The following is a 144,179-nucleotide window of genomic DNA, read 5'->3' as shown; positions in this document are numbered from 1 at the left end:
GTGATCATTTCTAACTTTAGTTTCCAAAATATGTCTAACAGCCTTTAGACCTTGTTGATGTTCAATGCTCGTGTATAGGGCTTCAACGTTACAAGTGCAGAGCCAAGTCTCATTATGTACTGTAATATTCTGTATTTTACTTAGTACATCAAGAGTATTGCGTAAGTATGAAGGTAAGGAGAATACAAATTCTCTCAAAAAGGTGTCAACATATATACTAGCTTTTTCTGTTAGATTGATTTGACCAGAAACTATTGGTCTGCCTAGTGGTCTCTTTTCATTTTTATGGATTTTGGGAAGTACGTAAAGAGTAGCTACTTTTGGGTTTTCAACCCATAAAAAAATCATATTTGGTTTGATTAATTATTCCTTTGTCAAAAGCCTCTTTGATAAGATTTTGATATGTTCGGAGAAAATGATCAGTGGGATTGGCAGATAATTTACGGTAACAGCTAACATCATTAAGTTGTTTATAAACTTCTAATCTGTAATCCTCAATAGGCCAGAGAACAATGTTCCCTCCTTTATCAGAAGATTTGATTACTATATCTTTCCATTTTCTAATTAAAGTAATAGCTCGTCTTTCTTCTGGTGTAATATTACTGGGAGTATACTGATTATCAGTCATTTATCTATCCAGATCTTTGGAGACAAGATATGTGAGACTTGGGGGCATGAGGATAGATTGGGAGTGAATGTAGATTTTTTTCTTTAATAATAAGTCATGATTAGAATACCATCTCTGATTTTCGGATTAATTTTGTAGTTCTTCCAACAATTGTATCATATGTTGATCTTGTATATCAAGATCTTCTGATGGTATAGAAGCTACTGGATTAGCTTGTATATCAAAATCTTCTAATGACATAGAAGCTACTGGATTAGCTATATTTCTATCATAACTTTGTCTCTGTTTAAAGAATTTTTTGAGAAGAAGTTTACGACCGAAAAGATGTAAATCTTTCTCTACGGTGAAACGATTCATATTTGATGTAGGAGAGAAAGATAAGCCTCTGGATAAAGTAGATATCTGGGCTGGTGTTAGGATTTTGTTAGATGGATTAACAATCCTTAAGGATCCATCTTGTTTTTTTGTTAACGTGGTTTCCTGTATGGGCCTTGTGGAGTTGCATCCCAATCTCTTATTTCTCTTTTTCTTAAGTTTTTGCCCCCCCGTCTCGTCTTCTTGTATCTTTTATCGGCTCGTGTGATCTTGGGTTGCTTCCTAAAAAAGGTTTACTAGACGATGTTAAATCTGTCTTTCTATTTGGGCTTTCTGATGTCTCCCCTTCAGATGTTTCTAATTCAGATGTAGTGTAACCTGATTGATAATTATTAGGTTTTGCTCTCCTTCTCCATTGACTACATTTGAAGATGGTATTCTGTTCAAAATCGTTCTTATCTCTGGCAAATTTTTTCCTTTTTTTATCTCTCACAATATGTTCTATCTCTTTAACTTCTTTTTTATATTTATCATATGTGTTCTGGAATTTTTCTAAGCTTTCATGCTCTTTCAGTTTGTCACCTAATTTGCCAATTTCTATTGTATATTGATCTAATTTAATTTGATCGTGTTTAATAAGGATTTTCATCAGATCTTGAGAGCAATTGAGAAGAACTTGTTCCCACTCCTCTCTTAATGTTTTTTTTTGGCTAGTTCATATGAGGGGAATAGTCCCCCTAGGGACTAATTTTTGTTTGATTATAGTTTTCAAAAGTTATCTTATTCCAAAAAGTTTTTGTTTCTTTTATTAGTAGATGTTTTAAATCCAATAGGTCCTCAGACCAATGTTGGGTTCCAAATTCCCTTATTTGTAGTTCACCAAATATACTGTCCACATTCGTCCCCCATTTTTGTTGTCTCAGACATAAATCTTCTAAGATATTTAAAGAAGTCATGATGGTTTAAGATCAAAGTAAAACCAAAATTGATCCCACTTGATAATATATAATTATGTTAATGAACAACTAGTTCACATTGTTACAATCCAATAGAATACTCAGCGAAACGCGCGTCGGCGTCTCGCTGAATGATTTCACTTATTTGCCTAATTTAGAAGGAGATATTTTGCATGGACTGATAGGGTTTGTTCAATTATGCCCAGAGTTAGCGGAGCATTAGATAGGCAGACAGCAATACACCTCCCATATGCGATTTTAGCCGTGGGCTACTCTGCTCTGTTATGACTGTCTGGCTCTTGTAGCGGTGCTCTAATTTAGGAGCTATATTATCTTTCGCAAACCAGATTCTTACTTATTTCTTTTTGACTAACAGGAGGGGGTTTTTCCCCCTTTCTTTCAATTCAATTCATACCAATTGATATCTCCATGATAATCAAATCGTGGACCCATCTATAGGGAAGGCTGTCTCCCTATAAGGCATATTCTTTTGAGCTATTACCCTGATCCTGTGCTACTCCCATATTATATATAATTGAAGACAACCAAGCATCCAGCTAGTTTTTATACAATTTTATTTTTCATGTTCTATATCTCGCTGTTTTAATTTATTAATAAAAGTTACATTTTAATTTATTTTGGATTCCACTGCATCATTAATGATGTTATAGTGAGCCTCAGTGCACCTTACTCTTTTCGTTCCTTTTTGTATTTTGAGATATATATATATATATCTTTACGATAGGTTGCACCCCCTATGGTTAGATTGTTACAAGTCTTTACCTGTTCTATATTACCAATTTTGGGTTTAAGCTCTTCATTAGTGCGATGGGATAAAACCTTTTTCTTTCTTTGTATCCCCTATTTTGATGGAGAACATTGCAGTCAGCTTTTTGGTAGCATATGGTACTTACGCGTTTGGCATTGGTTATTGGTCCCCTGGAAGTCATCAGACTCGGTGATGCTCTAGTATGGAGGATCAGGGATGCCTAGTATGGGCATAACTTGGTTGAGTCCAGAGGGCGTATAGTCATTTATTGCCTGTAATAGTACCGGCCAATAGATAAGGTTTTAACCTGGATCGGTGGAAATGGGACCTTTTTGGTTTGTGCAAGTTTAGGTGGCCGCCCTGCTCTTTGCCACCTACTGACGGTGCATTTTAATTATAAATAAAACTGTGACCTTTCTTCCAATCTTAAGTTGCTGTCCGTGTCCTTATTTATGGTTTAATGTTAGTTAAGACTTTAACGGGAAGTGTAGGCTACATGGGAAGAGCAATCAACACTGTGCATTTTAATTATTTAAAGAAAATTTATCACAATATTGTTAATGATTTTACCAACGATTGAAAATCCCGATCAGCTTGCCGATTCATGTGCACACACTATAAACATATTACAAGATTTACCTTCAGATCTGTGCTCTTCATCTGTCATAACCATCAGATGAAAAGATCATGACTCTGTAAACTCTATGGAGATCTACCTACACTGCTGGTTGTGAGTGCATGAATTTGCCAAACATCGTTCCATCGTTTATAGATATATTTAGTCCGTTTATAATATTAAATCAAACTATATGATGTGCTTTGGAACAATAATCGTTCATTGTAGGAGCGTACACACTAATGCAATATCGGGCCGAATGGTTGTTTGTCATGTGATAGGCCCGATAATCAAGTGAAAAACCTGTAGTATGTACCCAGCCTTAGTAACTATATTGGCATATTTAGTATATACACAGCCTTATGTTGTATTTACAAAGTGTTAGCTGTGCTGCGTAATACAATCTTAAACTAATGTTTTATTAAATAAGTGTATTTATTTCTCCTTTAAGCAACAAGATTGGGCAATCTAATTTTTTCCACTTTAATAGTAGACATAATAGAGATCTACTTGGCTGCTCTCAGGTTGAGCTGAGTCCATGGTATTAATAAAGCAAGATGTCATGTGAAATTACATGTAAACAATGTATAGCAGGCAGCCTAAACATATCAGATGATTGTGTATTTATGCTCCATGGGAAAAAAATGAAATTTAAAACTAATTAAATAAAATAACAAAACTGAAAAAGGTGTTATATTTATACAATTAAATACAGGGGAAAAGGCCACATTCAAAGGTCTTACTACACAATGTTTAAAATACATTTTCTCCCTATGACCCCTATATTTTCAGTGGATTCATTCTGAATTCTGAAATTAAAGCTGAGTTACAGCATTTTCTACAATGGGTTCAGGAACTGGCTGCTAAAAGGGTGCAAGCCTGTCAATGGAGGGTTTGGCATTTGAGCCTGGGCTTGGTCTAACTGGCAAATAATTGATAGGTCAAGTTTAACTATGAGTCTATTAGTAAATCATTATTTAATTCAGGAAAAAAGATGGAATTGCGCTGTCCTACCAATTATGCTTAGCCTTCAACCTCAATATAAAAACTAATGCCTTGTCGTTATGCGATAAACTGTTAAAAATTAATAGAAGTGAAGTAAAAAAAACTGCTGGATCTATTGTTCTTGTAGTAGATAATCTGAATATTGAAATCAACCTTACCACAAAGAGGATCAGTAAAGCATTTAACAACCTTATAAAACGGTTGGTGACAATTTGTTCACCAAATCACATTATGGAATTTATTTAAAAAATACTAAGTGACAGTTTTGCCTCTATTTAAAAGAGCATTTCAGGTGACAGTCAGCTAAATACTTTTGAGCACTGACACCAAATTAAGGTTTCACTATACCTCATTACCTCTTTAACCCCTTTTGCCCCTCTCCCCCAGAACGCCACCAAAACCTAAAACAAAAAACGAAAGAACTTTAACTGCTCTTTGAGGATAAGCATACCAAGAAGCTAGCATTGCAAAATGGCGCTGATTCCCGGAAACCACAATACCTGGGTTTATAAAAGGTTGTTTTTTTCTCACTGCAAATCACCATCAATTTTGAACCAACCCACTGGATTTATGATCCTGCTCGTTGAAGGTTTACATCACTGTCAATTAGCGTCAATGAACACGTCTACACAATGAAACCTAACAGCGACTTTATAGAAATTGAGCGATTTTTAAATAACGCTGGATTGTCATTGGCTGATTTAAAAACACAGAAATCGCACAATTTCTACCTCACTTGCACTATATAAATCTGCCTATTGTCTATGATGATAGATGTTTCAGGAGTTAGTACTAGAAGATAGGAGAGTGAGGAGGCTGGTATATTGTATTTCAACTGTGATTTGGTGAGTGGATTTTAAGTTTAATAGTTTAAGTTTTTAGTTTTAAGTTTCTAGTTAACTTTTGCTATTTGTATACTTTTTGTGTCTTATTGTGAGTGTACTTGTAAGTGCTTTAATTGTTTCTGTTTTCTCAGTGTTTAGTGTTTCATATGTCTTTTGTGTGGTAGTTTGGAGGATGGTTAGTGGGAGGAAAGGGCAGAGGAGGGGGTTGGGGTATCCAATGTAGTGGAGGGGGTGGAGAGAAGGGGTGAGGAGCTAGGGAGCCAGGAGGTTGTCCCCTCAGGGTGGCAAAGTCTGAGTGCAATGTCAGGTTCATCTTTGATGAGAGCTGTGCACTCATTACTAGCTTTGTGCCTGTATAGGACCAGATCCTGGGCAGAAAAGCTGCAAAAGACAAATATGGGCAGGAGTGTGTATAGCTATAAACAATGTTGGCACAATGAGGTGCAGTGTGGAAAATTGTAGGAAGCGCTTTTTCCAATATAAAGCACATACTGAAAGAGAAAATGGAGAGGAAAGCAGCAGTGGCAACAGGATGAGGTCCTCATCTGGTTATGGAATATTCCTCTTACGCGGAAGAGTTGAAGCAAATAATACCAGACGGAATCCTGCATGGGGTTCAAGTACAGGATACTGACTGGTCATTAACCCCACCTCTGTCTGGTGAGTAAACACATCATTAATTTACTACAAGCACATATAGAATCCAGGGCCATAATTTTGTCTATGCAAGAGGGTCAGGCAGTTGTGGTGCTACACTAAAGTTAGCTACAAGGAATGTGTATTTGATTTGTTATTTTGCTTACAATAGAGGTCTGTCCGGATGATACATTTCATTTTTGTCCCACAAGCTAACATTTCTCGCTATGGTTCTGTTACTAAGACAGATTTCAACTTCACAACAATGTTATGTTAAAAAGGCTGCATGAAATAATGTCTACATTGTCCCATCTACAGGTTATTCAGAAATGCCAGTCCTTGCTGCCTACAGTTACTCAACCACAAGAGGATGATGGCAAAGGAGGAGGTAAGTCTCTCTAAAACACAAGAAACATTAATTAATGTACTTATTTCATGGCATCTACAATCTTCCACCTGCACAAGCAGCAGATACCCACAAAATACCTTACTTACAATGCTAACTTGCGTGGACTTCGCTCCACGTGGTCCCCTGACATGATATGATGCAATTTGCAGCACATTGGAGGATGGGCCTTTAATGAGGTGGAAAAGTGTGAACCACTTCATCCAGAAAAAACCCCAACCAGTTAACATGAGGATGTATGATGGATTTGGGAGGGTACATTCTGTCCTTAGAATGTGGGGGAAAGTCAACAGGCATGCAAGGGTAACAGCAAGAGTCTACCATAATCATATACTTACGCAAATGTTTCTCATTTCAGGACCATCACACCTCCATTTTCCAGTGAAAAATATAGCAGAGATACAGAAATCCTCACCACTTCCCCAGGATGCAATCATACTCCAATTTGAGGACAACAATGGATCTGTGAAAGACACACAAACTAAGCCAGACGCCATGGCACCACCTGAAACCCCATCCCAACAAAATGTACATGTCACTCTGGAGGAATTCTATATTCAACAAACTAATTTCATGCTTGAACAAAAGGGACAAATGCGCAACCTATTTAAGCAAATGTGGTAAAGCGGGAACAATATGCATTTTCAGTTAGAATTGCAAATTCATTGTCACTGATGGAAATTCAAATGGTCAAGATGACTATGTCTGCTATGAACAATTTAACTGGCGCCATACGGGAGGGAGTTGACTGCACAAATTGAGGAAAGAAGGTAACACTACACCTACGGAAATAAACCAAACAAGCTTTGTTTGTTTAAAAGATTGTTTTAAACAGATTACAAATATCATTCATATTCTGCCTTGTAAATTATATAATGTACATAAAATCAAAATACATAGTTCATAATTATAATCCATAAAAATGAATTAATATCCATAAAAAATAGATTAAAAGCCATAAAAAATAAATTCATGCTAATAACCAAAAGACAAAATGTTATATCATATAATTGTTGATATATCCAGGATCCTATTTTCAGCAAGGGATGGTTAAAAACAAAATCTATATAATATGATATTTCAATGAATCAAAATGCACCTAATATGTATTCAACATATAGAAAAAAAATTTAAGAGATCACATTGAAAGTAAATATTATTTAGCTGCAAACCATCTCTGCTGAAATATCCAGATAAAAGTGACAATATTAGATATATCATACACATCAAAATAACAGCTATCATTACATATTCATAGATTGTACAAAATTAATATTATATGAAAGGAGTAGCTTACAGCACCTAGTATTCCCAGGTGGTCCCCCATCCAAGTACTAACCAGGTCCAACCCCTGATTAGCTTCCAAGAACAGATGAAATTAGGCTTTTTCAGGGTGGTGTCACTGTTTACAAACAATCCTCATTTATAAACAGAAAAACTCAATGTAATTTAATATCTTAAAATAGGAAGATTTTGAGTATTTAATGGCTTTGAATGGATTATGCAAAGCAGATTGTAGCTTGATTTTCTCATCTTCTTAGCTGTGTCTTATTGTTAAAAACATAAAAAACAGGAAAATAATACAGTTAACCAAACAAAATAATCACTGTAATAAACGTTTCAGCTCAAAATCCTTGTTTAAGCCTTCTGGTATCAAACTTTTCTATTTAAATATCCAAGCCATATCTCTCTCTTAGATAAAATATGTTCGATATCTCTATGCTCCCAATCCTTTTGGATAATGTCTATTCCGAGAAAATTTATTTTTTATTATTTTAAGACCCGTCTAAGAGCAATTGTGGTAGGGTTTAAAATATGCTGAAAATGAATTCAAAGCATACTCTATTCTAATATTGCAGAGATGCTCATACATTCGCTTTTTTAAAGGGAGGGACGTTTTCCCCACATAAAACTTTCCACAATTACATTCATGGAGATAAATGACATTGCTTGATTTACACAATATTTTTTTTTATATATATTTGATTATTGACTACAAATTCCTGTATATTATTATTATTTTTTATATTTTTACATGTTGCACAATTTCCACGTCTAAAAAACCCTTTACATTTGATCTTTCATGCTACAAAATATTCAACCACAGGGCCCTGTACCAATTTGTCTATAAGACTGGCCGACCTTCTATAAATAAAATGGGGTTTGGGGGAAGTAACTTAGACAAATGTTGATCTTTATTTAAAACATGCCAGTGTTTACATATAATATATTCTATCTGCTTGAACGCGGTAGTACTCGTTACCACGGCAACACATTAAATCTGACAAACTTGTAAACGGCTTTGAAATAACCATAAATCTGCGATGACGATCTGCAGCCTGTTTATACCATTGAGACGCTTTTAACAGGTTTACTTTGGTTGAGGTCCAGATACGAGCAAAATCTCAAACAAGAGAATGAGCGGCCGGAACAGAAGGTGCCAAAGGAGGAGAGAAATCAGGTAGGATGGGATGGGATCCAGAGACCGTAAAGAAAGGGGAGGATCCAGTGAAATCATGTACGTTATTATTATGGGCGAATTCTGCCCAAGGGAGCAAGTTGCAAGAGAAATAGTTCAAAATCCTGGTTTACCTGTTCCGTCTGGCCATTGGTCTGAGGGTGATACCCCAAGGAAATCTTTAGGTCAAATCCAAAATCCTTACAGAAGGCTCTCCAGAAACGAGATATAAATTTCACCCCATGGTCCGATATAATCTCCTGCGGACAACCATGAAGCCGGAACACTTCGTTTATAAAAACTTGAGCAAGTTTAGGAGCAGATGGAAGGCTCTTTAATAGTATGAAATGGGCCATCTTCGAAAACCTGTTAACAATTACCCAAATAGTAGTGAAAACCTCACTGGGGGGCAAATCGGTAATGAAATCCATGGAAAGGCTTGCCCAAGGACGCTCAGGAACTGGTAGAGGCAGGTGCAACCTAGAGGTAGAGAGACTAGGAATCTTGTTTTGGGCACATATATCACAAGAGTCTATGAACTCTTTAAGATCAATCTGGAGGGTGGGCCACCAATAGCGTCAGAATAAGAGAGAGAAGGATTTTTTGAACCCGGCGTGACCAACAAATTTAGTAGCATGGGCCAAGCGGAGGGCTTTGAGGCGAAGGTGAGGATCGAGATAGGAAAATCCAACTGGAGGAGTTCTGACACTGGTCAGAGAAATTATGCTGGAAGGTTTCAGAATGTGAGGAGGTTCAGCTGAGGGTGCCACATCAGATTTGTCAAATGACCGAGAAAGAGCATCCACTCAACAATTCTTAGTACTAGAGCAAAAGGTAAGTTCAGGTTGAAGTGAGCAAAGAAAGATTACCACCTCGCCTGACAGGGATTTAGGCAGCGAGCGTCCCAGAGATAAAATACATTTTTGTGGTCCGTAAAGATAGTAACCGAGTGCAGGGCTCCTTCAAGGAGGTGGCGCCATTCTTCCAATGCTGACTTGATGGCAAGTAATTTCTTATCTCTAATTCCGTAATTGCGGAGGAGGAGGAGGAGATTTTTTTAGAGAAGAATCCACAAGGACGAAGGATACAAGAGGAAGATTTTTGGGAAAGGACAGCTCCGACTCCGACTTAGGAGGCATTTACCTCTAAGAAAAATGGTTTCCCTTGGTCTGGTTGGGTTAGGACAGGTGCAGACAAAAAGGCCTCTTTCAAGGAAGTAAATGCGGAGATGGCCTCTGGGGACTATAACGTAGGATTTGCTGATCTTCGGGTGAGGGCTGTGATGGGAGCAATAAGTGTGGAGAACTGATTGATGAATTGTCAATAATAATTGGTGAAACCAATAAAACGTTGAACAGCCTTTAGACTCAGTGGTTGAGGCCAATTGGTGATAGCAGAAACTGTCTCCGGATCCATCTGCAAACCTGAGCCAGAGACTATGTAACCCAGAAAATGAATTTGAGATACCATAAAAATTGATTTTTCAAGCTTGTTTTGGCGTAAGCGGGACAGAACATACAGAACCTCTCTTACATAAGAATGGTGGTAGACGAGATCGAGGGAAAAAAATCAATATATTGTCCAGATATACCACCATGGACTTGTAGAGAAGGTCTTGGAAGATCCCGTTAACAAACGACTGGAACACAGGTGGAGCTTTGCAAAGCCCGAAGAGCATGATGAGATACTCATAGTGCCCATCTCGATTACTAAACGCAGTCTTCCATTCATCGCTCTCGCAAATCCGGATTAAATTGTAGGTGAAGGCTAGACAAGATCCTCGAACCAATGATTAGATCAAATAGCTCAGAAATGAGGGGAAGAGGATACCTGTTCTTTACAGTATTGGCGTTTAACTGTTGATAATCGATGCAGGGGCGCAAGTTTCCATCTTTCTTCTTAATAAAGAAGAATCCTGCTCCAGCTGGAGAAGAGGATTTTCTGATAAAGCCACGCTGTAAATTTTTGGTGATGTACAGAGACATGGCCTGATCCTCCGGAAGGGAAAGAGGATAGATCCTACTCCTGGGAATGGGCTTACCAGGCTGCAAGTAAATTGGGAAGTCCCACGGACGATGCAGGGGAAGAAACTGCTTGGGAGAAAACATCTTGAAAGGAAGAATAGGGAGCAGGGAGCTCCAGGTGAGAGAAGAGCATTAAACAAGATGTGGGAGAAATGTTCTTTTTTTGGGGGTTTAACTGTGAGCAGACATTTCTTGAAACATTGAGGACCCCAGGAAGTGACCTGTGCTGAACTCCAATCGAATTGGGGTGCATGTAGTCTGAGCCATGGAAAACCCAGAATGACAGAATTTATGGACTGGGTTAGAACCAAAAATTCAATCCATTCAGAATGCAAGACTCCTACCGTCAGCCGAACTGGAGCGGTAACCTTGGAAATGGAACCACTAATAACACGATTTCCATCCACGACAGTAAGGAATAACGGCTGAGGCATGTCTCAGATTGAGATTTGGAGTTGCCATGCCAAGGTGGCAGAGATAAAATTTCTGGCAGCGCCAGAATCCACGAAGGCAGAGGTCACTAGGGGGCCACTAGGAGTGTCCAGCGAGATGGTCATCAAAAAGTCTGGTTTGGAGGTGGAATAGGGAGTGGAAAGTCTGACTCCTAGAACGGCCTCCCTGTCACCGACTAGGACGGAGCGTTTCCGGCTGTTTAGGACAGGAGACTAGCAGAGGACCAGCCTCTCCACAGTAGAGACAGAGATTCTGTTTTAGTCTTCTTTCTCTCTCTTCAGGGGGCAACCGGGAATGTCCTATCTGCATGGGTTCATCCGGAGGAGCTGAGTACGGATTCAGAAACCAAGGAGCAAGGCGAGGAGCAAAGAGTCTGGCAGAGGATCTCTTTTGAGTACGTTCCCGGAAGCGAAGATCTACCCTATTACATAGGGAAATGAGGGAATCAAGATCTGCTGGAAGTTCACGGGAAACCAATTCATCCTTGATGCGATCCGAAAGGCCCTGCCAGAATGTTGCCACAAATGCATCATCGTTCCACTTAAGCTCGGAAGCCAGGGTACGAAATTGAACCGCATATTGACCAACAATCTGGGAACCTTGACGTATAGAAAGGAGGCTTGAAGCTGCAGAAGAAACCCGATCTGGTTCGTCAAATATTTTCCGGAATGCTGTTATAAAAGAAGAGATATTCAGAAGGAGGGAATCATCCCCTTCCCACAAAGGTGAGGCCCATAATGAAAGCCACCTTGGTACGTTCAGAAGAGAAGGTTCCAGAGTTACATTTGAAATGAATGGAACATTGGTTCAGAAATCCCCGACATCTTTTAGGATCCCCATCAAATTTCTCTGGTGTTAGCAGCCGCAAGGAGAATAATGCAACAGCAACCAGAGCAGAAACAGAAGGACTGGCTCCAGACAAGTTGACGACAGCGGGTTGAGCTGCTGGTAAGGAGGCCTGAAGAGAATCCAGACTGGAAGCAATACCTTGAATACATTGAAGAAGCCTAGCCTCCTCGGCATCATGTTGTTCAACCTTTTTAGCGAAGTGGAGCAGCAAATCCCGGCCAGAGGGTTCACCTGTTCACCTTGACCTTCAGAGTATACTGTCACGAGCTGGGTGCTTTGATGGCCTTACCTGCCGGTATTGGCGCTGCTACGTTGGGAGGCACGGAATCTAAACACGCCTCAGGTCTTCACCAGGGATCCCCGCAAGTCAGGAGTGCAGGATACAACAGTGTTGGACCCTAGTAAACTAGATACTCTGGCACCCAGTGGTGCCAGAGTCTGGTTTAAATACATCCTGCACATCTTTTATTGGTGGACGTGGGGTCAGTGGTCAGCTATTGTGACCGCCGACAGGAAATCCTAGCAACGGAGACGCGATGTTCGGGCACATGTACCCGAACCTCCTACTAGACCGGAAAGTAGCATCCCGTTGCTAAGCAACTGGAAAGCCGGGTAGAGGCGAAGGCGCCCTTCCCTGGCACCTGGTGTGTGTGCGGGGACGGCGCTTGCTAGAGGGAATCGAGAAAGATTCTGTCAAATTATTTCTCTGCATCAAGGGATAGCAAAAGGATCAGAATATTTTGGGCATTGATGGAGTGAATGAGGCGGGTTGTGCATTTGGTGTTGTCACACACCTCCCAGGCACAAGGTTCAAAAATTATTGTGATCTAGTTGAGGCAAGACTGATTTCAGGGCATTGCAAGGATTTTAGCATAAATCTTAAAGTCTCTGTTTAACAGTGAAAAGGGTCTATAATTAACACAATTGGGAGGAACTTTCCACTCTTTGGTGATTACTATAACCTTGGTCTCAATGGCCTGCTTTGAAAAGATATTTGCCTTGCCATACACAGTTGAACAAGGAGGTCATATAAGGGACAAAAGGCATCCAGGTCCAAATGTTTGATTGTTTGGGCCACTTCCTAATTCGTGATCTTTGCACCTTCCAGCATCTGCAAGGACAAGTATCCGGTGTTCTAGCCACTAACACTCATCTGGTGTTCTGGCCACTAACACTCTGCATCCATACATGCTAAAAGGGAAGCCCCACATGTATTTAAAATTGTTGCCCCATAGGAATTTCTTTATTTCCTTAATCTCCCGGCATTTGGCTAGTGTCTAATGGGTCAGATTTTAAATAAATTACGTTTTGCTCCATCCATTGTGATGTTAGCTCTCAAGCTCTCCTCCATAAATTTGTTATTTGGCCTTTTGGAGATGTAAATAAAGTATGATATCTCTTAGTGGGATGGGTTTTCTGATTGTGATTGTGTCCCCTTTTGCGTATGAACATATTATCCAGGTTGGAGAGAGCTAGCATGCAGAAGTGGCATATGAGGTAGCCTTCCAGGTGGACTATCTTCACTTGGTAAGAGATGTTATGGATTCTGAGATCCTGTCCCTGATATCCAGATTTTGTTCATCAGCGAATAGAAGAATGTTGTTCCTTATTTTAGTAATGTGTGATTGATGATGATTGTTGAAATTGTATTATCTCCCTCTGCTTGAGTTCCACTGCATCCACCCGAGTGCTACCTCTGCGGTTTCAGATTTAAGACCTGCTATTGTTTTATGGAACGTCTGCTTGATGTTTCGGATTTCTGGGATGATAGTGGCGATGTCTGCCATAGTTGAATGCAATATATATGGGTTATGTCCTCTTATTAGAGATGGGTGGTGCTCTTAACTATGCGGCTTATTCTTGTATGTTCCCATACAATCATTCTTTCTATCTGTTAAGGTAACATACCACAAGACAGCAATTATATTGTTATATACTCATCTGAGCCAGTTCATTTTTCTTTATCAAGTGGGGTTTCAGGATGCAAAATATTTAGGGGGATTCCACCCCCTTCATCAGGAGCAAGAATAATTGATTTTAAATTAATTGACCAGTTACTCTGAGATGTTTTTTTTTTTTTACTTTTAGGCCTTTTTACAGGTTGTGGGATGGGTCTTGAAAATGCACCTTTATGAACAGTAAGGAGATGCTCTGTAAAAAGGCCATCTATGCTTGGGATGCAGTGGTGATAAAATTATCTGTTACTGTTATGTGCTTGGTACTTATATGGGAGACTGTAAGGGCTCCTATTCATGAGATATATATGGGGCTCTATATATGAAACTGATTTTATACCAGAGGCCAGCAATGTCTACATTGGCCAGAATCTTAGTGCCACACAGTGATGGCCTTTCTGGATTGAGGTGTACTTTGTATGGCATAAGAGTATTCTTTGCCCTGTAAAGTATAAGAAGCAAGCCCCACTTACTTTGTGACTGCTGATGAACCTATGTTGGGCACTCAGAGGCTCAGGAATCTATTGCTGGGTAAGTCAATAAGTCTGCTGTCCCGGATTCTTTGGAGAGGGGGGTGAATGAACACAATCAGGGAATAGCGATGCCATCGGCCATACTCGGAGGTTGTTATACTACAAAGTTATTATGTAGGCCAGTATGTCAGAGATATAAACATGGTGAGACCCGGATGGAACCCGGGTGCTTACTGTAGGTGGACAGGGTAGCTCCATCAGCAGGCCTCAGGTTTCAGACTATTGGAAAGAGCTAGCAATAGCAACACAGGAGGCTGTTAGTTATTGGGATCTGAAAACACATGAGATTGGAGTGACGGTCAGGACCCAGGTGCTTACTGCAAGCATGTAAGCCATAGCTGGGAGTTATGCAGTCAGTGAGTCTGCTGAATATCAGATGGTGAGTTTGGCAGCCCTGTTGTTAATGGAGGTTTGTCCGGCACTAGGGAATAACAGGGGTTTAGCTAGGTGTTCTGCCTTTTGCTGGAATAAACTTTGTCTGGTGACTCAGCGATCATAATACCACAAGGGGAGAAGATTTAGGCCGCCAGCCGTAGGAGATTTTTGTGACTCTACCTCCGGCAATCCTCAAGTAAGTAGCCTTATTAGTTATTTTGTTACTAATTAGCCATGTTTAACCAAGATATGAAATTATGTAAAATACCAAACTTGTTTACTATATTTTATTGTTTTCTTTAAAACGCTAATAAGTTATGGATGTATGCCTAGACATTCTTTAATTCTAGTGATGTGAATGAGAGCATTATCATGTGAGAAAGAAAGAAAAGAAAAGAAAATCTAGCTTATATTTAGATATTTGTGAGAGATCATCTAGTCACCTATGGATATTGGATACTTAAGTGTCGTGGAATATTTGTATAGAATGTATTTTTACATAAAATACATTATATTAGGATAGTGTAAAACTGGTTTACTGTTGAGGGGAGAGAGAATGCTTTGAACCATCTTTGATTTTATCATGTGAATAACCTGTCTGTATCATATGCTCTGCTGTGCTGTCTTGGAAATAAAGCTATCTTCAAGGATATCTGACTTTTGATTTGACTTTTGCCATATTTAGTTTTCTCAAACATGGTCATATATTAAGTCCCCAGACTTTTTTACCAGTAGTGCTCTTGATATAAGTTTATTTTTCTTGATTTCCCATGCTTTTCAAATTCCAGCAACGATTAGTTTATAACATTCTTAAAGCAACCATGGATCTTATCACTTAACTATAGAAGTCACAGTTACTTTCAACTATTGAGCACATTGTAGCCAAAATATATACTGTGCCCATTCTGACCAACTTCTAAAGGCTTAAGCAACCACAGTTTTACTAAACAAAATGCCATACTAGGCACGTCCATGATTCTCCCAACTACGCCCATAAGAAGAGTTTGCTTAAAATCAGGTATGTTTGTTACAGGCCTGTAATTTGACACCTGGTAAATTACCCTTAATGTCAGCAAAAATGGAAACCATAGCATAACATGATTAGGCATGACAAAAGGTGAAATAGTGTGTTATCTTTTATCCTGCATGTCTTCTGGAAACATAAAAGAGAATGCTAGAATGTTATGTCTATGTATGTGCTACTTTTCCCTGACAGTGGCACACCTAATTATTTTGTTTATAAAGAATATGTTTCCCTTGCCTCACTAGAAATAAGCTTGCAGTGAACATTAACAGATTGGGAAGCAAGCTGTCATCTTATTAACTACCATCTGCCCAGTAAAGATTGGTATAGAGCACTGTGATTTTCCTGAAGGGAATAAATAGTTTTGCAATGATAAATGTTGTGTCTTATATTTATAAACTCACCCAGCATAATGAGACTTTAAATTACATAACTGTACCTTTTGAAGGTGTTTGATATACTATGCTAAAGTCCATTCAGAAGTCATATATACATCGGCATGTGCATAATTTGTTTTATTTATATTACTATAGTAATTTCATTAATAGTAATTGTAATATTAAATAGGAATGCTATTAAGGTAATGTTGGGTGTGGGGTGGTTAAATATGCCTATTTATTAAATGGCAAAGCCATTCATTTAAAGTTGTTCTTCCCTACAACATAAATGATAAAAACAATAATGATGTTGAGGTTGGTTGGGGGCCAAAAGGTTTATGATGTTGTAGGGATATGTTGAATGTAAACAGAAGTGTATAAATGTTGTATAACCAACGCGTTTCACCTGTTGGCTTCTTCAGGGATACAGTCTGTAGAGCATGTAGACGACAGTCTATTTAAGTAGTAGCATCCTCTCGCCATTCATTGACATCAGGTAGCAAAGATGTGTCCAGTGATTTTTCTTATTGGATCCTGTAATTATGGGCTGTGTAATAGGTTAACTAGTCAATAAGTTCATTAGTCATACCGTTCTAATAGGATTAGTCACTCTTATTTTTGGATAAATGTCTGTATTAATTGATAAGTCAGTAAATAATACATTACATGTATTGAGTAATGACAGATGTGACTGTCGGATATTGTGGCAAGTCAAAGCATACAATCAGTATTTTCCAACAAATCATGACCTTATATATAATAAAAGCATAAAGATTTTACCTAAGCAATAATCAGTAGGACCCTAACTAGCTTAGTTAAGGGCAAAGAGACCATATCCATGCTACCAATTAGGGCAACTGATTTGTTACGTATAATTATTAAACATAAGCTATATTTTGCAACTTAATCTGTTTTCTGCTATCAGTACTTCATTACCCTATGTGAATGGGAATCATGAACATTCATGTATAGGAGACTATATTATATACTGTAGAGTATATGCGTCTTATTTCAAAATATTAAAGCAGGTCTCTGGTGTCTCGTTAAATATGTATCTCGATCCCAAGCCTCTTGGTGCAAGTGTGCCTATATCCATCTAGCATTCTCCTTTGATGTGTATTTCTACTATTTTCTTTATATTTCTAATATTTGCCAATCTGGTTTATATTTACCTTGAAGTGTGACCCACATATTGTAGGCCGCATGGCCATTGAAGTAGATATATGACTCCTAAGGTATTACAGGTCATTTTGTCCTTCACAGAAAATTGCCTATTATTTGAGTTTGATATGAAGTTGGTAATTGTTTTTGATGTGAGAATTCTTGTGTTTTTACAGTTAAAGATTTGTTGCAAAAAAAATAAATCTGTCTTATTTTCCTCAAACCAGGTTTCCTGTGTGGGATTTTCTCTCACTGGAAAGTGTCACAAGCTGTAAGGTAGCTACTAGCCAGTATTTGCGCTGCTTAGCAGGGAGGCGGGGAGTCTAACGCACCCCTGGTGATCGCCAGGGACTCCTGCAAGGGAATTCGGGCTTCGCTGCAAGCGGGTGCGCAGGTCACGGTTCTCTGAGTCAGCCGCCAGCATAGTAACAGAGTGGACGGAGTGTAGTCAATCAATCCGGGTCAGAACCAACTGAGCAGCATGAGCAGCAAGGGGAGATCCGAAGAATAGTCAAAGGCACGCCATGAGTCAGGAAACCAAAACTAGCAGCAGGGTACCAAAACGAAATCCAAAGGAAGGTCAGAGGAGAAAGCCGGGTCACAACAGGAGCAGATACTGGATACAGACAAGGTGCTGGAGCAGATGGGAACCAATTCTCTGGCACCTTAGTGGTGCCAGAGGTTGCCTAATATAGATGGCTGAGAGCTCTGATAGGTGGGCGTGGAATTGGCTGTCAGAGATGCTGACCACCGACAACTGAGGTGTCCTGTTGCCTAGCAACAGGGATGCGAAGCCCCTCTACGCATGCGCACGCTGGGTGACCCAAGGCAGGAACCAGGAAGCGTCCCATGCGATGATCGGGGCAAGACAGGCGGCCGTCTCCGGCACTTAGTGAAAGTGCGGAGACGTCGCCTGACAGTACCCCCCTCCCCTCTCTCCGGGACAGAACGAAGAGCAGACTGGTCCTTATGAAACTTGGAGAGGGGACGAGGTGAGTGCAAGTCCTTCTTGTCAACCCAAGATCTCTCTTCCAGGCCATAACCTTTCCAATGGACTAGAAACTGTATTCTGCCTCGAATGGAACAAACAAAATACGTTCTACCTCATACTCGTCCGCCAGGACAGACTTGATGGGAGGAGGTGGAAGATGACTTTTAGAAAATTCATTTGAGAATTAAAGGTTTAAGTAGGGATATATGAAAGGAATTATGTACATGGAGAGAGAGAGGCAATTGGAGTTTGTAAGTGACAGCAATGATAACATGAGAGATGCTGAAGGGACCAATATAGCGCAGTGCAAACTTCATAGATGGTACTCTGAGCTTGAAGATACGGGTGAATAGCCACACCTTGTCCCCTACATGAAGAACTGGATGGCTTCTGCGATGGCGATCCGAAAAGTGTTTGTGCTGGTTGGAGGCTTGTAGCAATTCATCCTGTACTTGGGTTCAGATCCTGGAAAAGTCACAAACCATTCCTTGGACAGCAGGTACTGAGATACTGAATTCGTCAGAGAAGGTAGGTAAAATTGGGTGTCTGCCAAAGATGGTAAAGGAAGGGAGGGTCTGGTGGATTCGTGCTGATGGTTATTATGAGACAACTCTGCCCAAGGAAGATGATCCCTCCAGGAGGCTAGATGATCGGAGCAATAACAGTGGAGAAAGGTCTCCAAATCCTGGTTGACCTGCTCAGTTTGACAATTGGTCTGGGGATGGTAGCCCGAGGAAAATTTTAACTGGATCCCAAGATAACTACAAAAAGATCTCCAAAACTTGGAATAAATTATACTCCCCGATCAGAAATGATCTCCAGGGGGCAACCATGAAGACAAAAAATATTCCTGATAAAAAGAAAGGGCAAGTTCTGTGGCAGAAGGTAACTTCTTAAGAGGGACGAAGTGTGCCCATTTAGAGAAGAGGTCCACTACCACCCAAATAATGTTGAAACCATGACTATTGGGGAGGTCCGTAATAAAGTCCATGGAAATGCTGGTCATCATCATCATCATTTATTTATATAGCGCCAACATATTCCGTAGCGCTTTACAATTAGGGACAAACATAGTAAACTAATAAACAAACTCCATGGTGATTCTGGAACAGGAAGTGGTAGAAGAACGGTTGGAGATCGCCGGGGGTCCTGTGGCGGGCACAAACGTCACAGGCTGCTATGAATTTGTGGATGTCAGAGCTTAAGGTAGGCCACCAATATTTATGGGATAGGAGAGCAATGGTTTTCTTGGTGCCAGCATGACCAGCAAATTTGGAGTCGTGAGCTCAAGCTAAAAGTTTGGTGCGAAGGTGAACATCCACGAAGGAACTCCCAACGAGAGATGTCTTCGGAGAGGACTTGGTCAAAGCTAGAATCTTGAGTGGACTAATGATAGGTTTAGGATCTGGAGGGCAGGAATCAGATGGATCAAAAGACCTAGAAAGGGCATTGGCCTTGGCATTCTTGAAACCTGCGCGATAGGTCAGGATTAGTTGGAATCGGGAAAAAAAAGTGACCTAAGGGCCTGCCAAGGATTCAGACATTGCGCTGACTAAATAGGTAAGATTCTTATGATCCGTAAATACAGTAATTGGATAGAGAGCCCCCTCCAGAAGATACCACCATTCCTCCAGTATTACCTTGATTGCGAGAAGGTCCTTATCATCAATGCCATAGTTAGCCTCGCAGAAAGAGAATTTCTTGGAGAGGAATCCACAAGGAGTGAAGGTGCCAGCAGAATTCTTCTGTGAAAGAACTGCCCCCACACCAACAGAAGAAGTGTCTACTTCAAGAAAAAATGGTTGGTGCTGATCAGGTTGTCAGAATAAGAGCAGCTCTAAAGGCTTCCTAAAAGGATTAAAAGGCAAAAATTGCCTCTTGAGGCCAGTCTTTCACATGTCCATCTTTGTGGGTGGGAAAAGTGACAGGTGTGGTTAAGGAGGAAATGTTTTTGATGGACTGTTAATAATAATTACAGAAACCGATGAAACGCTGAGTGGCTTTAAGGCCACAGGGTTGAGGCCAATCAAGAATAGCCCTTACTTTCTTCGGGTTCATCTGCTACCCCATACCAGAAATTAGGTATCCAAGGAAAGGTACTTGTGATTGTTCAAATAGGCATTTTTCCAACTTACTATACAGGTGGTTCTTTTGGAGGCAGGACAATGACCAACCTTGACATGCTCCAGGTGCGAGGAAAGGTCTTGAGATAAGATCAAAATATCAACGAGGTAGACAACCACAGAAGAATATAACAAGTCTCGAAAGATCTCGTTAATAAATTCCTGGAAGACTGCTGAAGCATTGCAGAGTCCAAAGAACATAACAAGGTACTCACAGTGCCCATCACTGGTATTAAAAGCAGTCTTCCATTCATCGCCTTGACGAATCTGAATCAAGTTGTAGGCTCCACTGAGGTCGAATTTAGTAAAAATCTAGGCACCATGGATGCGGTCGAAAAGCTTTGATATAAGAGGAAGAGGATAGCGATTCTTAATTGTTACAGAGTTCAATTTATGGTAGTAAATACAAGGCCTGAGTGACCAGTCTTTCTCTTTAACAAAACAGAATCCTGCACTAGCGGGGGAATTAGACTTATGGATAAAACCACATTCAAGGTTTTTGGAAATGTAATCAGCCATGGCCTGAGTCTCTGGTAAGGATAGCGGAAACACTTTGCCCCTAGGAATCCTCTTACCAGGAACAAGGTCGATTGGACAATCCTAGGGTCGGTGGGGAGGCAAAGACTAAGCAGCTATTTTGCTAAGGACATCCAGGAAATCTGTGGAGGATTCAGAAAGAATAGGCTGGGAAGTGAAAGCGAGGCAAGGAATTGAAGCCCTAGAAGGAAGTACTGAAGATAGACATTGATGTTTGCAGAGAAGTCCCCAGGAGATGGCTTCAGCACGAAGCTAGTCGAACACCAAGATCACCGGGTTGATAGACTGAGGACGAATTGGGAAACTTATCCATTCAGAGTGTAGGGCTCCTACCGACAACCGTAATGGACTGGTAATGCGATTGATGGAGCCTTTGGTGACACGGTTAACATCTTTTGCAGTCAGGGCCAAAGGCTGTGGCAAAGGATGAATGGAGAGATGGAGCTTGGAGGCCAACTCTGCGAATATGAAGTTTCAAGCGGATCCAGAGTCCACGAAGACTGACAACTGCTGGGGGTCATCCGGAGAAAAATGAACTACTGGCATAAGAAATTCGGAATCTCTTAAGGAGTAGGGGGTAAGGGACCTGGATCCTAGGATGACCCCCTAACATCGCCTAGGATGGGGCATTTTCCGGTCTCTTAGAGCATGAAGAGAGGATGTAATTGGGCTTTCTACAATAAAGATAGAGGCGGTTTCTGATGCATCTGTCACGTTCCTACTAAGAAAGACGAGAGCAATCTAGTTGCATGGGTTCCTCAGAGGTGGTTACAGGAGATTGAAACGGAGGAGCCAGACGAGAAAAGGCGCGACAAGAGCTATCCCTCTCCTGGAAACGCTTCCTGTGGCGAATATCCACCTTAATGCAGAGGGAAAATAACTCATCCAGGCTGCTTGGGAGTTCACGGGAGGCTACATCGTCTTTGATATGTTCAATAAGTCCTTGCCAAAAGGTGGACACTAGAGCCTCATTATTCCAGCAAAGCTCAGAGGCTAGAGTCCGAAACTGTACTGCATATTGGCCAGCAGTTAAGGAGCCCTGACGAAGGGCTAGCAATCCAGAAGCAGCAGAAGAGACTCAGCCCGGCTCATCAAAAACCTTCCAAAAATTCTCAATGAAGAAAGAAGAGTTGACCTGCTGAGTTTAACAATTTTTGTGAAGGTCACTAGTTTCTAAGATATAGTTGTTACAGCTGACATCATTAATAAATGTTTTCGTGTCTAGTTTGCCATCCTCCACAAAACATTTTACATCTAAAAACTCCACTTTTTCTTTGCTGATGTTTGCAGTAAAGACTAAGGTAAAGTCATTGTTATATATGAATGATAAACTTCTCCAAATTTGTCTGGTTACCTGTCCATATGCAGATAACTTATCTTTCCCACTTCCAAATCAAAATCTGCTCCCAATATGGATTTTTGTCCCATACATTCAGGTTTTCCAACTGTGCCACAAACAGGTTCACACAACTTTGTGCAAAAGTTGTTCCCATTGTAGTTCCGCAAACCTGTCTGTAGCTGTTACTGCTATACGATTATGCAAAGTTACTATATATTGTATTTAATATGGTTTACATGGAAGTCAATTTATAAAGTTATACCATTTTGACTTTTGATAGAACCTATTGAACTTAATTTTTTTCAATGGTACCTCTAAGTAACTTTTATAACAATTAATTTCTGTAGTTGACATTGCATATTTTCCATTGTGTTATTTTGTTTTCCCTTTTTTTGTATTGCAGTGCTGTGTAGGGAGAAAAGGTCACATAACCTCTTTGTTCGCATACTAATCTTAGCACACCATCACAGGATTTGTCCAGATTGTATAACCATGTGACCAAAACTCCTTTCTACAAGAATATTTTTAGTCTTGTGAGACTTTGAGAAGCCTGAAGATGGCATGCACTCAGCACAGAAACCAGTCAGATGTATGACAGCATCTTTTGATGCATTTTTTATGGTGTTTATATTAATTCTTATTAAGCATTTGCTATTCATGATGTGAAAATATTATTTTATCAAATACAACTTCAGTACCTAAATATTGTGGATGCTGCCATATATAGAATATAATAATATTGCATTATAATAACTGTAATGAACAATGCTTGACTAATTTGACTCACTATTAATAATTAACTTATCCAATAGTATAACATTTATGACAGTTTCTGGCAGCAGACATTATCTTCTGATGTTTAATGTATTTGTTCACAGGACACTTTTAATTTTCATTTTGTCATTTTAGATGTTTTTGAAGACACATCATAGAGCACTGAACACTTTAACATTTGACTTAATAATTTGACTTAGTAATTTTTTTTAAATACTGGAGCTATAAAATTCCATTTTCATGTGCATATACCATTGCAATCTTGGCTATTGTTATTATAATCATATCAGTATTCAAGTCTTGCTATTGGAAAACTGCAATATAGGAGTTATGAATTTAGAACTCATTAATATTCTTGTAATTTTAGAATATATTTCCGACAGCAATTTTGCCAATATATATTTTTTTATATATAATCTTTGTATATTGAAAAGCAACAGAATAACAAAGGAAACATTTATAATAGTTTATAACTTGACTGCGAAACCTATATCTGTATTAAGGTGCTAATAACAGACCATTTCTTCTAATACGTATAAGAGACAAATATCTCTATGACCGACCAGCTGACCAGTCCGAAGGGATCTTCTAGTGAACTGGTGTTTCAGAGTAAGCAAATTTAAACCAGGATATAAACATGGGTTGCATGTAAGTAAGGTGAATGCGGGAGGGGGGTTAAATTTGTTTGATTTTCAACAATTCAAAGTCGGAGTAATAGTAGGTTGTTGAGGTAGATAAATCTTGTAGCCAAGCCATTGCTATGTACTATTCGGTTGAGTCCATTCCAAAATTTTATTAGGGTGACCTGCATGGTAATATGTAAAAAATGTAGAAGTTGGAAGCTACCTAAATGTTTACATCTGTATAAGTAGTCATGTTTGATATATGGTCATTGTCCTCTCCAAAGTTACTGCTGATTGTTTGTAGCTCCTTAAACAACTTTTGAGGTATAAGAATAGGAAAAGATTGTAAATAATATAATATCTTTGAAAAGATATTAATTATGATTATTATCAATATTTTTAGTTAATGTTATAAATAAATAGCAAATTTGGCAGGGGTGCCATTGAATGCAAATGATTGATGTAGTCTTTGTATCACTTGTTACAGTGTAGTACACATTAAGGCTATTCAATCCCAATACCCTTAATAACCATGTTGGTTCTTACAGCTCTAGATAAGGCTTCCATAGACAATATAACAAATAGCAGGGATAGTGGTCAACCTTGTAGTGTACCATTATAGTGAAAATACCTGGTAAAGTACCATTTATTTTTATCCTGGCTGATGGGGTATTATATAAAATATTTCTGATAGACAGGAAGGATGCTCTGACAATCTGGCCATAAACTGTCAGTCTATCCTTCCCACATCATCAATTAATTCCAATTCCACTCTCATAATTAAAGGATCACCATAACTTCCCTCAATTATATTAATTCCTGGCAGCACTAATCAGTTATAATGGAGGACTGGAGAACTGCTCACCACCGGCCATACACCTCTGATACTCTAGTCGGGACCCACCATATCAAAAGAAAGCAACTGCAGGGGCGTGGCTTGGGAGTCATCACGAACGGACACAGATTGGTGGATCTCCTCCATGTAGGGCCTGATTTATATATCGAAAAGGGCGCTTTTTGCAACTGCATCACCTTACACCTGTGCTGTAGCTCTCAGAGCACTAGTGAAGCAACTTGAGGCTACAGGAGTTGAGACTCCGGACGACCACCTAGGGTTGAGCGGCCTGTATCTGCTGCTGGTTTGGGGCTGGTCCCCTTCTGTTTCCCGCTCCATGTCTCATCGGCAGCCTAGCTGTGCCTTAGCGCACCCCCATCTACAAAGGACCCTCATCATCCGCAGCAGGTCTGCCCACCTACCTGAAGCCCTGCCTCCAGCCCCCCAGCCGCGGTCTCCGCTGCCGCCAATGCCCGACCAGCCGAACTTTCAGTCTTCGACGCTGGACTTCCGATCGACGCGGATGTCACCCGGCTCCATCACAACTTAAACTGTACCTGGGGGGGTGAGTGTGACTTCCTCCGCTGGCTCAACTGAGCTCCTACATAAAGTGTATAGGAGAGAAGTTTAGCTCCTGTCCCGAGACTTACCGCACATCTCTCTGCACCCCTCCGCTGCCGTATCCAGCTGCACCCTCTCCACCTCCTGCAGATCAGAGGTTTCTGCCACCTGGTTGGAATATATAGCAGCCGTGCGTGGTGTTCTGGTGGACGCGGCGGGACCCGTACCCCCTTACCTACGCTGCTGGTTGATGTGGACCGCCGTGGGCAGAGGTTTGTGGTGCAATAACGGAGGCCTGTGGGGACCATTGGAGGAGTGTCTTGGAGTGCCTAGTTGCCGTCGAGTTTCGGTCTGCCATTGTTGGGCTTCTCTTCCTGCTGTGAGCTACTACTTAGCACAGGTACTGTGTCAGTGTGTTTACATCGCCATCTAGTGGCTAAACAGTAACACTTTTCCAGCTGTTGTGTGCTCATTGTAAACAAGTGTTACTACATCTACTCAAGTCTTAAACAACACTCACTAGTCTGGAATGTGCCCTTTTCTTCTTTTTATGGCTGCTTAATTAATTCTATCTAGCCCGGCCTGTCCGGAGACACTCTTTTCGTCAATAAAGTTACTACACACAGACAACAGGTACAGCAATGGGGACAAAGTTCGCACCTAGCTATGCAAATCTTTACATGGCAAAATGGGAAGACAACAACATTTGGAACAACCATCACCACACCAACTTAGTGTCGTGGAAGAGATACATAGACGACATCTTCTTCATATGGAAAGGAAGCAATGAAGACCTAGCCTCCATCGTATGCCACATAAACACCAACAACCTAAACCTGAAGTTCACCTCCAACACAAGCAAACAACAAATAGAATTCCTGGACCTCACTATCTACGTTGAAAACAACAGGATCCACACCAAAACCTACATGAAACCAGTCGACTGCAATAACTACATCCCAGCAAACAGAAACCACCATAATACATGGCTCAAAAACATCCCAGGAGGACAGTTCAGAAGAATTAGAAGAAACTGTTCCTCCATAAACACATTCAAATAACAGGCAAAAGCTTTAAAACTGAAATTTGAAGAAAGAAAATACGACCCTGAACATCTCAACAGAGAACTGGAAAAAATAGAAAACTTGAAAAGAGAAGACCTTCTCTCCTACAAACTCAAAGAAACAGAAAAGCAAGAAAAAACTTATCTCAAGGGAAGAAGCAAAATGGATCCACAAGATGGGAACCCTAATTCTGAAAAATACTCAACATAGACTTCGAACTAGGAGTCTTCCTGTAAGTAAGTATTTAATCTCCCACACCCCCGCATCATCCCCATCATCTCATTTACTCCCCCCCCTAATATTCCCCCATTACATCCTACAGCTGTTGATTTACCCTATCCTGTTCACTCAACCCACCTATGCTCCCATATCCCAGTAACCCCCTCATAGTTCCCCCCTGCACTCTCTGTTAGTTCTGACTGCCCTTAAACATCCCGGGACAGTTTATTTAGCCACCACCCATAAAACGGATGTCCAATTAAAATATATAAAAGCACCTCCCACCAACACAATAGGGTATCACCTTTCCCCAAATATGCAAAATGCGACCATGAATCACTACGGACCCATACCTCAAGATGATTGGTAGACACATCGGAACCCAGGATGCAAAAGGCCAGCACACCCGCACCACCGCCATATCCCTGACGAAGTCCACGGACGAAACGCATTTGATACTCGCACCAGTACTCAAACCAGCCGACCACCAGAACACTCACACCACCACAGAAAAAGACATCCGAGACCTACAAAGCAGTGGAACGCATCGGCGCCTGTGCGTTCCACCCAGAACCCGGAAGTTCGGCATTTGGAACGCATAGTGCGCTCCAAGTGCCGCTACAGGAAGCTGCTCGGCCCTAGCTACCTCACCGCTCACCACCAACGGAGAGGCCCCGCATCCCACCGGTCCTCACAAAAAGGAAGGACGGAAAGAATCTGAAGCTGCTCTTATAAGAGCAAACCATAAGAGTACGCTAATAACTCTACATACACAATACACACACCCCCGTTCTATAACCACCTCATTCGCCTTCTACACATATATCCATAATTGGACACATTACAAACACATAACAATCCACACCACACCACAATATCCCCAAGACACATAACACACAAATTACACAACTGAACACCGCATACGAGCTATAAACTAAAAGCTCCTAACCACAGAGCTATAAATTAGAGTATATACTCGGAGCTATAAACATTGTTACAAATATTCAGAATAGAACACAGAGCTATAAACAGTGAGCTATAAACAAAGTTGCCACCATCAATACACTCAATATACACTGCAATAGAGCTATAAACAGAAAAAAGCAAAAGAGCTATAACATTTTAAACCGCAAAAAAGCTATAATCATCTGCTGCATTTCCAGCAAACCAAGTATATTGTCTGTACCAATACTCCTGCATATTCCCCCTATCTATCCTCCTATCCAATACCCCACTCACTTCTCTCCACTTACAGGCACATCAAGTTGCGCCACGGCAGAACCAACCAAAATCATTTGTAAATCCGACGGTCCACAGACGATCTGACTACTATTCAGGCTATGATGGTCTCTCTTCAAAACTCCATTACAGTCGAATTTCAAAAACTGTCAGCTGATCTCCGAGGCGAAATTGCGCAACTGACTAAACGTACTGCTTCTATTGAACACAAGGTGGTTCAAATTCCAAAATGTTGCAGGAAACGATGCAAGATATTCATTACCTTCATAGAGAGCTGATGTTCTTTAAAGATAAAGCAGGGGACCTTGAAAATAGAGAACGTCGGAACAATCTTCAGATCCGTAATATTCTGGAATCGGTGGAGCACCAACAACTAGAACCGTATCTGGTTTGTCTTTTTCAAGCTCTAGTACCCGAGCTCTCTGATCAAGCCATACCTATTGAACGAGCCCACAGAGCTCTGCACCCCAGACCTGAAGACACTGAACCTCCCAGAGATGTTGTTCTTAAATTTCTGTCCTTCAAAACTAAGGATAGCATAGTTTTAGCAAGTAGGAACTCTCCCTATATTCTATTCTATTTGAAGATTCAAATCTTTCAGGATCTGGCTCCTTCTACAATCTTGAAGCGTAGAGAACTGAGGGAAGTCACGAGAACTCTATGTGAACATGAATATAAATATAAATGGGGCTTCCCGTTACGCCTAATCGTAGAAGCAGGAGGGCGTCAATTCACCGTTCGGGATCCGGTTGAAGATAAAGACCTGTTGCGAAAACTTGACTTGGGCCGTGCGGCATCGGATCGGGTCTCTCAACCGTGAAGTTATTGTTTAGATATTAATCTTTTCTCCTGGATTACCTTTTTATTTGTCAGCCCCCCAGGCTGGGACACAGATTCCCGTGATTTCCTGGCATCCGTTGCGGGTCCATTCCCTGTGTTATGGTAGTCCAGACAAGTATTTTTGGGATCCAACAACTCTGCTAAGAGGAATTCTTCGTAGTTAGTTTGTAGAGACTAATCTACTCGCTATAGTTCAGTTAGCCTGTTTCGCCTTTTTTGTAATACTGTTAAGCTTAGCTGCTGCTTATATACTCACCAGGTATACTTGATTCTGCATATTTAGTGTTTCCATACTTCTGATACATTTTGTTTTCCTACTAGTTTTTTAATGTAGCCATCCGTGGCTTGAGTCGTGGTCAGGTCCTGTTGGCCCCTCTTGTTGATCTAACCTACCTGTCTACCGCAGGTTGGTCTGTGGAGAGATTGTGGCCCTGCCCAAGGTTTGAGACTCTGAGGGGTTGGTTGTAGGACATGGCCGCTTCTCAACACATTGGGTTGTGTGGAAATTTAAGGTTTCCCAGGTTCATAGTTTATATCTCTTGTCTTTATTATTGATTGAAATGTTTTTGCAGTTATTTTGCTGTTTTACACCTTATAGGGTTTACATCTAATTGTAATGTGTTTCTGGATGGGTTGGGCTGGATCTGTCTGTCCGGCCTTGCCCCCCCATACATTCTGGGTTTTAGGAGTGTGTGGACAGTAGAGTCCTCACAATTCCCTTGATACTATTACCTCACTTTGAAATACTTGTAAACCTAACCTCTGAGCCCATTCGACCCGTTCCATTTAGGATGGATCGAATTCCCACTTTTCCGTGGGCTCAACCTCAGTGACCACTCCTCATTATCTTTTTTGGGGGGAGTAGTTGACCACTATCTACCCCTACCCCTCTACCAATTTCCTTTTCCTTTCTTCTCCTCCCTTTTCATTTCCTGATACTCTAACTCTACCTGTTTCCCCCCGCTCCTCTTTCTCACTTTTGTAAGTCTCCTGGTGCTCTTGCAGGAAGCCATGTCTCTCACTTTTGTATCCATCAATGCTAAAGGGCTAAATACCTCCCAAAAGCAGTCAATGTTACACAGGACTGTAAAACACTTGAAAGCAGATTTTGTATTTTTGCAGGAAACACATTTTAAGCATGGCGACCATCCCTCCTTGTCCTTTCATAGATTTCCCTTCATGGAATATGCTTCCCTGCCCGCCAAGAGATGTGGAGTCGTAGTCATGATCAGGAACTCCGTGCCTTTTCAGCTAACAGCTTCTAGTCTAGATCGTGAGGGCTGCTTCATTATACTGGTGGGCCAGGTAGGACACCAAACTATTACCGTGGCGAACTTGTACACTCCTAATGCAGGGCAATCTAGCTTCTTTAACAATTTTTTTTCAGAATTACATAAAATACAGAAGGGTATTCTTTCGATCAGTTAGAATTTTAATACAATTTTGTCAGAGGAACTGGACAGGTCCGTATGCAACCAAGCCCCATACCTTTTACCCAGTCGAAAGCGCTAATCAAACACATGGCTGGGTCTGGTCTGTTTGACTCCTGGAGGGCTCTTAATCCCTCAGCTCGTGATTATACTTTCTACTCACCTCCACATAAATCCTACTCTAGAATTGATATGATAATGGTCTGTAGTAAAGTTATTCAACTTCTTACTCGTACTGATATACTCCCCAACCTTTGGTTGGATCATTCGGTAGTCATGGCTCCTGGTCCTGATGGACTTACTATCTCATACTACAAGACTTTTGCACACATTTTGACCCCACATTTATTTTCTACTTTTAATTCGGTTCTTCAAGGTGGGAAATTTCATAAGGATACTACACGTTCCACTATTATAGTTATACCCAAGCCCAATAAAGATCTCACAATTTGCGCCAATTATCGGCCTATTTCTTTGCTAAACACGGATATCAAGCTATATGCTAAGATCCTGGCTAACAGGTTGAACAACCATTTGTCACAACTTATAGACCCAGATCAAGTTGGGTTTGTTCCTAACAGGCAAGCCCTGGATAATACCAGGAGGACAATAGATTTGATTTCCTTCATAAATCAATCCAAACTTCCTTCTGTAACTTTAGCATTAGACGCGGAGAAAGCCTTTCTATAGGCTATCCTGGCCATTTATGTTTCAAACTCTTAAAACCTTTGGATTCTTTGGTAATTTTCTTCAGGGAATTCAAGCTTTATACCATAATCCATCCTCCTTGGTCTCGACAAATGGCTTGAGTTCATCCGTATTTGGCATTAGTAATGGGACGAGACAGGGATGCCCTCTCTCCCCTCTCATCTATGTGCTATGTATTGAACCACTGGCTGCTCGGATTCGACTGAACCCAGATGTGAAGGGAATCCAGGTTAGTGGTAGTCAATATAAGATTTCTCTGTTCGCAGATGATGTCCTACTCACTCTATCCTCACCTCAGATCTCCCTCCTTAATCTATATGTGGAGCTGCAGAATTTTGGTTCTCTCTCCGGATATACAGCGAATGATTCTAAATCGGAGGCCCTCGCATTACACCTTCCATCTCTTCACACGAAGAAGTTATTGGAACTTAACTTTGATTTCCAGTGGCGCCTTTGTGCTATTCGTTACCTGGGTATCTTCCTCACAACTTCCTATGAAACTTTGTTTCAGGCTAACTATCCCCCTTTGCTAAATGTAATTAAACAAGACTTAGCTGAAATTCCCTTTATATCTCAGTGTTCGGGAGAATTAACACTATTAATATGAATGTCCTACCTAGTTTGTTATGTCTATTTCAAATCCTCCCTGTCAAAGTTCCAGATTCCTTCCTGAGCTCTATTCAGGCAAATTTGTGTGGCAGGGTTTAAGACCCAAATGTAATAGGCTTTGTTTAGCCAAATCCAAATGTAATGAGGGTCTGGGCCTTTCTTTATTTGATAAATATTACCAAGCCACACAATTGACTCATATTATTTCTTGGCTCTTGCCTGTAGGACTCAAAAAATGGGTCTTCCATTAATAAAGCCATTCAAGAAAATACTTACGAGATTTATACTAGATGGTACATGGTCCCTGCAAGATTGCATTCTATCTACCCCCACGTCTCTGACTAATGTTGGCGTAATTGTGGTTCAGAGGGTACTTTCCTCCACATATGGTGAGATTGCCCCCTAATATTACAATTTTGGGATGACGTATTGTTATTGGTTAAACAGATTACTTCTATTAATATGCCTAAGGACCCGTTATCTGTGCTCCTGTACCAGACAACCAAAGGCATCTTTAAGTCATCGGACAAATTTGTTCGACACATATATAATGCAGCTAAACAACAGATAGCTAGTGATTGGAAGAAAGTTCTACAGCCTTCTAGAGAGGCGGTTATAAATAGAATCCACTGCCTCTATGGAATATGTGACAAGTCTCCTTCACGATACAGTTCCCGCTTTTCACAAAGTGCGGGACCCTTGGTATAGTTTTAATAATAGTAATGCACCAGGCTATCTGTACGCCTCCCATGTTTTCTCTCCTTTTTTGACTATACCTTTTGTTTCTTATTTGGTTTTGAGTCCTTTTGTCTTTCTGCCAAGGAGACTTTCCAGTTTCCCTATTCTTTCTTCATTACCTCCCCCCTGCTTTTCTCTTCTTCATTTTACATGGATAAGAGTGTCCTACGTATAGGGACGCGCACCGAATATAGAATCTTCCCACTCCCCTTCCCCCCTTTCTAGTCCTTTTCCCCCTTTTTCCCCGTTTTCCCCCTAATAAAAAAAAAAATTAAAAAAACCCAGCAGTCTGCTCCAATCCCTTTATATCCCCATACTTACATGGTCTCTCTATGGTGTTGGTTTGCTTTCCATGGATATCTTCATACGCTAGTTCTTTAATTGTTAACTTATGCTTGGTACATGTCCGTTTATGTAAGATATAATTATTTATGTTATTTTATAACTCATACCCTGGATAGTTAACAACATTTATTGACCTGTAATGTTTTTTTTACCTGCTGTCATAAATAAAGTTTAAAAAAAAAAAAAGAAAGCATTTGCAAGGGATTGAGGCTCTTGACTGTTTGCGGCCCTACATGTAGAATCTAGAAACTTGAAACATCCGGCGGCTAGAAGCTGATAAAGACAGGAGGAGGAATTAAGGAAGCTTTAAAGCAAAACACCTGATTAAAAATGCATTTTACCATGGTTGTCTGGTTGTAACTATTCTATGGAACATTGATATAAAACTCATCAGAATTTCCTAAACTTGCATTTAATGTTATGAACTGCCCAGTAATGTGGTGAACTGTGCCATTTTGGAATAATTGATATTCTTTTAAATTACTCACTCAGCATTGGAAGATCTGCCTTTAGACATTCTAATAATAGAGAGAGAATAGAGAGCAAAACAAAATATTTAGTACCGAGAACCTCTTCTTGTATATAGCAGTCATACTCTGCACTTTGTCTCGGCACCAGACATGGCTCTGCATATTAAACTTATCCACAGACTTGGTACCTGCCCTGTTAGTACAGGTACTAACAGGACTTGTACAGGACTTTAAGGATGTTCTTGTTTCCCTATTTCAATAATACGTCTAATTCACATAGCAATTAAAATTACCCATGTTGTTGGAAAAATCTTTTATTTCCCCCATGGAACTCCCAGTTTTTGCTTCTGTAAATCCAACCACAGTGTTGTACAATCATCTTCGTTGTACTTGCTTGTCTGTAGAGAAACGTCAACATCATTGGTTTCAAGGTCTCTGTGTGTATTGTAGAGCGGGCACCTGTATAAGGATTGATCCGTGCCTCACTCCATCTCCACTTAGGCCTATTTAGGCACTTACATCAAATCTATGTCCCATTCACTTCAAGTCATAATTTCGACTTAAAGCAAAATCCTGATACTTACTAAATTTCTAATAACATGACAATTGGATGTCACTGCTGCCTTGGACAAGATTCATCTAGCACCTTGCTAATATATTACTGTTTCTAGGGACATAGCTGAAACATTTTTGCTGACTTTCCTGTTAATTCTAACAGACCAGTTGCCAATATAAACAGATGTTCTCTCTAGCTGGGGACAAAATTGAAAATATATATTATTGGACTAGATTAAAGTCATTGAAGGGGTAAAAAGTTATACTTTCTTTGTTATTACACCCAATTTCAGAACATAAGAAATGTAAACTCCTGGAAGATTGTAGGCGCACAAAGGCAATTATTGCACTCTATCTCCATTACTATACTTCGGCTTGAAAACAAATGTTTACATTCTTGTGTGTATATTTGCATGTTCTATCTTGAAAATGAGAGATAAATCCTCCAGATATGCCGATCACATGGAATTGAACTGCAACTTGACTTCACTACAAATCCTAGAGAAACACCTTGTATTTCCTTATAGTGTCCCTGATGCTTTGTTGAAAAGTCAGGACCACAACAAATTGCTTTTATATATGAAAAATCACCATACGCATCCTTCACAGTTAATATGTGGACCCATTATGGATAGTCAACCCTGGGGAGTGCCTCGATTACAGTCTTTCTCCTACACTGTTGTATATGTCTGTGTGTATATGTGGGATGCACCTTTCAATAGCTCGCAAAGTTAACTAGATTATTAGTGTAGCACCCCCTTTCCCATAGGTCAGCTGGGTGTCCATGTAAAGTGAATTGTGACAGGTGGTGTTTCCTTTACTTCTATTCTCAGGGCAGTTCCTCCACCTTGGTCTGAGTGTAGTAGGCTGTTCATTGGGTAGTGTTCCTGACAAGCAACACCAGAGGGAGACCAAGGAACCCTCCGCCTCCTACTAACAAAACCACAAGCCTACACAGAAAGAGACAGCAATAGGCAAATTAGTCTTTGAAAGCCACGCCAGCACTTTTATTGATTGGGCACGTGGTTTCATGGATTTTCATTTATGATTAGACTTTATATATTCCAAAATACAATATCTCTTATATAAACTGTATTTTAAAAGTATCCCTTTAAAATATGTGAAATATAGTAAATGTACAAGAATACAATGAAATACCTTACCCTGTCTTACTCTAGCCAAGAGGTACATCTACCTTAAATGCTTACTTGTAATTATTCTCCAACTGTAATAATGTCTAGCAATAGTACATTCTAAGCTGAACACATATCTACTAACTTAACATGTTATACATTAATATATGCATATTTAGCAATAAAATGCAATTAAGTGGTCTTATGAGAAAATTAATGGCAAGCAAATGTCTCTCCACTTCTCTATCCTAAAACAGTAGACTATAGTAGAAAAGGCTTCAGAATAAAGTCTCTGGTGTCAGTTTTCCTTACCTTTGTACATAAATCTCTTTTAATGTTGACACTCCATAGTATCCCTCACTTTTCTAATAAGCACAATCTCTAGTCTGTCTTTATCCCTGGGGAATATGACTTGAAGAAGTTAGGCGTGTACACACTTTCCCCCTTCTTATCCTATTACACAGGCCCAGTCCTGCAGTGAGATATCTCTTCCCTGTACTTCACTGCAACGAATGTTACTGGTGTCAGGTAAATGTTGTTGTTTAGTGCAGATGTTCACAATATATCTCAGTCTCTGATCACTGTCTTTCCCTATCACAACCCCTGATAGTTTATCCCAGTCCTGCAAAGGGGTGTACACATTATCTTTGGGCCTTCCCTCCAAGCCCCTATCTACCTAATAACAAGATTCACAATACTCAGTCCCATCAAATAATAAACAGGGGTTACTTATCCATTTAGATTCAGATTTCTCCTCAGACCTCTCACAGGAAATGTCAGCTGTTTCTCTCACAGTTCAGGGTTGACCAGTCTGACTGGGCTCTCCCTCCTGTCAGAGCTGATACTCCTCTGCCCCCTCCCCGGCTGTTTCTGCATGAGCTGATTTTCTTCAGAGACTTACAGGGCTTCTTCTGCTGACATTACCGGGTTCTTCCCTGACAGACTCACAGGTTTCTCCACCGACAGAGACCAAATGCTACACTGCAACTGCCAGTTTAAAGTCATTCCTCTGACACCGAACTGACACTTTTCCCTCGCTCCCTTGGTCTCTGTGATGTCACTGTGAGCAGAGCTTTATCAATCCCTGACATCACTGCACATGTGCGGGCCAACATGTCCGCCGGCACTACATTAGCTTATGCTGTGTTGCCATGGTGACAGGGGAGGAATAACCACCATCTTAACAAGAGGCAGTTAGTAGCTGTTGTGAGGGAAGAAAGTGTCAAATGACAGACTTCAATGGCTGAAAGCAGCAGGTGACGGGACTTAAACTGTCAGTAGAATCTGTGTACTTGAAGATTTGTATGTCACAAGTGCAAGGCTTCATTGACTCTGTAAAGGTTATTTCAAAGTCCAGGACATGTATCCTCTACTCAGAGAAATGTTAACCATGTACATTGTACCCATCAGTAACTACATACATTATGTGCCCAGCATTGCTATACATTGTGCCCAGCAGTTCTCTCTTAAACATTAAACTGAACAGTGCCAGATACAAATATTGCCCAAGAGTCTCCATATACATGTTTACATATAGTCTTTATACTCAATGTGCCCAGTTGTGGCCACATGCAGTGCCAACATACACAGTGCCAATCAGTGGGACACACATACAGTGACTTACTGCATGCCATTGTATTGAGATCACACTAGCTGCAATGTTCATTTGATCTGGCTTCAGCCTTTTCAAGGCCAACCGTTACATATCAGATAGATGTATCTCTGATTGACTGGATGAGGCAAAGCCAGTCATATGACATGGGGAGTGCAGCTATCATTAGATCACATTTACATCACTATTACGAGTTCCATGTTTACATTGGGGGCAGATCGCTTATGTTGAGTATTACTGATTGTATGCCTGGGATCACAAAACATTTGAGGAAGCACTAAAGTGCCCAGCCGCCAGATGAATGGAACTTAGATCTAGGTTCTGTTGCAATAAGAATGTTGCAACAGAAAGTTGATCTACTGTGGGTGATTGTCAATGGGTTCAAGAAGGTAATAAATAAACAATTGACTAAGATACAACAAACTATAGAAAAAATAAGAATTTATTCAATCGCAATGCTTTGAAGAGCAGGTCTTGATGTAGAGAAAAACATCTAAAATGTGTATATTAGGTAGGGGTTCTTATTGTCTCCCAGGACAATCCCAATTTTCCCACGTTATCTTGAAATATTTATTTTCCCAGAATTGAAACTCATAAATGTATGCAGAACATTAAAAGTGACTTGAAAAAGTGTCTATAATTGCTTATTGTAGAGCCTCCCCGCATGCCATGTTTGGCATTACTGTTTAGAGATCAAAAATAAATGAATCATCTGTTGCGGATTCTAGTGTATCTAATGTATCAACTTTATCAACAATCAAATATGAAACAATATAAAAGGGATAAGGTTATCATTTATGCTTATAAATGTAAGGTTAAAAAAAGTATAAGTATATTTAATCTACATTACCCTAATGCATTAATAGCTGAATCATATAGTTTGACATGAGTTTTTTCCCTCCTGAAGCAGCACTTTGACTGTTTTTTTTTTTTTATATGAACTGCAAATGTAATCTATTATTTTAGAAGTATTTGCAAACACATGTTGTAACAAATTTAAGTGAATGAAAAGAGTGCAGGTATTAATGTCCATATATAATAATTAGTGTATATATGTCTCCTATCACAGCACACTGGACCCTACAGTGACACTGGCAGAACAGGCCGTGACGTGCACGTTCAGCAAGACCTGTCCCCTGCCGGGCACCAGGGGAGACGTCACTTCCGGGTTCAGCCACATGTGGGCGTTGTTCCTGACGGCTGCGCAGATCTGTAAGAGGAGAGAGTATGGGAGGCAGCAGCCGTGTGTCAGCATCTGCAGGGGATGATGGGTCAGGGAAGGGATCAGGCGCAGTAGTGTGGTTGGGAGGCGCAGTAGTGTGGTTGGGGGGCGCAGTAGTGTGGTTGGGGGACGCGGACATGTGTTAGTGGCTGGGAGCATAGTTTTAGTGTAAGACAACGTCATCTGTTAGGCGATCAGCAGTGTGAGGCCTAGTATAGTGTATTAGGCTGAGTACTATACACATCGGGGGCACTAAACTGGGAGTATAGACCTTTGTGTGTACAGTCGACAGATGACTGCTGTCTGATATTACATTCACCAGTGTTTGTGACTTTTTTTTATGTTGCGTTTGTAAAGTTAACTGGTAGAGTTGAGTGAGCATTTTAGAGTTATTAGTTTTTTTTCTTATTTTCGAAGCTACCCAAAATCTTTTTAGTTTCTCTATGTTACATGCTAATGTTTACTCTGAATTGTAAACTTTTGCATATAAATGTTTTGGTAAGAACACAAATTGGAGATTGTTCACTATAAAAGTACCTTTGCAAAAATGGGAAGGTTGGCAAAAAGGTTAATTTGAAATTGTTACACTTAGACAGTTTTGCTTAGATAATGAACAGTTTTTCTTGCATTTATTTCCTTGCTTTCATATAATTAGCTAATGATTCAATTACGCACCAGAAAACTGCCCAGAATCCATTTATCTACAACTGGATCTGATCAGGAAGCATCTAAAAAGGATGCTTTTGAGGATGGTGCCAAAGATAATTGTATAGTGCCATCCATACAGCACTCTAGCCAGCAGGTGCTTGGGGGATTGAATGATGACTGTGTGGTGGCTATTAAGAAGAGAGGTAGAAAGCCAAAGATTAGGGCACTTCTTGAAAGTGATGCAGCTGAGCTTAAAGGAAAGCAGATAGGTTTAAATAAAGAAAGTGGAAAGTCTGTTGTCCTACCTAAAAGTGGCATTGGCTTATGCGTGCAAAGACAAATAAAAAAGAGAGGGAGAAAGCCAAAAAGTGTTAATGTGTCTTGTTGTGATCAGCTGTCATGTAATGATGTTCCTAGTGTTTCATGTGAGCAAAAACAGTTTAAAAAGAGGGGACGAAAGCCAAAATGTAAGACAATTGAAACAGATGGAAACCTAAAATATGCAAGTGTGTCTGAAGAAATAAGTAATGAAAAAATTAAAGCTGTGGGACAGAGAAAACTTTCTGTTTCTAATGCGGCTATTTTAAATGATGTCCTAGAGCCAGGTTGCGTTCAGAATAGTGAAGCAGCCAGACAAGCAGGAGTGAAAAGGAGAGGTAGAAAGCCAAAGTCTCAAATAAGTATTAAATGTGACGTTCCGAACACAGGGCAAAAATGGTCATGTGTTAGTGATGCCATTCCTAAAAGTGGCTCGAGTGTGCATGGGCAGGTGATGGGCTGTAATAGTGCCGCAAAGGAACCGGGGAATAGGAAGGGGAATCCAGAATTGCATAACAGGGAAACGGTGAAGAGGCTAAAAGCACAGACCGCTCAGCAGCGCTCTATAATAAGCAATGTTTCAAACAAGACAGGTGATTCCTCAGCACCTCAGAAATGTAAGGTGAAGAATGTGCTTCCAGAACCTAGAATGGATCAACATGCAGAAGAAAAGAATGCTCCCAAAAAGCTTGCTTGCTTAAAAATGGAGCTCAGAAATTCTAGTAAGACCCTGTATTTGCTAAGCCTTCTCTCAATGTGCTTGTTGTTTTGCAGCCTGCAGCCCCTTTTCGGTATAAGTGTTTGGTATTAAAGATACAGTGTTGGGAAAAGAGGAAAAAAATCTTAAATACAAAATTGATAGCTTTAGTGTGAGATATAGATAATTTTCATTTAACAAATATTAGTAAATCAGAAAATATTAATAAAAGGTTCCTAGTTTTCTATATGTTTAACTTTGATTGCTATGATACAGAGTGGGGCATATTCCGTTGGCCACATTACTGTCAAAAGTAATGTGCCCCGCCCACTATTACTGTTAAAATTACCACGATAACGGTAATATGCTTAACGCTGCGTTGTGTCGGGGGGGGGGGGGGGGGGAATTCAATTTTCCCCTGTATGTCTTAAGGTCCATAAGAACAGTGGTGAAATAGGAGTGGATTATTTGGTTCTGGATAGCCATATTCATTTTAAAGGGCACTGTTCTCTAAATTATATATCTTTTTGGACCAGAGTTGCAATTGCAGCCCTCAAACCTGATTGGTCTTGTTCAGGTGAGCGCTTTTTCAAAAAAACTGCTTTCAGTAACAGTTTATATTCAAAGTGTGAAATACAGCAGTTAAATATGTGGTGCAGACCTAGTCACTGTCAACATACATTGTTAACTAAGAAAAATGATGCACGTTAATTCTTTTAAGCTTGCGTTTTGGTCAATTTTAAGGTAACAGTTGTTGGTTTCATCAGTGACCGTAGAAAGTAAGCCTTTTGTTTTTAATTATGGTTTGAATACTTGTTTTTTTGTTTTTTATCAAATTCAATCAAATCTGTGACTAGGATTTTCCATTTAAAATCATTGGTTTATTTGAAATGTGATAGTTTTTAAAGTGGAACAAAAATTTATTTTTTTATGTTGTCTTGGCTGATCATTCATAGGGCATTGTCTTGATTGTGAGAAGTTGTGGGTCATGACCCCTCAAATTTGGTTCCAGAACCTGATTTTGGGGTCACCTGATTGCCATATGTGCAGTGTGTTCAATTGGGAACCACCTCTTTGCAGACAGTTCGGTCTGAAGTGGCTTAGCTCTCATGAAAATCGCAGCATGCATATGAGTAGATGCTGTCGACTGGTCTGATTTATATATTTCCACTGAAACATACTTGAAGGAAAAGTAACTTTCCCCAGAATAAAAACAAAAAATAACCAACAAAACCCTCCATGTGTTGACAGCATTAGAAAAACACAATCGTGGTGTTATTGTCAGCTATACACATTAAAGCCACCCAATATAACTGGCTTCATAGATCTAGAGGGCACCCAGCAAATATCAACATTTCTATCCTCATTTGTGTATTTTGTCAGTAAATACACAGTGGCTTGACAAATTAGTGGCTAAAATTTGGTATGTTTCAGTTTCATTATTTGACTGCATTACTGTTCATTATCAGACAACAAATGCTGAGTTTGGAAGCACTGCATTGTAAGGTGAACCTGAAGGGAGCAAATACAACATCTAAAAAAAATAAAATATATCTTATGAAATTATGTGCTTGACAAATGTCTTGCCTGGTGAGAGAAGGGTCTTGTCATCTGGGATCACTTGTTCCCTCGCAATGAGGTAAAGTGACTTGATTATACCAAAGAGTGTTTCTTAAACCCACCTTAGACAGAGCATGTTTTGAGCATTTCTCGTATTTAAAGTTTGATGCATTTATGAAGAATTTGCAAAGTTAATCTAATTGAATTTGACACATGCATTTCCTTAATGCTACGTTTGGTGTCGCACACGGTACATTGCTAGGTGGGCTTGCTACATTTACATACACCTGTATGTAAAGATGTAGATGATGCTTCTTTTCATTTATCTGTTTTTAGACCTCTGTATTTGTAATATATAAAGGTCCTAAAAAGGTATTTCATTAAAATGGTCAGTTTCCTGATATGCTCAGCTACCGAATGAAAACATTCTCGTTATTTTGGAAATGTGAACATTTTTATTTATTATCCAGTCCTTTTATATGAAATGTTAGACACAGTTTATGAATGACAAACAGTTTAAGATTCTTTACACAATGGGAATAATTCAGTTCTTATCGCGGTGATGTCCAACGACACTTCGCTGTGCGAACACGTGCACTGCCAGTTACTATGGTAGAGGAGATTTCAGGCCTGTTGTCACCGCAGAGTTTCAAACTATTGTTTAGTGTTTTGCATTATTTTGTGTCTTATAACAAATATAGTATCTCAGACATGCTTTGATTAAAGGTTATTTGGTAATTCAGTGCAAGCATTCATCCATTTTCTTGTAACTTGGTCACAGGGGCCATTGTTCAATTAGAATAAGAATATAGATGTCTTGGAATGTCAGGGGAAAGATTGTATTGACAGTTGTTGGGGTAAACAGTTATATTTGAAGTTGTACAATTCAGAAATAATTTGGACATACAAATTGCTGTAATATGTTCATGGTTATTTGGTGTATTTCTTTCTAGTGGGTGCATGTCCATTGTCATCAGTTTTACAGAATATTTCCTTGAGTGTTTTTGAAGTATTTCCTACTGAAGTTAACCTTTAACAGCAAGTTTAACATTTTTAATCAATTGTTAAAAATTAGTGGACAATATTAAATGAAATGGACCACACCAACTTGTACTTTTTGTGTTTGTCAGGTTGATTTGTTATTGGACATGCAATAAAGCTCCATATATGAATTTCTAGAAAACTAAGATTGAGCAATCTGCAGCACTTGGCTAAAACTTCAGAATATCTGATTTTTCAAAAAGTTGTTAAGTAATAGTGCACTAAGAGTAATTAATGGACAAGCAATTAGGACATGTAGTTATAAATACAAGTAAAACATTTTCCGTTAAAAATTTGTATCCAATTTGATCTAATAAAATAAAAAATAACAACTGGTTAGCCCAGTAGAGAAGACTGTTGCCCGCACACACACCTTGGGATGTTAGTGTGGTTTACTCTAGGGCCTGTTGAATTGTCCGTAATGGCCTAATAATCGTGGTGAGGCATTTGTTTTATGATCACGACATACTTGCCTTGTAGGCCTTGCATGGGGGGTGTCCTGTTCTCTTGGGGTACTAACGCTTGTGTACGTGGTGTTCAACGGAACCCTGCCCTAGGCCCGTGACACTGCTCAGAAGCGCTTACAATTTAAAGTAGAAACTGAACAAGTGCAGCTCAAGGTTCTTGCTTGGTGGTGTCAAACAGGTAGAAACGAGTGAAGATAAACTGTTAGAGAGGAGTAAAGAGCCACAATCTTTTCAGCAAATGGTTGAGAGATGACTATCACAGATCTGAAGGTACATTGTGTAGTTGTGTACAAATTAAGTGTGCTCAATGGGACGTTGTTGGTGAAATAGTTACTGAAATTGCATCTGAAGTAAGATTGCATAAGTGTGTACCCAACCTAAGGCCTTGTAGGAGTCCTATATTTTGAAAAGGGCATGGATTAAAGAGGTTGTAAGTGAATGTGGCAAGATTTGTTCAATGACTTTGAGATGTTGGGAAGTAGGCGATGTTTGTCACGGTGATGGAAAATTCAGTGAAATGAGTAGGTTGAGATCAGACAAATATCACATTCTGTTTTAGATAAAATGAATTAAAGATGGTTAAGGGAGATCCAAGCCAAAATGTCAGATATTGATTTAGTAATGCTAGATGGCAAAGGAGTTAGATGGGAAATAGAGATGAATTTGAGTATCGGAGAGATGGTGGGCAACACAGTGGCTTAGTGGTTAGCACTTCTGCCTGCCAGCACTGGGTACTGTGAGTTCATGAGTTCGATTCCCAATCATGGCTTTATCTGTGTGGAGTTTGTATGTTCTCCTCGTGTTAATGTGGGTTTTCTCCCACACTCCAAAAACTTACTAGTAGGTTAATTGGCTGTTATCAAATTGACCCAAGTCTCTTTGTCTGCATGTGTATATTAGGGATTTTAGACTGTAAGCTCTAATGGGACTGCTGTGAGTGAGTTCTCTGTACAGCACTGCAGAATTAGTGGTACTATATAAATAGCTGCTAATGATGGTACATGAAGCTATATAAGTTTCAGTGAATTAGGGGTGATGGGCAATATAGTTTAAAAAGGAAAGTGTATGTAGGACAGCTTTGAAGTACTGCAGCGGAAAGTGAGAGGCTACTATGTTAGACACTATGCGCTTGGCTGAATCTCAGATGCCACTTAAGACTACTTCTGAACCTTTAGTGACACGTCCTTTCAGGTTTTTTTGGGGGATGGATTTTTTCATGTTTTTAATAACTGGACTATAAAATGCATACCAAAAAACGTTATGTAGATTAATAACTTTGCTCTCAGGAGAGAAGAAACTTGCAAAGTGTATCATAGATGAGACTACATAACAAAGTATTTCATATTTACATGCCTAATTAGATTTTTATTTGTCTACACCTAATCCCAAAGATTGATATGTTTACAGATGAAGCATGAATGTAAAATGTACCGAAAAATACAAGACAACCATTTCATAGAGATTGAGCCATGGCCAAAAGGCGGCTGTAGAACCAAGAGCTCCTGTAGCAAAATAACATGTTGGTTATGCTTGCTGTAAAATCACTGACAAACACTGATTTGCAAGACCTCCTCTGCATAGTACATTTCCATAGACTGGGATGTATTGCAAGGCAGTAATTCAGGAATTTGAATTGCACATAAAATAAATCTTTAGATTCTCCCCAATGCTTAAGGAAGATTACTTGGCGCTGGCTTTGATGAGTGTTAGAGCCCTTTCTTTACTAAAAAGAAAACCAATGTAAGCTTCAATAATTAGTATTGTATTTATAGCTAGGAGATGTAAATAATCTTTAGAAAACACTTGTGCAAATACAATTAATCATCCCACAATGTTGGGTTTGACAATAAATTTACTTTTTGTTTTTTCTTTTTCCCCTTTAGGAAAGTTACTTTTAATTTTGAAGGATAAGGCTGTGGAAAACACTAAATACTGTTAAATTAATTCAAAATTAATTAATAAACAAAATTCAAATAATGGTGGAATTGTGATGTAGAAAAGTAGTGAAGTTTTTCTTCTTTTCCTTAAAACATGACATTTTTAGCATGTTTCTCTCAAACATGTTCTTGGATGTCCAACATATTACAGCTGTCAGTATACAGAAATAATTGTACATGTTTCAGAATTAAACTTGTGTTGCTACAAAGATAATTAAAAACATGTAACATGACATTAAAGCTAGAATCCAGTGGCCACTGCATCCATTGTATGTAAAAATTAGAATATACAAAAAGTGAATACCAGTTTGTCACATTAATTTCAGCGTGGTTCCCTATCTTCAAAGAGATTTGGAGGGTCATCCATAAGTATTCTAGTTTTATATCAAAAGCTGTGTCTTTAAACATGTGATTTGGGTTTTTCCAGCATCTGAGAAAAGTATTACTAACCATATCTCAAAGAAGGCCTAAACACTTATCTTTCTGTAAAGATGTTTCTACACTGTCCATTCCGAGTACCAAAAAAAAATCATTGTCAAAATATGTGATGTTTGGTCTTGAGCCTAACTGGGACCACTGCCAAAAATGTCTTCGTATAAAAGACCATTATATTTAATTTCATATGGAGAAACTTTTACTTCCTCATTGCAATTAATGAAGACATTTCCAATAGGTTTTAATACTTTCTAAAGTGTGTTGGTCATGTTCCATGAAATCTTAGATTTCTCTACAGAATGATTTATTGAGAATATAACTGACAATATATTACTCTGTCCAAAACTACTTAACTCTTTAGATTTGGCTAAATTCATTTTTTCTTTTTTTTTTTTCTCTTTTCAAGGAAAGAATAGAAGTGACTGTGTCGTTTCACATTTAGCAAAAGAAGTCCCATACTCTGCAGAAAAGAATACTCAATGCCTAACGCAAACGTGTGATCCTTGTATGCTGAAGGATGAACAAAAAACTATAAATTGTATAATATCAGAGAAAAGGATTATTAAATGCCCGTCAAAGACTTGTTGCACCTACACTCCAAATCTGCCAAACCCAACAGTAAGGTTGCAAAACTGCAAAAATCTACATAAACTACATTGCTCCGAGACCAAAACGATAAAACTGGAAGGTGTGGTTTCTACCAAGGAGCTGCATATGCAAAAACAGGTCACTCTTGTTGACACTGTAGCCTCTAACAATTCTAGCCTGTCAGAAAACAAAGAAGTATTTGAAGCTGTATCCGATGAGAAGAAACCAAATCAAAAACCAAGGTTAATAAATTTAAAGTGGAAATCTAAAAAGCATGCACAGAAAATAAACGTGTGCATTGAAGGAGATGATGGTTCTAGCTCAAGGTCCGATTGTGGGACTATGACAGCGAGCAATGAAGGACACCAATGTAGGGTGGAACACGCAGACAGTGCCATATCATCAAGTTCACATTTTGATCTTTTGAGTAAAGAGATAAATAATAATAATTCTATCGCAGCAGTAAATTTGAACTTAATGAATGAAGCTTCTGAGCTGAACACAATTGAAGAACGTGAGATTTCTTGGGACAGCTATCGTACGCAGGCACCTATTGTGTCAGAAGAGGAGATTAGCGATCAAGACTCCATTGATATCAAGTGTTCAACACTTCTAAGAATGTCTCCCAGGATATTTGGTTGCTCTGATTCTCCAGAACATGAAAAAATGGTAAATGTATCATGCCAACGGATCATACCATTTACTGGGAAGACTATATGGAAGTGTTCTTGTGCTAGAACCTGTGTTTGGACTTTTACACGGAAAAGAGCAGCCGATAGTCAAAATACAGAAATCTTGGGCATTGAAGCCGAGAAGTCACTTGAGGTTTACCCAAATGACATGCAATCTCTGTTTGAAACTATTACAGATGAAAACCTACAGGAAAGAACAGACGACATTGACAGTAAAGTGGAAGGTAAAAAGAGAAAGGTGAACTTGGAAACTATACCACCTCTTGATTTTAACTCCAGCATTTGTTCCTTGGATGAATCCCTTAAGAAGAATGATGAGAAGGAAATAAGTGACGTTCTCTTCAGTGCTGGTCAAGCAACTGACTCAAACATTACTGCCGTACCTTTACCATCTGACACTAAAAGCAGCTATGAAAATCTAGCAACTAGCATAGCTTTTGAACCCAATAACATTCAAAATGCCAACATCCAGTACACTAATCCACTTTCTAAAAACAATCACATTTCCAAACAACCTGCAAAATCTGTTACAATACTAGAATTAAAACCAATACCAAAAACAATCTTCAAAAGGCCTCTAAAACATGGTATTGAAGAGGGACTTAAAGCTAACCATTTTTCTTTGTTGGATAATAAAGAGACCAGTAATTTGCACCATAGTAGTATTCCAATTTTAGATAAAGATTTAACAATTGAGATATCTTCTTCCACAAGCACTTTCTTGCAAAACTCAGACACTGGTTTTGTGATGGAATGTTTACCAAAGGTCCCCACAGAGAAAAGTCTAGAGAGGAATGTCCCGGAATTAGACGATAATCACAACTGCAGAGATCGCACTTCATCTGAATCTGTGGATGGCACGTCAATCATTGACTCGCATTCGGCGTCTTTTCCTACGAGTCTTTTTGATAAAGATGATTCATTGAAACATGTAGGCATTAGTGAATCTCCAGTCACACTTGTGCCAATATCAAAGAAAAGACCTTTAATGAAAAAACGTATGCCAGATATCTTGAATGTTTATCAAGAGGACGTATTGGTTCTAGATGTCATTCAAGATGATCCAGATCTTTTTGGCTTTTCCAGTGAGGAAGAGACACGTTTTTCAAAGAGCCGCGGTCATAATGCTTACAGTAATGCCTCTAGTTCAGAACCAAAGATTGTGCCATTAATTTGCAAGCTTCCAAAGAAAAAGGCATCCCCAGCTTATGAAAGGTATTGTAACGTTCTCTTCAGTATTGGGGGAAGCATTTGGTTATGGTTCACCCTCCTTCCCATGATTGCACACAGTGTTGTGACATCACTGTAGACTGTCTTTCCCTCACCAGTGCTGCATTTTGAAAAGATGCAAAGCCAAAAAATTGTTTCAATAGGAACAGATGTATTGTCCCAATATTGGCTTTATTAATAGGATCATACTATAAATATCTTCATTTGTGATACAGAATCTTTCATGATAAAATCAGTAGCTCAGTCATGTTTACGTCGAATTGTTTGACAAAATTTTTATTCGGTTTCTACTTGAATTTTTTTTTTTTAAGATTCTTTCCACAGTCCGCTTGATTACTCAAGATTTAGAAACTAGTCAGATGTCATAATTTAGCCTAAGACCATTTTACATGATACCTCTAATGTGATTCTTACAACGGTGTGAACAATCCTTTAAGTATTTATGAATTGTACAGTCTGCAAACCATATTTAGTTTGTACTTGCAGCATAATGAAGCAGAAAGGGTGAATGAATAGATTTTGGATTTGAAACCAGTAAATTCTGTAAACCACTTTTATGAACAAATATAAAGTTAGTATCATCCTTTGTTGTACTTATGTGTCACTTGTTTGTTTTTATGTTTTTTTTTTTCTTTTACAGTAAATCGCAAACCCAAAGAATAGAAGATTCTTCTTCTGACAGTTGCATAACCTCAAATGTTGTTTCTGCTGGTAAGACCAAGAACCTTAATTTTTGTTAGTTACTACAAAAAATTATCCATACTTTAATTATTTAGTACACTTGCCAAAACACCTTAAGATCATGTAATAGCAAAATAGTTTAAGTGTAGTTGCCCTTTTCACATCTGCAATAAAGCATGCTATCCACAGTCTAATAGGTGATTCTTCATTCAATCCAATAATGGTAGGTAACCTGAGACACCTTTGTCATCTGCCTGATGACAGCACAGTGGCCTAGTGGTTAGCACCTCTTCCTCACAGCACTGGGGTCATGAGTTCGATTCCCAACCATGGCCTTATCTGTGTGGAGTTTGTATGTTCTCCCTGTGTTTGCGTGGGTTTCCTCCGGGTGCTCTTGTTTTCTCCCACACTCCAAAAACATACAGGTAGGTTAATTGGTTGCTATCAAAATTACACTAGTCTCTCCCTCTCTGTCTGTCTCCCTCTCTGTGTGTGTGTGTGTCTATATTAGGGAATTTAGACTGTAAGCTCCAGTGGGGCAGGGACTGATGTGAATGGGTTCTCTGTACAGCTCTGTGGAATTAGTGGCGCTATATAAATAAATGATGATGATGATGAACTGACATTGGCTCATTTTGAAATGAACCTTGCAAATAGATTTTTGCAGTGGTGCTCTCCAACTTTCTAAGGCAGCAGCTGCAGTTGTGAGAGCCAGATACATGCAGAGGGTTTCATGGACTCCCCTTGTTTCTTTTTGTGATTTTATTACTAATGGATCCAATGCTGTATCTTTTAGTAAATACAATGTAAACTTGAAGCTAACAATAATTCCTTGAATGGATTACCTGATTCAGTTGACCCATGCAAGAGAACACACCTAGTGTTACTACTGAAATAAATTGATGATGATGTTGTGGGGATTTCTTTTTAATAATGTTACATAGAGCTAGCAATTTCAATAACTGTAGTAAATAGTCCCCCCTTTATTACAGTTATTTAATGTTTCATACGATTGTCAAGTATTCAAGCTGCCCTTTTTTTTGAATCTCAGTGATGTAATTTTTTGCTGTATTCAACATAAACACAATCTACTAGACTTTTAAATTGGACCTAAACATTTCAAGAGAGATGGTGTTACCTATCATGCAGTTTTCAAAATGTAACCTTAATAGAAAGCACTGAGTAACTGCAGTGTGCAGAAAACACTCGTCCCATTATTTTCAAAACTGAAGGTGGAAACTGTTCCCCTCTCTGTCATAAATGCCTTGGGCATAATTTTAAAAAGTTCAAGTTCACGTGCTGCTGATCTCATGTGATCATTCACAAACAGTTTACTGAAAGCTGGCAACTTGTGGAGGTCAGAGTGCACATTCTTCTGCCAGTAGATGGTCTAATAGTCATAGCTACCCAGAGGATGGATTAACTTTACACTGACCTGTAAGAAGGTGGCTATAGAAGGAACTATGCCACTGTATCCACCAGAAACCTAAACATATGCTCAGTTAAAATGATACCATAGATTATTGGGAAGGTGGAACCTAATTTGCATTAGAATGAATAAAGGGCAATACACACAATGGGTCTGAGTCATTAAGGAAGTAAGGCAAAAAAAGGAGTAAATGTTCTTTGGGACAAACCATGTTAGAATGCAAGGGGTGCAAATTAGTTTATTATTTTGTACATAAGTAAAATACTAGCTTGTTTTTCATCTAGCGTACAAATACTTGATAGCTTTATTTGTACACTGAAATTTAAAGTTGATCTAGGACATGCCCAACCCCAACTATCAATCTGTCCCCACATTTTAAATTTACCTCCCCCTCCAATGCAACATGGTTTTGCCCAGGTGTAGAGTTACTTCTTTTTTATGCTTTGCTCTCCTTAATGACTCAGGCCCAATATGTACAAAAATATGGAGACGCCAAAGTGGTAAAGAATATATAATTTGATTTATTACATAAAACAAGTATAAAAGCAGAAACTGATCAACTGCATCCTTTTAAAATGAATGTACAAAAAGAAATTTAAGAGAAATGACATGTACCAGAAGGATGCAAAAATGTTATCCACAAAGGAATAAAAGGCACAAATATAATTGCCAGCACCATATAGTGATAACACCTGCATATGTTATTCAGTTGTCACAACAATGGTGTTTACTAACAAAGAATAGATATTGAATGTATTTGTTTTGAGCACTACCAAGCAGAACATAGTCAGTTAAAATATATCCTGTTCACATGTACCTGGAAAGGGAAGAACTACAAGTAGTAGATGTAAAAGAGACAGCAAAAGATAGTGGTCTTTATTTTGTAATGTAAATAAAAAAAGCCAGTTTGGATACCCATTGCAAGATGAGATCAGACCTGGAAGACCCCCCCTTCCTCCCTCCAGCACCAATACATTTCACATACATGCTTTGTCAAGAGGCTAACAGTGGTAGGTAAAGGTGATTATAACCATACATGGCTAAATCTTAAATGGTTATTTAAGAGATGTTTATTAGTAATCCATGTCAACTGTACGTAACAAACTTGCATATTGCACACTAAAACCGGAAGTGTGTGTGTATATAATAAGGTTGAAGGTGTGATTTGTAGAGCAAAGAATAGAAGTGAAAGAAAAATGTTTTTAAAGTGACCAAATATTGTGACTATTTATATCTGGAGTGTAAATATAAACATATACACATATGATGATTAAAGTGTATACAAAATACAAGCTTCAAGAAGATCCATATAACAGAAGTCCCTCTCCGTTTTTACAGAACTCAGTGACCTAAGAATGTAATAATAAATTTGTAAATGTAAATAGAATTAAAAAAGGGAGAAATAAAACTTTTACAAATATAATATTGACCAAATAAGAAACCGGCCAATGCAAGTAAATTGGTGATAGAGTGGCTGGTAAAGATAACAGAAATTAAGAGCTGTTTAGCACATAGTACAAGTCCAAATACATCCCATCAAAAACCTATGTAGACCAAAGTGCAAGTAATGTGTTTTTAAAATATATATTTATATCTTGCTTGAGAAATCATTGTTATATGGTTAATGACCAACATTCTAAATTTGCCTGGTTTAGAAGGTGTTCGTTTTTCGAGGTAGGTTTGATGCTTTAAACATAATTCCGTGGCTGACTATAAGAATAATCTTTGTTTCAATTTTGTACAGTTTCTACAGTGCCATGTGACTTTTTTGTGTCAACCACAGTCATATGGAACATGATGTAATGAGCAGAGAGGCTTTGGGAACGCCCATCTAAGCTCAATCTGCTCTGTGCACTGTAAAATCCTCCCCCTTTGTCATCACATGACATGCTGAAATCTGTAGGAAAGGAGTGTGTGACTGGTAGCCATATTTGTCTACTCACCAGAGAGATTTTGAAAAGGTGATTGTGATTTGTAGGAGGGCAGCTAAGAAAAAGCAGTTCCATTTATGCCTGCAACGTAACTTGCTATATAAGAGGGAAAAACACTCGTATTACTGTGGCTTTTTGTCTTGACGTCATATTTAGGCGTTTTTTGTTTTGTTTGTTTTAGACTGTTTTTTTTTCCCTGGCATGATTCCTCTGTTACCCTGAGTTTGGGTTATAAATTCACACCCAGGACCTCTTTACCTATTTGTTAATGCTGACTCTTGTTTTAATGCTGTTCCCTATTGTAAAGTGCTGTGGAACATGCTGGTTCTATATTGATGACTTTGAGTGTTTCCAACAGAAATGCCTATTTATCGTCTGTTAGTCTTTTTTCCACATCTATTACTTTGTGGAAGGGGGTATTCTAGGTTTATATGAACATAATAGATTCAGTCAAATTGTTTAGAGTACTTTCAAAAATAGTACATAGCCGATTATAATAACTATTTCTCTTGTTTTGACTTATGTAATTTTCTTTATGGCAGCAACAGAAAACAAACATATTGTATGCAGCTCTCTGCCAGAAGCACATGGGGAAGATGTTGTACTCCTCACAGAACCAGAGAAGCACAGAGATCCCCCAGAGCAACCAGACAAGGTGCCTTTTTAAAGTGATTCATCCATGATCAAAATCAGTAGTAAATAGGTAGTTGTGTTCACATGAGCGCATGACTAAATAGTCTAAATCTTTAAAAAGGTTTGTAAAGTGTGTGTAATAGGTTGGATCACCTTTTGACATAAATTGGATGATGGATGATATGCCTTTTCAAGTACCTCATTGGATAACAGCAATGTCCATGTAGCGAACCTTTCTGAAAACTTTTCGAATCCTAATCGCTCCTTGTGAAAAATGTTTGTAAGCCTGGGCAGGGTATCTGCTGCATAAACTTGTGTGTTCCATATAAAAATCTTGCCCCTTTCACCAACTGTGGAGAAGGTTGACTCTTTCGCTACCAAAAAAAAATTAGAAACTAATGTCTGATGCCTTTTTAGGAGTCAATTTTTTGATAAACTGAATTCGCTAGAAAATTTTAGTACTGTTTTCCAACTCCTACTTTGAGATACATGGTAAATGAATTATCTTGAGAAGTCTTGAGAAAGTTTCAAATTATTAGGTTAACAGTTTAATAATTCATATTTAGATTTACTACAGGGTGAAGTAAATGATAGGGCAAGATAGTGATGTCAAGTGGCAGTTAGAGATTGGTATTCCTCTTGCCCTGGTTTTCCAGACCACTTGTTGGGCCGGTGCAAAACTAAAGAAATCCAAGCTCTTAGGATGGTTCACAAGGGTGCATTTCACTCCACACTGAAAGAGGAACCTCTGATGGCTCCAAACTGAAATCCTTAATGGCTTTGAGTAAATAGTAACAATGCAGCTTACCATATACAGTGTAAAGTATAAACTGGGACATTCAGACAAGACTGACAAACATATGACAGGGTAGAGGGGACCCTGCCTATAACAGCTAAAATTACTAGAAGGAGCAGTAATGATATTCAATTGAAAGTTAATAGATTTGATGGCTTACTGTAGGTCAGGTGCTTTTTATTTTGTCTTTATAGTATTATATTATTATAATATATGTATACTGCAGTGGAATGTTATAGGTGTTTTAAATGTACACTGATCAAATTCAGAAAATTGTTTTAAGCTGTATACCTAGATAACACTAAATGAAATCGTATGTCTGTGTTTCACTTAATGAGAGCAAAATTGTGTTTGTTCTTATAACAGGGCAAACTCCAAGAAATCTGCCATACAGAAAAGTCAGAGGGAGGTGAAAGCAGGTTGGTATAGTTGCAGGGTTCTTCTTTTCTCATGTAAGTTTAATTTATTTGGAGCTCCACCTATTTCCCATACCTTGCATTTAGGATTTGTAGCCATGGAGGTTAAAGCCATGTCCACAACGTGGAGAAAATGTAACTCATGATACCACTAGCCTTGACACTAAACTGTTGTATCTTCAAAGCAGCTTATATGGCGGTACTGCTGTTGATGAAGTACTTCTTACTTACACAGTTTATTTGTTCAGTCTTTGGGTATTAGCCTTCAATTACCATAAGTGGAAATGTTATGTAAGCCTGGTTTACTTGAAGCACGTGGCTTTAAACTCCCCTTCCTTTTGGGTTTTGGCAGGAATGCATCTTTGGTTGCCCTTGAAAGGCTAGTATTGCTGCCTGAAGCTTCCAATATATAGCAAAGTATATTAAGGATTTTTAGAATTATACTAGTTGTGTATTTTTTTTTAATTTTTTATTCCCCCCTGTTTAAAAGTTTTTGCAATTCAGCTTAAATTTTGGAGAACTTCAATCGCATATGAGTTTGGGAACATATATTAGTGTATGGCAGTGGTTGTGATGCATAATCTAGTTTTTTATTTCCTGGAGTAAAATTGCTCAACATCTTTTAAACTGTATGTTGTCAACAGGTGTACAGAAGAGAAGAGATTAAAAGCAACAATATTATAGCATACAATTAACATTCATCTGTTCCTGTATCAAACATAGATTCTTCTCGTACCGTCCCTCTGAAGTAGAGAGTTGTGGTACGGGGGAAAGATAGTGGTGAAGATTAAAAGCATATGGGTATCATTCTGAGAAAGGCAACCATGGGTACAGATTGGGGAAGGAGGAGAGTGTTTGAGGAAAGGGGTGTGGGGTATCTAACTGAAACATTAGTCATAGTAGATGAGGGGGGGGGGGTAGGATGATAGGATGACATCTTTTCAAGTGTCTTTGTATTGGCAGATCATTTAGTAGTAGTAAAGTTTCGTACCATCCCGTAGGTTGTTGTAGCTTTGTATCATGAGGAAGCGTATCAATGAAACTTTACCAAATCGGGAGTTTTCAAACTTTATGTATAGAGGCTTCCAGCCAATCCATTTTAAATACAAAAAAAACGAAATTTTTTTGAACTTGGATACAGATAAAAGGGTGTATCCTTTGTTGTAAGAGTTACCTTCCTCTTCATCCATGGCAGCACACATTCATGGGTTAATCAATCCCTCCTTCTCTAGAGTCAGGACAAGACGCCCCTCGGAAGGTATGTCAGGATGGTCTGCCCCACTACCTGCATAATTTCCTGTCTTCAGTCTAGAGGATAAGTCTGCGGAAACATTTACTCTCCTGAAGTCCCCGGTGACTGTACTTTAGGGAGTACGAGGAGAGGTGAAGAGACCGGCCTCACAGAGGAGCAGGACTAAGGATATTGCACGCTCCGAGGGACATTACAATACTGCACTGTATTATAAAGAGTGAGTTTTTTTGCTCGGGGAAAAAAGTCTGCTGAGGCAAAGTCACGGTGAATAATCAATATAGTAGATTCTGTAATAGTGACTTTAGTTACAGAATAGTTTCTGTAAAAGTGCATTTAATACAGTCACAGAAATGAAGGGAAAACATCCTCAGACAAGGAAAGCAGGGCAACTTATATTTTATTACTTTTTAATCAGGTTAGTTTTTAAAAAATGCACTGTATTGAATAAAGCAATGCCTCAGGGATACACTAGCAAATTATGCTGTAATCCTCCTGAGCGTGAACATCGGAGTCCTGCTCACTTGGCAGAGCTATTAAAATGGATAAAAGTTGCTCTAGCTAACATGTTTATCACAAAATAAGATTTCAAATAAATTAGACCCAATAGAACAAGATCTGTAATTAGTGAGGATGCAGTTTCCTGAATCGGGAGCAATTCATATATGTTAATCAGAAGTTTCAGAATCTTCTGATCAGGAGGCAGAATCTGTGACAGATGAGTGATTTTATTTCGGGGTTTTTTTCGCATCAATATTTTTATAAAATTTTTCCAAAGGTATATGGGGTACAGAAAAGGAAATACAGACATGGGAAAACACATAGGGAGTCCCCACGCAGGGGGAGAAGGATCACTAAATTAAGATAAAGCACACAGTATTAACAATATACATTTTAAGATAGGAAAATGTAGCAATGCATATCAGCCTACATTTTGGCATTCTGAAAGTGTCTCCACCATAGGAGGGCTAACTGGGGATGCAAGCTGATCAATTGACTGGGGGCGTTCTTTAAGAGCCTCTGGAGAGTGAGCTGTTGGGAAACCAGAAATATCCTGGGGAGACCCAGGGCCATCCGTAATGTAAACATGCCACCTAAACCACTTCATGATGGGAGCTGATGCAGATGAGGCATAGGGCGTATCTGTTTCCATCTCAAAGCTGTACTGTATCTTTGAGATGATGCGGGCAGTGGTAGGAGGAGCTTGAGACTTCCAATTTTGTGCTATTGCTGCTCTAGCAGCAATCAATATGTGACCCAATAGGTAGCGATCGTGCTTTGGAATAGAAGTCGGATAGATGTGGAGGAGAGCCAGAGCTGGGTCTGGAGCAACAGGCGTCTTTAAGACTGAAGAAATCAAAGCAAATACCTCGCTTCACAGCGGTTCAATCACCGGGCATAACCAGAATACATGGAAGATATCGGCTATTTGGGCACATTGACACCAACAGAATTTTGATTGGCTTGGCCAGAACCTGTGTAACCGTTCCGGGGTAAGGTATAGCCGGTTATGGAGTTTAACCTGCATCTCGGTATGATTAATGCGTTTAGACATACGGTGGGAAGTTACATAAATTCTTTCCCATTGTCGCTCAGTGAGCACTAAATTCACATCCGTCTCCCACTGGGTTTGTGCAGGTGTTTTAGTTGGGGGGGATCAGGGAATAAATGTAATGATACCAAAACGTTATTCCGCCTCTCCCGCTTCTCTTCGTCAATCTATCTTTGACAGCTAATAAAAAATGCAGTAGTACTAAAAAGTCCTCCAAAGACCAGCAAATGCAATGTGGATTTTAAAATTATTTAATATCATTAAAATAACATGAACATAATCATATTGCATGCAGAAACATTCTGGTAATACCACGAGAAAACGCATACATTAGGTGCACCTATGTAATAACAGCATTTCCCGAGAGTGTAATAATAAACATATGTATATTGGTTCAAACGTAATTCGTGTGAGCTCACAACATTGGGAGAACCTTTGCGTGGCAGAGTGAATCCACACTAGCTAGATATATGAGATTCGTAATATCTCTATAGCTGCACGTTTTTGGTCCTCAATTAAGGTAACAGTATAGATGGAACAGCTTTGTTAAAACCTCTTGATGGCGGAATGGAATGAATGACTGCTGTTGGGAGTGAACTAAGAGAGTAGGGGGTCCTAGAAACAGTTCTGACCCAGTGGCTGATTTGCAAGTACCTATATGTGTCTGAGGATGGCAAGCTAAAGCGATCCTGGAGCTGAGAAAAGGGAAGAAAAAGGCCTTGGGCAAAGAAATCCGACATGGAGGAAATCCCTCTAGCTTTCCAAAAGGCAAGATTTAGATCTGGAATGAGCTGACCCACTGCCTGGAGAGAGAGGTTACGAGACGGGAGTACAAAGTTGGCGTGCAACCCAATAACTCTATCCCACACCTGCATGGCATCCGAAATGGACCGTAGCCTGCATACAACAGATGGGCGTACCTTCCTGGGTGTCCAAAGAAGGTCCAACAACGGGTAGCTGGGGCACAAGGCTATCTCCAAATCTACCCATGGCTTAGAAGTGAGGGGGAGCACCCAATCCCGCAGATGGCTCAATATGCAAGCCTCTTGGTAACAAGATAAGTTGGGAAGCATTAGCCCCCCCACGTTGTTTAGATAGGGCCATACGTTTATGGGAGTGGAGGGGGCGTTTCTGCCGCCACACATAGGACATCATTAACGTATGAAAGCGGGCCATCAAACGCCTAGGCACAATATAGGGAATAGCACGAAAAATATACATCAGTTTGGGTAATAACATCATTTTGAAAACAGCTATGCGACCCAGCCAGGAGACCTCGAAGTTAAGCCAATTCTTGGCTAGGGAGGAAAGATGCAAAGAAATTGGAGTGAAGTTAGTTTCAAATACTGTAGACAGGGTAGGGGGAATATGAATGCCCAGATACGGCAAAGAGTCCTTTACTCAGACAAACGGAAATTTCTTTTGCAAAGACAATAGTGAGGATTGCGGTATATTAATAGGCAGGACCTCTGATTTAGTAATATTTCATTTATAAAATGAAGCTGAGCTGTAGTCATCTAGGATGCGCTTCAGGGCTGGCAACGAGGTCTCCGGGCTGGTAACAAATAGAAATACATCATTCGCAAATAAACATAACTTATGTGTATGAGAGTGAAAAGTAATGCCTGGGAAATGGGAAGAATGTCTAATAGTATGCGCTAAAGGCTCTATGGCCATGACAAACATCAGAGGAGAAAGGGGACACCCCTGCCTTGTTCCATTGGTAATAGGGAAGTGAGAGGATAAAAAACTGTTGCTAAATACTCTTGCAGAGGGACCCTGATATAGAGCTAATATGGAGTGTAAGATGTTACCCTGAAACCCAAATTTGAGTAAAACTTCTTTCATATAGAGCCAGTGGAGCCTATCGAACACTTTCTCTGCATCCAGAGAAAGCATAACTAGCTCTTCTCCGGTCCCGGACAAAAGGTCCACCACATCTAGAGTGCGTCATGTATTATCTGACGCCTGGCGACCCAATATTAAGCCCACCTGGTCCGGGTGGATCAACTGAGGTAGGAAGGGATTCAGGCGATCAGCTATCAACCTAGCGTAAATTTTTAGATCAGTATTAAGTAGTGCTATAGTTCTTGCAGTCAGAGTGATCCTTACCAAGGTTTGGGGATCGTTAATATTTGCGCTTCTAACATCTCAGCTGGGAAGTTACCACCCATCAGAACATTATTATATAGATTGGTAAGGAGCAGGGCCAGTTCCGACCGGAATGTGGAGTAGAAGGCATTAACGAAGCCATCCGGACCAGGGGCTTTGTCTCTAGTGAGGCACTTGATAACCTCTCGCTGAGACCAAGGGAGACTAATCTGCTTCAAACTTTCAAGATCTAACGAGGGGAGATTAAGGTGGTGAAGAAAGGTAGAGATATACAATTCTGATGGCTGCACTTTGTCTTTGTCGTCCCATAGGTTGTATAATCTGGCATAATATTTAGCGAATTGGTTTGCTATGTCAGCGGGATTGTGGATCTTATTACCCCTAAAGTCGTGAAGAGTCTTTATTTGGTTCCTAGCTTGCTTCCCTCTGAGTTTGCGGGCCAAAAGACGACTGGCTCCATTGCCTGTAGAGTAAAATTTCTGGCGCAGTTTAGTAAGGGCTGATTTCATGCGAGATATAAAAAGTGTATTAAGCTGTTTCCTGATATCATTTATTTCTTTTTGGAGGACTTTAGAGGGGCGTGACTGGTTTTGTGATTCTAGAGTAATTAGAGTAGATTCAAGCATATGTTGACGAAAAAAGGTATTGCTTTTTCAAGCGTGCACCAATTTGGATAGCTGAACCACGTAAAACTGCTTTCATTGCACACCAGTGGGTGGAAAGGGAAGTATCCCCTGGGTTATTCACCTGGATATATTGCGCCAGTGCTTCTGACAAACCGAGCCTGGCCTCCAAGGAGGTAAGTAAATAGGCCGGCATCCGCCACGGTCTCGGGGGGATTTTAGTAAGATTTAGGTTCCAGGTACATTCTATCGGGGCATGGTCTGAGCATGTGATAGGAAGGATATTAACTGTGTTAGTGTGCTGTAATGTCCATTTGTCTGTCAGAACCATATATATTCTAGAGTATGTGTTGTGTACACTAAAATGGTAAGTATACTCCCGTACATTTGGAGATTGGACCCGCCAGACGACAGAGATCGTATTCCGCTAGCAGTTCGTACTTGTTTTTTAATTATCTACCATGTATAAGATAATTTATATTGAGGATATAACATAGAAAGAACACTCTCAAGATATACTTTTTCAAGAAGGAAAGCCATAGTTTTCCCTGTAAATAAAATAGTAAAGGTAGTAACTATGAAGTAATGGAAACACCCTGATAAAAGAATGTTAAATAACACAAAACTGAGCCACCTTTACCCTTGTGAAATTCAGGATTCAAAATTTTGGGACGATTCTCCTGCAATAGATGAGGCAGTAGCCAGAATATCTAAAAATAAAAAAATGAAAACCATATATTTAGATGATGCAAATACATCCAGGGGTGGCATAGATATGCATAGGTTGGGAGGTCAGCAGTAGACACAGCTGTGACATCTAGAGGTTTAAGGTAGTGATGGGAAATCTAGTTCATTTTGAAGATTAATTCATTCTGATCTAGTTCACACAAGATTAGTTCAAAAGATTAGTTCATTTCACTCATTTGGCTCATTTAGTTCAGTTAGATCACTAGCTCTGGAATACTGCTTAGAGAAGTGATTGGAAACATAGATCTAGTCTATTACACATACTGTAGGCATATCTACTACTCATTAGATGAGTTATAGTCCTGTTAAATTGATCAGATAAGTTTAATATGTCAGATCATTTTTAATATTTTAAAAAGGGCAATCACTTATACAAAAACTAGTAGTGACATGTTTAGCTCTGCAAAGTTAATTACATTTTCATTATTTCTTATTTCTGTAATATGCAAATGAGACCCAAATTCAGAGTATTATAAAGTGTCACTTTTTTGCTTTTAAAATTGAGATCAGTGCAATCAGGATATAGGGGAGATGTATCAAACCTTAGGGGGGAATTTTTACAGCTGTAAAGACCCAAAACAGGCATCACATCACTGGGGGCGGGACCAAAATGGAGAAATTTGTGAAGCCCCGCCCCCTACGCACATACCCCGTTCCAGGAACTCCCAGATGTAACCAACATAATGTTGGCAATTATGACTAATCGGCTTCTGTCATTTATCTAGCAGAGTCTATAAGATGGCAGAAAATGATTGGTTGCTATGTGCAACGTTTCCACTTTATCTCTCTTGTATATATGGTGTAGTAAACCGAACTACAGTATATAACATGCAGCACGCAGCAGTGCAGTGCCTTGAGCTGACAGGGAAGGGAATGTATCCTGTGACTCATGAGCTAAATTATCTAAATGATTCATGAGTGAAAATAACTAGATAAACTATAAGGGGGGTATTCAATTGTTCGGCTTGACGGCCGAAATACTCGCGCTCTAAAACTATTACCGTTAATACGGTAATTAGCTGCGAGCTGAAATACAGCGAGTAAATTACCGTGTGAACGGTTTTTAAGCGCAATTTTACCGTATTAACGGTAGTAGTTTTAGAGCGCGAGTTTTTCGGCTGTCAAGCCAAACAATTGAATACCCCCCTTAAACTCCTGAGCCAGGAGAATGACTCGTGACTCATAGTTCAGTGATCAGCTCCACAGTCTCTCACAATGTGTGAGCACAGTAGCGCCACCTTTGGTAGTTTAGAGGTACTGACTCATGAGTATTGTATATGAGAGCTGAATAGCAGTGCTGCTGTAGTAGCACCTACAAACCCAGTATCATATTTAGCAAATATAGGAAGTGTAGGGAGAGGGGAGTTCGGGTCCTAGTACCAAAGCCAGAATTCAGACTAATAGGACAGTGATTTTATCACAAAAAGGTGAGTAGCATGAACATACACACACACACACACACACACATAGGCTTTAGCTAGTCAGTACAATTTCAGATGCTGTTGTTTTGTTTTTATTTTTTTTATTAGATTTGTATTTCATGGACTGTGTTGTCCTTTCTACTTTACTTTTATAGTTAAAAACTAAAAAACCATTGTGAGTGAGACAGTGAGTGAGGCTGCTGGAGCTGCTCTGCTTCATCTCTAACTCCTCCCACTTGTTTTAGTTCCTGGTGAACTAATCTTTGCCAGAGCTGTGAACTAGTTCACTTTGAAGATTAGTTCATTTTGAACTAATCATTCATGAACTATCCATCACTAGTTTAAGGGTCTGTGGCAATGAATTAGAAAAGTGTTCAAGATGGGATATATACTGATAGCTACTGAGTTTATATGTGGAGCGTCTATGGGCGCAAACCGATTTTCTGCAAAGTGTATGGGTTTCTGCTTTAGCAGTGAGGAGAACGTTGTGGCTACATCCGTGGATGTCAAACACAGTCCAAGAATAAATTAGTACTGCTCCTATTTCAATGAGCGTTTTTATTTGGGCAAAAATTGAATGCTCTGATATAGAAAATGTCTGGAGGAAAGTCATCTTGGTGGCTTTAAGATTACAGATTAGAAGGCAGTTTAACACAAAACCTAGAGGAAATTCACAATATTTTAGAGACTGTACAGACGGGAAAAAATATTGAAAGATACCAATACAGCACCATCAGATAGAATTTTCGGCAACAAATGAATAAAGACTTGAGTCTTTCAGACTATTTGCACAATTATGCCAAATATGTCTGCCATTCAGACATAAATAAAGGAGGAAGCATAACAAAATATATTAGAGCATGGGAAAATACCACTACAGATGAATGGGTACTAGATATTATCAGAAGTGGAATACTACTGGAATTCCTGAACCTAGTCACCAAAGGACTATTGTCTAAAATATCCTCGAGGGGCTAAGGACATTGAAAGAAATGTTGACTATGAAAGACATTCTAAATACCTTTCTAGAACCAAAAGTCAGAGGATTTTACTCACATATCTTCATAGTACAAAAGAAAAGTTCTAGATTTGAGGCCACTCAACAAACACATACGTGGAAAGAAGTTCATGATGGTATCACTTTATTCAATCTTGGAAGCCATAGAAGTAGATTACGATCAGAAATATGGAAGATTAGTAATTTCAACAGGAATTTTCAGTTCACATGGCTACCATTTGGACTATGGTTAACGTATTTATGTAAAAAGATAACATATTCAGGTATGTGGGAGGTTAGAGAGTCAATTCCTGCCACTATTGGTCTACCAGGAGGATTCTGCAAACTTTTGTGTATTTTAGGTAAAAAATAGAAGATGGGTATAATGGGGTGATTGATCAGAAGGTATTGGAATTCGTCTTTATCAATCAGTTGTGAATAAAATCCTTTAAGTAAAATATTTCTAAGGAGGGAGATATATTCATCTGTTGGGTTTTTCCTAAGTGGTATGTAGAGGCTTGATCACTCGGTAACCTATGAGCCTCTTTAATGTAGTCAGAACGGTTCATGACAACTATCTCTCCTCCCTTATCTGCCTGTTTGATGACTATATCCTCATTGTTTTGTAATGTCCTAAGGGCTAGTGTTTCTTTTTTGGATAAATTATTAGATGGCTTATCGAATGGATGAGTGCAAAGGTCTTGGATCATAATATAGATATAGATATGGATAGAGATGTGATCTGCTCTAAGTATCTGCTTGGGTATTGCCCATTAATGTGTACTGCCATTGAAGAGGAATCTGAGGATTATGTACATGATCTGGTTTACTTGACTCCTCCATGGCGGCACACTGCCCATCCCTAAGTTGTTATACTAATATGTTATGAGGATTGCCTGACCCTAGTGGGTTCTTGGAAATCACCTAGGCAGTTTATGTCAAAGTTTTTATTGCGTAGATGGCAATATAGATGTGCATATATACAATCGTCAGACAGATGCGATTCTTTGCAGGTACAGCATACACACGTGACTGAAGCACAGTTCCTAGTCACCAATTCATGAACATCCTCAGTACAGTCAAAACACAGGTTATATCCCCTTCACCATTTTCACGACGGTGGTGTTGATGGTGGGCGTACTAGGGGCTGTAGCCGGATTATGATAGGTGGGTCAGTGATGAGGCATAAGTGAGGGTCCTCCCCCATAGTAATTGGGGATTGCTGGCTCCCTGTGAAGAAGGTACCTAGGAGAGCAGGGATACTAGTATAACAATGACCTGGTGGACTGAACAGGAGAGGTGTGATCGCATTATACATGTCTTCAATTTAACCCAGACATCTTGTCCTCACTGATTTACATTCCACCTGGTGTCATTTAAGAATACTCTGTCAAGCTTATGTAGCCATGTTTCTATTAACATATGCTCTGCATACAATAACATACGTTAAACGCACAAGAACAATAAATACAAATAAACAGGAAGGCAGTGAGACAGTGAAACTTCATAGTATGCAGCTAGAGCAATGGATCGCGAGTGTCCCTTTGCTTCTCACCAGTCCAGAATCGCACTGCATGGTTTTCGGTTATCTAGATATATCTTACAGCTTTGAGAAAACAAGAAGACACCAGAAGTGGGGTATAACGTCCTTGCATACTTTTCTTGTGTTTACCCCATTAATGTGTGCTACCATGGAGTAGTCAAGGAAACCCGATTATCGGGTATATAATCCTGCGTTTCTGGCTACGGATGACCATTTTGTTTGGTTTCTGTCATGGTTTTAACTAAAATGGCCTATTCTTGTGAAAGGGGTAAATATTTTCATAAATCCACTGTGGGAATTGACAGTCCCATAAATAGTGATATAGTAAGGCTTCCACAGTGGTACTTTTTGGGGCTTCTGGAGGTCTTTGTAATTCCATTAGCTTGACATCTACTAGGTTATAGGTAGCCTCTATAGAAAATTAGATTGTCTCCCTGAAAGAGCTGATATTAGGTTTTTTTTTAGGCAGGGGAATTGCTTTTGCCATTGTGATATAATGGGATAAGTAGAATTTTATAAAAAAGATTGAGAAATAGCTTTTGTAGTAATCTGTTTATTTTGCATTAGACTACCTAGCTGCTTGACCGAATACAGGTTAGTTAGTGAGAACTTTATTTGTATAGTGCTGGACTGGAGGAAAGTGAGGGTGTATGGGCGTATGTACTTCATTCTAGTGCTTGCAATGGTATATATTAATGGTCATTTAGTGTTGACATCCGTAAGAGATCTGATGGTAATCAGACCTTTCTTTGCCCATTGTGATAGAGGATAGGAGGCTATTCCCATCTGGAACTTTAAATTCTCCAGCAGAGGGAGGAACAGGTTATTGTGAGCCTTGAGTTTCCATTTATTTCTAACCTTATGTCAAACTGACCATGTGTACAACTACAAAGGGTTTTCTTAAAATGTTTATTTCCTTTGTGAAAAAAGAAAATGGGTTAAATTTCTGTCCAGTATTACCTATTGTTCAAGGGGAGGGTTTGTTTACATGACTTGTTTTGTTATCCAGTCTTTTATGTACCGCCAAATAGCTGCTTGGTTATATAGTTATGTTTGAAGTTTATACTTCTTTCTGTTTTTTGTTTTTCTGAAGTATAATCGGGCTAATTTTAGGTTGTTTTTTTTGGTGTGTAATAGCTGTACTATTTAATTTTCATCCTTGCTAGTCAATATAGTAGGAAATGCTGGTAGCGCATCAAGGATTTTGGGAATAATTTTTCGCTCCTTAATCCTCCATGGCAGCCATAAATCTGGGTAGATTCCCTTTCCAGTTTTAAGGTAGAGGCAGGTTAAAAATCCACACCCAAATTGTATGTAAGGTTGCAGCATTCCATGTTTGGCTACCTGGGGAACATGAGTCTGCCACCTATTTTAGCAGATCTGGTGTAATAATAATTTTGAATTTAGCCGCTCCATTTTCACTTCATGGGTCACAGGGTGCCAAGATGGCAGCCAGTCTAGTAAGAGGCCCAAAACTGCTCTAAGTGATTCCTGCCTTTTGGGAAACTTTTATCTGGATCCTGTGACCCCCAAACAGCCAAAATAAAATGCAGTACCCCTAACTTACAGGCTTGATTTCATGTGCATATTATTGTATATGTTGTCAGGTCTCTCCGTTTTCTGGTAGAAAGATGGACAACAGGATCCATATAGTTTGTGGGGCCTGTGATCAGCCTTTATTTTAGCATGGCCAACCTGTGACTTTTCAGGTGTTAAGAAACTTCAATCCCCAGCATGCTTTGCCAGCTGATGTCCTCTCCCACAGGTTGGCCAGGCCTAAATTAATGAATGCAGTTTAACATATAGTGCTCAGTCCAAGAGTCAAACTCTGATCCCTCGGCAGAATAATAAAGCGTTTGTGACTAAAGGAGATTTATATGCCATTCAGGGGTTAAAGAGAGCAAGGTCTCAGACAAGCATAGGTTGAAAGACACATGCTTTCACCCGGAACGTGAATCCCCTGTTGATTTGGATGAATCCTCCAGTGATGAATCTGTAGAGATTAAATTGTCTCCTGCGAAGTTTAATTTGGACAATATGGAAACTTCAGTGTCTCATAATTCCTATTTTGAAGACTGAAAACAAAGTGGAGATCAGGTGGTGAAGGAGCTGTGGCTAGTATATCATCCAGAAATACTGTCCCTATTGAAGATGGGGGTCTCATCAGAGATTCCATGCATGGGAAGGTGGAGAGTTGTTTTAAGAAACTTCATATTTGATATCGAACCACTGGTGTAGCTAAAGCTTCAGTGTCAAGAACTCTTCTATTATGGACAGAGAACCTCCAAGTGAAAGCTAACAGACAGATACATGTTGAAATGCTTTGAATGTATGCAGAAAAGTCAGTTTTTGTGTGAAGCATCTTTAGATACCTGTGACAGGATGGACCGCCTATGCCACCCTGTCTGTTGTTGCTGGGAACCGACTGGGCTTACTTTGCCATCGTTCCCTTTCGTTATTTCTAATATGCCCCTCCTGCCGTAGTGGGAGGGGCCTGCTGCCACCACTGAACTCCTTTATGGCGCTCAGAACCGCGTTCCTTCTGGGTAACTGTCACTGCTAGTGTGCTCCTGTACTTGGGCTAGTAACTCTGGACCTCTTACTATGGATCCGGGTTGCTGTGGATGGATCCTCCCTGGCCTATCACACTGACCAGAGCTGCAGGTAGCAGGCAGGGCGGTGGTACTGGAAAAGCTTGGGTCCAAACCTCAGAAACAGCCGGAGAACAGATTACATTTTAGGGTCTAATCGGCAGGTCACAGGATTACAGTAATATTGAAGGAGTTGTCAAGCAGGGCTTTGAAGCAGAGTGATGTTTTATTGCTCAAGTGTCCTGACAAGGACAGTCCCACTGATTTTAAGGTATCAGTGGTCAGGTCAGATGGAACATCAGAATGATACATTACATGCTGACACAGCTCATCGTTTATACAGTTTTGACATAGGCTATTTTTAGAATCCGGATGTAACCCCCGTTTACCAAAACATTGATTTACATACACTGCAAAGCTACTAATTATCTTTAGCTATGAAATTCTTAAAACCCTTGCTGGGATTTCCTGGATCTTATTTCAGAGACAGGAGACTCACTAGCAAATCAAAAGGTCTAACTGGCATGAATACTTCAGACAGTCGCCGAATACACATTTCCACAGAACAACAAAAGGACCCACAACAAGCCACTTCCCCAAACCACAATACACCAAAGGCTTGGTAAACACAGGCTCATTGTATCAGATATATACATCAGAAATAGGCATATCCTATAGCAAGGTTAGACAAGAGACAATTTTCTTCCCTGGTCTCCGAAATAACGATTTCCTATCTTACAATATGCAAAATATCAAAAAATAAGTGCAAATGCAATTACATAAATAAGTGCCCTGCGCTATTTGCTTTAAATAAATTTTTACCAAAAGTTATTTAATAGTGATCCAGTCACAATACCATTAGCACCTTTTCAGCCTGGACAATGGCCTAATCAGTGGTTTTAGGAGAACCCTCTGGTTACGCCCTTGGGTTGCAGATGCTCAGTCAAAAATGGTCTTAACCAATCTTCCATTTAAAAGATCCCCAGCTTTGTGGAAGACAAATTGACACTGTTATACATTCATCTGGGGGTAAATCTAACCACTTGTTTCAAGATAAGTCTGCAATCATTAATAAGGCCATGCAATTTCTCCTGTTCCTACAGGTCAAGAATGTACAAGCTTGTAAAGTAGCCTTTCTTGTCAGAAAGTAATCATGGGCTTTCATTCTCCGTTTTGGATTTGAAGAGGCTCAACAAATTTGTTTGCATCGATATTTCCACTTTAAATGTGTGATTTCTATCCTCGTCGCCATCAGCAAAGTTCATTTTGTATCAACCATAGACCTTAGGGATGTCTACTTTCATATCCCTGTTGCAGTTCATAACCGGTTATTTCTCAGGTCCTGGTCCAAGACTTTCAGTTCACTTGCCTGCCATTCTGGCTGGCGACATCTTCAAAAACTTTACCAAGGTGTATGCGATGAAATGTGTCAAGAACACAAGGATAAGTGTTTACTGAATCTTACGGGTCCCACGGACATAAAATCCATCTACTATGATATTGTTCCTATGTTGAAAAATCTTGCCGGCATCACAGACCTCTGCGGTAAGAACATCCTATAGAATTTAAACTATTGATCATGTGTACAGAGCGCACGCATTCAAGCCTGCTGTCGGAAACAAAGGTGGAATCACAAAGGTACAGCGTTCCCTGTGTAATAGCTCATTTTTTAAATTGCTAAAAGGATGATTCACCTAAGTTGACAAACTGGCTACTTAGATCCTTTTTTGATAGGAGAATGGAAGTGTGATTTATTTTATTTTTTGATTTTTATTTTTTTTTAATCTAATACACTTTTTAATTTAGTATAATTTTTTTATTATGTAATTTTTTATGTCTTGTTTTTTATGCACTACTAAAGGATGTTTTTTTAATTCCACAAACTCATTATATTATTATTATAGATAAGTGTCCCATTTTCCAGCGCTGCTGTTTTGTTGTTGAGATGGTAGAGAGAAGTCTTCTTCCCTGCATGAATTAGTTTATCATTTATTAGAGTCTGGTAAAGGTTTATATTTTGGGCAAAGGACAGGACAAGGGATCCTATGTCTTCCAGTGTTCCACTTATTTAGAGTTCCTTAAAGATGGTTTTCTCAAATCACGGGCTCTTTCTATGTTGAAAGAGTGGGCGGCACGGTGGCTTAGTGGTTAGCACTTCAGCCTTACAGCACTTTGGTCATGAGTTTGATTCCCAACCATGGCAGTCACTTCAGCCCATCGATTGTGAGATCTACAAGCAATATGGTGTGTAGAACCCTTCTTAAACATGTATACGGATAGTGGTCTTGAGGACTAATCCAGATTATTTGCCAAAAGTTGTTTCCTTCCATGTTAATCAAGAATTAACTCTACCATCTCTCTGCGCATCCAACTAATAAGAAAGAACAACTTTATAATCTAGACGTGGTTAGAGCAATATCTATTTAGAATAGAAGGTCTCAGGAAAACAAAACGACTTTTTGTACTTCCCGAAGGTTCCTGCAAGAGGTGTGCCCCTTGAAAACCTAAGTTGGCAAGATGGATCAAAGTGATTGCACAGGCCTACAAGGGGAACAGGTGGGAAGTACCTAATTGTTAAAGTCACACTCAATGAGGGCTGTGGCTACATCCTGGGCACGCAAGGCCCAGACATCAGCGATCAACATCCGTTTTAGGTGAATTAGCTTTTACCTTACAGTGTCTTTTCTATCACAGACCAAGATTGTAAAGCGTTACGAAAGTTGCTGGCACTATATAAATAAAATGTTGATGATGAAAATATATCAGATGGCACCCATTATTTTGAATCCAAAATTAATTAATGCTTATGCAAACAGCTCACACACTGATACAAATGTGTTTTGTCATTTGATCACACAGTGGTGAGTTATACAAGCAGTGGGAAGAAAGTGCCATTATGACATACTGTCCTACAAGAGTATATTTTGTCCAGTTAATGGTCAAGTCTACAATTACATATCTGCCTTCAGGGTCCGTTAGTTGCCTGTCTATAGTGTACATGTGTAACTTAACAAATAACTTCACAGTAGCTGACGATAGAGTCCAACTGTCTAAATGTTTTGTGTAACATGGCCAATGATGGCACTCCACCGGGTTAGTAAACATGATCATGAGATTACTGCTAGTGGTTCTCCATATGTTTTTTTGACTGCATACTAATATATCAACTTACTAATTTTTCTAAGGTTCTTAATTGTGTGAATGACAGTTGTTTACAAATTGGACTGAATTCTTTGTGCTTGTTGGCGACATAGCTAGAAAAGTCTTGAAATATAAAAAATGTTCTCCTCAGTGTCCATGTTGAGGTTTTGCGCAGAGCCGTAACTAGAAATTGTAGTGCCTGGGGCAAGAAAGACAGCTTACACCCTCTTGTACTTAAGTTGAACCAAATGAATGTAATTGATCCAGTTTCTTGCACCCCGGTTGCCCTTCTAATACGGTCCTGTTTCTGCAGGAGCCATGTGGATAGCAGGGTGTGTAACTCTGGAACTAATTGTTTTGGTAATGCTCACGATTTTAACAAATCTGATTTTCAAAGTTCTCAGTTAAGCTTATTACTTTTCATTGCATTTCTATGATCTGCTGGACTCACTGAAGAGCGTACTCCTCTTTGGAAAGTCTATATTATTATGGAATGTGGATTGTAAAAACTGTCATGAAAGTAGTGGGATAAGAATAATTACTAAGTGTGTGTTCAAGCAACATGTACCATTGTGCTATTGTAAAATAAATATATTAGTGTATGTATATTTAGATTAAGTTACATTATATAGAAATATGTAAAGGTAACCAGTAAAACACTTTGCAGAGAGAAGATTAGTCACATAGTGAAATGCTTGAACAAACAGTTCAATTGTGAATAAAATCATGTTTGTTAAAAATACTGCTGACACGTATTCAGTGTCAAAAAGTTATTCGCAAGTTTGACATAACGGGGTCCAATTTTCTCCAAGAACTTTTACAAAGCAAGGTACTTCCAGGGCAGTTGAATTAACCTTTAAAATCGCTTGATGGTAATGAGCTATCAGTTTTTCTTAGTTTTATTGCCTATTGATAGTCCATTTTTCTTAATGCTCCAATCTTTTTTTTTTTTTTTTTTTCTCCCCTCCTCCTTCACAGTTCCACATTTAGGGAAATCTTTCCCATCATGCGCGTACCTGGGTCTTATCGTCCTCTCCTCCCTCCCCCGAAACCAGAATCCACACTTAAAGATGATCCTCCTCCTCCTCAATGGATACACGGTAATTTTGTTTTCATTTTTGAAAAACTTTTGCAGTGTCTGTGGTTGTGCCACGTTCTTTGGTGTTAGTGCTTTAGAAACGTGTACAGGAAAATAATGAAACTGGCTATGAATGTGTAGATTTTTAAAAAAAATAGTAATTTGTGGGCTTTTTAGTTTGTGTGAAATGTGTTCCTGGCTACCATTTCGGTGTATTCTGTGGGGTTACTATGGTCACCAATGAGGGTACATTTACACTAAATTGTATATTTCTTATTTTTTTTCTAATGAAGACTAAGCATAAAATTAGAACAGCACTGTATTCTACTAAAAAGATCTAAAGTTTTTCATGTAATACAGCACACAATAAAAGCACATTTCACATAAACACTAAGGGGCGGTGGAGGAATGTTGGTCGCAAAATGGAAGTAAATTACTCCTTTTTTCAAGTTTTTAAAAATTTTGTGGGAGAAAAGCTAATTTTCGTCCACGTGCAGATTCTTATTCCTTTGACTCTCTATGTAGTTGTCACCTGTGTCAGTCTGCAAGTCTTAATATCTTTCATAATACACCGTAAAACAACAATAAATGCCAATACTTTTGAATGTGTAATGATGTCAAAATCCACTTAAATATATTCAGTCAAAACTGAATACTAAATTTTCTTTTTAATTTTAACTGATTCTCATTAAAGTGAACCTCACTTAAATACACTACAATATATCTAAATTACTGAGTTGTATGCCGTTTACAAATTATCATATGCCCTTCGTTAAAATTCAAAACCAGAAACTTTCTTCAAAAGTTATATATACTTGTGATACCATTAATATTTATTTCTGCTTTTATGAATGTAGACTTCAATAAGTCCAAATAGTAAAATAAAACGAACAAAAATAACAAACATGAAAATGCATGTAAAAATAAACACAAATCAATGAAATCGTTAAAAGCTCATTGTGTGATTGTTATGATGTATTGCAAATTTGCACCTAATTACAATGTTGGGTAAATGTTGGTTACTTTTATTATTCTTTTCTAAGACAATTACAGGTTTCTAAGAGTTCTTCTGCTTTTGTATTTAAGATATTCAGCACAATAGGAAAGACATGTCGCCTCCAGACTTAATGAATCTAGATAGTCGGGAGAAATGGAAATTTGAAAATCCTTCATTTGTGAGTATACCTTAAATTATATTTTAGACACTTGAGTAGACTGGGAGACTATTACCAGCGTCTAGGCAAAAGTGGGTCAGTGATTACTACGGCTGGGTACACACTACAGGTTTTTCAGCCGTCTTTTGGGTCAATCGAGTGATAAATGACCGTCGGGGCCAATATCGCATTGTGTGTATACTTGAACAATAGTCGTTTCAAAGTAACGATTGTTTCAATTGATCAGCAGAATGTCCCCCCAGGCTCCCCTTCCACCATGACCTCTCTATCACTGTCAACAACACCTCCATTTCCTCTGTCACCCAATTTCGCTGCCTGGGCGTTACCTTCGACTCCTCTCTCTCCTTTACCCCCCACATTCAAGCCCAAGCCTGTCGCTTTCAACTTCCTAACATTGACCGCATCCGACCTTTCCTCTCTCAGGATGCAACCAAAACCATCATTCACGCTCTCATTATTACGCCTCGACTACTGCAACCTCCTTCTCACCAGGGATAGGATGAAGGGATATTTCAGTTTTTCTGGGTTTCTTTTTCATTGCCAGTAACACTGTTACTGACCACTCCTACTAGTTACACCTTACCACTAGACACTTGCCAACTGCGTAGTAGTTGTAAGAGAATCTCTTTGCCACCACTAGACTCCTTCACAGCACCTAAAACTGCTGATTTCTGGGCTAGCTGGTATAGCTGCTACACTCTTTGTGGGTTGGCTGATACCACCTGACCGGTTACTATGGATCAGGATTGCTGAGCGTGCAGAGTATTGGAACAGAAACACTGGGTTTAACATTGGACAGTTGGCGAACGGATTGGAGTGTTAAGCTCTTATCTGTTGGTCACAGGATACAGCAGGTAGTAGGCCTCAGGCAGAATCTTCAAGAACTGATGTTTATAATTAGCGTGTAATGGTCCTTGTAAGGACCCTTTGAGCAAATAGAGGTACTAGTGATCATCCAGAAGTACAGATGGTATAATACGTTACATGGTTAAACAGAGCTCTTTATATACTGTTTCTGACACGTTCCATCCCCCTTTCCTACCTGGCACCACGCAGCCAGAGATCTTACATTCAATGATTAACATCAAGATGTAATATGTTCTTTAAACTTGGGTTTAAATGCAATTTGATCTTAACCAAATTTACATCAATATCTGTGATTTCCTAAATTACTTGCTTTTGGGTTTCCCGTCTCTCAGACACACAATAAAAGTCTAACGACCCCTCTTGTGCATTCAGGCTAAATATGTCTTGGACAATCACAAATGAAAAGGCCTAGCTAGCATGGGTTTTCCTTTTTCTTACAAAAAACACATTTCCTCCTACTTATGCCTATTGCATTAGAAATCAATACATTTCTAATGCAAAAATCAGTACATTTGCAATGATATACAGTACATCGGTGGACTGTGCCACTAAATGAAATAAATTTCTCCAATAATTTATTTATAAGTGATCCAGCCATGCTTGGCAATCGCCATATTTTGCACTTTTTTCCATTTATAACTCGTATTGCTTATAAGACATTGTAATGTGTAGACTCAGAATGCTTGCCAAAATGTATGTGCTTAATTCTTTGAATTGATCTTCATATATTTACCTTAGATTTACAAAATACACCACTCTTGGCTACCGTACGGATACTGCAATTTTTTTTTTAACACACTGTATGGCTGTGGAAACAAGCAATGTTCATACATTCATATTCCTAAGCAGTGTGACGAGAAGGTAAGCTGATTTTCTTATTCTATCATTGGTGGTAGGAGGCTTCCAACGCAGAATTACTTTATTTTTTTCAGTCCACTTATGCATTATATTTTGACTTGGGTTCCACAAGCATTAGGTCAAAGGAATAAATTGCAGACCTCATTGCAAATGTTGCTTTTTTTTTTTTCCCCTCAAGATTTATATTTTGCATTGGATAGGTGTATTTGCCAGTAATTCAGAGACTTTATTGCAGATTGCCCATTTGAGTACTTGTGAAAATACAGATTTTTATATTGTTTATATCAGTTTCCTTATATGACATGCACTTCCCGTGAATGTGATTTTCTGCATTATTGCATATTTCACGGTAAGTTTGCTTAGATCTTTTACTTCAGTATTATATAGAGTAGAATTTGAGTTATTTTTGTTTTTTTTGTGTGCAGGGTAAGCAAGCTTGGATTTTTCAGGTGTATAAAAACTATTCTGACCACCACCACCAAAGCCACCCTAGTAAATTCATCCCGATTTTTAAAAGAAATTTAGTTGTTCAATTAATTTGACGAACAGTCAGGCCTGTATTATTGGAGTCATGCCCAAGGTAAATCTGTCTTACACTGGCCCTTGTCGTCATAGTGGAACTGGCTGCACAACTGCTTCTATAGGTACATCATGTCATGATAAAACTGTCGTGCCACCGCTCTTCCCCAAAAGTAGGAATTTAGGGATTGTAAACCATCTTCCCAGGAGTAACTACCCTGCCAAAAATCTCTCCTTGACTATGTTTAAAACTGTCAAGTTTCACATTCAGAACCTCTTGCGTCAAACATGGTGGTAGGGTCTTTTGGGGTTCTTTGATAATTCCAGTACTTGGACAATTTATTAAAGAAAACACAAAACGTCTCCATATCAGGGAATGTTACAGACGACTGTCAGAGGACATGCAGCTGGATCAACAGCAAGACAGACACTAGGGATGTAGAATTTTTGAATGCCCAAGTTAAAATGTAGACATAAACCCCATTGAGATTTTGTAGACTGATCTGAAAATCGTTTACTGGGTTGAATCACTTTTGCAATTAGGAATGGGCCAAAACTACTTCATAGTGCAGTGAGAGATATTAACAACTGCCGGAGCCGTCCAACAAGGTCCACAGCGTTCAATACTTTAATTGTAAAATATGTGCAAGTTATGCTATCAGAAGTGGTCTAAAGCCCTTTTCTCAGTTCAAACCAAAGAAGAACAAGTAACACAATAATGAACAAGTAACAGACCATAATACTCTTTAGACTGGAGTTTTTGCCAAGGGAGGATCGAGTGAATGAAAAATACTCCAGGGGCTTTTTACTAGATGTAAAATGTGAACTGGATCATATGTGCCATATATAGTGTATAAATATATCCCACCAATAAAGTGAATGTCATATATAAATGAGGAATGATCATGTAATTTATAGTCATAGAACATCAAAGCGAGTACTTCTTAAATATATAAATTAAATCACATTAAAGAAATGTTACTAAAAACAAGTAACCCATGTGAATGAAATGTATCAAGAGATGAACAAAGTACTAGGCAAGTATACATGCAAGTCTAAGAAAACATTACTATATTAATAAAGAAAACAATTGTTTCAGTAACCATTTGAGTTGCCTCAGGATTGGATGTAGCATAAGTGTAAGCAAAATTAATCAGAGTAAGATATAAGAAATGTTAAGAGTGTGTGCTAAATAACAGGGTAAAAATGAAAGAAATGGGTATAAACCATTGAATGATTGAAAATCATGTTTCCTAACATGTATATTGAGCTGATTGAATTTTGCGGTTGGGCAGTCCATGAAAGTAGTTGCTATGCTGTTAAAGAACACCTCACAATGTAGCAGGAAACGAGTAATCGGTCAACATTAGAATATATACAATAGCAGAATCATCAGTGTGTTTTCCAAAATAACATTACTTCAAGAGACAAAAATGGGGTTCACCAGCCCTGTTTTGGGTATGTATTTGTTTGCCAAATGCTGTCTCTGGGGCAGGTAGTAATGTTATACAAACCATTTTATGTTTATAACTAGAGCACATTACTCCTGGTGCAAATGATGTAAAAGTGTAAACAAGTATTTATTTGACACACACAATACTTCAAGCATAATGAATTATAATTCTTTAAGCTTTAGCCAAAACAGTTTCTCCTAAGCATCTTAAATTTTCCACTGGGGATATTTTTTTAACCAGACCCTATGGCAGACACGGTTTGTCTCCCAGGTGCATGTTCAGGCCATTTCTGGATTTTTGTAGGAAATAGAACACTGGCATGTTAGGACACTGGATGTGAGTTTATCAAATTCCTTCTTATTCAACATACCAACTATTAAGGCTTTCACTTAAAAAATAAATACTATCACAGAATCTGATGAATATGAAGTCTATTTATTATAAACCATATAAAAAGATAAAAACATACACATCCATTTTAGGATACTAATAGCGGGTAAAGAAATGAGTACAGCTACTAGTAATTGTAAACTCTTTGGTAACTGTAAGATCTAGAATTCTGACCCAAGTTTGCCTGTGGTGTCAAGTATATCTGGAAGCGCTTCAATCAGCTGGAGAGAATTGACACAGACCGGGTTCTGTATACAAGGAATATTCTCTGATTTATTGATACAAAGATACAAGTTTTTATAGCCTACTGAATAAATGAATCCTACGTCATGTGCATACATTAGTCTATGAGAAGCGCTACTGATTAACTTTCTCACGTATTCTTGAGGTGTTTATTTTCTCCCCCTTCTAAGGACAGATGAGCCTATTTTTTGTATCTCAAGGGGAGCTGGAGGTATGCTATGTCCAACATCAAGGGCACAGCTCCCACACTACGAGCTGAACATGAAAATGCTTATTGTTTTCATATCTTGATACATTATTTTGGTGTTCTCTATGTCCGCTTAACCTCAATGCCATAGGCTCACATCTTGCAAGACTGCAAGTCAGCAGAAAAATGAATAATCTCTTTTAGCAAATAATATTTCTATGCAAGTTACAATAAATGGCTGAACAAAGGCTTTATGAGGCCTTAACAAACGATCATATTTAACATAACTTACAAACTAAAATGGAGTTATGAAATACAAAATCACTGTTATATTTTAAATGCTAACATTCACAGAATCTAAGGTTTTTTTTTTAAGAGTGCAACCAGATTTAATTATTCCCCCAAACGGCCCCTGTAATAAACTAATAGCATTTACATTTGATAAATGTACCTATTTCCCACAACCATCAGACATTCATTTATTAAAAATCCCTCCTTCTCCCCAACCTCATCCCCCACATTCAGTTAATAGTCCCCAAACCACCTGAACATTAAAGGTCCCATTAAACCACATTAAATAAATAAAGAGGGGGAACCGGAGCATGTGCCCCTACAGCCCCCTCAACACTTAATCTGGTCTAGCATAGTGATGTAAGTGACAAATATTCTCTCTACATTGCTGTGGAATTAGTGGTGCTATATAAATTAAAATAAATGATGATTAGTGGGTAAAGTAAAACTACAAATTGTTTCATGTTACCAGGCATAGCTTTAATTTTCTTGCATTACTAATTTGTGTTAGAGGTTCTTCCTGTGTGGTTTATAATGTCATTTTTCAGAGATGAAGGTTTTATTCTTCCCTTCTCTTCACTGAGCAGCTCTGAAGTATATTAATTCTTAGACTTGGGGGAAAAAAAAATAGTGTTACAGATAATATCTATTTGTAATATGAGCAATATGCAAACATGTCAAATAACGGTCACTGTGATGGTGACCTAGTGCATAGTTTCTCCAAATCTTCCACCAGTAACACATTGTGTGGAGTCGCATGGACCCACATAACAACTGTTTTATATAATTGATTTTAATAAAAGTGCTGTTTGAATACAAACTGCTTCAGCCAAAAGGAAGTGCATCTTACATTGTCCCCTTTGAAATATATTATGACAAACTGTTGGATAATAAGCAGCATATTTTTTTTGTTTGTAAAATAGTTACATTTTTTTTCACAGCTACTTTGTGATTCAAGGTTGCTTTTCAAATGTCATTAATTTTATGGTTTTGAAGATGGATTGTGTAAATTTTATTATGGTCAGAAGCAAATTCTGTGAAGAAAAATAATGCATGAATCTTATTGGAATCCCATTTTATTTGTTCTCAATGTATTCCCTTCTGAGTACACAGCGTTGACCAGCCTCGAGACAAACCTATATAAGATTTGCTTTGATATGGCTAATCTTAGTTGCCATTGTAATATTTATTTCTACATATAATTCCCACAGTAATTATTAGGTAAGGAAATGAAGCCTTGATATGACCTTCCTACAGCACCTCTGGTAATTAGAATGAGGAAAAATAAAATTCTCTACTTTTTTATTTACTAAGGAAATTATTGGACTGGTTTTAGATTATGCCGACTTGTTTAACAAGTATTTGATTTTAGATTATAAAACTGGTTTAATTCTTGGAGAAAAATGACATCCTGCCAACCCCCTACTGTCTACACGCAGAACTGCTTCACAGAACCACAGATGTCATGACTGTCATTAAATATATTTCTCGTTGCCCTGAAATATCAATGCAATAATTCCCATCCTCAAATATTTTTTTTTTAAACTGCTGTTAGTAAATCTAGTAATATTTAAGAAGTCAAAACATCTCAATGTTATTGGCATACTATACATGCGACTTGTATTTGATATTTATTGGCTGCTCTCTTATTTGTTGTTTAGAACTTTTGCATACAGAAGTTTGTAAAACCATTTCACGGTTGGTCATGCAAGATTCCTGTATGGTTTTTATTCTTTTTAAATATTTTAATGTATAAATTAGACAAGATGGTAAGAACAATTATACCACAAAAGTGTGAGCCCTTATGAAATCTACAAAGTGCTTAAGATCAGTAGCTCATATTGAGTAGATAATACCCCAGTCAAACCAGTTGAGAATAACATTCGCTGGTCAGAGTTTGGGGGGAAAGGAAGTGGGTGTGGCCTGCCACAGGAGAGGAGGGGGAGTGGGGAAGGAACCAAGTGGACCAAACCTAGTAGATTAGGGATTTAGACTGAAAAGGAGGGGAGGGTGTATGTGGAAATATGAGGCCCAGGGATCCTACACCATGTTAAGATATAGATAGATATATTTGAATTTATGACTAGTATTCTACAGAACGCCTATATATGTGCCAGATTCTATTGTTTGTTGTCTGTGTGGTTGGAGCTTGAGATGGCTTCTAAGCTCTGGCTATTTGGCAAGTGACTGCTGAGATAATACACCTACACAGCTTTTTCTGGTGCTTGGTGGCTATATTAATACCAAACAGAAGGGGAAAGAAGCTGGTGGAGAGGGGGACATTGGGATGTAATAGAGTAGACAAAAAGGCATTTCTGAGCTCCAACCAAAATGCTCAAGATTCCTGTGTGGAAATAAAAATTGGTCAATACTTCAAGAAAAGTTTTTTGTCTCAAAGTGAAAATAATAAGAAAAAAAAGCACTTTAGAAAGTAGTATTTATCTACGTCTGATTGAACAGATCAATTGTATATTGTTGCCTACTGATTTATAACGTCTATCAGAAGATTTAGATCATGAAAAATTGAGATCATGTAATAAAGTTTCTCTTTCTGTCCTACAGATATGTATGAATTTGTTGCATAAGCTGATTGCTGGAAAAAACACACTTTTATTAAGACGTGCAGGTACGTATAAACCACATTTGAGTCAAATCACTCGGATTACTGTACTTCTTCTGATTCTAAACCGCTACATAGCATAAAACATGCATATTTTTCATTTTTATCCCTCTGAATAATGTGTATAAATAATATATTATGTGCTGTTTGTATTCAATGCACATAATAGATTCAGCAATCGGAAAGACTTGATAAAAAAACTATCAACAAGTGCATATACTGTATAATCTTAATGTTTAATAGTAAGACTATGTAACTAGATTTTTTTTTTTTTTTTTGTATTTAAATTAGCTTTATACATTATTATAATTTTTTATTTTTTTTAAGCCCATCCAGGTTTGAGTTAGTTTTGGTACTCTAAATGTGGTTTTAATAATCTGAAAGAAAATGTTATGCAGCCTGTATTTTGAAAAATATATTTTATTTTTACTGAAGAAGAAAATGATTACACCAAAATTCCTAAACTATTTTTACATATCTACTCACTCATGGAACAGTAGTGGACAGAAGAATGCTTGCCCTCATCCCAAATTATAAATATGTAATCACTATAACAGCCAAAGAGGACCAGGCTCAGTTTTTCATTTATTTCCTCCATGGCAGCCAGATTACAAAAGGTTAGTCCTCAGACATGCTGAAGAGTAGACAGAAATTAACTTTTTGAACCAGCAGCACACAAGGTCCCCCTCCTATGGTGCCTTCTGAGTCTTCTCCAGCATAACAAACCATATATAGTGGGTAAAAATATACATCACAGTGTATAAGACATATACAGCACAATAGGAGGGAACTAGGTTGCCATAGGGGGAATCAAGGAAATGGGAAAAAAAACAACCTGTATTCTTCAATTTCCTTCTCTCCCTGCATGGCAGCCAAATACTAAAGGATAAATACCCAAGCAGTTAATTTACTATTGGGTTGGGGTAACTACAACCTATTGTACAGCACTTATTTCCCCAATTTGGCTTCTGCTGGGAATGTTTCATATACTTTTATAATGTTTAGAAAATGTATGAAGCCATCTCCAGCCCGCTGTTGTGACTTCTGCTATATCCTCCCATGATGTGGCTCTGGCTTTCAAAATACTTGTAGCCTCTGTCCCTGTTGCTTTGTATGCTCTGATAATGAAGTCCCTTAGTCCACCTTGCCAAGGTATCTTTATTTGGGCTTGTGCTTTTTGAGTCCCAACTCTCATAATAAACCATATTTTAAGTGTCTCACCATCTTGGTTCTGACTAGATTTTGTGAGAGCCCTAGCAATATATTGAGTGTTCAAAGCCGTTTCCTTGAAGTCCTTAACATTATGGTAAAGGAAAATAAGAAGTTTCTGATTGACATGAAATTTTGAGATAAGTGAAAACTAGGGATTGGTTCTTAGGACCACTTCATCCTGGAAAATGTTCAGGAAGTTTTACACAGATGGGCTACTATTCAAGCATGAAGAGCTTTACCAAAGGATTGTCTGTTTAAAGAACAAGGGACTGAATTTAGATCACATGAAGCTACAAAAGGTTTTTTTCCTTCAATCTGAAATCTGATTCACTTAACTGTTTGTAGAGTTATGAACTTCTCTTACCCTTTTCAAGGCACCAGAGACCTTTTTTCCCACAAATTGTAAAGAATGCTGAAGAGATTTATTTTGGCTTTAAGTAGAATATTAATAACTCGTTGGAACCTGTTTATTCCTTACATTTAGCCTCTCCACCTTCGCAGACAGCCACAGGCTTGGATGGCATATTGGACTCTATTGCAGCAGATCTGACCTATTTGGTAACTTCCACATTTATTCTATCGATATGCTTAACGCCATAGTGTTCTCATTGGCCCGGAAAGTAGTATTGCTATGACCTCTGCATTCCCTTATTTAATTTCATTTAGTAATTTTGGAACTAGTGGAAGTGGTGTAAAAACATTCCACAGTGGGATATTCTAGGGAAACATTGGTGCATCTATTCTCTCTGCTACTAGCCGCCTTATTTTGGAGAGGAATCAAATTACATTCACTATATGTGGCTTCCTATATTTGGTCACTATTTACTGGAAAACGTCCTGGTGCAGTCCCCATCCTCATGGATGTTTCTGCTCTGCCCTTTAAAGAATCTTCTTTGCCTCCTCATCCAACTCTTTTGCTCCCCCCCCCAGGAGGTGGAGCAATGACATTGTTCGTACTTGAAGATTTTCCTGAATAATCCACAAGTGAAATGCTTGTATTCACTTCCAGCATGTTAGAAGTGATTCCATTGTCAATCTATCCATTCTTTCTCATTCCTTTCCCTATACATGCTCGCCAATCTTTTTTTGCTGTCATCTGTGGTTAAGAAGAGATCTGTTTCGGCTCCTTGCTTATTTCCATGTTACTGTACTGCTTGTCCTCACTATACAGGAATAGTAATCATCAGCCTAATCATTAATGTAGACTGTTTAACATTGTAACCTGGAAAATATCTTTGTGCGGAATATAGGGTAGCAATATATGAACATGTTGAAATATTTTTTTCGGATTGGATGACTGAGTTTTTTTTGTCTTCAAAAAAATCCCCCCCAAAAACTTGTGTTGGACAGAAGTCAATGTTGAAAGGATTGGCTGACTCTGTACTAGCTTCTACATGCTTTTATGGGGTTTCACTGATTGCCAGTAGCTAGTTGTGGCCTACCACTCCTACTGGTGTTGCCGGGCCAAATTGGCCACTTACCAAGTGTCAACTGCCCACTAATGTGCTCCTTCAACGGTACCTGAAACTTCTTACACTTCTTGGGTAAAGTGTAGTTTCTGCAGCATTTCTTTAGTGGTTGATCTGGCTGAATCCTTCCAAACTGCTTTTTATGGATAATAACTACCAAGTAGCTATGAGAGCACTGACAAAGGTGGCTGTGCTCACTGCAGGATAGGATGGGAATTCTGTAGTTCTTAGGAACACAGCAGACTAGGTTATCTCACAGGATGCTGTTTATTGGCCCCCATCCATTTTTTTTTTTTTTTTTTTTTTTTTTAATCAGAGCTATTTCTTTAAGTGTGTGTATACACCACTAATAAGGCAGTGATTTAGACAATGTTAGATGGGTTAATTGCTATTCTTTTATACAGTTTTACATCAGGGGCTAGATAAAGGAGCTCCTTCAATAAGTCCAGGTTTACTCGAGGGTCAGCTTGGACACTTCACTGCAATGTCAGGGAGATTTGTATGACCAGTTCAGCTCAGTGTTTGCCCTGGTACCCTTTAGTCTGAACCTCGTTCTGCTGCCCAGAATTACTTCCAGAGCTTTTTGTGTATTCACACAATTCCTTTTTCTGTGGATCTGAAAAACGAATTGCCATATTCACATGTTTCAGAGTTGCTGATCTGAAAGCATTAGGTAGTAGGTTTGAAGTGCAGGTTTATGACAAAGAAATCAATCGACAAGCTTTTGTTAAAGCTACAGCAGTGGACTGAGGTTTTCTTCTACATTTTGAGACAAGCATTTCCCAATTATAACAACTTATTTATAGTCCTGTTCATAGATATTGGTACCCTTTCTGATTTTTCTAATAATGCACCTTTTTTTCTCAAATTGTTGAAATTAAAAAATATTTTGTTATTCACATATGTATGTATTTGGTTTACGGTGGAATTAAACCTAAAAAGCAGGAAAAAGTTATACTTTATTCCAAACAGAATTCCTTGAATGGACTGACAAATTTATTGGTGCCTTTTTAAAAGTAGTTAAATTTCAAACAAGTGATTCTGTCACTTTGTAACTAAACTCGCTGGGTAGCAGGTGTCTGCATTATAAAATAAATTTCTCATTAAATAAATAGGAATAAAGTGTTACGAAACTGTTCCACAAACTAGTTCTTGCAATTATAGCAATGGAGTCGGACATATGATGAAAAATATTGAACTGTTTATTGCAGAGAACAATCCAGGATGCAATGAACACAGACCGGGTCAGCGTATAAACAGATTTTCAGGTATAGCAGATTAGCAGAAGTAATGCAAATGTCAGGTTACCACCAGGAACATATATAGGCGAGTTGATTAATTATGTACAAAGAAGCAGGAACTAGCTAAGCATGGATATCTACAAAAACCGAAAACAGGGCAGTAATCAAAGGTAACGAACATCAATGACCAGCAAGGAAATCTGGAAGAGGCAGGTATATATATGAGACCCTTAGGTGTGGGTTATTAACTAGCTGTGCTGTTTAACCCCTGATGGTGGGAAAAGACAGAACAGCAGCACCTATGGTGTTTGACAGGTAATGCAGGGTAGCATAACAACAGAGCCCAAAATAGTCCAAGAGGCAGATCATAACATAGAGAAAATTACTCATTCTCTTGTGTTTTTTGTCACTGTGTGTACTGTAATAAGCATGGAGAAAAGGAAGAGAAGCCACAAAATTGTGAGAGGTCAGACTGAACTTTATAGCCAAGCTTGGAGAATCTCAAGGCTAGAGAGCAATCTCTCCAGAGTTCTGGATTTTTTCATTTCCACCATACGTAATGATAGCAGGAAGTTTAAGGCCCATGACACCATATCCAACTTCCCTTGATGTGGCTGCAAGAGAAAACTTGATTGGAGATTGCTGCACAGGATTGTTCAAATGGTGGAGAAAACGCCTTGATCAACTGCCAAGCATTCAGTCTGCCCTCCAGACACAAGTAAAATTATATCAACTTGAACCATTCGTCGCCAACTCAATGAAATGGGGTTATAAGATAGGAGGACCCAGTGCTTCGAAAGAGCAAGCAATAAGAAAGGCTGACTGGAGTTTGCCAGAACACATCTGAGCAAACCGAATTTCTTATGGATACAGATGTGACCAAATTAGAGCTTTTTGGTAAAGTAGATCATCTCTATGTTTTCTTTGAAAGCTTAATTTTACTTTCTGTAAAGAACACCTTACTTCTAGTAAAACATGGAGGATTGATGTTTTGGGGTTGCTGTTATGTATCTGGCACTGAGTGCATAAAACTTATGCATGGCATCATGAAATCTGGAGCTTACTAGGCTATTTTGGAGCGCAATGTTGAACCCCGTGTCGGAAAGCTGGGTCTCCATCACAGGTCATGGGTCTTCATACAGGGCGCACTTCAATTGGTTGTATATGTATTAAGGAAATTGTGCAAAATAACTGGATATTGTTGGTATTATATCCAACCCTACCTGGTCTACTAATTTTTCCTCCAGGGCAAAAACCAAATATGCTTTTCGTCCACTATCTGCAATTCTTATTTGACGGGAGACCAATTTTGTAACCCCTATATTTCTAAAGAGATTACATTTAAACAGAGACTCTCTTGTATCTACTTACATCATTATATGTTCCTGCATTCATAATGGAAGCTAGATACTGACTTTTAGCTAAATGGCTATAGATACTGTTTTGTCACCATCAGGATTGGGCTACTATAGTCCTAAATTAACAGTTTGTATGTAGCCAATTGGATCCATCATTTGAAGACAGCTCTAAAAGGGTTGAATGAATCCCTTCAATCTGTATTTGTTTTAAGATCTCTGTACAGTCCTGTAAAGAGTCTATCAATCTTTTTTCCCCCACAGATTGTATTTTAATTCCTGTGTTGCCAATTTATTTATGTTTTGTTTAAGATGAATGTAACATGCAAATGATCAGCTCTATGCTCCTTTTAGCAAGCCCCACTGTAAAAGGACCTGTGGTTGCGCCTCACATGCGCACGCTATCCTCTTATTCTGTTCTCAGATACTCGTTATGTAACTCGCACTTTTATGCACTTTTCCTTACACAATGTTGCCTTACTCAGTCTTTTGACCACACTAAATAACTCTTAAGCTTTACAGAATTATTTATCCAATATTCACTGTATCTCAGCAGTACTTCACAGTATATATTTGTTATAAATAACCAATACTCACAACATATGTATGTATTTAAATCAAAGTATTTTACTGTTAACACAGAAAAGCTTGAATTCACAGTCTACACATATATCATAAAGTTGTTCAACATAACATAGTATATCAATATAAAATTAACCCTCGGTTCACCATGTTTTTCCTTACGCTATCCTAGCTTTACATATGTATCCTTGATAAGAATCAGTATGTATAATATTGATTTAACTATCACAGATTTCAGACTATAGCTACAGTTATATGTATATAAATAGTTAAATCCACATTACAAACACACCTATAGCTTTATAGATATAGATATAGATATAGATAGAGATATATATAGATATAGATATAGATATAGATATAGATATAGATATAGATATAGATATATATATATATATATATATATATATATATATATATATATATATATACATTACTTATCAAGTCCTTGTATCCTGGATCCAACTCTTGATCTGCAGTGTAGGGAAAGTTCCTGTAGTATAGAGTCCTTTTTCTGCAGTGTAGTGTAGGTTTTCTGTAGTGTAGTATATATTTTCTGTAGTGCATCCTTAATAGTATACTGTTTTTCCAATATCTTTTCTGTAGTGTAGTGTGTCCCTATTAGCCCTTTCCTATAGTGTAGTGTGTTTTCTGTAGTGTAGTGCTCTTTGTCCAGGGGCAGGCAGGCAGGAAGAGAGAGGGGGAGTCCCGGGTCTGGCTTTTTATTGTCCAGACCCAGAAACTCCTAGCCTCCCCAGCAGCAACGTGTGTGTGGTGATTCACCACACACACATACGTGGAGCTTCTTGTGTGTCCAGGGGTGGTGATGTCATCACCACTGGCGGTTCTCCCCACTGTGTATGTGCTGACTTGAGTACAGTGGGGATTCTACTATGCAACTGCGCATGTGCAGTTGTATCCTGTACGTGCACACGTACACCATACGTGCGCGCGCCCGTAACCCGCTTGCTCCCTCTACACAGCCACAACAGCAGTTAACCCACCTGACTGGTTTATTTTAGCCATCTGTTTAAAATTCTCAACATTTTTTTTTCTCCTCCGTTTTTTTAAAAAATTTTCTTTGAGCATTCTTTTGTTACATAAGAGTATATTTCTCTGTATACTAATATAAGGTTTACAGACAATGATATAATATTGCTGTTAACAGATGTTTTTCTCATATTCTTCTGATTTGAGATAGATAGATATAGATATATATAGATAGATATATATAGATATATATATATCTAATAAAAGTAAACTTAATTTATAACCTTTTTATCCTAGTGTGGATATTCACAAAGTACTACAGTCAATATCAACCCAGAGTGGATTATGACAACAGCATTTTTAGCACTCTTCTTGATCAATTGCTAAATTTAAGTTGGTGGCAAGATATTTTTCAGATTTTGGAAACTGCTGCTACAGCGAAAATACTGGTAAGTGCAACAAAATTCTACCCTGTGTTAATACTAGTTGAGTTTCGTGTTGGGCACGCCTGGTCAAATTGCATATTTCGCAATTAAAGCCATTAACACAACCTCTGCAGGACACAAACTTAACCACGACATTCAGTACTTATTAACAATTGCTATTTATTTGTTGATATTAACAGATTGAAATAATGTGAATGTAGTATGTGCACATTTGACAAGGAGTTCTTCATAATATCTTTGGACTGATAGATTTTGTGAAGCCATCAAGGAGTCTTTCTGTTGTTGTTTTTTGGATCTTTTCCCACTTCTACTTGAGAACTCTTCTGTGTCATAATTATTCCTAATTCTTCTTGCATGCTCTGCATGTTTGAGATCTCCCCATATATGTTCTATAATATTGAAGTCTAGAGACAGGTTTTTCTACTGATTCTGGGATATTAGCATCTCATTGATCTTTACTCAAAACCTTTCTTCTTTCTATCCAGACTATAATTCTTGTGCCACTGCTGCAACACATACTCAAAGTACAATAGATTCACTCCCCATGCTTAACAGTTGTTTTCTTCAAATGCTTTACCTGTTTCCTTCCAAATGTATCGTGGTAGGGCCAAAAAGACACATTTTTGTTTCATGAGTTCACAGTATTTTGTTCCAAACATTATTTGGCTCATCAAGCTAAGGTTTTGTATACTTTAAACACATTGACTTTTGTGATGAGGTCGTAGGAAAGGTTTTCCTATTGACAGCTCTTACATGCAAATCATTTTTGCCCTGGCAGCATTTTACAATGGACCTACTCCAGTGTCTGCTAAATATTTCTGCGGGTCCTTTTGAAGTGATGTGGGTTTTGCTTTGCCTAGCTGACTAGTTTATTTGCAGCTCTATCGGATTGCCTTGACTTCAATAGTTCCCCTTAAATTCCATTTTTTTTATGGCAGTGAAAATGCAAACTTGGAGGTGGTTAGACACCTTTTTGTAGCCTGTACTTTCTGCTTAGTAACAATCCATTATCTCTTTAGTTATGTTTTTGGGGGGTTTATTTGTTCTCTGTGAGCTGCCCGGAGGAGACCATTGCTGTTGAGAACAGGCAAACAGATTGAGAGTTTAGAAGGGACAGAATATTTATTAAACTCTGACATTGTCTTCAGCTGGCTTACTTTAAGGCCATACTAGTCAAGTTTTGAGGCCTAAAACAATAGTTATTAACTGAAAGAGTGCCCATACGTTTTTGCATGCCACACCCACTGTTTTATTTACTTTTATATTCGGAATTGTGCAAACATTTGTATGCAACTGTATACAATGAATACACCGTGCATAAATCAATGTTCTTAGCACATTTTATTTACGTACATTAGATTTAATAACCCTTTATTTTAAGGATGCTGCAGAATCATGACATGGAGACTTAATAATACTGGTACATAATATACCACAGAGCACACTATTAAGCTAGGCCAACTACACTGGACAATTTCATGTTCATTAGATTATATTTTCTACCATTTTTGTTGCAAAATATATATTTGTTTGGTTTCAAAAGTTGTATGTGTTAAACGATGGTTGTTCTTCCATAAGTGGATTGTATTTAAAGATTTGGGAGATAACAGGATGGATGCCTTTCTGCTGCTGTGAAAAGCATTGCAAAGTAATGTGGCTCCCTGGTGTAGTTAATATGGATAGTGAGGTGGTACGTGGAGGGAAGGGCAGGTAAGAAGACTGGAGGGGGGACCAAACTTGAACAGGCGAATGGTACAGGGTCTGGGGACGCATTTTTGTTTTTGTCCAGTAAATAGCGTAACAAGTGTCCTTGTAAACTTCATAACAATAGTGTCTGAGGGAAAAGACTCTCCGTAGGATTATGCACCCCTACAGGAGCAGAGCACTTCGCTACAGAACAGGGAGGTCAACTTTTCCACTGCTCTTGGCAAAGAAGTTATGACCCTTGGCATATCCCCCTTTTTTTTTTTTTCTTTTTCTTTTTTAACAGGGTTATCTAACTTCTGTCAGGTTCTTCCTGCTGCCTGGAGGGTGGCTTGGTCCTTGTCAATATGGAATTGCTGCGCCTCTCCCACACCCTCTGGGACAAGGGGGCCTGCAACAAGAGCTCTTGTGTCCCTTGAATATGATAACCACACCAGATATGTCGTTCGTTATATCTCTGCACAAGCAAGTGGTTTACTAATTTCAATTTGTAATTGTGTGACACTGAAGTTTTGTGTTTTTGTTGTTGACAGCCTTCTATAGACCTGATAATCAAGGTGTTTGAAAGAGTTTCATCTGATCATTTAGAGACAGCACTACCCCATTTACTGGACTTATTCAGCAAGGTATTGTATTCCAAATGTCCTTGTTTAGGTTATGAAAAACTTGGTTAACCAGACTGTTTCAACCATTTTGAATACATTACTAGCTTATTGTTTTATTATAAGACTTGTTTAATGTTTTTTCGTAGTATCGTAAAAAGTATTTCATTTGCCATTTTCAATATATAGCGTGTCCCGAGTATTGGGAAGTTGGCCTGCTTGTGTTTGATCGTGATTAATAAATTAGACCATCTGCTCCTCTGGCTGGGGACCACCTTGTACTGCCACATCAGCATTAAAATGAAATAGTATGAATAAAGGATTACTGCAAAGGAAATATTAAAGTAATTCTATCGTTTTCAAATAAGCATTGCCCAAGCAATTGTATTGTGTTTCTAACGCACAAAGTGATTTATTTTAGCATATGCAAAGTTTAACAGTTCAATACATGATTATATTAAGATACAGTACAGTCAATACCAAAAGATACATACATACTGCTGCGCTAACCACGAGCACCAGTAGACAGTAGTTCACCCTTGAATACTGTGATCAGAGTAGACTGAGGCTAGTGGGGGTGCAGCTATGATTATATATACAGTCAGTGTTACAGAGTGAACAATAGAGATGACGTGGCTTGCTTCTATAGGTCCAGACATCAGATGGGTCCAGGGTAAACAGGTCATAGGCTGGTTCAATATAAGGAATCCAAAGGTGGGGGTCATCTCTCCAGGGGATGAGCTCTGTTCTTCCCGCCTGACTCTCCAGTTACAATTAGTCTATTAGCATTTAATGGTCAGTATCATATTACAGGTTTATTCCCTAACATCAATAACTAGAGTATGCTGGTGAGAAAAGGTTTAATATGATACTAGACATGACACCTTTCTTATAACCTGAACCTGAAATAACACTGAAGTGTACATATAATCATATTATATAAACTAATAATAAACTAAATACTATCTGCCTGTGTAACGGAACCAATATGAATATGAATTACATAAATAACTAAATGTTGTAATGCGAGTGTGTATGTGCGTATTTTACTGTGTGATCGCAATATGCCACGTGTAGCGTGGCATACGGAGTGCAATCGACCAATAGAACAATATCAACCAATATACTTTCGTTCATCCAATTATACGACTTCGACAGAAAACACCTCAAAATATCAAATAATGAGATTTTATTAATTTAAATAAAAGATTTGCAGTTGCAAGCAATGTAGAGAAAGTTCACCCTGCATCACGATTTGGACGGATTCCTTCTACACTCAATGGGGGAACACTTTGTTTCTAAAGCGTAGCAGTTATATTTATATATTCTTTTCACATTTAATCTGTCATTTCTGCACACATCCCTGAACTTGGGTGCATTTTTTTTTCTTGTTTCTAGTACATAACCGCTGGGCAACTGTTTATAGGCATTGGGTGCTTATTGTCCTGCTTTAGCTTTTGGGTGTCTATACTTAATGTTCTCTTATAAATAGAACAGCTAAGGTGGCTGAAAAAGCCTCAGAGACTGAAGGTTTTTAACTGAGGAAATTGATTGTCTAGTTAAAAGTGTTTTAGCATCATTCCAATTAAAGGAAAATATTCCTCCAAAAAACCCTTTCTGATTTAAGACTAATCATTGAGTCTGGGTTTAGACCTCATATATCTAAAATGTCTTTGAAGTTCTTATGTATCAAAACTGAATGTCTTTGGTTTGTGATTATTGATATGGAGCCAGGACTGAAAACTCCTCTATTTAGATTAGTGATTCATATAAACTGCATACTGCTGATTCCCTTAGCATTACACCATACCTTAATAAAGTTAATCTTAACACTCAAAAATCCTAACTACAAATAAAGACACCAACAACTTTGTAGTGGCAAATAAAAGTAAACTTTTTATTTATTAACTTATTTATTATTATTAACCTATAAAGGGTGGCGGCGAGAGCGATCCAATCAGCTAACAACTAATAGCGAAACCGAACAGTGTATGGCCCACATGCACTAACCACTGGTCCCAGGACCCAGTCCTTTACGATCGGCCGGTGCTTAATCTGGCGTCATTGTGACCACTCCCCTCTGGGCTCCCCAAGACATACGCGCACAGTGCAGGTCAAGGGGTCCTCACACAGAGGCACCAAGAGCCAGGGTGCTTTGAAAGGAGCAATGACCTGCGGCCAATCAGCGGTAGCACCGTATGAATTAGTCGCTGATTGTAAAAGCTCTCCTGCCACGCTGCAGTTCTTTAACAGACACCCAGCCCGCCACCCATAAACCTCACTAACCTACCTACTCTCCAAAAAAGTTGCTCTACAAAGATCCAATTACCTTCTTCCGATAGGTGAACCCCATCATTTCTATACAGGTGTCCTAACTCCGATCTTATCAAGGGGTGATCTACCACTATCCCTCCTAGTTCTAAAATTGTTTTCTTTGTCGCTCTATTTAACTCAGATACCATATTCTTTATTTTGTGAAAAGCTATCTCTGCCCGCCAGTTAATTCGGGGAATTATATTGGACCAGCAAACCGTTACTGAAGGCCATTGCCTCTTAATGTTCCTCAGATCCTCTCTAATGGCAATAATTAAGTCCAATGACTTACCTATGCCTACATCATTACCCCCAAGTGTATAACAAACACATCTGGTGGGCCAGCTCTACCAATTTCCGTAGCCAGAAGTGGCATCAAACCTTGCCATCTCAAACCTTTTTACTGATCCACCGAACATCCACTGGCCTTGCAAAGGCTTCTCTATTGTTGGCAAAATTATATCTGGCCGCCCAGAACACAAAAGAATTACCAACAATCTATATGTTTATCCTGCGAGTTGAACAACCTGTAACCGATAATAGGATCCATCACTACCAGGTTGGTCTCATCCACCATATACCATCGATTGATATTTGTATCACAACTCCTATGTAGTATGGGAAGGTTAAATGACTTTTAAGGGATATTAAAAGGGGTAGTGTTAACCCAAACGAAGGTAAAAACCATAACCCCGGAGGCACATCACTAATCAGGTCTTTATCTGAGGAAAAAATTGAGAAAATCCCTTCATGTCCCTGTATAAAACAACGGCGAGCGGAGGAGCCCAAGGTTAACACGGGAGGGGGAGTGACCTACTGCGTACCAATTACCTGTTTGGCCTGATATGTTTTGTACGCATCTGATTTCCAACGACCTAAAGCTTTAATGGCGCTGACAGAAGAGCCACCCTCAGCAGCAGCTATGGCCGCCCCAATCCTGAGTGCCAAAGAGTGACTGGTCTAAACCCTCGTGCACTAGCGCACGTTTAAATATAGCCGTGAACTGAAATTTCGACAGCGAGGACCTGTCAGCATGAATTAACCAGGGCTCAGCATCACGTGGTCTAACTCCTTGAAATTTATTGCACAATGTCACAGGACAGATATCACTATCCTCTTGCGCAGAAATGGAGATCCAATGACCACGAGCCGATTGTTCTGTTTTGGATCTAAGGATTTGACAGGAAAGCATGTTAACATCCAAAAACATATGCCTAGCAGACAAAGCGTTCCCCAACTCATGCTTAGATTGCGCCACTAACTCACCCTGACCACGCCAAAGAAAGCAAGCTAAAAAGCAGAGCCTCATAAGCACTATCAGCGATATACGCCAGCGCAGACATAAGTTTCCTTAGAATGTTCTTATCTATAGGGCAGCACGGTGGCTCAGTGGTTAGCACTTCTGCCTCACAGCACTGGGGTCATGAGTTCGATTTCCGACCATGGCCTTATCTGTGTGGAGTTTGTATGTTCTCCCCGTTTTTGCGTGGGTTTTCTTCCGGGTGCTCCGGTTTCCTCCCACACTCCAAAAACATATGTAGGTTAATTGGCTTCTATTAAAAATTGACCCTAGTCTGTCTGTCTGTGTGTATGTTAGGGAATTTAGACTGTAAGCCCCAATGGGGCAGGGACTGATGAGAATGAGTTCTCTGTACAGCGCTGCGGAATTAGTGGCACTATATAAATAAATGATGATGATCTACCGGCCTTCCCACATCCTCCTTTCCTGGTTGAATTTGTGACCAACCCTTTAGGGCTTTAGATATCAAAAACCCTTTCGTAAAGTCAGCACACCCATGAAGTTTGGCCATAAATGAAATGCCCGCCAGCATGGCCGCCATTGAAGTTTTAGAAATTGCCTCCTGATATTTAACCCAAATAAAATCTATCATGTCAGCGCTCTGACGTGAATCGCACCGACTGCGCGACTGTAAGTATTGTCGCCATTGAAGCCAGGCAGCCTGAAATATTCTTCTGGTGGAAGGAGCCAGCGATGTTTCCGCCAGTCTTACAATACCTGCTCTACTACCTGCAAAACAAAAGGGGGACATGGCGTACCCATAATGTCAGCCTGCGGAGCCAATTCCCTAAAACGTCCCCACTGCCCTCGAGATAAAGCGCCAGCCACCTCGTTCTCCGCATCAGGGACATGTCTCTCTCTGAATGTAATATCATCTAGCGCAACACTACATGTCTCAACAATTCGATAGCTGGAATAATGGCTGCACTACATCCAGGTTGTCACACCAGAATATCACTTGCTGCCCTTTTAATAGCGACGACCAGAGTTCTACCGCCACGACAATGGGGAACAACTCCAGCACCAGCAGGTTGCCTAGCAACCCCATGAATCTGGCCATCAATTCGCGCATCACTTACCCTTAAAGTAGGCTCCAAAACACACAGACCCTGAAGCATCTGTTACTAACTCAAGCTGACTACTAGAGACTGGTGGAGTTGGCCAAATACCAATGCCATTAAAGTTCTCTAACCTCAACCATATTCGCAAATCTCCTTTAATATCCTTAGTCAGGGTAATTTGCGCGTGCGGACGCGACATTCCCGCTGTAGCCAACTGCATCTTTCTACAGACCACTTTTCCCATGGAAATAATTCTGCATGAAAAATTAAAGGAGCCTAACAATGATTGAGCCTGACGCAGAGAGATAGACCTTGAAGACAAGGTGAGCTCGATTTGATCTTACTAGCTTCTTCACCTTCTCCTGGTGTAACCAACAACACCCTTCCAATGTGTCTATCTCAATTCCCAAGAATGACAAACAAGGTAAGGGACCCTCCGTCTTGTCATGTGCAACTGGCACTCCCCAAGATAGAAAATAAAGCCTTAGCCGAAAACAGTATGTCTGCACACTCTGATGAATCTGCCGTTCCTATGATCAAGAAATAGTCCAAATAGTGAGCAATACACACATGACCCGGTCCTGCCTGTATACACCAGTGCAGTAAGGAGCTGAACGCTTCAAAATATGCACAGGACACCGCACAACCCATCGGCAAACACTTGTCCACATAGTACCCGTCTAACAGACGGAAACCCATGAACCTAAACGACTCCGGATGCAGGGGAAGTAAGCGAAAAGCAGTTTCAATATCTAACTTTGCCAACAAGGCCCCTGATCCAAATGATCCGACTAGGTCTAAGGCTTCCTCAAATGATTGATAATTCACGGAGCTGTCTTTTATGGCTATGGCATTGTTAACCAATTGCCTAGGGGGGGTGAAAGGTGCTGGATAAGCCTAAGTTTCCCCACTACTTTCTTAGGAACTACTCCCATTGGGGAGATAACTAAATCCGGTATTGGAGGAGATAAAAAGGGGCCCGCCATTCGACCCAAGTCCACCTCTTTACGTACTTTCTCCGCTAAGACCTCTGGGAAAACATAGGCTGAGCGCAAATTCTTTTTTGCACTAGCCTTGACCATACCAACTATGGGGAAAGGAAAACCATTATTAAAACCCTAACTCAAAAATTCCGCTTGTTTCCGATCTGGAAACCAGCGAAGCCACCTGTCCAGCTGCTGTGTCTGGATCGGCGATACTGCCTTACTGAGTAGGCCCTGGCTCCCCCCTGCCTCTACATGCATCCGGCACAGCTCTCGTGCAATCTTGGGCTGGTTGAGGTCCCCGGCATTTGGAACAGACATACCTATACCTACATGAATTTTCCCGAGTGCATGTGCCGCTGTTAAAGGCAAAGCACCTGTTCCTATTCTGTGCTGGGGGAGAACTACGTCTCCCCTGCATGCGAAACCTCTGCACCCTGAAATCTGGTCTCTCACTTTCCCTTGGACGCATCATTTCCATCCAAGTCTCAACATCCTTACAGTCAAATGGAATGATATGTCTCCCTTTGACCTTCTCGCGGAAGCTTTCGTCATACCTGCGGCAAATAGTACCCCCATCCTTCTTATAAATCCCCGTAATTAGATGCAGGTGTCGCCAGACGCCTCCGGCCTAGTTTCCAAGTACACCGAGGCAAAGACACTAAAAGCCGTCACCCAATTAGGGAATGACTTATAGGCCTCCTCGCTTATCCCCCCCTTCTACTTCGCTTTTGCTAACTCCTTCTTCCCCACTTTTGTAATGATGAAAATATCCACATACGAGCCCTTCCAAATCCTTTCTCTCGAACTCTTCCTAATTCCTGCTGTCAGCGCTGTATACGGACTATGCATACCTGCGCTATCACTGTCAGCTGCACGCGCTATCCTCTTCTGGCTCTTAGCCCCGCTAAAATGTTCATTCAGTAACCTCAATAATTTACGAGAACCGCTTTCAAGTTCTGATGAGGATCCACTGCTCGTAGATGACATAAGTAGACTATTTGTCGTCAAATTTTGTCTTACACACATTCACTCACCTTGCGATGCTCTTCCTGGACTTGCCCCTCCTTCCATCCCAGACGCCCCTTGCACTGATGCTGCACTCTGCGTGCCTGATAAACGGCGTCTTCTTGATGCCGTCTGAACTTTTGCTAAGCCTCCAACCTCCACTCTGCTGCTAATCTGTTTTTCTGGGAGACAAAACACATTAGTATGTGCCTCACTCCTTCTGGTCGCAGCATGCGCATGCTCAGGTGCACCAGTCATAGACGTCCGCCTCACATTGTCCCTTTGTACATAATTTCCATTGTGTGTGCGCCCTTGCTGCTGACCTAAACGCCGTGAATGGGGAGGCAGATGTTGTGATTCCGACTCAGCTAAGGGCCTATTCTGGTAATACGACACTCCAATGTACTGTGGGGAACCACCGGAACCCTCATAAAGGCAACATGCATGGACGCTACCATGACTACCAAGCCTACTCTGATGGTGGCTCCTCTTCCATGTACCTGCATCCCTGCGCTGCCCCCCCCCCCCCCGAAAGCCTCCGAAGGGAAAGGAAAAGATGCCTCTACATATGCTGCGTGTCCTGACTGAGGATGAAACACCGGCAATCACCTGACCCTTCCATGCCCTAATGAAGGGGGAGGACGACGTTGCTGATAAGCCCCTGATGTGCCTGATGCGTTTACATCATGCTCCTCATATCCATATAACATGTCCCTATTTCGCCCATGAAAAGATTGAGGGCTAGATTTACTAAGCTGCGGGTTTGAAAAAGTGGGGATGTTGCCTATAGCAACCAATCAGATTCTAGCTTTTATTTATTTAGTACCTTCTACAAAATGACAGCTAGAATCTGATTGGTTGCTATAGACAACATCCCCACTTTTCAAACCCACAGCTTAGTAAATCTAGCCCCGAGTGTTCATAAATATCACAGAACTGTTGGCTATCCACCAGATGGCGCTCCTCGCCTGCCTGATAATCCCTGTCCTGGCTTTCTTCTGTATAATGCCTAGTATCCATGTCATACTGATGCCTGATGTCCTCCTGATAATCAGTGGTCCTCACCCGTGGGCTGGCCGGTGAATGTGGACTCCCACCTCTAGTGACCCGTGTGACCTGTCTGCAGGATTGAGGCTGCCGGAATGAAGGACCCCTCTTACACCCCCCCCCCCCTCCCCTGCCATTCCTCCCAAACCCTGCCTCCAGCTTCTGCCCAGTTACAGCAGGAGTCACAGACCTAGACCTAGCTACATTATAGCTCCCTGGTGGGGTATGTGGCCTTATGGGGGAAGGAGTTTCTCTCCTGGGTCGTGGTGCCCTGGCTTTTCCTCTCGTGCTTTTGCTGAAATATTTCTGCTTCTGAGACCTGCTAGGCGCCCGACCGCGCATGCGCACAGCATCGCGGCCGGGAGAGATGACCCCACCGCTGCCTCCGGCCGTCCCCGCCTAACTGCTCCCTGATGTCTATCCAGACCCTCCACCCGAACAGCATCGAGCTCAGGAGCGGGCATCTACCCTCCAGCCCCATCAGGTAAGTTGGAGGCGCCATTACCCGGGGAGTTCAGCCAAGTCGCTGAAGCGGACAGGGGGACCCATGCTGCGCCTGGGGCGAGACATTTTAGCACCATGGGTGTAGGAGAATGTCACAAAAAGATGGGCAATTCAACGTATAAAACAATAGCCCCTGCAAATCAAGCAATAAAACACAGTGTGTGTGTGTATATGTATATATATGTGTATATATATATATACAGAAAAAAACTACAGACAAAATGAAAGAGTACAGCTATTGAAACTAGAGCCAGTAACTTCAGATAACCAAGTAATTTTTCACTCAGCCTGACAGTGATCCAATCAGCAGAAAATCCTGATGACTAGAGGAAGTTGAACTGCCTATTAGACTACTTGCATTGAAACCCAACCTCCTAATTGAACTGCCTAAGCATAAATATAAAACCTCCTCTTTACTCCACCCCCCTACATCTGGGAGCAGCAACCTTCCAAAAATTAACCCTGTGATGTCAGTGCCTACTTCGTGACAAGCAGCTGCGTTTCTCTGCATTCAGCTTAAGGCAGTGGATTCCAAACTTTTTCAGTTCAAGGCACTCTTGGGGTCTCCAAAATTTTTTCAACGCACCCTAAGCCAAAATAATTACCAACTAGTCCACCTCCTTGCTTACCACTGGCCCTGGCCGAGGCACCCCTGTGAGATCTCCAAGGCACCCCAGGGAACCTAGGCGCACAGTTTGGGAACCACTGGCTTAAGGGCTTCATTTTTAATTGTACATTCTGATCTGTCTTAGCCACGATTTCCTGCACTGTGCAATATAGTATAAGACTGTCCCATGCAAAATCTAGACCACTTGTAGATATTTTAAAAATGTTATTGTTTGGAAAATCAGATTAGGTGGATCACAGCCATCTTCAGATCTATCAAAATTAGATCAGGGCAGAGAAAGGCTGTAGTTGTGTCGAGGTACACTGTCCAGATTATCAAGCAGAAAAAATTGTCCCTATGCCTTGGGTTAAACTGTTACAAATTTGTGGTCAGGTTTTTTTTCCTTTTGAACAAATATCAGCTGGTGTGACTATAATGTAGTAGTCATTACCGTGACTGGTTTTATCTCTGAGGCAGTGCCCAGGGATATTAGACTACTTACGTTGAAACCCAACCTCCTAATTATAGCTATATAACACATTTGGCAAGAACTTGATAAACTTTATAAACTTGTATCCTACATTACTGATATGTGTAATCCACTGGAATTATATTCAGAAGCAGGTCCATGAATACTATGCCATCTGACCATATGAAGATTGTGGAATCTAGACTGAGGTATCGGTTATGTTTAGGCATAGTGGCTGTGCCCTTAGCTGGCTTTTTCATTGTTTGTTAACATTTTATTTATTTCAAGATAGGCAGGTCTACAAAGTACATGAGTACAGTGCAAGAAATGGGTAAACAAAATAAGAGCACTGTGGGCACTACTAACCAGGATGTTTTCATTAGAAGGTAAGGCGAAAGGGTGGAGGGAAGGGAGAGGGGGTGCAAATCCAAGAAGCCATAATCGTTTTGTGCAAGACGGGTTAAATGAGCAATTTTATCTTTGTTACACACTACAGAAAGTTTAAGAGTTGTTGTTGATATATATCATGTACTTCATCTGGCATGTGTGCCCTATTTTATTGAGCACTGCTTGTCTCATAGTGGCTGCATGGGATTTTCCGTCTACTGCTAGCTTTTAGGTGGCCATAGCGACTGTGTCAAATGAATTTTTTTGTTGACTTTGCTATTATGGGAAATAAAAAAAAGAACTTATGTATATGCGTGTGTATATGTGTGCATGTTTGTGTATGTATATGTAATATATATATATTATACACCTTCAAGTCCTACCAAAAGGCCTTGCATTTTTGTGCATTCCTACTAGGTAAGGTGGAATGATCCTTGAGCTGTGCATCCTCTTCAATATCTGTCAGACACATTGGAGAAAAGTTATGAAGCCTGATTGGAACACATATTGAACTGGTAGCAGTGTATTCTTGAAACTCTGTCCATTGCTCCCTGTCCAGCACCTCAATATCAGATTCCCATGCCCGCTCATTTGAATATTTCGCTGTTGCGCCCATAGCTGTGCGCTTCTGCACACAGCGTCGACACCAGCCATTTTTGTTAATGCCTGTCTGGGGCATGTAGATTCAAATGTCTTGAGGGGCCTACTGGTTAAGCGGTCTCTGAGAGAATTATGGAAGTGTATGGGCTATAGGAACTGGTGGAAGTTTTTATTGGGGATGTCAAATTGTGCTTGGTGGTCGGGGAACGATGGGAATGTGGCAGAGAGTCAATTGTGAGAACTGGAAATGGGCCAGAACAAATTGCTTATTTGTACAGTCCCATAACACCACAGGGAGGGCAACCACAGTGTATACAATGTTAAGGGAGGATGGCAGAGAGTGTTATGTTGGTATACTCCATCTCGATAGCTATCCATGTTTTAAAGAATTCAGGTTCATTTCTCTGAACACAGTGGGCAAATTGTGCCACTGAGTGTTTTTAAAATTTGGTATACTTAAAGTACCACCGTGACCGGAGTGCTGCAGGATACACAGGTCTTATTCTTAGGTTGGTTAGATGTAGTGTTTGCTCCGCACGACAAGGTCATGTTTTAATTGTTGTAATTGGCCTGGAAGAGTTGGTGGTATTGCTTGGTAATGAACACTCCCAGATAACTTGATTTACAAAGGGGCAAGTTAATGGATAAATGTTTCTCCAAGGTCATTTAAAGAGAAACATCTAGCACTTTTGGTTTTCATGAGCTTATTTTGTACCTAAAAAAAATGTGTGGTACTGTCAATGTCCTTTAAAAGTTTTGAGAGTGAAGTTTGAGAAAAAGTTATTGATAAGAAGTAGGGATACAGAGCGATTTTGTGCTCTGGGCAGCAAACTTTAATGCCTGAAATGTCTTGTCGTGAGTGGATGTTAAGTGACAGCAGCTCTATGACCATGGCAAATATAAAAGTTGGGATAGGGCAAACTTGTCTCGTGCCTTTAGTGACTCCAAACAGAAAAGATGTTATTCCATTCAAAGACACTGTTGCCCAGGGGGATTTAGAGATTTTGGGAATTTGTGAAACCAATGGAGGATAGGACCCGGAGCATGAAGGGTCAGAGGTGTGGTCAAATGCTTTTTCAGCAGAGAACATCAGTGCTAATGGGCCATTTTTGCTCATGAATGCTGTGGATTAAGTTTATTGTTTGTCTAGATCTTGATGGCCTGGGTGAACCAAGGTGGTATGTATTAGGTTCAGCATAGTCGCTAAAATATTCTCCCCTTTCTACTTTGATAAATTTGACACACAAACAAATGCGTTGGAGAGCTGTGGAATTGGTACTTCCAAACAGATTTGACATCATTTGCAGGTGGTGGCTGTAGTATACGGACAATTCGGGTGTCTTTTCCAATTTGTTACAATGCTCTTTTACCTGCTTCTTCCGGTAGGAATGTACACTAAAGTTGTTTTTATGGGACTGCTTATTTTCATTTTAACAAATCATGTTTAAAAAGGTATCGCACTATATTTGCACCTTCTTTTTCTCCTCATATTATTACATCCGGAGTCTTCTTGAATACAAGAGAGGATCAAAAGGAAGTTTGAACCCGTTAAGGGTATCCGTTTGTCATGCTTTATATTAAGCACTATAGAGTAAGTGCACAAACAAAGGTGGAATTGGTAGAAGCTTTATTTTGAGTTCTGTCTAGATCACCTTTTCCTTGTCTATTGGAAATGGAGAAATAAATATTGCTGTTTGCAATTCACATTTCTAAATCCTTTACTGATTTTGTGAATTATACACCATGGTGTTCATTTTATTAGAGTTAATACAGTATATATGTTTCTTTTTCTTTTGTTCACCTATTAACATGGAGTGTTTATGAATTAAGAGAGAGAAAAGCATCTTTATGTTTGAACTGTTGAAAATTATTTTGCATATGAATTTGAGATTTTAATTTGATATATTGTTTTTTATTTTTTATTCACAACAGCGCCACACTTTTAATTTACTCCTTTTATATATTTAGGAACATTTAGCTCAGTTACAAGTGAGTTTTGACAGAAGGGTCTGTGTGAGGTATTTGTCTATGCTGCCTTTTAGGTGTTTGGAGAGAGGGATTGGGGCAAATTATAAAGTGCTTCATAATAGTCCTGGATTCAGGTTGAACCCTCTCTTTTGGCAAAGCTTATTGGCTATCATAGAAGTGATACTGTAGCTTTCTCAGTGTGACAGCAGCTCTTCCAGAGCAGCACATTAAGCTTTCCTTTTTAAAGGAAGTATTCAACAAAAGTCTTTTGTTATTGAACTATATAATAAAAGGGAGTAATATAAATGTCATTCATGACATTGAGGGGGTGGAGGCCTATATAGAGAAACTCCGGTGTGAACCAACCTTGGGAGGGGTATTATTCCTGCCTCTGTAACTGCCTGGGTCAATGAGAGAACCATTAGAAAGATTGAGTAAGATTGATGTGGTATTAAATGAGTGTAATCCTTGGCCGAGAGATTGTTTTGATACTTGTAATTGGGTCACAAGCTGTTGCAAATATTTAGCGGTGGAAAGGGGCGTTTGGATGAGTTTGGGGCCTTATCTAGTTTAGGGTTAAGTATGAGTTTGAAATTTCCTCCTGTAATTTGTTGGGTTGCATAAAGCCATTTAATGAGCTTAAGGACTTTGGGTGGGGAAGGGGGGAGGCTCCTTGGCCCTGGTTAGGTGTATATAGAGATATTTAAGGTGACTGTCTCACAACACCGGGTCCCAATTATTATTCCATGACAGCCGGACGTGTCTAATCTTTGAGAAACAAGAAAAAGGACTTTTATGTATTAGTATTACAACTCCTCTTTTGCAATCAGCAGAAGCAGAGAAGGTTTGTGAGCATTGCTTTCCTTGAAGTTGTGTGCTTAGCAGACGGATGAGGGAGAGAGCAGATAGTCATCTTGCAGCAGACTCCTCTAAGACAATTGTTTGTTTTTAGGAGAATTTAAGCTATTAACGGTTACCTCGTCTAGCACCTTTTCAGCTTAGTGTGGAGATTTTATCAATGAACCTTGGTCCGCTCTTAGGGTGGAGATAAACTCTTTCATCTTAGAATTGGGTGAGGGGATTGAAATATGAAAGTGGGATAGCTGCAGAATGTTGAGGTGGAAAAGGGAGAAGAATTTCCAAAGTGGTCTTAACACTAATGTAGTCATATCGGGCATGGTCCATCACAGTAATAATGCATTTTATTAGGATTTATATAAGCAAAAAGGGAGTGTAGATGGACACGTTGTGCATGTCCTTGGGCCCCTTCTGGTCTCCTAGGGACATTGTATAAGGTAGACTAAATGAATAAGGCTTGTGCCTGGGGGGTTGTATGGATGGGTATGGGGAGTGGGAAAAATGGGGATGTAAGTAGGGAAGAATTGGGCAAGTGATGGGGTGGAAATAAAAAGGGAAACATCAATTTTTGGATATTAAGAAAACTGAAGAAAGAAATACATAACATTATACAGCAACATGAGTAAACAAAATCTCAATCAGTGGAACAATAGATGTACTCATTTGCTAAATGAATGCATCCGGGTTCCCCCAACACATTCCATCTCCACAGCACCTTGCAAGCTGCATAAAAAGATGCCAATACCCGCAGTTGCAGCCCTCCGAAGGCCCACTGCAGTAAATACCTTCTAAGGAGTGTCTGGGACTCAGCCAGGTGCAACCACAGGTCTTGTCATAGTTGCATGTCTAAAGAGCTTGGAGTATCGCCAATGGGTAGCACTTCAGTAACAATACATTGTACGGAACCCCAGCAATGTCTTCTAACAAAATATACCAAGTATGCATCGGCATTTAAAGTGTAAGGTTAATATGGAATTTACACAGCAGACCCTTCTGTGTTATAGCTTATAAAGAATAGGAGAATAGAAATTTCCAGTCCTGTAGGATTTCAGTGTCCTTTATAAGACCAAGACCTAGATGTAAGAGTTTATTTACCTCTGATAGGAGTATAATCCGTTTGTATGGTCTCTGAGTGGATGCTCTTCAACTTCAATAGCAGATTTTTTCTGAGTGTCCAGCTATAATTCAGGAACTACTCTCACCATAAATCTGTTTAGAGAAGGAGGGCAGAGTCTTGCCAATAAATAAACCTGTTAGTGGACAAAGGAGAGTTCTCTGACCAATATTTAAGGAGGTATTCTCTGATCTTAATGAATAATGGACAAGTGTAGCAACGTCTGTTCTGCACCACTCAAGCAATGGGGAGTTTTTAGGGCTGCTGTGGAGGGAAACCAGAGCCGGGTCTTGGCCATTGAGTTCGATAAGTATCCAGATTTTTTTATAGAGGGATTTGTCCTTGCTCAATGGACATGGCAAATAGGGAAGAGTTATTTTAAAAATAAAACAAAAATTGTAATTGAAAGGGGTAACCTTATCAGTACAGGAAGTGATTTTGGTGATGGACTGTAGCTTCTGCTGCTTTTGGATCATAGAGGGAGCAAAATGTTGAAAAACTTTTATAACAGAAGACCCTTGTACTGTACATGTTAATGGTCCCGGACAGCCAACAATATCTATTACTTTGTCTTATAATAATGGCCAATCCGTATTGTGCTTCTTTGACAGGGCTAAATTGGGCTACAGCCTACGGAATATTATAATGTTGAGGGCAAACACCGGTCTCCATAAGCTCGTGGCAGTAGGCCTCTGCTTCTTGGAGCAGTCAGAGTTGTTCGGGTGAAAATCTATTGCATAGTTGTCTAGTGAAACAATTAAAAATCAGAAATATTGCTTTTTCATTCAGAGATGGGGGAGAATCCCTGATGTTGGGCGAGTTGTCTTTGAGGACATGTCCTCCACGTTTGGCTGTCGGGCCACACTCCCAAGCCATAGACTGTTTTTTTGGGGGTTTTTTATTTGGCATATACTGTGGGGGGTTTTTTTTCTTCATTTTTCTAGATTTTTTATTTATTATTTTAAATGGTTTTTGTTTATGTATTTTCTTGCTCACTCAATAGCATTGTTTTTGGGTTGTCTTGTGAAATATATTTTATACAATGATCCTGTATTATAAATGTTAAAATTCAAATGTATAGAACAATATTTTAGTTCTTTGACTTTATTTCTCAACAGTTTGTTGATGCTGGACTGAACCCTACACTTGTGGAAATCAACCAAATATTAGCAACTATGAATCAAAGTAATGCCTCAAGAAACAATATTACTATCCTTTTATCCATGAAAGCAAGGTGAAATGAGTTTCAAATATTATTTACATATGTTTTCAAATAAATGTGTACCTAGCTGTAGAGAAGAACCATTTTGGAGAAGAACCATCAACTTAAAAAAAAAAAAATCTTTATGAAAAAGGCTCTCTATAATTACAAATATAAGTGGAAATGTTGCCATTTGACAGAATTCAAGATATATGAAGTTTTGTCTGAGTGCAAACCAGAGTGTAGTAAGCCGTATTCTTTAGTCGCTCTCTGCAGATTTTGTTCAGCGCGTATAAAAGTAAAAAGGCATCTTTAGTCTCGCCCATCTTTAATTTTACCGACAGTGGATATCTCGATACATGTGAAAACTAGCTAATTATAATTTTACGTACATTAATGAGGTATGCTATAGACATAAACTCTCTGTACACCCACCTCTCATATCTCATAAGAGACTATATGTACATGGGTAGCTAGACATCTTTCCAGTGAGCCTGATGCATTGTAACATGGCAAATGAACATTGGAATTATTTTTAAGCTCAAAAACAAGACCTGTCATTAAGCGGAAACCATTTTTAAAACTGGTATTTTTTTAAACAGGTAATACAAATGGAGTAATACAAGTGGCTGTTTTAGCACTGGGTTATAGTGATCGGTAAGGTAGACTTAGCAGTAAATTGGTCCATATTTATGTTTGCATATGGTAGAAGGACTTGTCCTAAATATAATGTTACCTCCTTTTTTTTAAGCCTTTAGGAACTATGCCACTGTATCTCATGTCTGATTTATTATGTCATGCTTGCTTTTTTTCTTCCCATCTGTGGGCAATGATTGCTTGAAGATTTGAGATGAAGCTTTCAAAACAGAATTGGGCTTATGACTTGGGTACAGCGATTGCTGAAGTTGAGGTACATTTAATGGAATCTGTTTATTTTCTATGAACACATGTTTGCACAACACCAGACAATTGGTTATTACTAGTCATTGATGTTTCTCAGATTTTAACTTTAGCCCGGTTATGGTCCCAAGATCCTGTAGGTCAGAGAAACACAAGTTGAGTCCCAGAAAATGTTTTCCCCATCCTCATGTGCAATACAGTCTTTTAGGTAAAGCCTCTTTTGTGCTCAAGTGGCATGCTGAAAGTTAAGGTCCTGGGACAGTAGCATGTTGACAATTCGGTTTTCAGGACAATGGTGCACTGATATTTGGATTCACAACTGGAAAAAGATTGAGCACTGCTGCTGTAGATTGTAACAGCTAATGGTTTCCCAGGTAGTTGTAGATCTATGGACAAGATGGAAACATTTACATCTAAACTGATATATTTATTAGGCACCAAGTTCTGAACTGTACAACTTAGAATGGTTTAGTAATCCATAAACGCCTTTTCCCCGTTGAGAATAAATGAAACTGACACTGTCCTCACTTGCCCCCCTTCAGCCAGCACCTGTGCTTCTAACCTGGGCTGGTTACCGCTAATGCAGGGGGGGGAAGTGTGCGGTCCCCCTTCAAAATAACAGCAATGAGCATGGCGCTGAATTCCCTCGGGGATTGATCCAACAAAAAAAGTGATCCCCTCTCCTGAGGAAAACCTTTAATACAAATTAGTTTATAATGTGGTATTAAAAGTCCCAGCAATCCCTGGAACTAGTAAAGGTTTGGGTATGCTGGCGCTTGTAGAACTTTCAAGTTCCTGTGGGCCTAATAGACTGAAGTGTCTAAGGGTTACATTATGTTTCAATAAGTTTCCTACTAATGTTTACTAAAGTGTATTTGTAATAAGCATATATTACAATGGTATAGTTTGGGTAGTGGTTTAACTTTGATGTTTAGGCAAATGCAGCATCTGGGCTGATAATTTCTACGTGAACAAAATATTCTGTAATTTTGGGAAAGACACTAAAACTGCTAGAATATCTATGAAGTCATATACATCACATTGTGCAACATTTTATCAACAAATGGATAGTGTCATGCATACAACAGGTGCTCTTTACATTATTCATTATGCAAAATATAGAATATTTACCTTAGTGGGGTCTTCCTTATCGCTGTCCACCATTACATGCACTTTCTGCTCCTTCTTCCTCTTGAGAATACTGGGCTGATGCTGGCTACTCTTCCTCATGAGCAGATGGCCGCTTCACTCTTGAGAACATTGCTGGCTCCTTCTGGTCTTGAGATAGGGCTGGTTCTGGTTCCCGCTCCTCTTGAAAACCCTTTATTACTGAGATTACAGGTAATAATGTGTGACCCTTTTGAATTTTAGAGGGCCACACCATGCGGTCCCTGAAGTGTATAAGGTAGCTGTCACTGATCTTGAGTGACTGTCATTGAGTTTTAAAAATACAGATTAATTTATTGATTGCCAGCATTATATTCAATTAACTAGTTTTTAGTTTCTTATTGTTTGCATGGTTGTACTTTTGGTCATTTTACAGTAATAACTTATCCATGGACACATTTTATTTCAACTAGATTACTGTTAAGCGCTGTTTATTTTGTTAACCACTGCTCTAGCCAACTTTTTACTATTCAGTGGCACAGCTATGGGTATAATATTTGCACCCAGCTTTGCCAATCTGTATATGGGTAAATGGGAGGTTTACTCCCTTTATAATAACCCTTATTTTGAGCATATTGTCTTTTACTGCAGATATATTGAGAATATCCTGATACATTTTTGGAATGTATAGGTAGTAATGAGTTTAATCTTAGAAATTACATCCAAAACAGATGAGGTTAATTTTAAATTTTTAAATCTAGTCTTGGAGATTAATTGAGGAAGGATCGAAATTAAAACTTTTATCAAGCAGGTTAACACCAATAGCTACCTCCACTATGATAGTTGTCACCTTGCAAAATGGAGGAATTTTATTCCTTTTTAACCGTATTAAGAGAAATTGTTCAGATGTAACCATATGTGAGGAACAATTAGAAGTCTATGCAAATAGTTTCAGGGAGAGAGGAGATCCTGACCCAATAATAATCGAAAGGGTTATATACTCCAGGTCATGTTGCAAAATTGTTGAAGGGGCCACAATAAGTTAATAGCGCATCTGGCATGTGAGGCAAGGCATCTACTCCCTCTGCTCCTGTACCCTCCACTGGTCAACTTGCTCATAGCCAGGTGTGTCCCCAAAGGTCCTGGGTGAGAAAAAGATGCAAAAAATGAAATGCCTTACTTAATACTTTTGGTTTTTTTCAATATTAAAATACTTGCATAGATTAGTTTTTAATGCTAATTTTGAATGTCTAGTTAAATAAAGTGTATGGTGTACCTGTAGCTCATCTAAGAGGTGAGATAATCTTGTTATACTGAAGGAGGGCAAATGTGTGTTTCTTTCAAACTTTGGGAGTGTCTCCTAATCAAATAAAACTATAAAGTGTCAAAGCACAGCTGACCAGTGTGTGTTTGTGTGGCTGGGCATTTTACAGGCTATGTGAATTGATTATTTACATTGTTCATCTTTGCAAGTTCAGCCTGTCTTTTTTTTTTTTTTTGCTGTACACTGACACATAGGGGGGAATTCATTTGGCCGCATTGCTCTCGAAAGTAACGAGGCCTGCACACTATTAACATTCATACAGTAATTTTAACCAACATTTCTAGATGTATTATCCACTATATGTACTTCCGTGTGCTGGGTCTAGTGAAATTTCATTGTTTTTTCTTTGTCAACGTCCCTGTTTACACTAAAGGCAGTTTTGCCTTTGTTTTTCTTTTTAAAATAATTCATTAAGGATATACATAACTATGACATGGATGAAAATTTGGAAGTGTGTTTCAGCACACTTGAAAACAATTTCCCAGTACATAGAATACTTTATACATTACTACTGTAAATGATCCACAGTACATACTGGCATTCCAAAGCCCTCAGTCTTGTGGGTGACACATAACAAAGTATTACAGATTTAATGATCATTACAATTCAATGTTTTAAAGCTACCTTACCTGCAATTATGCAATTAATATGCCTCTTCCCATCCCTTGAACCCCGGTGGATACATGCATGCAGCAGTTTTCCCAGGGCTCCGTGGTTATCCCCTTCTCCACAACCATTTTACAAACATTTTGAGAACCATGTAGTTCGCTACTGCAGCTACATTATTACTTGTATCTAATATCTGATTGACATACATACAGTATGTCTGCAACATGGAAAGAATAAAGATAGTATGAACATTATTCACAGTGGACACCAACACACTAGGGAGACAACTATTGTATACTACACTGATGTCACTTGTTCCTAGTGAATGTATAAGCTGCATTCATGAATATTTGGTCAATTGCACAAAATGGCTACTGTTTGCATTGTGACAAGATTATAGCCATTGTTGCCATTTACTTATGACTGCATCTGGGACACAATGTACCAATACTGGAACCTAATATTGCACCAGCAGTTGTCTTAGGCTTCTCTATGCCTCTATTCAGTTCAATGTCCTTTAGTTATTAGAGCATTTAAAATGCATCATACGCAGAACATGACAGTAGGTTTGGGCAAAAAGATGTACTGTAATATTTTACTACAGTGTATTGTAGAGATTAGCTTATGGCTGCATTTGCGAAAGGAGAAAAAAATGTATCGCACACAACACAATGCTTAACACGGGCTTGAAGTTTTTATTTAAATAAGTACTTTGAAAGCTAGTGTGTTTTTGTGTTTAACATTAGTTCAGTGTGGAGCTACAGGTTCTTGCGGGCCCTGGCTGTCGATGCATGCTGTTGCTTGTAGTTCTTCGAGCAACATCATGCTCTGACAGCATTGGGTCTGCTGGCATTTAGTTATGCAAGTGCCAACATACTCAACAGTTAATGGTGGACTTGACTTGCTGGGACTTGTAGTTTTCTACAGCAAACTAATGATTTTATTAAATTTACTCATTACCCCAGCCTCCACTGCCACCATGGAATTCCTGAGGAGCCCTAAGGCTTCTAAAGTTGAGGTGGGTCCGGGGGGTCATTGGTTTTAATTCCCTCTACATTAGCACTAACCAGCCCAAGCTATAAGGACAGGTCCTGGTTATTCATTTGGGGAGGGGGCATACTGTCAGTTTCATTTATTTTCAATGAGGAACTCTCTCTTATGAATGTAGGAGTCCCCCAAGTGGCCACTATTGGTACTTCATGCAAAAGAGTAATGCTGATTTAGACAGTTACTTTATAGTATCGCTTAACAAAACTGTAACTAGAGAATGGGATGACTGGTTAATCTCTCTGCACCAGGTATCATGTTAATGCTGGCTACATCTACAATACAGGATTCCTCAAGTGTCACATGTTTTGTACCATAGCCTTATTACCTATTTGCAGCCTAGCTACAGGAGGACAGTTGCAATGGAGTGTGAGCCTCCAGAGAGTCTGGTCACACAGTAGATGTAGTAGGTGGTTGTGGGAGGCTCTGAGGGTGTTAAATGGTTAAAATGGTACTTTTTCCTGGCTGTGAGCTCTTGCTTCCATTCATCACTACAGAGGACTCCCAGATATTTTGGCATGCCGAAAGGATAAAGGAGAACTTGTGGGAGAGTAAGGAACAAGGAGATGCTTTTATTGCCATCCACATATGTAAAAAAGAGAAAGCTATAAACCTGAAACTTTTTTAGCTATGGTCATGTCTCAGGAGGGATGCAGTGTAAGAACACCTTAAACTCATACTTACCAACTTGACAAAGTTGGTTTCCGGGAGAGATGGGCGTGATGGGGGCGGGGCTCCAAAATGCGTGTCATTTTGGGACCGCCCCCCGTGACATAATGACGCAAACGCGTCATTTGACAGCGGGGGCGGGGCCAAACGCCGTGATTCCCGGTGAATTGCAGCGTTTGGGAGCTAATTCTGCCCACTTCACTAGGAAGTGGGCACTTCCTAGTGAAGTGGGCAGATCCGGGATATTGCCACACTCTTCCGGGAGTCCGTGAGACGCTCACAAAATGCGGGAGTCTCCCGCCGGACATTCCGGGAGAGTTGGCAAGTATGCTTAAACTTCAAGTAAAATAAGGAAGAGAACATACTCTATAATGCAATGTGCCTTTGACAGTCTATTGTGTTAAACAATGTGCCAGCGTGTGAAATGTCTACATTTAGTGGACTGTACGTACAGTATAGATAGCAGAATATATTTGTTTGGAATAGGACAAAGGTTCCCCCGCCCAGTTAACATTTTACTTTAGATTTCCCCTCCAAGTAAAATGTTAACTTGGAAGTGGGACTTTTGTCAAATATATCCTGCCATCTATACTGTAACTACAGTATTTCTAACTTTGAAGTTACTAAAATATGAACTACTGTGCAATACTGAATACTGATATTTGCAGTAATCCACAACAAGGCAAACAAATTGGATACATGAACTTCATTTGACCCTCTATGCACTGTCTAGCTTTGTTTTTTCCTTGCTTCCTCTATTCCCCTTCTAACATCGACATTGGGTCATAAGCAGCACTGTCCTCGACATAATCACACAAGTGAATAGGTCGCTGTGTCCCACAAGACCAACACTCATCCTAATGTGAACAATCCAATGATCTGATAAGTTATACTGTGTACACTCTGATTATCTGGTTGGCTAATAAACAGGGTACACAAAGATGAGCAAGAAATTGAGATTAACTAGGGTCTGATTACCTTTTTATGTTCAAATGCACCTTAAAAACTACTGCACAGAACTGTAAAACTTCAAAAATACTGTGGGAGAATATAGTGAGGTAAAATGTGGAAAAGGTAGTGTAAAATAAGGAAATGAGCCCTATGAAATGCATTGTGGAATGTACACAAATTGTTAAATCAGGGAAAGGGTGGAAACAAATTGTGTAAAATTGGGGTTTCAGTAATTATACAGCTAGCAAAGTTCACCTGTCACGTTTCATTAACATTTTGTGACTCAACAATAAATATGTAGTAAACATGAAATTTATAATGTATACCACTATCTAACCGCTAGGTGAATGCCAGTGGCTTTAATTTACAAATGTGTTCAGCTTTGTATGAGGGTGAAAAATAAAATGGCCACCATGCTTTGTGGTGGCGGAAAAAGAAAAAAAAATAGTAGTTGCAGCACTTGAGGACACTGTCTGAAGATCAAGCAAACAAACAGTGGGCTTGTCATCACCATTAGTTGTTTACAGTTTTATTTTCTTTCCAGCATTGTAAAGTCAACAGTAACTGGATGCAACTAGGGATTTTGTATCTTAATGTCTGTAGAGGATGTGAAAATATAACAGATCTTAAGAACATCTCAAGATGTATAGCTGAAGCACTTATGAAAGAGTCAGTCGATGAAAGATCAGAAATTCCTTACACTGAATTTGCAGACACTAGTAAGTATCCTTTAATGTTCCTAACATTATAGATAAGAATGTTAACTAGCCTTGCTTAAAAAAAAAATCTAGGCAGGAGAATGAGATGATCATCGCATTTTTGTATCTTACTCTCGCTGGTCACTTCTATCTCCCAACCAGATTTTACAGTTGTGTTTTGAGTATGTGCAGATTAAACAAGGCTAAACTGTTGTAGGCTTTAGCTAATATATAAATAGATATAGATATAGATATATATATAGATATATATATATATATATAGATATATATATATATGTGTGTGTGTGTGTGTGTGTGTGTTAATTTATTTAACCATTGTTATGCAATCTGTATTATATGCTTGTATAGCAGTTGCCCCACCAATGTGTTATTGTGATGCAGTATTTCAAAAATCCATCTGTCTGTATCCACCTTCTTTGCATTTCTAATTTTAGAGATGTAGCCTGTAAAAAGTAGTGCCCAGAGTAAGTACATGTCTCATCTTTTTAGTAACACTGTACGTGTGCTACTTTTATTTCACACTAGTATTCCATGGCTTACATGAATTCATGCAGCTGTTGCTTCAGTCACTAAAATGTTGCTTCCTGTTTACTGGCTCTGGAGGTTGACCAAGATAAAACCGGACAGAAACAGGACATAATCATTCCCTATTTGTAAATGCCCTTGCATGACCATAAAGTTTAAGATACAAAGGGTTATCACAAAAATATTTAAATGTGGGGGTAATTTTATTTAACAAATGGGAAAAACATACTCTACTATTATTTACTGCCTTCAGCAAACACCTTTATAGTTAATACAAGGCAGGCCTTGACAAAAACACGGATGCCAGGAAGATGATGTAGTTTAATTGGTAAGAGCTGCAGAGGACAACTTTTTTAATTTCATGATCTAAAGGAGCTTTCTAGAGATCTATAACACTGAGCCAACTTTTTCAATGAACCAAATCTTATCAGTTTCCAAATTCAATCTGGCCTTTTACAAGTATATTAATTTCAATATTTTTCTTTTGAGAAATTATTGCTTTATTGACCCTGAAGAAAATAAAAGCCTCATTTAAACTAATCAATTTTTCAAAATGACAGAACGTTTCACCCTGCATCACCATTATAGCGCCAGTAACACACGAAAAATGTATTCCAGCTGACTAGACAGACATGCGCAGCGTAATCTGTGAAAGAAGATTGTTTATCGGAATTCCATTATGTAATAAACTTGTATTCATTGTTTTCTCTAATATCTTATTGCAGTATTCAAAAATCCTCAACTTAATGACATACACAAAAATATTCTGGGAAGAATTGGAATCACTCTCATGTACTTTTATCACCGTAAAGAGTTGTGGCAAAAGGTATTTGCCCAATTGGTAACTGTTTATGTTCAGTATATATTCCAGCTATATATAGAATAGTTGTTAAATGAGTATAAATTTAAAAAGTAAATGTTGGGGGTTATTCCATATTTTTATTGTGCTTTTTGATTTTGTTTTATATTATGTTGTGCTAGAATTTTTAAATCCTGCAACACATGGGAATTTATATTTTGTCTATAAAATATTTTTACCATTGGTAACCGTATTCTTTTTCAAATGTGAAATGGTATGAGATCATTATTAAATTCGTGCCAAATCTGCTTTCATTACAATAATTAACAAAATACAGTTTACAAAATGATGCAAACCGTAACTCTATGAACTTGTCATTATACAATTTTAAAACGACAATAGTTAATTTTTTTTTTTTTTTTTTTATTGCAAGGGAAGAAGAGTGTTGCACAAATTAAAGGAGATGCAGATTAACTACACGGTCTTAAAAGGGCTCGACGATCAAGAAAGTGTTGCGTCACGATGTCATGTGGTTAATATTGCTGTGGAGATTTTCCTCATGTGTGGACACCTAATAAATGCTGTGCAAGCACTGAAAGGTAAAGTGCCTGCAGTTAATTTAATTTGGAGAAACCTAAAGGTACAGATTTTGCATTTATAACCCTTTAGCTTAAGAAGCATACGTTTGTATTACAGACACCTGAATAGTGTTATAATTCTGAAAAAACACAAATTGAAAATCCTTAAATTGTAAGTTTTCATTAAATGGTAAGGGTGTGCACCGGCCACTTTGTGTTTTGGGTTCTGATTAGCTTGAGGTTTTGGGTTCTGATTTGTTTTGCCAAAACATCCGACGAAAGGTTTTGGTTCTGATTTATTTTTAAAAAAGCATAAAAAGTGCTAAAAACCAGTTTTGTGTTTTTTTTTTAACTCCTACGCTATTATTAACCTCAATAACATTCAATAACAATCATTTCCACTAATTTCCAGTCTATTCTGAACACCTCACAATATTGTTTTTAGGCCAAAAGGTTGCACCGAGGTAGCTTGAGCACATAATGCCAAAAAAAGAGGTACAAGATGGAATTGTTCTGGGCCCTCCCTCCCACCCCTCGCGAGATTCGACGCGAGACTTGGACGACAGAGCCTCGTTTTCAATTTTTTGCCCGCCGGAAATATCCGAACAGTGCTCGGATCCCGTTCGGATCCGCACTGTTCGGGTGGGCTCGGATTAGCGGAATCCGAGCCCGCTCATCTCTATTAAATGGTAGAATATTACATTGTTTTTTGACTATCTTTAAATCCTCAGATGGATCACTGATTCCTGGAATGTTAAGAAAATGACCAGTTTACACCTTTGTGTTAAAATTAAAACGCTTATTCCCACTTGCCCCATAATAGACCTATGTCCTATTGCACTCGGCCTAAATGATGGCCAGGCACTTTTCCTCCCTACAGCCAGACAGGTGCTATGAATGTCACTGGCAGTATGTTTGCAGTGTTCCCAATGCAGAACTTTAATGGAAACCCAGCAATGTCATTGTGACGTCACTGTGATTTCCTCCATAAAAGGGTGATCCAATCTAGATCCCCCTACACCCCAGCAATATCACTTGTGGGAATCTACAGGAAGCTAGCGTGCTGACAATGATTAGATCCCTATTACAATGCTGAGATGCTGTGGACTCCTGAAAGTAAGTTCCACTGTATCCCTTGTTTAAAATAAAATAAAGAAATGTCCATACCACAAACTCACTCTCTAGGACCTTGACATATCACCGTCGTGAGTGGCATAAACCCATCTTGTAGATGTCAATAATACAACTTTTGTCCAACCTCCACTGGCCATGTCCTCCTTTATTTGCACTATAAAAATACTGCAGCTTCACGCGAGTACAAATGTCTAAGTTTGAAAAAACAAGCAAATGAAAATTAAACAATGTACCACATCATTTGTATGTCTTTAGCTAAACAGGTCAGCTAGGAATTTGCTCTTTTTCTTTGTGCAGGGCTTGTGGGGTAAGCTGAATTCAGGTTGGCGACCTGGGGAATGCTGCCTTCAGTGCCGTAACTAGAAATTTTGGTGCCCTGGGCAAGACAGGGCACCGGCGCCCCCCATCTAAGTGGGAGTGGCATTTGACAAGTGGGGGTGGCTAGCACTTTAGTGAAAGAATTGTTATATATACACACACACAATGGTATATTTCAAAAATATATAGCGATAGGTATTGTAATATTTTATGCAGTTAATATGTGTAGGTTTAAGTGAGTTTAATATATTGTGATATGTTTCATTGGGGGGGGGGAGAGAGAGAGACATTCACTTACATAACTTTGAAGCTTCAACCTTTAAGTCAAGTCCCCCAATGTGCGTTCCATTGACAGGAAGTTCGGCATTTGCGTTCCACTGCGGGACTTAAGGGTTGAAGCTTCAAAGTCTTATAAGTGAATGTGAATGTCTATCTCTCTCTTGGAGGCAGGTAGCGGGTGGCTGCTGCGCCCCCTTGGCCTTCCGCCCTGTGTAACTGCACCGCCCACACCACCCTCGTTACGGCACTGGCTGTAGAGGTGTAGTGTCCGGTGGTAGGGGCAGAGCTGTAGTGTCCAGGGGTAGATGCAGTGCTGTAGAGGTGCAGTGCGAGGGGTGTAGCAGAGTACTGTATGGGTGTAGTGTGAGGTGGTAGGTGCACAGCTGTAGGGGAGTAGTGTGGTGCTGCAGTGGGCTCTCTGTATGCCACTCGTCCTCTCTAAATACCTGCATCTATATATACCCCCTATATCTTTTATATATGTGCATCTCTCTATATACCTGCATCTATATATACCCCGTTCTCTCTATGTAATCCCTAAATTCCCTCTGTATCTTTCGCTATACCCCCTGTATCTCTCTCTATATACACTGTCCCCTCTACATCTCTATATATCCCCTGTATCTCTCTATATACCCCCTGTTCTCTCTATACCCCCTGAATCTCTCTATAACCCCTGTTTTTCCTATATACCCCTGAATCTCTCTCTATAACCCCTGTTTTTCCTATATACCCCCTGAATCTCAATACCCCCTGTTTTTCCTATATACCCCCTGAAATTCTCTGTATACCACCTGTTTTTCCTATATACCCCCTGAATCTCTCTCTATACCCCCTGTTTTTCCTATATACCCCCTGAATCTCTCTCTATACCCCCTGTTTTTCCTATATACCCCCTGAATCTCTTTTTATACTCCCTGTCCTCTCTATATATCTACATCTCTATATACCCTGTCCTCTGTATATACCTGTATCTCTATATAACCCTGACCTCTCTGTATACCTGCATCTCTCTCTCTCTCGTCAGACTGAGGAATGAATGTACCACAGGGGAAAACAATGGTAATGGCCCATGAAAGGGGGTGTGACAGCAAATAGCCATATTGAAATCTGCCACAGCAAGTGAAGCCCACCACGAATGCAACTGGAATCCTGGTGGTACAGTCCTACACAGCCTATCGCCTCCACACTAATGCATGATAATCTATAATTCCATACTAGCTCCTGGCATCCTTAAACCTTCCAAATACTGTCTGAACTGACACACAAAACTATGGTACAATTATAGACCTCTAATTCCTGACACCCCATCTCTCACCATGCTGACAAGCCCAAGTAACTTTACAGGTACCTCTATACCCTCACTTCCCAACAATAACAACTAATTAACCCATGTACACCCATATTATTGGCTGAATCACACAGCAATCCTTGTAAACTCTGTACCCCTATAAATTCCTTGTAGCCACTACATATTATGGTTGACACTGCTGTCCCACACCAGGCAGCACTTACCTCTACTTTAGACATCAGTGTGTTTGACAAAGCTCCACCACATCCCAGGCTTCTCTGTTACCCACAGCACAGCCACATTTCCCAGGATCCTGAACCCAGGGGCGGAACTAGACTTTGTTAGTCACGCCCCCTTTAGTCTGATTAGCTAGTCCCGGCTGGACCGCCCCCTGGTCGCGATTGGCCACGCCCCTTTGACCGGCATCTAATCTTTACATTTTAAAGTATTTGCTTCTGCTGCTCCCCCCCCCCCCCCCCCCCCTTGAATCTTCTACTGCCTGAACCCATCCACACCACAGGCTGAGCACACTGGCAGTAGAGGGTGTGCTGTCTGTCACTCTGGGTATCAGAGTTTATTGCTAACTGTGTAGCCTCACCCTGCAAAAACATAATGTTTGAAAACTGTTAAAACTTATTCTTTTGGGATCCTGCCTTTAAAGTCATGCTGTTAAGGCCAAACGTGGTGATAAAATTGGACTTTGAAGTGGTCATACTTTGGCCGTGTAAAATCAGGTAAACGTATCAATATAAATAAGTCACTTTCTACGCTGTGCTCCTCAGTAACAGTCTGCCTGGTCCTCCATGCTGCATGATATTACACATGCCTTATGCACAATATAATCTATAACATTATGCCCCCTGCACGAGTCGCGGGACGGCGGAGTCGGGGGAGGGGCCACAATTTTTTTTATATTTTTTTCTACTATGTGCCACAAAGGGGAAGGTAGCGGGCGGCTGCTGCGCCCCCTCGGGCTTGCGCCCTGGGCGGCGGCACCGCCCGCACCACCCTAGTTACGGCTCTGGCTGCCTTACTACCTCCAGGAGTAGCATTGATGTATAGTATATTTGAAAATGATGCCTTGGAGTGCTAGAGCTGTGTCTGCTCATGCACATGTACCTAGTCATCACTGTGAACCAGGAAAGGACTCGGAACTGCTATAAAGAAGTGTTCCCTGTCCAAATGGAGAGTTCTGTGTTACTGCTTCTAACAATTCAAGCAGCCTCATATCTGTCAGCAAATTGGATCCTGAGGGGGTGTCTTTGTTTGTAGCTAAACAAGGTCCTCAAATATTTCTCATCCTTCTCCCCACAAAAGGAACTCCCTAGTCCAGCTGACCAGCCTCGACCTTCAATCTTCCAAAACCTATCGTACTCCCACCTGATACTTCTGTCTCTGCATTTTGTACCAGCTCAAGTCAAATGCCCATTCTGAATCCCACTAGCTCCTATTGTCAACATTGGACACTCCGTCTAGACTGCAAGCAGGACAGTTTATGCTTTTGTCTAATTTCTGTGCTTGTTTTGTGTTTAATTTTGTACGATTTATATTTCTGACTGTCCGGTACTGTGGAGCCTTACAAATAGATCATGCTAAAGTTTCATTTACACTAATAGTGCTACCTCAAATATGTATCCCAAAATGTGATGAGCTATTTTTCTCTCTAAAAATTTACCAAATATATGTACTTTATTCAAGGTCTGTCATGACTATATGGTCCAAGCAGAAGTGAATGTGTTTTAGTGTCATTTTTTTTTATTTCACGCGGCACATATTGATCTACAGAACATCAGATCTAGGAGTGTTTGTGTTAGGCGGTATCTGATCTGGATTTAGCTTACACTTACACACGTACACACAGTAACATTATGGAGATTCCTTCAAATTACAGACATTCTTAGCTGACCCCTCCCCCCCCCACTTGCACAATATGTGACTCAGGCAATTCTGCATTTTCATAATGGCACATCTTGCATCATCTGATCTGTGAATGTGAAGAGACTCACAGTAATTTTCTGGAGAAGTTTAACAAAAAACCCAAAACAAATAAATGCAATTGGATAATGAAGCCACGGATTTAGACTAAATACAGATGTAGCACACCTCATATAATCTTTCAACGCTGGGAAACGATTGAGTTTTACTTTCAATACCATGGTTAACATAATTTGCTATTGATTAATTGTAATGCTTGCACTATGGACGTTTTATTCATTTGACATGCATAGTATACTTTAAAGTGCTATCTAGTAGCAAGAAAAATGTACTGTATGGAATTCTAATCCACTTTGAAATGTGTGAGCTGTAACTGTAGTCCATTAACTAAATTGTAATACATTCATAGTGATTTAACAAATAAAAATTGAATTCTGCAACAAATTAAAAAACATAAACATACTAGAGATTTCAATACTGTAAAGTACCAGTTGCCAATATATATATGAGGAAGATCAGGGATTGTAAATATGTATATCTTTTTTTTTTTTTTTTTTATTTTATCTTTCTTTAAAGCACTTTGACATGATATATTTTATGTAGAAATAAGTTGATGCCTTGTACTGCAGGATTATCTTAAAGGATCTTATGTGTTCATAAAAACAGTTGGATGCCTAATGATCATGTTTTGCAACTGTAGTCTGTATTTGTTTGTACTGGAGAATCAGAAGCACTAACTAAAATGTTAGCTAGAGCCTGATTGCATAGCCATGCCACACCCCTTCAGAAATCAATTTCTGAATCAATTTCTGTATCTATTTTGTTTCTTACCTATTCTGTAACTCTCAGCAGAGATCCCCAGTACAGGGGGTTACATTGGAAAGATCCTGATGTGCTGATCTGGGTAAGGTGGAGGTTGTGTAAAACTTATTATTGCCAAGAAATAAATATTTGGTTTGTGTAAAACATGAATAAAGAGATGATTACTGTATTAATTTTCTAGAACAGTCCTGACGAGGAACACATGTCTCTTTCATCCATCTGGGGGACACTGCTTTACCATAGGTTGAGTAGGGTAGGGAGGAGTTTGGCACCTATATAGTTCATTGCCAAGCTGCCGGCAGGCCCCTCCCTCTGCCAACCCCCACATGAACTCAGTTTTTTGTAGGTGCCCAAAGAGTTGGGCTGAAGATACAGAGCTGCAGGACAGTGAATTTGTATTTCTCTTATAGGTTTTGTTTTATTTGAAAATGTTTTTTTTTGTTAGAGTAACAACAAGTGTGCTCTGTAATACCTTCATGGTGTCGATAGACATCAAGGATGCCCACCTCCATGTTCCAATCTAGAAACGTCATCAGCCTCTTCTCAGATTCACGGTGGGCTCGGCTCACTATCAATTCAGGGCTCTTCCATTTGGTCTTGCAACAAACCCAAGGGTATTTACAAAGATTATGGCAGTAATGACGGCTCATCTTCATACCAGAAGGGTACAAATAATGCCCGATCTGGACGATTGCTAATCAAGGCTGCGTCAGAGCAGTTGTTGGAACAACATCTTCAGCTTACTGTTCAGGCTCTGGAGAGGCATGGTTGGCTCTTTAACCTTCCAAAGTCACAGATAACTTGCAAAAGATGTCATTTCTGGGACTAATAATGAACACAGCATGCCAAAGAGTGTTTCTTCCAGAGGACTAGATAAGGTCCTTGCAAGAGTGGACGAACAAGGTTCCGTCCTGCAGGAGGCAGTCGGTTTTACTGTGTATAAAACTGTTCGGAAAGATGGTGGCACTTCTTTTTTTTTTTTTTTTTTTTGTTAAACTATTTATTTTAGAAAATAGCATTAACAATCAAACAAGAATCAGCAAGTAGTACATTGGCCAAAAAAAAAAATCACAGCATATTCTCACAGAACAGACGAGTAAGCAAACATTGGTTGTACCAATTGTTCAGGTTCCAGCAACATTTTCTAATAATATGGGGTGGAGAAAGAGAGGGGGGTGGGTAGCACTGGTCGTCACAATTAAAATACAGAGGGAAAAACTACCCAAAGTCTCAGGGAGAAAGAACAAATCTGGTGGAATTTATCGTCCTTGTCATGTAAGTGATATGTAATCTGTTCTATCTTGGCAATAAACCAAATGTAGGAGCGTAAGGCCGCCATAGTAGGGGATTTAGGTTGCTTCCATGATTTAGCTACTAGACATCGCGCTGCAGCAAGGATATGGGAAGCTAATTTTGAGGACTGCCCATCATTATCAACTAAAGGATAGCAAAGAAGTAAGGACCATGGGTCTTTCCGGACGGGACACTGAAGGAGGGAGGAGAAGAGGGCCCTAACACGGTCCCAAAAGGAGGATATTTTAGGACAGGTCCACCAAATATGTAAAAAAATCCCATCTGGCCACAGCCCCACCAACATAGTGGAGAACTAGAGGGAAACATTTTAGTAATTTTGTCAGGGGTGTAGTACCACCAGTAGAGTATTTAATATGCGTGTTACCTGACCAAGGTGGAAATAGAGCTTGCGGAAACCTGATCCCTTATGATCTCCCAATGAGCCTCCTCTGGGGGGGGGGCAGATCCCTCTCCCACTCCCTCTCATGCCTACCGCCGGGAGGGAAAAGTACATGGAGAATTAGGCTGTAAATATATGAAACCATGCCTCTACGCAAAGGCATATAAAGACAGGATTTCAAACTGGGAAACCGGAATAGGGGAAGGAGTTCCCCCGAGGAGAGAGGCCCACAAAGTGACGTAACTGAAAATACTCATAAAATTTAGGATAGAGGTTTGGATACTTAGAGCGCAGGTCATCCCAAGAGATAAAGGTACCTTGGTGTACTAGATCTCCAACAAACCGAATACCCGTGGTGGGATGGTGGCATCTTTTGAGAATCTCCCTTATGGCAGCATTCACTCGAGGTGTTTCCAGCGGGACATGTTGAAGAAATGGACAGGGTCCCATCTGAAGTTGGATAATCAGTGGATGATGTTATCACAGACTTTTGTGCAAGAGCAAGATATCCACTAGCAGAAGCGGTGGATGTGTTGACAATGCCATGGGGTTTCAAGTTAGCTTACTGGTTTCCTTCTATATCATTGATTCCCAGGGTCCTTCGGAGAGTCAAGCAGGGAGGTCGCCAAGTCATTCTTGTGGTGCCAGCTTGGCCACGAAGAGTCTGGTATCCAGGAGTTATTATGGCAGTGGACCTGAGTATTTGGTTACTTATTCGGAAAGATCTGCTGATTCAGGGACCATTCTTGCATCAGGATCTAGCCCAATTCAATTTAACGGCATGGCTTTTGAAGCCAATCTGGAAATTCAGAGGGTTTTCTTCTAGGGTAATTTTATACCTTTTATCAAGGCTAGGAAGCCAGTGTGACTCGACTTTAACACCGCATATGGCGTAAGATAGTGTAGGAATAAGGCCTGCAGTTCAGAGTCTTCATCTTGTTAGGTTTCTTGCTTTTATACAAGATGGCTTGGATGGAGGTCTTCGATTAGGATCTTTAAAGGTTCTGTTGTCACCTCTGTCTATTTTCACAGACGATTGGCTGAGATTCCGGATGTTAAGGCTTTCTTACAGGGAGTTCTTCATATACAACCTCCCTGTGTTCCTCCAACGAATCCTGGGGATCTTGGTTTGGTCCTTAATATGCTGCAGGAGCCTCAGTACGAACCATTACAGCCGGCAGGGTTATGGTTTTCAACTTGGAAGGTGGTTTTCCTTCTTGCTATTGCCTCAGCTTGCAAGGTATTTGAGCTGGGGGCTTTGTCTTGTCGTGAACCTTATCTGGTCTTTTATGATGATAGAGCAGTCCTAAGGACAGTTCCATAATTTATTCCTAAAGTAGTGGTTCCTGTGTTCACAGAGGATCCTCAGGTCTGGATCAGGGAACATGAGATTTTTTTTATGTGGTTAGGGCTCTACGAATTTATGTCAAGAGAACTGCAAAGATTCATAGGACAGATTCTTTATCTTGTTAGAAACGGGCCTTAAAAACCCACCTCTTCCTTAAAGCCCTTCCGTCCCCCACCCATTGACCTCCTCCCAGTCTCCCCCTACCCCCCTCCCTCTCCTGTCCCCCTCCTACTTCCCTCCTTTTCATTCTCCTCTCCCCCCCCTCTCCGTCTCTGCCTCCGTTCTCCCCATTCCCTCCTCCTACCATTGTGTCTCTGTCCGTCCTACCCTCCCCTTAGATTGTACGCTCCTCCGAGCAGGGCCTCCTCTCCTTCTGTTCTCCACCACCTTAACTCTGCTCTCCAGCTCCTTGTCTCCTCCGTGAGGTCCTCCGGCCCCTGTCTCTACCCTGCTGGGGGCGCTCACCTCTAATCTAGCTGTTCATTGAGCTTCTGAGTTACTGTGATTTCTGTTAACTGTACTGTGCTGTCTCACCCTGTATCGTGTTTCTGTCTGTCCCTGTACGGCGCTACGGATACCTAGTGGCGCCCTATAAATAAAAATTAATAATAATAATAATAATTTGTTTTTTCTAGACGTGGATGGCCAGCATCTAATCAATCTATTGCTAGGTGGCTTACTCTGACTATTAAGCAAGCTTATGTCAGTGCTGTCTGACCAGTGCCAGAGCGTATTGTTGCCCATTCTACCCGTTCTGTTGGGGCATTTTGGGCTGCACGGAATGGGGCCTCAGTGGATCAGTTATGCAGAGCAGCTACCTGGTCCTCGGTCCATATTTTCACAAAATGTTACCAATTCAAAGTCTTGCGTCTTCGGGCACCTCATTTGGCTGTAGTGCTCTACGTGTTGGGATATCAGAGCGGTCCCACCCTTCAAGGAGGCTCCTTTAGTAGGTCCCCATGGTTAAGCAGTGTCCCCCAGATGGATGAAAGAGAAAAGAGGATTTACACTTATGATAAATTGATTTCTCTGATTTCATCTAGGGGACACTGCGATCCTGCCTTCTGCTTTCTTCTGTGTGTTCTTGGTTAGTTGGCCTATCTTCTTGGGGCTTTTTAATCAAACTGAGTTCATGTGGGGGTTGGCAGGAGGGAGGGCCTGTCGGCAGCTTGGAAATTAATTATGTAGGTGCCAAACTCCTCCCTACCCTACTCAAACCATGGTTAAGCAGTGTCCCCCAGATGGAATCGGATCGATTTTTCGTTAGTATAAATCCTCTTTTCTGTTAGAGTTTCAAATCTACTGTAAACCGTTATCAACCATCAGAATTTTTTGAGAGATTTCTGAAAATCTGGGGCCAAAAAAGACATTCACGGCTACATTTGGCCAACAATTGGACAGTTATATTCTAGAAGATCTGTCAAGTTTATCTCTTTTACAACACAAATCAACGAGTACAAACAATAGTTTCTAGAACAAATATTAGATATTTAATGTAAGTATTTTTCCTAAGTTATCTGGAAGAAACAACTAGAGTCAGACATTCAGGAGAACATCAGTCTCACAGTTCTAAAATCTGTGCACAATATAGTAAAAAGGATAATTACCTATGTGAGGCATTTGGACACAGTTAGTCTTTCCGACAGGGCCATACCATATTCTTTCTAGAAGAGCTTTGAGACTCAAACCCTGGTCTGCAGATTTACAGTCAAAGGACTGCCTTGTTACTATATCTTTGAAGAAAGGCTGGATGATATGATATATAAACTCTTAGGAGGCAGATTGTAATTATTGCCACAAGATAGAAGCTTGCCCACAGTCTGCTCCTAGGCCTAGCTTCAGAGAAATGAGATCTTCTAGGCAATGCAGAGCATAAAGCAGATAATAGCACACTGGCAGGCACAATTTTTGTACTGACAAAGGAAAGTAGCTTAAAAAATAAATAAATATATATCTATATATATATATATATATATATCTATCTATCTATCTATCTATCTATCTATCTATCTATCTATCTATCTATCTATCTATCTATCTATCTATATATATCAATGAAAGTCTACAGGTCCAGATATTGGAAGATCAGCCAGTATGGGGCAGACTGTCTTTGTTCAAAAAAAAACCTGTACTCCGACAATACAATACATGATCAGTGGGTCCAACAACTTATCAGCAAAGTACTTCAAATTCACAGAAATTCTGAGTGTGCATAGATTTGTAGTTTCCCAGATCTCTCAAGACACCAAGAAAAATGCAGCACTCAAAGCCTACAAAAGTTTTTATTAAGCAGGATCATAATGGAAGACCTTCCTCAGGAAAGAAGACACGGTTTTTATTCCTGTGTATTCTTCACAAGCAGGAAAAGAACACCTGGGGTTATAGAACTATATTAGACTTCAGACCTGTCGCTTAGTGCAACAAAAGGAAGAAATTTAGCATGGAATATATTGTGGCCGTAAAGCTTGCAGTCCTAGAACCAGTGGATTTTTACTACCTTTATAGAAATTGGATGCATATCTTCATCTTATATCAAGGGCTTATCGGAGTTCCTTAGATTTTACATACTGTCAGGAGCCGCCTCGGGCACCGCCGCGACTCACTTCCTGTTTCAAGTGAACGCCCCTGTCGGTTATAGCATCCGGTTTGCCTGTCAGCCTAACCTGCTCCTGCTCCTGTTTTGTATTGGTGAACACCTGGCTGGCAGAGCAGACTCCGGGTTGTGCTGTACCGGCTAGAGGGGTTCCTAACATTATAACCAGCCGCAAAAAACAGACGTTCCGGAGACGAAGTTGGGATGGAAGAAAGCTGAACCAAATCGTCTCCTTTTCAAGCCCTAGCGGTTAATGTTGAGACCCTGTACCAAATGGTCCGAGGATTGTCCCAGCGGTTGTCCTCTCATGAGGAGGACTCCCGGACTACACAGCCATTTTCCGGTTCTGTTGATGAACCCAAGCTAAATTTGCCGGACCGGTTCTCTGGAAATAGAGCCCTGTTCCGGAATTTTAAGGAAAGCTGCAAACTATTTTCGGTTGAAACCTCGGTCTTCTGGTTTAGCACAGCAGTGAGTTGGAATTGTCATCTCCCTCTTGCAGGGTGATCCCCAGTCCTGGGCTATCGCCCTACCACAGTCGAGTCCTATCATGCAATCGTTGGAGGCTTTCTTCAACGCGTTAGGTCTCCTCTACGATGATCCAGATCGAGTTGCCTCTGCTGAGGTTCATCTATGGGCCTTAAAGCAAGGCCGGCGCTCGGCAGAAGAATACTGCGTTGAATTCCGCAGATGGTCGCCTGACAGCGAATGGAATGATCCAGCGTTCCAGTTTAGCTTAGGACTGTCAGAGGAATATAAGGATTCACTTGTGCAGTATCCTTCCCCTACCTCGTTGGAGAGCCTTATGCAACTTGCTATTAAAATTGACAGGAGGATCAAGGAGAGGAGAACAGAGAAAGAAGCGTCTTCTTTTTCATCTGCATTTATTCCAGCTTCCACGGATGTTGAGAAGCCTACGCAGTCAGGGGCGTTTCGCCTCCCTCCTGAGGAAAGAGACAAGAGATGCTCACAAGGCCTATGTCTTTATTGTGGCAATAAGGGCCACTTCTCATGCTCTTGTTCATACAAACCTGAAAAAAGAGCATGTCTGGGAAAGGTCCACTTAGGGTTGCAAATTGTTTCCCAAAAGAATGCTGTCCTGATTCCCGCACAAGTCACTTTCGGTGCCAGTTCCGTGGCCCTGTCGGCCTTCATTGATAGTGGAGCTGCAGGCAACTTCCTCGACATCGGATTCGCCCGTTCTGCCGGGATTCCTATGGTCAAGCTTCGTTCTGCAGTTACAGTTTGTGGCCTAGAAGGGAGTCCTTTACCTGGAAGGAAAAATTGTTTGGGAGACTCCATCACTACAACTGAACATAGAAGCTCTTCATTCAGAGTCCATAACCCTCCTCCTTATCGACTGTCCGTCAGTTCCGCTGATTCTGGGTCATCCGTGGCTTTCTCATCATAACCCTGTTGTGGATTGGGTGAAAGGAGAGATTATCCATTGGAGTTCTTATTGCTCACAGTCCTGCTTGGCATTGCCACTCTGGATCCTGCAATCAGTTCCTGAGCAGCTTCCTTCTCAATACCATGAGTTCCTGGACGTGTTCTCTAAACAAGCTGCTGACTACCGCCTCATCGCAATTTTGACTGTGGCATCGAGCTTATTCCTGGTTCCAAGTTACCTAAGGGGCGCTTGTATTCTCTCTCTGCTCCCGAGACCAAGTCCATGCCATGACGTCCTGGCCGTCTCCATGAAGACCGGGGCGTCGCTTCCGGTTTCTCGGGCCCGACCGTGGCCAGTGATGCATTTCAGGGCTAAGCCCTGATTGGCCAAAGTCTGTATATAAGGCAGGGAGAGCTTAGCCTCCCTGCCGGTTATAGCGTCCAGTTTGCCTGTCAGCCTAACCTGCTCCTGCTCCTGCTCCTGTTTTGTATTGGTGAACACCTGACTGGCAGAGCAGACTCCGGGTTGTGCTGTACCGGCTAGAGGGGTTCCTAACACATACTAGGTTACAGTTTCCAGTTCAGGTCTTTACTTTTAAGCTTTCTAGAGCTTTTTGCAGTTTTACAAAGATACTTGGTAACAGTTGTGGATCATTTTAATACTACATGCAAATGAATTGTATCCTTATTTGGAAAATATGTTGGTCAAAGGGATTTATAAAACTCTAATAGACCCACACAAGAGGTCAGTCTCTCTACAGAAAGAGAGCATAAAAAAAAGCTCACAGCGCTGAGCAAACATATTTCCCATAGTAAAAGTGACTGCTGTTAGCAATGTTTTCCTCCACAATCAATATATTTGTGCCTATATATTTCCATTGGTGATTCAATTGCTGCTGTCACAAAGGTGCGACTGTGTTTCACAGATTGAGTTCTATCTGATTTCTAGTATTCTGCTACCCTCTTTCAAGTCACTAATTGCTGTACACCTAAAGTCTTTTATTCTGCTTCATTGTGTGCCGTGAGAAATCAAACTGAGTCATGTTCCTTAGGAGGGGAGCACATTGATGGATTAGCTCCTAAATTATATGAAATTTGGAATCTACCTTAGAATAGAATTGAAGATGGGTGTCCTGAATAACGTTCATATAAGGTTCCTTGCACTATAATGCATGGAGGTCTTCTATTGTTCTGGTAGAAGTAATTGCTATCCATCCTTTTACCCCAATCCTAAGAATTCCAAGGAACAAGCATTACTCTGGACTTTGTAAAAACCTATACTTTATACCTGGAAAGAACTAAAACCATTAAAAATAAACTGAGTTACCAGAGGGAGTTTGTAAAACTTTAGTTCTAACTAAAGTTGTATTATCAAAGTATACAGACTTTTTTAAAAGCAAAGGAAGCTCTAAATTTTATCAATTAATTTCGTGGACAGAGAAAGCACAAGCTAGTGGGATGGAACTCTCTACATACTTTTACCAGGCTTTACAGACTTGATATATCAGCCTTAGCTGAAGAAAGATATTGCACAAAAGTGCTGTAGACTGTACTTACCCTGGCCCAGGAAACAGTTGGGTATTGCCCACTAGTGATGGCTGTCATTGAGGTAAGAAAATAGAAAATGTTAATTTTTAACCTGTTTGATTTCCTCCATGGTAGTGCAATATTATGTTTCTCTGTTATGCTGGGGAAGACACTGTCGTAAAGGGCCAATTCCCTTCCTGTGTGACTCACTTTTACTTCCAGTATACCCTTTATATTGATACATGATTAACTTATATGTAATGGCTGCCATGAAGGGGATGAAACTAACAGGTAATAATTATCATTTATACCACAGTGGGAAAATTATTTTGTAGTGATTTAGTGCGTTTTAACTTGTGTAGTACTGATTGTTACCTAATTTACAGTATGTGTTCTTTGCTAATGGTTCTACTTTTTCTACCGTTATGATTTTTTAGAGTCAGATTGGATAATAAATACAACAATGTGGCCTTGTGACAGGATGGATGTTTTGAAGCGTCACAACTTGCTTTGCACAATAATACAAGAAGCAGTGTCTAAGAGTATGTTCACCTTGTGCTTTGAAGTCCTCCAAAATCTGCCTGGCTTACAGGAATCTCAAGGTAATCACATTACTTTAGTCAAGTTGGCTAGAGGGCAACATTGGATTTGGCCGTAATTGGTGGGCGGGAGAGTCATGCTGCACATTTTTACCCTACAGCTTAATTTATAAACTTTTATTTATAAAGCATGGTCATTTCTACAATGGGATGCAAAACCATGAAAATATGGTATGCGTAGAATAGAGCAAGAATTATACAATCTTTTCTTGAATGGCAGAACAGCTCTGTTTACTAAAAATCATTTGGAAGTTTTGTGCCCAATCTAAGTATCTTTATTGTTGAGCTTCATTGTTTTCTCATGAAGATGTCAACAGAACAACAGATCAGCATTGAATCTTCAATTTAAAAGATGGATATATATGGTTTATAACAATTCAGAGCACTTCATTGACATTGCCCCACAATTAGACAGAGAACTTGCTAAATAATATTCATATCTAAGCAATCTGTTGGTTCCCTAATTGCAATATAGGGAGCTTTTTGGGTTCCAGAAGATTGGCATTTGTAGATCAATTTAGAAACTTTCTACTTGGCAACCACGGTGGGGGTGGTTAGTTATATATTGCCTTGTGAATTATACATGTATGGAAAACAACAGTGTCTCTGTGTCCCAATTCAGTTGGAAGAGAAGCTTCCAGGTCAAGCTTCAGTTTGCATTATACTCCTGGGTCTGCTTTTTACAGTGGTATATAAATTAGGCCCTGAGTGGTTGCTCTTCCAGCTGCTTTTTCTACCCCTTTAGACTTACTACATCTTTTTAGGTGAGGGTGAGACAAATTGGCCCATTGGCCAAAGAGAACTTACCACAATTTTGCAAATCAATACATAACCCAACCTGTTGCGACAAGACATCTCTGTATTAGGTCAGTTAGTAGCACCAACGTTGAGAGTTGCTTTTGAAATGTACTTTTATTATTATGAGTTTATATATGTAAGCCATTATGGTTTTTCTCCCTCCTGGTTACTTAGCAACTATAGAGACACCTCAGCAGCTTGGCCTGTGTGTATGTTTGCCAACTTATACATACTAAGGCTCTCTGTTTTTAAAAATATATATTAGAGTGAAGTCTTTTTTAGGCAAATACTGTAAGTGCCTGGGGAATTATTTCTTTATTTTTTTTTGTATCATTGTGCTACATTAGTTTGTCTACATCTGGTTTATTTCATAGTGCTGGAACAGAGCATATTGTATGCTGGCAGACTAACTTGGCTTTTGAGTTGCACTATTCGTTTGCACATGTTCAATATGATGTTTAATAAGCAAAATAAAAAGCCTACGTAGCAACTCCCTAATCATAGTATTCACATGCTAGCTTTTTTTACACTCATTCCACATACCCATACATTTATACACTATGGAGCTGATGCAGTGTCGGAAGAATGCCAGATTGCATAGCGTATCTTGGGAGAAAACACTCTGCGCATGCCTAGATAGTGAGCGCACACATATTCACCTATGCACACTTGTGTGATTCTGGCACTTATGCGGCCTGCTCCTGGACAGGCGGCACAGGGGAGGCAAGGGAAGTTCTGACGTTGGCCGAGTACACTAAAGGTATGCTCATGCATGCCTTCAGAAACACGCATATAGGCCTACTGGCGCTTCCAGAAGTTATTCTGTTAAGAATTGTTATTTACTGTGTTTAAGAATTACAGAAACTCAACCAAAGTTGAATCCAGTTAGGAGCGCTATAGATGGTGGCTTTTGTTTTATTTTGATTTCCTCATATAGACCTTTTATTAGAAGTATCTTTTGCACCGCCTATAGGGTATGTGCAAATTCTCGCTGATGATTAAACTAGATGATCTCGTAAAACCAGACGCATATGCTGCTCATACAGAACTGGAAGCCTCTAGAGATATGGTACAGACTGCTTATTAATTTGCTCTTATTTTGCGACAAACACTGCATGAGCCCCTATATTGGGATGGATTTTTGTATTCTTTTTATACTTTCTATAAGGATATATCATTGTTTTTATTATTGCACCATTGTTTTATTTCCATTTTGTTTTCACATCTCAGTCAAAATGCCATTGGTACTCTGTCACCATTTATATAATAAAAACACATTACATGCAATGACATGAAACAGAAGGTAAAGATGGTCTTGCCGAAATGAGCTTACAGTTGAAGAGGTATAGAGAACATTTGATACAGAAGGTATTTTTGTTTGTTGCCAATTGATTTTTGGATTATTGCTGATACTCTGCAGTACATTCATAATCCATTTTGTGTTAAAAGATTGTGGAATGGGTAAAATTGTGGCTAAAGAACAGGAGACTGTGTTGTAGTCAATGGTATAAGCTCTTATGAATGGCTTGTAACCAGTGACGTAACCTCTGGGATCAGTCCTGGGTTTTAAGAAAAATATTAAACCTGTTTTGTTTAATATATATTTGTTATTATACTTATGGCTACAAGTGAAGGCATGCCTTTTGGCAGATGCAAAGATATGTAACAGGGTTAATACCCCAGGAGGGTTAAAATACATTTGTAATGATTTAAAGAAAGTAGAGGACAATACTAAAGTAGGGAATTTAAAATTGAATGCATCAAAATGTTTAGCAATCCATGTGAATAGGAACAGGACCTATGAGTTATAGTTTGAGAACACCAGTAGAATACTTGGCTGTATAGGAAGATGTATTGGTAGCAAGAATAGGTAGAAAGTAGAAAAACAGTTAAGGGGTACAAAAATGGTGCATGGACTGTATAACAAAACTTATTTGTATAGACTTCATGAGCTGAACATGTACAGCATAGAGGACATAAGGTACAGAGTTCAGAAAGGCAGTAATTTAATATGTCATCTTGTTGTACAAATCATTTTTTTAACAAATTATAGAAAGAAGCTAACATATGGAATAACTGTTTTACAGGAATTGTTGTAGATCCATGGAATAATCTCTCAGCAGTTATGGGGACTCATACACTATAAGAATGCAAGAACCCCCCAAACACTTTAAAAAACAAAATAAAAATAATGCAGGCTAGATTGACATGTAGGTTATTATGTTTGTATGCAAAAAAACAATCTAAAAAGGGGAAATTCAATATGTTCACCCTAAGTCCAGTCATGCCACACTCTCCTCCTGTCCCTCCAGTCTTGGAACACAAGATCAGCTGTTGGTGTCTTTGGGCAAAGTGTATTTAAACATAGCGATTTGGTAATTGTAAACATATTCATTTGTTTTGAAAAATGGAATCAATAACCGATACATTTATTGACACTATATTGGTCCACTGTAAATGTGTTAGCAGTTGAATGGGTTAAATGTTCTATAGACCTTCCAAGTTTGAAATATGCAGATCAGAGATTCTGATTTGTACACCTTCCACTCATTCAATGTGCCAGTAACTATTTGTGCAAACACTCTCCTGCATCAATTATTGTCTTGTGGTGGTATGGAAAGGTTCATTGCTATTGAAATCGATATCTCTATAAATAAATGAAAGTTTCAAATTGGGCATCCTATTTCATTTCTGGTTTGTTTTGTTTCAGCTGACGTCACGGTCTCTCAATATTGTGTGCTCTTCAATAAAGTCTTGAGGTCTTGTGTTGAAAGCCGGAGTCTTGGCATTTCTTCCTCAATTGTAGATTTCATGGTCCCTAAGAAAATACCAATTGACTACTTTAATCTCCAGGAATTAATCACAACCCTTGGACACAGTGGTCTGTGGGTTAAAGCAAGAAGACTTTATAAATGTAAGCAACAGTTTTATTAATTATTTTAAATATTGTAACATAAATTTTCATCCTAGTATTGGCACATAGCAGTCATTTAAATAATAAACCATAAAGTATTGAAGCAGAAGTTGTCAATGACCGTTGCATACAAAAATGATTTTATGATTGACTGGACAGAGAGTGATGTATGCAACGAAAATCTAATGGTCCGACGCAAATGCCTAATTGCATAGCTAGCGTTTGAAAAATGAGGCATGCTTTACTTTTGTGTGCTGTACTAAAATATATCTAAAACATGTCTGAGAAATCAGAGTCATGGGTTAAACATTTTTCTGCTTACAGTGACTGCAACCTTAAATGTACTTTTGTTAATTTTGCCTAACACAAGTCCGTGTATGTGCTAGATACAGTTTTATGCTGTCCCTCTGTGCTGTCTGTGAGCAAATCCAGGGTGTTGCCTGTTACCTGTTTGCATGGTTTCTGTCATTGTTTTGGGTCTTTTGGACCAGGCCATTTCCCCAGTGATTTTATCTTTTGCCAATAAGCCATGCTCTATTCTAATGTAAAAGAATGATCACCTCAATAAATTTGTCAGAAGAGCTCTGGGATGAGATAAATGTATTATGTGTAAGAAGGTAATGGTAATGTACATACACTTGTTTGTCTTTACATGTTACATTTTAATATTTCGATCCTTATCCAACCAGTTAGTTTTTAATGCATACCTAATAAAAATTTAATTTTATTTCAGACCTATCTGGAGTGCCCCACCTATACACATCCTTTCTTTCTCTTTTTTAGTTCTAATTATAATTGTGTTTGGGTGCACCCCCTAGGGCATTCTCTCCTCTTTCCTAGGTAATCATATTATATGATATATTGAGGATTAGGTCATAATTATACACCTGGTGCGGTCTTCAACTCCTCTTTTTGCTTGGTTAATGATTTCTGTGGAATACTGCTCAAAATGAATTCCCTATAAATGGGGACCATTCATATTCCAGTGTGTAACTATTTTATATATCTATATTGTTTGCAGTAGACACTTGCTAAATGCACTTGTCCTAGAGCAAAAGTGAAAATATAATGAACAGGTGCACTATTAAGAGACAGCAAAATCAGAATTATTCTCACTGGTAGATGGGAGTTTTGTAGTGAGGTAGTTATTTTATATCACATTAAAGAACCACTAGACATAAACTGTAAGGTTACTTTGTTTAATAGAGCTACTAATAGTTCACAAATTGTTAAATACTCTATAGCTAAAAGATCTACACCTATTATGTGCTTAGATATGCAGTACAAACTATTGTATAGCATAGTTCTCAACTTTGTGGACCTACTCCTTTTTCTAAATCAAAACATGGGGTATGGTCTCTCTAAAAGAGGGTGCAGATGAGCGGATCAGCTGTAGTTTGGATGTATCGGGTGTGGCATGGGCATATGTGTTCCAGGTGTGTACTCTGGAGTGATGGCATATCTCATGTTCTGTTGTCAGCTATTTTCTATAAAGAGTGACTAATACTGCTTTCATACTGCCGCCCAGGCAATATCAAGGGTATATGAACCTGGGATATTGCTGGGGGGCAGTGGCTCCCCCGGGGTCAAAATCCTGGGCAGACCACGTTCATACTGAACACGGGTCTGCCCAGGGTCTCCATGGCAACATCACATGAGGAGCTCCTCTTGTGATGGTTCTCCTTTTTTTTTTTTTTTTTTTTTTGTCGTGTTTATATTTCTCAAAAACGGGTTTAGATTCTCAGAGGAAAGGAGCTGCTGATCTGGATAATAATATAAGACCTTATAGCACTTTTGTGGAATTTAAAAAAACAAAAAAAACAAAATGATTTTTGATTTTACATAGTGTCTGCAATTTTAGCTCGGCTAAAGAAGATTAGACATTTCGTTTTCGTATATACAGTAATATTGCACTTGGTCCCCACTTAACAGTGCCTCCACTCCTCAAAAGCCCATTTAACTGCCCGGAGTTCCCTATTACCTATGTCATAGTTTTATCTCAGCAGAAGTGAATTTTCTGAAAAAGAATGGGGAGTGGTGCAGTTTTTTATCCTCCGGGTTAACTTGGGACAAAATGGCTCTAGCCCCTACACGTATTGGAAGAGAGAGGCAGGAGTTTAGACAATTCTTGTCTCAGCTGATTATTTGACCAGTCAATATGGGGGTTATGTTTACATAACCATGGATACTCCAAACTAACTGTATAAGTAGGAGACTGCACCACATAGAAGGAAATGGTTTCCATGTGGAGGCAGGTAACATAAACTTGAAGACCTCAATATTAACTCGTTCTAAGTTCTCCAACAAAAGGGTTACCATCTAGCCAGGCAATATAGATGGGTATCTCCAAGCAAACTCTTGATAGATTATACGTCTGATTGATCCCAAATTCAATAAAGTTTCCAGCAGCCCTGCTCTCCACGAGGGCAGAGAATTTGAACTGCCCAGAAGGAAATTACAATAATGCTGGAAGGGATTTCCAAGAAAGGTGGGGGGGGAGGATTGGGGTGGGGGGGGAGGATGGGGGTGGAGGGGGGGGGGTTTCAGTGACCTAAGAAAAAAAACCCTTTCTTATGCTAAGTCCCGAAGTTTCTTGACTTGTGAGTATAGTCCCATATTAAGTGTCCCTTAGTATCACAATATAGGCACAGGCCATAATCAGTCTCATGGTTTTCTCTTCATTTGTAAACCTGGCAGCCCCTGCTTGCATTAGATTGGGAACAGTGTGAGAAGCTTCGAGTATCTGAATATAAAAGCTCCCAGACACATTCTTTCCCTGACGACACCCCTTGAAGCGTCTTTTTATCCTGATAGACCATTACATTAGGCTATCAAGCGTTTCCATCTTTAGGATGAAGTACAGTACTCCTTTCTCACGGCACTACTTCAGAGAGCGGATTATGCTGAGGCCACTTTATCGGGATAATCATACAGAAGGCCCAATGCTTCAAAAAAAGAGTCTACAAACGAGAGAGGGGCTCCTTGGACCTATACCAAATGCCCATGTTTGGAAGAGGGAGATGACGATGCCTACCCACTGCTGAGCCAGAAGAATGTAGTTTTAACTTTAGGTAAAATTGTAAGTTATATTTTAAAGTTGCGAAAATGTTTTCAATCACCAGTAACCCTAGCAATAAAATCTGGGGCTCCTTTTGTATTTGAGTGGCAGCTTGCGGGGTTTGAGATACCTGCTCCTGAGCTGACACCCGCATAGATTATATACTTACACCACCAAAGACTGGGTCTGAAACTGAGATGGCAGAATTTGGGCTGGTTAGTCTGTTGCACATAGAGGTTGACTCTACAATATTTTTTGGCTGGTGATGTTGTATAGATACCAATCAGATAATAAGACCTCTAGAATCTCTTCAGTGTCTTCATCTATAGTAGCTAAATTCCTTGTAGAACGTTATATGTTCGCAAATACTCGGTTGTCCCCAGGATTTAACCCATAGTAGTAGGGGCTTATTAATTTCAGGGTATTTCAAGTAATGGACAGGACACAGTAGGAGACCAGCAGGCGCAGTATAATTACAGTGATATGATAGAAGCACTGGTTATCAGGCGAAGGACGCCAATTTTACAGACAGGTAAGGCCCAAGAGCATGGCCCAAAGACTAACAAGGCAGAGCAGGGATGCTAGTTGTTGTTGCTAGGCAACAGGCTGAGAGCAAGGATACGCCAGTTGCCGTTACTAGGCTCACAACAGACAACTGCTCCTACAGAGTGAAAAAGAACTCTTGGAATCTAGGCATTATTACAATAAGTATATTTTATTTATCTATACAGTATGTTTGGCATACATATTTACAGTTTAACAAGGCTTGGGTGTGGCCTGACTTAACTTGCATGAAGTTGTGATTAATTCAGAAGAATTTAAATTAACGTTTATAGATGGCAGTCACATTTCAACACACCAAACTCAAACAAATTATAACATTCTCAAACAGCTAAACCAATAAAATACAAAGGTGCCTTTTGAAGTGTAAGCCCCTTTAATGGCTCTCATTCACTGGACAGTTTTAACTTCAAGTCTGTCCAGATTGAATTTAGTTGGACAAGATGACATTCTCTTACATAAACCACCATGGTGGCACCTAGAGTCATTGGGAAATTCAGGAAGTCTCAAAAATCATGTAAGAGCACAATGTTTTCACAAATGCTGTCCTTCTGAGCCGTAGAATAACATACGACCTTGACTAACATACAAGAAATAACAGTATGCTATTTACCTGAAAACAACTAAATATTGCTTAGTACAGCAATATAGTTTGCAATTATGTATTGTCAATGATATACATGGTGCAGTGTCATTATAAGCTGCCTGTTAACTGGTAATGTACCTCAACGGGAGGATGCAGTCTCATTTTATGACAAATATATTGAAGCCTCATTGTGCAGAGCCTACTACCAATAGTCTGCAATTCTTAGACAAGTCATGACTGCTGCCTGCTTATCAGGCACCACTCAGCACTGTTACCAAGAGGTATTTTCACAATATTTGCAGAAGTATTGAAAACTACTATTGCAGTGTCTCTTATATGCCTCCTTTGTGATTATTAGCCTGGCTGTCACATCTCCTCTCATTCCACCACTGCCCAGCCTGCCCCTGCCTATTACCACCCTTTACACAATTCAGATAAGACAACAACCCTTTGATCAACATTGCTGTTAACTGGATCATATAGCCCACTAAGCACTTTTTACTTTTGCAATCTGGCTGGACCAATATGCAATAAGTAGCACTTAACCTCTTGTATTAAACTCCCATTGTCCCATAGATTGTATGCTTACGAGCAAGGCCTTATTAGCTCTCTCTATTCCGCAGTATTGTTTTATTACTGTGCTTGTTCCCAATAGTAAAGCAATATGGAATTTGCTAGCTTTATATAAATGATGAAGATCCTGGGATCCTGACTTCCATAAATATTTATATATGTAGAAGTGAACACCGCAAAGAAGACTGCTTCACGTGCCGTATAGATCACATTTTTTCACTAAACAAAGACGAATGTCAATATTCCGGGATAGCAGATACTTAAAGCACAAGTGACCAGTGCAATGGTCTTTCCTTGCAGGATACTGATTACCAGCCATGCTCCAGAGTGACAGATAAAATAAAAATCCAACTCTCAAATTCTTTCTCATGAGCCCCTTAAAAAATATATATATAGATTTGATATTTACCAACTTATGTTTTGCAGTGCTTTTTTTTACCAGTATGTGACCAAGACACAGGCTCTTGTCAGGAACAGTGAAAAATTAGATATGCTTATCCCTAAATCAGCCAAAATCCCATGAATTACAGAAATATTGTGTGGTTTCTCACCCGGAATTACCTAGGCCACCTTAGTCTCTTTGAAAATGAGGGCAATTATCAATTGTATCATGTTATACCGATTGTCTGGAAAATTCCCCATGCAACTGCCAAAGTTGTCATTTGCATATTAGGTGTCCACCTATTTTATTTTACCATTAACGTGTGTAGTATTATAATTATTACCCTTTATTTATATAGAATAAACATATTATGTAGTGGTGTACATTGTAAAACACAAAGACAAGGTAAAGATGACCCTACTACCCAAATGAGCTTATAATCAAAGAGGTGTGGGGTATAATTGATGCATGCGGAAGTGTAATATTAGCTGATAGTGGGGTAAGTCTGTGAAGCTATTCTAAGAGAGAAGCATTATCAGCTACTGATATTAAAGCAACCATTGGCGACTGGCATTATTGTGCAGCTGCCAGTGGTTTGATCGGTTGGAAGGTGGAGACTTGAAAGATGAACCAGTCACTGTAGAAATATCAAGCTGGCGACCATGACTATTCTTCACCATATGTCTTAACTGAACTTTTTCCACTTCTGGTTCTGGAAAAAGTTTTAGCTCTTCTGCTGCATGGGCACGCCAATGGGCATCTCCTAGCTCAAAGTAGCCGTGGACCCTCGTATTTTTCTTTGGCATCATATTCACTTCAGGACAGAGAGCCAGGACACTTGTTATCCATATAAGCAGAAGTTGTGGTGACAGCTGTTGTCATCAAGAAGGCTATGGAGGTCACCAAAAGAGGAACCGAGATGACAGTAGCAATGACAGTTGAACACTTTAGGTCCGGCAGCTGAATAGAGACGGTATTCCAGTAGATGTTCAAAACAACCCTGTCCTTGGTGTGATGACACTCCTCTGTACCACTTGTGATCTCCCTCTGCCTTTAAAAGTTTGATTATAAGAGAGGTAGGGGACCAAGCTGATCTAAAGTGCAGCCATCTAATAAATTAGTCCCTATTATATATTCACTTACCATGTTATATTCAGTCTTTTTTAGTTTCTTAGGCCCTCTTTCCAGGGTTTCCCATATTGTAGGAAAAGAGCAGAGAAAGAGGAGGGAGGGGGAACGGTGAAAAGAGTAGCGTAAAGCGAGGAGGGGAAGAGAGGGCGGTGTGGCGAAAAACAGAGGTGGAGAGGGAGGATAAAAATGAGGTGAAAGAAAGTGGTATGTGATTTAGATAATGGAAGGAGCGGTATTGATGGTAGGACAACCAGGGATCCCAAACATTATTGAAGGTTTTTAGAGGTGTTAATGCTAGTCATGAATTCCATGCAGTGGACATTTCAAATATTGGCAATTACTGAGGGAAGAGAGGGGGGCAGTGTGTTTCCAGTCAGCAGTGATTTGGCAAGTAGCGGCAGAAGTAATATGGCGTGCCAACTTGTTCTGATTATTGGCTGTAGGGAATCCAAGTGGCAAAAGGATGAATTTTCAATCAAGTGGGGCTTTGATCTGAATAATGGATTCTATCAGATCTTTGACTTCCTGTCAAAAAAAGGGTTAATTTCAGACAATCCCATCATATATGAAGAAAGGAGCCTACACCAGAGCATAAACGCCAACATCTGTCAGTCAGGCAACATTTTATGAAGGCATGTAGAGACTTGGTACCAGCGAAACAAGAGTTTGTATATATTTTTCTTTTATTCCAACACAGATTGAGCTAGAGGCGACGTCTCAAATTTGAGTCCAGTCTTCGTCTCCCAAGTCACGTTCCCAGGCTACTTCATAGGAGTCGTGAGGAGAGGGGGAGGTCATTTCGGAATAGAAAGTGGAGATCAGACCAGGTGTTGATGCTCAGCGTAGGCACAATGCATCAATGGTAGTTGAGGGGTGAGAAGTAAGGCGGGTTTTGGCTGTAGAGTGGAGGTTGCGGATTTGCAAATATTGATAGAAATATTGTGTAGGTAATCCAGTTGCTGTTTGGATATCGGAGAACTGTGGAGAATAAGGAGGTGCGGGTGATGTCATTCCGGTAGCGAACACCTCTGGAGTACCCGGGTGTGCGCAGAGGGTTGTAAACCTGGAGGGAACTCTGGAGAGTTGAAAAGAAGGTTTACTGGGGAGGGGTGCAGGGAGAAACCATATAGTGTAAAAATTGAATATCCGTTAGCTAAGGAATGGGAAACCATGGAATGGGTCAGGACCTTTTTAGGGTGCAAACAGAGATTTTTACTTTATTTTTTTTCTTCACCTAAACTATATTTTGAATATATTGAGGCCATAGGTGTATTAAGCCTGAATATCAGTGCTGGTGTATAAATTAAGTTTTTAATTTAATCTTAACACCAGCTTGATTTAGCTATGACTGGAAAGAGTTGGTGTATGAAAGGTCCTAAGGTTGTGGCCATCCTTTCTGAATGGCATATGTACCTTCAAGAGAATAGTTGACTGCTTACCAACTAATACAAAGCACTGATTCACTTGCATACTCCCTCATTTCCTAGATGGCATCGCTCATCAAAACAGCAGTCCAAAGTATGAAAGATTTAGTAAAGTAATACATTAAATCACTTGTTTTTTATAGGTGCCTTGTCATTGGGATTTTACACTCTGTTTGAAGCAAGCATCAATCATAAAATACTTCACATTCCCTCTTTTATGTCCGACGTAGAGATGTTAATAACTATTGAGCTTTTCATGGTGTCAAATGCCAGCAGCATTCAGTCACCAGGTGGATGCAATCAGATTCTGCAAATTGTTCTGAAAAGGTTAGTAGAAAAATTTAATTGATTTAACGTATTAAGTTCAGTTCTGCTATGTAATTATCTACTTCCCACATACAAGCAAAATTCCATGTCTTGCAATAATGATGGTGTCTTTCTCTCGATATCTTTAAGCTACATGTATGTATGTATGTATGTATATAGCTAGAAACCATTAAACACTTGTGCATATTCATATATGCTGCATAAGCAGGGGGCATTTGTCCCCTGGGCCAGTCCCAGTCCCAGAGTGGGCTGACTTGGGCTGGGTCACTGGGCCACCTGCATTTTTTTTTTTTTTTATTTAAAATCTTCTTAATAGATTGCTGAGTAGTCTTGACCCCCGAGCTAAAATTTGAAAGCCAGCCCCTGTGCATAAGGTTTAGTAATGATAAAAGCAGTCTTGACAAGATTGCCTTCTTAATCAGAGGTGGGGTGCAGACATACACGATATGGACAAAAGTATTTGGGCGCTTGACTGTTATACCAACAGGGATTGTAGTCATTGCTTTGTGCACTGGGGCACAGTCATGTTGGAATAGAAAAGGGTGTTACACAAACTGTTGCCACAAAGTTGGAAGCAAAATGACTTGATATGCTGAAGATTAAGATTGCTCTTCACTCGAGATAAGGGGCCAACCTCAAACCCTGAAAAACAGCCCCTACCATTATCCCTCCTCCACCAAACTTTAAAATTGGCATAATGCAGTCAGGCAGGTAACGTTCTCCCAGCATCCGCAAAACCCAGACTCCTATCTGACTGCCAAAACAGAAACGTGATTAGTCGTTCCACAGAACACGTTTCCACTGTTCCACAGTCCAGTGTTTGTGTGCTTTACATCACTCCATCCGACACTTGACATTGGTCTTGGTGATGTGAGGCTTGCATACAGCTGCTTTGCCATGGAAACCTATGCATTGAGCTCCAGCCGCACAGTTTTTGTACTTACATTAATGCCAGTGGAAGTACGTAACTCTTCAGCTATGGAATCAGCAGAGCGTTGGCGACTTTTAAGCACCAAGCGCCTAAGCAGTTCGTTGACCCTGCTCTGGAATTTTATGTAGTCTTCCACTTCATGGCTAATTTGCTGCTGTTCCTAAACGCTTCCACTTTCTATTAATATCACTTACAGTTGGAATATCCAGCAGGGATGAAGTTTCATGAATCGTCTTATTGCAAAGGTGACATCCTATCACAGTACAACGCTTGTATTCACTGAGTTTTTCAGGATGACCCATGTTGTATCACAAATGTTTGCAGATGGAGACCCCATGGATAGGTGCTTCATTTTATACACCTCTGGCATTGGGTCTGATTGAAATACCTTGATTCAATTATTAACAGATGTGGCCAAATACCTTTGTCCATATAGAGACTGGTGTACAGAGAAATAGCTGTAACCCATAGCAAACCAATTCTGTCAATCTCTATTGCAGTTTACAAAATTAAAGCAAACAGTTTTCATTTCTCTGAGTCCCACAACCAAGTCCCGTTTGGATCAAATTAGGCATTAATTTTTGTCAGGGTTATGTTTGTTTGTTTCAATTCTTTAATCTTGCTTGTGTTCACCGTTTCTCCAATTTGTGTCATTGTAGAGTGGAAGAGGACAAAGCTCAGTGTAAAGACAGCTATCACGCTGCAACAGACAGGCTCTTTGAAGCGAGTAGACTGTCAAACCCCAGACTTTTCATAAAGCACATGACTGTCAATAACACAAATGAGCAAGTTTACATTTTGGACTCTAACTCTACTCTTAAATGGCTGATTGAGAACATGAAGTGGGCCGGTAATGTCTGGAGTTATCACTAGATCGAAATATATATTTTACACAAGAGTTAAATCATTGCTAAATAATGTAAAGGAAATACTAATACAAACCATTTAAAAAGAAAAAATGTGTATATGTTTAATTTGATTTGCAACTCTGTTTTAGTAGGTTTTTATTCGTCATGTCCGTGACTGGTTTGTAAGCTAAGCACTATACATTAAGATGGTTAAATATGAATAAATATAAACAACTTTGAAGCATGTCTGTTCTATTTTTTTTATTCTGTTATGTATACATAACATCCAGCCAACCTTGCCTCCAAAGTATTTTCACTTTGTTTTTGTTCACTTTTCATGTTCCCTATGTACTTTGCTGAATTTGGCACACATTCGAAGATAAAGTGTGAGTGGTGTATAATATAAAAATAGTTTGCCTTTTTATTTGTGAAACATTACCTTACTTTAGCAAAAATAATTGGGAATTTCTATCTGACATCATTTACAGAGTGCAATCAGTACTACATTCTTACACATCTCCCTGCCTCTGTGTACATTTCTTAATTATAAAGTGAACCTCAAATAAAACATCAATGTGGAGACAGAGCAAGGACAACATAATGGATAGAAACTGGGAGAATCTAAAAAGATGTGGGGTACAGACATAAAGAGCACCACATCTACATAGATTAAGTCCTTATATAATAGAATAGGGTGTATTAAATATATTATGCGCTCGCTATATCTGTGTGCTCCTTTTAGATAGTCTTGTTAATTACCCATATGTTTTCATACTTATAAGCCATGTCTGCTCCAGTCATTTCACCACATTAAGGGGCACATTTATCAACAGCCGCATAAAATTAAAAATAGTTTTCAATCCTTATCGCATGGATAAGGATTGAACTATTTCTCATATTAATTAAAAAAATCTCCACAGGAGCAGCAGTCACGAAAAACTGCTGTTCCTGTGAAGTTAAAAACTTACCTTTTCACTGCCTCTTCGTTCTGGAAGCTGCTGTGCGATCCATAGAAGCCTTGTGTGCATGCTTCGTCTGACAACTTCTCTGCACCTCACTGTTGCAGAAAGCGGTGTGTGACAGGGAGGGATCATGTGATCCCTTCACACATGCACTGTAAAGCTCTGCTCTTCGGAGCAGAGCTGAACAGTGCTGAAAAATAGCAGAAACAGTAATGTACGTCAGCCTGAGCTGGTGTACATTACCGTATGTGTAAAACCATTTCCAATTATTGTTAAACTACGGTACATAGCAGTCCCTATAGACATCTGTGGGGACTACTTTGTATTACAAAAAAAAAAGTGCAAAGCAGCAGATATCTGATATCTACTGCGATGCACTGCACTGTTGATAGATGAGGCAAATACTTCAATTGGCATCTATTCCCCAACATAATAACCCTCACAGAGGTCTACGTTTCTGTATCAAGGTGGTATACCCACAATCACAATGGTGTGTGTGTGTATATATATATATATATATATATATATATATATATTTTAATTATAGAACAATGTTAAAACATATCTACAATAACTTTATCTTACACACTAAACATATAGTCCAACATAGATGAGCAAATATCTGTGTAGGGGCACTAACATCCATTACTGATCTCTTATGTCTCGTAAATGTGTATCTTTACCATCCTTGTGTGCAGTCTCTGATTTCTTTGTAATTCCCATGTTCGCAACATTAGCTCAGCATTCCTATGTAGCACACTCATATTATAATATCAATATAAATCTCTGTTCCTCGTACATAAGTATGCACAGCATTACACCTCTATTTATTTTTTTAATTTAATGACATTTATTACATTTTATACACTATAACGTGAAAAGGGAAGGAAGAGTGCATTAGTTAAGACATTAGTCTTAATTAAAGCATATCTTGTAGCAGAATAATATTATTGATCATAACCAGAATAAGAGAAGTTCTAAGTTAAGGATTGGAAAGATGAAGCCTAAGAGGAAATTGAAGGAAGTACATGGGGCTGTTTTAGTATAGGGGATGAACGCGGGGCAGAGGGGAGAAAGATTAAGAATAAGAGAACGAGTTACCAAGCTGCATGTGTGCTAGAAGTTTCGGGGTGGGGGCATCACTGATCAAAGTATTCAGTCCAATAATTGATTAGGCCAGTCATGAATTATGCTTTTGATGTCTGCCAGGTATTAAGAGCAGGAATTGTGGGTTTCAGACTTCTGCCAGTTGAGAGAGTTCAGGCATCTAGCTGCTATAAGTATATGCTCAGCGAGTTTCCATATCTGTAATAGGGTTTCTGGTGCTGGCTGAGGGAGAAGATAAAAGGATAGGTTTGGAAGAAGTTGTATTTGGGTGATCTTCTTTACCATCAACATTTATTTATATAGCACCAGCATATTCCGTAGTGCTTTACAATTGGGAACAAACACAGTAATAAAACAATACTGGGTAATAGAGACATAGGTAAGAGGGCCCTGCTTGCAAGCTCACCATTTATTGGACAATAGGTGTGTGATACATGAGGTTTAAGTGCTACTTATTGCATATAGGTCCAGCCAGATTGTAAAGGTGAAAAGTGCTTAATTATATGATCCAGTCACAGAACAATGTTGATCAAAGGGTGGTTGTATTGTGTGAACGGTGTAAAGGGTGGTAATTGGATACGCTAGGGAGGTTAAGAGGGTGGATGAGGAATTTTAGAAGTTTGCCTGGAAATGTGGGTTTTCAGAGAACAGAAAACTAGTGGAAAGTCTTTTTGTGTGAGGGAGGGAATTCCACTTAGTGATTGCAGCCCAAAAAAAGTCCTGTACCTGTTAATGAGAACAAATAATGGATTGGGAGGGAAGACGTAGAACTTGATGTACAACAGAGGTATCGAGTTGGGAGATAGTGTGTGTGTGTGTGTGTGTGTGTATATATTTATGTGTGTGTGTGTGTATATATTTATGTGTGTATGTATATGTGTGTATATGTAT

General features: G+C 39.5%; 1 protein-coding gene and 1 pseudogene across 3 annotated transcripts; one reads left to right on the top strand and one right to left on the bottom strand.

The window, feature by feature from the left end:
- Positions 1 to 7,466: 7,466 nt before the first annotated feature.
- On the bottom strand, positions 7,467 to 7,586 carry LOC142159664 (5S ribosomal RNA; annotated as a pseudogene).
- A 30,420-nt stretch (positions 7,587 to 38,006) lies between these two features.
- TOPAZ1 (testis and ovary specific TOPAZ 1) lies at positions 38,007 to 141,460 on the top strand. Of its 3 annotated transcripts, XM_075212396.1 has the most exons (20): positions 38,007 to 39,040; positions 44,862 to 46,950; positions 47,606 to 47,676; positions 51,549 to 51,661; positions 52,802 to 52,854; positions 69,806 to 69,927; positions 70,992 to 71,080; positions 72,686 to 72,808; positions 78,452 to 78,515; positions 85,656 to 85,807; positions 88,042 to 88,134; positions 103,448 to 103,563; positions 104,374 to 104,440; positions 110,682 to 110,856; positions 112,107 to 112,207; positions 112,614 to 112,779; positions 127,525 to 127,689; positions 131,195 to 131,398; positions 139,257 to 139,440; positions 141,031 to 141,460. In XM_075212396.1, the coding sequence occupies exons 1-20, from the start codon at positions 38,011 to 38,013 to the stop codon at positions 141,242 to 141,244; spliced, it is 5,391 nt and encodes a 1,796-aa protein (XP_075068497.1). In that variant the 5' UTR covers positions 38,007 to 38,010; the 3' UTR covers positions 141,245 to 141,460. The 3 variants fall into 3 exon arrangements, with proteins under 3 accessions (XP_075068497.1, XP_075068498.1, XP_075068499.1); XM_075212397.1 differs by lacking the exon at positions 131,195 to 131,398; XM_075212398.1 differs by lacking the exons at positions 127,525 to 127,689; positions 131,195 to 131,398; positions 139,257 to 139,440; positions 141,031 to 141,460 and having other exon boundaries at positions 112,619 to 112,773.
- The last annotated feature ends 2,719 nt before the right edge of the window (positions 141,461 to 144,179 follow it).

Source organism: Mixophyes fleayi, chromosome 5, assembly GCF_038048845.1.
Source record: "Mixophyes fleayi isolate aMixFle1 chromosome 5, aMixFle1.hap1, whole genome shotgun sequence".
In the NCBI taxonomy this organism is placed as follows: Eukaryota; Metazoa; Chordata; class Amphibia; order Anura; family Limnodynastidae; genus Mixophyes; species Mixophyes fleayi.
The sequence above is the reverse complement of the archived record's forward strand: the minus strand, read 5'-3'. Positions and strand labels throughout refer to the sequence as shown.

What these genes read in the sequence shown, in the direction of transcription:
- TOPAZ1 (XM_075212396.1), top strand. Translation starts at nt 38,011, where the DNA reads ATGATTCAATTACGCACCAGAAAACTGCCCAGAATCCATTTATCTACA. An exon ending in TGCTGTGCAAGCACTGAAAG is followed by an intron (nt 112,780 to 127,524) that starts GTAAAGTGCCTG and finishes ATGATTTTTTAG; the next exon opens with AGTCAGATTGGATAATAAAT. An exon ending in AGCAAGAAGACTTTATAAAT is followed by an intron (nt 131,399 to 139,256) that starts GTAAGCAACAGT and finishes TGTTTTTTATAG; the next exon opens with GTGCCTTGTCATTGGGATTT.